This window comes from Tursiops truncatus, chromosome 1 (genome assembly GCF_011762595.2).
Source record: "Tursiops truncatus isolate mTurTru1 chromosome 1, mTurTru1.mat.Y, whole genome shotgun sequence".
NCBI lineage: Eukaryota > Metazoa > Chordata > Mammalia > Artiodactyla > Delphinidae > Tursiops > Tursiops truncatus.
The window spans coordinates 158,044,306-158,155,956 of NC_047034.1; the positions used below are offsets into that span (position 1 = coordinate 158,044,306).

At 47.3% G+C, this 111,651-nt stretch overlaps 4 protein-coding genes across 18 annotated transcripts; 2 read left to right on the forward strand and 2 right to left on the reverse strand.

The window, feature by feature from the left end:
* Positions 1 to 8,329: 8,329 nt before the first annotated feature.
* On the forward strand, positions 8,330 to 15,919 carry FNDC5 (fibronectin type III domain containing 5). The gene is made up of 6 exons (XM_073791045.1): positions 8,330 to 8,493; positions 10,060 to 10,175; positions 10,647 to 10,845; positions 11,208 to 11,297; positions 13,385 to 13,518; positions 14,441 to 15,919. Exons 1-6 carry the CDS (start codon positions 8,421 to 8,423, stop codon positions 14,477 to 14,479), a joined length of 651 nt encoding a protein of 216 aa, XP_073647146.1. The 5' UTR covers positions 8,330 to 8,420; the 3' UTR covers positions 14,480 to 15,919.
* Positions 15,920 to 19,256: 3,337 nt separating this feature from the next.
* S100PBP (S100P binding protein) lies at positions 19,257 to 51,295 on the reverse strand. 6 transcript variants are annotated; one of them, XM_033838658.2, is made up of 8 exons: positions 51,179 to 51,255; positions 48,164 to 48,231; positions 44,905 to 45,021; positions 43,300 to 44,141; positions 42,557 to 42,642; positions 40,948 to 41,051; positions 24,084 to 24,171; positions 19,257 to 21,865 (listed from the first exon to the last, which is right to left on the reverse strand). In XM_033838658.2, the coding sequence occupies exons 4-8, from the start codon at positions 44,137 to 44,139 to the stop codon at positions 21,724 to 21,726; spliced, it is 1,260 nt and encodes a 419-aa protein (XP_033694549.1). In that variant the 5' UTR covers positions 44,140 to 44,141; positions 44,905 to 45,021; positions 48,164 to 48,231; positions 51,179 to 51,255; the 3' UTR covers positions 19,257 to 21,723. The 6 variants fall into 6 exon arrangements, 5 of the variants coding, with proteins under 5 accessions (XP_033694549.1, XP_033694553.1, XP_033694554.1 ...); XM_033838662.2 differs by having other exon boundaries at positions 48,190 to 48,231; positions 51,179 to 51,230; XM_033838663.2 differs by lacking the exon at positions 48,164 to 48,231 and having other exon boundaries at positions 51,179 to 51,295.
* Positions 51,296 to 51,490: 195 nt separating this feature from the next.
* Positions 51,491 to 82,273, forward strand: YARS1 (tyrosyl-tRNA synthetase 1). 5 transcript variants are annotated; one of them, XM_033838629.2, is made up of 14 exons: positions 51,491 to 51,696; positions 54,825 to 54,971; positions 55,108 to 55,283; positions 62,794 to 62,923; positions 66,095 to 66,175; positions 70,327 to 70,419; positions 73,146 to 73,281; positions 73,759 to 73,844; positions 77,004 to 77,139; positions 77,909 to 78,006; positions 78,869 to 79,062; positions 79,584 to 79,725; positions 79,861 to 79,903; positions 81,419 to 82,273. In XM_033838629.2, exons 1-14 carry the CDS (start codon positions 51,640 to 51,642, stop codon positions 81,421 to 81,423), a joined length of 1,524 nt encoding a protein of 507 aa, XP_033694520.1. In that variant the 5' UTR covers positions 51,491 to 51,639; the 3' UTR covers positions 81,424 to 82,273. The 5 variants fall into 5 exon arrangements, with proteins under 5 accessions (XP_033694520.1, XP_033694535.1, XP_033694527.1 ...); XM_033838623.2 differs by lacking the exon at positions 79,861 to 79,903 and having other exon boundaries at positions 51,495 to 51,696; XM_033838639.2 differs by lacking the exon at positions 79,861 to 79,903 and having other exon boundaries at positions 51,508 to 51,696; positions 54,765 to 54,971.
* A 284-nt stretch (positions 82,274 to 82,557) lies between these two features.
* Positions 82,558 to 111,218, reverse strand: NHSL3 (NHS like 3). 6 transcript variants are annotated; one of them, XM_019938190.3, is made up of 7 exons: positions 110,855 to 111,218; positions 89,138 to 89,308; positions 88,997 to 89,052; positions 88,581 to 88,704; positions 87,898 to 88,014; positions 85,278 to 87,812; positions 82,558 to 84,854 (listed from the first exon to the last, which is right to left on the reverse strand). In XM_019938190.3, exons 1-7 carry the CDS (start codon positions 111,084 to 111,086, stop codon positions 84,832 to 84,834), a joined length of 3,258 nt encoding a protein of 1,085 aa, XP_019793749.1. In that variant the 5' UTR covers positions 111,087 to 111,218; the 3' UTR covers positions 82,558 to 84,831. The 6 variants fall into 6 exon arrangements, with proteins under 6 accessions (XP_019793749.1, XP_019793748.1, XP_019793751.1 ...); XM_019938189.3 differs by having other exon boundaries at positions 89,138 to 89,311; positions 110,855 to 111,216; XM_019938192.3 differs by lacking the exon at positions 110,855 to 111,218 and adding an exon at positions 101,165 to 101,582.
* Between the last annotated feature and the right edge of the window lie 433 nt (positions 111,219 to 111,651).

Consider the following 111,651-nt stretch of genomic DNA (forward strand, 5'->3'; position numbering starts at 1 on the left):
TTTGGAAGTGAGGAATCCTAACCACTGGACCACCAGGGAAGTCCCAAGAGTCAAGATTTTTAAAAGATGGTTCTTCCTCCTCTGGGATCTGCTTCCCAGAAGTCTTCCAGCAGCCCAGCTCTGCCCTAGGGGGTTGCCCAGGCTGAAGACTGCACCCAGCACCCGTGGCCAGTGTGACTCTCCTCCCAGCAGACCTGACCCCACCACTGGCCAGCTTTGTCCTCCTAGAGCCCCGGTTCTACTACTGGGAAAAGCTTCCCTCCCAGAGTTGCTGTGAGCAGCCCATGAGACACTGGGAGGGTCGTGCCCATGAGGGAGGCTACTCTGTGACACTCCAGGGCTCTGGGGTCTACACTCATACAGCCTTGAGGGCAGGGCCCCATCAAGAGGAAAGGTAACATTCCAGCTCAAGGATTCCGCGGGCACCTGCGATTATCCCCATTTTATAGAAGAGGAAACAGGCACAAGAGATCGAGTTCGCTGCCTGAGCCTGTGCGTGGGGTTAGAGCCAGATTCAAGATGAGACCCGGCTCCATGTCCTGAGCTCTTTCCAGTGGGCTGGGATGCCTTAGAGAAGTGAGAACTTCCTAGAGGATTCAGAGGGACGCAGAGTCCCAGAACCCAACCCCCAGAGGCTGAGGTTGCCACATCCCAAGGCCCTCATGCTCTGGATCTGTCTTTCTTGCTGGGAGGACTGGGTCAGCTCTCGTTTCTGGCACCTTAGGCTCTTCCCGAAGCTGGGGATTGCCTCTTTGTTTCCATAGTAACAGCGAACAGGGGGGCCTCCTGAATCAGTGCAGGGATACCGCACAGGTACTGGCAGGTATGCATGTACCCTGGGAATCCCTGGGATGGACAGCCTGAGGTACGCGCACGCATACCCACGCACACCCTTGCACATGCATGCACACCCAGTGCATGTGTGTGCACACCCACTCCCCCTTGCACATGAAGGCACATGTACAATGTGCCCACTAGCCGAGAAGTGGGTCAGGACATCACCCTGCCTGACACGATCCACTCTCACAGCAACCCTGGCCCACTCAGGCAGGGGGAGGGTTTTGGGGAAATGAATGACTTCCACTTTATAATAATACATCTATAGATACTTACTATGTGCCCAGTACTGCATTTTCCTTTTCACATATAACATCTCCTATACTCCCCACACCACTCTGAGAGAGATGCCTGGTGAGGAAACAGGCTCAGAGAGGTAGAGTGATTTGCCTGAGGTCACACAGTAGCCAAGATTTGAGCCGAGGACTGTTTGGCTCCTGCCCTCCACGACAGATCCCTTGGTGCCAGACTCAAGAGCACTCACCCCGGGACCCACAAATACAGATGGGGGTGCCTGGCAGCAGGTAGAGCCAGAGCTGAGGCCTCCCAGCTAGGATGCCAGGGTTCCTGGACTTGTGGCTCTGGGCACTGGGTTCCCTCTCTGGCCTCCAGCCATTCTTGAGACTGAGGAGTGAAGGGAAGCCCAGAGGACCGCGAGGGCTTTCCTTCCACTGATTTCTCCCAGTCAGCAGAAAAGGAACTTTGAACAGCCAGAGAAAGACCCACTGGGAATTTCCTGCTGGTAAAGCCATCTGGGTTCACTTGTGAGCTCCCTGCCCTTCCTCCGGAGACAGAAATCCAGCTGCCAGGGTCCTGGCTTCTCGACCTCTCGGGCCTCTCAGGCAAAACTTGGGGAAATGAGGGGGCCTGAGGCTGGAGGCTGGGCCAACTGAATCATCCTGAATAGGAAGCTGGGAGGTGGGCTGTCTTGCAGGAGGCAGCTTTCAGCAAAAAGATGATGTGACAGTGAAAATGGGCTGCTGGGGAGGGAGTGAGCTCCCTGTCACTGGAGGCATCCCAAGTTGGTAGGCACTGGATGCTCCCCGTTTAGGAAATTCAAGATAACCAGTGACTGAGTGCTGCATCGTTCTCCTCATCACTGCCGTCATAGCAGCACTGATTAGATACCCTTTGTGTCAGGCACTTTAAGATACAACTGCCACCAGTGCTAATAAAAATAGCAGCTCCTGTGTACTCAGCCCTTTTGCGCTTGATCATCATTGACTCCTCACAGAACCCTGTGAGGCAGGCACTATCGTTAGGCCCATTTATGGATGAGGAAACTGAGGCTCAGAGAGGCACGGCAGCAAGATTCAGACTCTGCCTGGCTGCTGCGTCTGTGATCTGCTCACCTGGGAGTTGGCCTCCTGGCACCCAGGCAGAGGGACCAAAGCGGGAGGCAGGGCGGCCTCCCCAGCTAGGGCTCTGGGTCCCCCCAGTCCCGGAGCCTTTCCTGTTCTGGGCAGCACTATGGCCCAGGTGGGCGCCCTCTGCTGGCCATGCTCTGGTTCTGCAGAGCCATGTTGTTTTCAGGCTGAGGGAGACCCTGGGATGTGGGAGGTGGGTGGGCTCTTGAACCTAGACCCTCACATTAGATGGTGGTACCTGAGGTCACCCAGCCAGTCAGGGACTGAGCTAAGGTTTGAACCTAAGCGTTGTCTGATTCTCAGCCTCCCGTCCTTCCACCCCTCCCTGGTGGGGAAGGAGTTTTACTCCAGCAGCCTTCGCATCCTCCACCCCCTCCCTGCATCTGGACCCCCTAAAACAGAGCCTCTAGCCCCACTGCTCCTGAGGGATCTTAGTGACTGTGGTTTGTAGCTGAGAATCTGTCTCCAAAGGCAAATCTGGGGTCCACGATTTGAGGTAATTTGAGGCATAGAGATGCTACTGACTAGCTGTGTGACATTGGGCAAGATTCTCAACCTCTCTGAGCACTGTCAGATGGGAGTCAGTTCCTTTGTAGACTCTGAAGAACTGAAGAAATTGGAGGAGGTCTCTTTTACCCATTTAGAAGGTCTTTACTCAGACCTCTCCTCTACCTCTTCCCTCCTCCCCTCCTTTCCCCCTCCTCCTCCCTCCCCCCCTTCTTTCTCTCTTGCTCCTCTTCTCCACTCCCCACTATCTCGTCCACCACTCTGTGGTGTGGATATTATCTTTCTTTTCAAGAGGAGGCATTTGAGGCTCAGAGAGGTGGAGTAACTGGCCCAGCGACACCCAGCCAGGTGTTTTGGTTTAGAATCCAGACTTTGGTGAGCTGACCCCTCCCCTGTTCCCTCTTCACCTCCTCTCTCCTCACTCATCACATCTCATCCATCAGCTCCTCCTACAAAACTTTCCCCAAACCCTCCATCAACTTCTCTCCTTGTCCCTTGCCACTACCCAGGCCAAGACCCATCTTTTCTGGGCTGGTGACTGCAGCAGCCTCCTTGCTTCCTCACAGGTCACTCGGCCTGGTTTTCTGCAGTCTGGCTTACACACTGGAGCAGGTGAAGTGACCCTTTTAAAATGTAAATCAGATCATATCACATCTCTTTTTGAAAGTTTCCACTGCAAATGGAATAAATCTAAGCTCCATTCCACTCCCTCAGGCCCTGTGCTATTGATCCTAGTCACCTTTATTTCCTCTTTCTTCCCCATGAAGCCCCAGTCTCACTGGCTTCTTTAAGTTTCCTGACCATGCCAAGCCTGCTTCTGCTCCAGGGCCTTTGCACTTGCCGCTCCTGTGGCTGGAGCACCCTTCCTGGGATGTGTGTTGTGCCTGCCCCCCTTTCCTTCTTAGTTCAGATGTCGCCCCCTCAGACCACACTACCTAACATTTTCCCACTCAGCCATTCTCAACCATATTCCCCCATTTTTGCCAGAGCCATGTGAGTCTCCGAAGATATTGTACTGTCGTTAGCTCCCTTGTTTCTTGCCCGTCTCTCCCACTGGAACATGAGATCCATAGGGGAGGGACCTTGTCATCCTGTCCACAGCTGTGTCCCCAGGACCTAGCATAGGACCTGGCAGTTAGTAGATGCTCAATATGTGTTTGTTGAATGCAGAAAGCCCTCCGCAGCTCTGACTTCTTTTGCATGCTCAGAGCAGTCTTTCAAATCCAATCCTATTTTTCCTGCTCCCACTGTCACAGCCCAGAGCTTGTAGCAACCCCTCCCATCCCTCCCTGCCACCCTACTCTGCCTCCCTTCCTTCTCCTCCACATAGACAATATGCTCTCCCAGGCCTCAGGCCAATGATTCCTTTTTCCCTCTGTCCTTTTTGCCTCATTTGACTAATTCCCACCTGACTGTCAATACTAATTAACTCAGGTGTCACCTCCTCCCAGAAGCCTTCCCTGCTTTCCTTTTAAGTTAATACTCTCTCCTGGCCCCTGAAGATCCTTGGTCCCTCCTGGTCCGTAAGGCAGTCCTCTCCTTGTATATTAAGAATATCTCTCTCCTTAAGGAGCTCCTCAAGAACTTGGACCAATCTGGTTCATCACGATGTCTTTGGCACCCAGCCCAGACTGCCTGGCACAGGCATTCAAGAAACATTGATCTGGGCTGGCCTCATCATTGCTGTGATGGGGACTTTGGGGGATTAGACCAGACCAGTGTCTCCCAGCTGTATGACCCATGGCAAACTACTTCCTCTCTTTAAGACTCAGTTTCCTCATCTGTAAAATGAGTATAACATTCCCAACTTCTTAGGGTTGTGAGGATTCGAGAGAAACTTCTCTAGTGTATGTAGTGCTCTGGCATGTGGAAAGTGTTAGGTGAGTGGTGGGTCCCTTTTCCAGTATGGACTTGGGCCTGGGCTTAGCAACTGCCTCTGGGAGCAGCCAGCCCCCTCAAGCCCTTCAGGGGAGGAAAATGTCTATCGTCTAGTGAGCCCTGGGCCCAGGACCTCTGAGGAGCCCTCAGAGCTGAAGGGAAGATATAGGCAGACTGGATCAAGCCCTGAACTTGAAGCCGCATCACTGAATTTAAGACATGGCTCCATAATTCACTGGCTGTGTTACCCAGTGTGAGTCCTCACACCTCTCTGAGCCTCAGCTTCCTGATCTGGAACAGGAGCTAATAACACTTATCAGCCAAAGACTCAAAATAACATGGACAAAAAGCCAAGTCTGGGTAGGCGCTTGATTACTGGTCCTCAAAGCAATCTCCTTCCCTTCTCCTAATTCTTCCTGTGATTTGGGGTTTGTGTATCTAGGGGACCCCCTAGACAGGGCCATGACCATTCTAGGTGGCAAAGAGGAACCTCCCCATTCTAAATGCTAACCTGCAGCCTGGGTTAGGGGCTGGGACTCTGGACAGCTCTGGACACTCAGGAGGCTCCAAATGCTGGTGACCCCACCAGGTGCCAAAGTGTAAGTGACCAGTCAGCCCCCTAGGAGGTGTCTGTGGGGTCCTCCAAATGCAGATCATCTTTGGAGGACAGAGGCCCACCCCTCACGCCCCCCACCCAGATCCCCGTTCATGCATTTAATCATTCTTCCACTGCTGTATTTCCAGAAGGTTGCACAGAGCCTGGTACATAATAGGTCTCAATAAATATATGTTGTAAGAACAAGTTTTTATGTTCAACACACTTATTGTCTACTGCTCTTAGCCCTGTGCTAAGAGATGGTGTACAGATGGTGCACACAGAGGAACTGGTCCTGACAGCTCTCTCCCAAGATCACCCAGGGGGGCTCTAAATCCTCCCAGCTCTTCCCACTCCAGAGCCAGCTTCCACTGGTTGCCAAGCTCCAGGCATCAGGACTTTTCCCAGAATCGAGGTAATGCCCAAGCATCCCATGCATCATGGGGCCTGGGAAGGCTGCACACCTGCAGCCACAACTCTCCAAATCCTCTCTGTCTTTCATGCCCCGTCCTCCAGCCACGCTTCCCCATCCCTCTAAAAGCCTCAGACACAGCCATCTCCGCCCACCCAGTGCCCTACATCTACCTGGGGTTATACCCAACGTGGCCAGCGGGTGGCGCTGAGACTCCCCTTTCCCCAGCCCTGGACTGGACTCCACACCCCACCAGGACCCTGTCCCTCCCTCATTTTCTCCCCAGCACGGACAGGAGCGGACTCTGTGACCTCTAACTGACCCCTCTCTTTCCTGCTGGCTCCTGCGATGAGGCCTGAGGAGACTCCAGTTGCTCCTGCAGGCCCCGGGTTGTCTTTTCCTGCCTGGTGGGTGAGGGGGGGGGTCCCCGGGGCCAAGATGCAGCTGGTGGGGCGGGGCTGGGCGGGGTGAGGCTGAAAGCAGCTGCCGGGTGAGAGAAAGAAAAAGAGAGAGAAGAGAAGAAGGAGCGGGAGGGAGAGGTGCTCTGGTTCCCTGGCTCCTATCCCAAGCAGGTGGAGGTCCCAGCTGAGGCTCGCCCCAGGATAAGGTATGTGGCTGAGGAAGCAGAAGGGGCCAGAACCTAACCCGCTAGCCCCTCAGTACCCCTAGGCCTGCTCTGCTGCTCAGCAAGAACCCCTGAGCCCCCTCCCATCTCACCCCTCCCAAGGTGACCAAATAGAGACTTGGGGGGCAGTACAGGAGTCGAGGGGTGGGCATTAGGAGGCAAAGGCTCTATTGCTGTTCTGGACTCGATACGTGAATTTGCACCAAGCTCTTCCCGTCTCTGAACCTCAGTTTCTTAATCTAAAATGGAGGCAGAGGCCGGGGGCTCTTGAAGATGTTTTGTGGGATAACTTTGCAAGGTGTCCCTTTTTCAAAAAGAATTCGTTCTTTCAGGGGCTTCTGAAGACCAGAAGGCTTTTTTTTTTTTTTTTTTTTTTTTTTTTTTTTTTTGCGGTACTCGGGCCTCTCACTGTTGCGGCCTCTCCCGTTGCGGAGCACAGGCTCCGGACGCGCAGGCTCCGGACGCGCAGGTTCAGCGGCCATGGCTCACGGGCTTAGCCGCTCCGCGGCATGTGGGATCTTCCCGGACAGGGGCACGAACCCATGTACCCTGCATCGGCAGGCGGACTCCCAACCACTGCGCCACCAGGGAAGCCCCAGAAGGCTTTTAAGACCCAAAGGGATGCGCCCTTAGTGGTGGAATTTCAGGCAGTGCAGGGAGGGGGTCATTTAGAAAGATGGGTGGTCCCTCCATGTCAGGGGCCCTGAGGCCCTGGTCTGTGCCTCTCTCCTCAACCTAGTTTCCCTGACTGGGACTCATGGTGGAGAGTGACACAGGGTGGTGGGTGGGAGCTTCCCCAGGTGTCTGGTGCTCCAGAGGTCCTCTCATTAGGGAGAGGGTGGTGGGCGCAGGGTGAGGGTATTTCTCTGCCACTCCAAGATCAGAAAAAGAGTGGATTAGGCAGCAGGGTGTGTGGCACCAAGGTAGGGACAGTGGTAGGCTTATGGATGTCCCCAGGGTAATGAGGGAGGGGTCACCCGAGCCCTTTTTGAACTGTGGCTGCTGGCCACGTCTCCAAAGTCCCCTGCACTTCAGAGTCATTAGCTCATTCACTGCTCACATCCTTCAACCAGTCCAGAAGGGTGGGGGCAGGGGGGCTGGAGCCATTCCTCCCTCACCCTGCTCTTGGGAAGAGATTGTTCCAGATTGTTCTCTGGCTGGGGAGAAGCTGGCACGGGCAAGTTTTAGGATCTCAGGGATCCCAAGGTGGGAGGCAGTCCAGTCAAGCACATGATGGGGAGTCAAATCAGCCTCTGTTCAAATCCTGGCTCTGCTGTGGGTCCTTGGGGGAGTCAAGTAACCTCTCCTAGCTGCAGTCTCCTCCTGTGGAAAATGCGGACAACAGAGCGGGCCCTTACAGGGTTGCAGTGAGAAGCAGTCGACATGATGCAAGTAAAGCCCCCAGCGCGCAGCTGGCACCTATGAGATGCTGTTGCTCTCATTATGGAGGGAAAAATGGATGTCAAGAAGGGAAGGACTGGCCTGGGGTCACAGAGTTAGGCCCTCCAGTGAGTCAGAGCACCCTCTTCTCAGCCCCATGGCAAACGCTGAGCACCTACTGTCTGCACCCCAGCACCTACGGAGCACTCTATAGTCACCCCCATCCCTACTAGGATTGCTCCCCTCTGCTCACTCCTGTCCCAGCCTGCAAGGCCTCGGGTCTGGGGCTGGGGAGGGGAGAGGGGTGGGGACCCCCAGGCGCGGGAGGGCAGGTCAGCTTTGGGGCGGGTGCGATGGGAGCCCAGAGGAGAGTCTCCGTGGCACTTGTCCTCCCTCTCCCTCGGGAAAGGGCAGCGGTGGCGGCCGGGTCAGGGCTGCGCGGCGGGGAGAGAGGCTGCGTGCGAGCCTGGGGCTGAGCACAGTGGGGCACGGAGAACCCCGCTCGGGCTCCGGCACAGGCGAGAGGGTGGCAGCGCGGGTCGGCGAAGCCGCGCGGGCCGGGTCATCGGGGGTGGGGGCGGCGAGGGGGCGCCCTCCGCCCCTCACCCCGCCCCCGCGCCTCTCCCCGCAGCGGGGGCGCCCCGCCCCTCGGGCGCCCGACGTGGACGCGGCCGCCGCCGCCGCCGCCGCCGCCGCGCGGGAGTCGCTGTCCGCGGAGCCGACATGCAGGCGGCGCGGGGCGGCACGGGGCGGCCGGGCCGGGCGGGCCGCGGGCCGGAGCGCCAGCGCGAGCGGCTGCCGCACGCCGGAGCCGCCGCCATGCACCCCGGGCCGCCCCGCGCCGCGCTCCGCCTGTGGCTGGGCTGCGTCTGCCTCGCTCTGGTGCAGGCGGGTAAGGGGGTCCGGGCGCGGGGCGCGGGCGGGCATCCTCGGGTCCCTTGCTTGCTCCCTGGGGACCCCGTCGCAGGCCCGCTCACTGCTCCCCTCGCCCCACGCCCCAGCCCCTTTCCTGCCTGCTTGACCCCCAGACCCGACCTCCAGCTCTCAAACCCCTTCCCACCACCACTGCCCTGGGATCCACGGTCTTGGGATTCCCCAGCCCCCTCATCCCATTGCCCTGACCCCAGGCCTTTCCTTCAGGAGCCCTAGCTCCTTTCTCTGGCCCAGGGAGCAGCTGAGGACACCGGTCCCCCCACCTTGGGCCTCCCTCCTTGACCCAAAGCCCTGCAGGCCAACTCTGCAGGTCGAGCGGGATGGGGTCCCACTGTGTGAGGGGGATGGGGACCGGCACCCGAGGGCACGGGGACAGGTGGGGTGGACCCCGAGCCTGGAGTCTGGCCTGCCCCCTGGGGCCTGGCCTCCTCCTCACCCCGCCCCTCCTGACGCCCTGTCCCTGTCCCTTCTGGCTGCTGCCACCTTGCTCATCTCTCCTCCGACCCAGCTCTCCTTGGCTGCTCAGTGCTGTCTCCCTGCTTCTGTCCTGTGTCTGTCTCTGATACCCCACTTGTCTGTTCTCTGGTTCTGTGTCTGCTGCCCCTGTCTGTGACCCTCTGTCTCTCTCTGCCTCCACGTCTGTCTTTGTCTCCCCAGGCCCCAGACCTATGAGGTGAGGGGTGAGGCTCAGGCTTAGGTCTTCTTCCCCTTTAAGTGCCTGCCTCTTGGGGGATACAGAAGCTGTGTGAGTCCGCTGCCCCTCTCCTAGAAAGTTCTTCCTTCCCTGACCCCCACCATCCTCATCACCCTCCTCTCATCTGGTCCCCTTTGTCCTCTCCTCCCATCCAAGAGGCCCTACCCTGTTCTCTTGACTCCACTGAGGGGCCGTGCTCTGAGTGACCCCATCTTCCTCTGCCGCCTTCCCACCTGCCTCTTGGGGCTGGAGGGGTGTGGAGAAGAGGCCTTTCCCCAGGCTTCATCCTGCCTGGGTCTCCACAGTACTGGGGCTTCTTTTCTTGGTCCTCACTCCCATCCCAGGGCTCACCCAGCTAGGCTCTTCTCGACCTCTGGGTCTTTCTCCTTCCCTCAAGGTCACTCACTTGACAGTGCAGTTCTGTAGAAAGAGCACTGGACTGGGGAGCCTTCTGATTGCTTTGCACCAGACTAACCTTGAGCTCCTGCAGCCCGGCCACCTATGTCTCCTCCATGCCTGTCTCCTCACCTCTCATTCCTCCTCCTTTAGACCTGGCCCTGGCCCGGGCTCATCAATTTTAGCTTGAAACCTAGTGGGGCCAGTTGTGGCCAGCAGGGGTTCCCACCCTGTTTACAAGGAGCCTGGGGCCTCTCAGGCCTGGCTCTTCAACCACTAAGGAACTGAGACCCAGGTGCCAATCCCACTGGAAGGCCTGGGTTTCTTCCTTCCCACCTCATGGCCATTCCCAGGTTATCTTGTCATACTGACGAGACCATGGGCCTGGGCCTCACGACAGGGGGTGCTCAGGCTCAGGTGCCTCCCCACCCCCAGATAGCCCCTCGGCCCCAGTGAATGTCACCGTCAGGCACCTCAAGGCCAACTCTGCAGTGGTGAGCTGGGACGTCCTGGAGGATGAGGTCGTCATTGGATTTGCCATCTCTCAGCAGGTAACCCTTGAGGGTCCCTGGGAGGGAAGAACACATCAAGATAGAAGTGGTGGACGGGGGAGGAAGGGGTGCCGAAAGAGAAAGGAAAAAGGAACGAGGAGCAAGAGAGATGGCCAGAAAGCTGCACACGTGGCTGGGAAGGGAGGCCCCAGAAGGGAATCCTTTGGTTGGAATCTGGGAATTAAGGGCATGATTTTGATCTTAAACAGATCTGAGTTTAGGACCTTGCTCCAGTTCTTGCTAGTTGTATGGCCTTGGGCAATTTCCCTAACTTCTGTGAACCTGTCTCCTTACCTGTAAAATGAAGATATCAATACCTACCTGCAGAGGTGATGGGATGCTTGAGTCAGATTGTGGATGTCCGGGGTTTAACATGGTAGCCAGGTGAGGCCTTATCACCGCCGGAGAGGTGGACAGACGTGGGGTGGGGGCCTGGGCACTGAAACCTGGGGCCCGGCTTTTGCTCCACAGAAGAAGGACGTGCGGATGCTGCGCTTCATCCAGGAGGTGAACACCACCACCCGCTCGTGCGCGCTCTGGGACCTGGAGGAGGACACCGAGTACATCGTGCACGTGCAGGCCATCTCCATTCAGGGCCAGAGTCCGGCGAGCGAGCCCGTGCTCTTTAAGACGCCACGGGAGGCTGAGAAGATGGCCTCGAAGAACAAAGGCAGGCCCGGGCCACCGTTAGCAAGGGAGGGGGTGCGGGGAGGGGCGGTCAGGGCTAGCGCGGCGGGCGGCTGGAGGAGAGCGTGAGCCCCCCATCCTCCCCCAGCCCCTGCTGCCTAGCCAAGCAGCCCCTGAGAGAGGGAGGCCCACTCTGGTCCCCCAAGCTATGGGATACAAACTTTCAGCTCTGGATTAAGTCTAGTCGGTGCCACCCAAGTAGCCATCAGCATGTTCTAGAATCTCTTTTTGTTAGGTGTGTGGGCACCTGTAGAAATAAGCCCTTAATATTTTGCACTTGGCCCTAGAAATGTGGCTGGCAGGGGCCCAGGGAGTCCTGGAGCTATAGTGTCTCTCTCCACACAGATGAGGTGACCATGAAGGAGATGGGGAGGAACCAACAGCTGCGGACGGGCGAGGTGCTGATCATCGTCGTGGTCCTGTTCATGTGGGCCGGTGAGTCTGGCCCCAAGCCCTTCTTCACTTCACCTCGGGGAAGTGGAGGACCCTCACCAGACCCTTTACTCGCAGAAACGAAGGGTGAGGGGCTTGGAGGCAGTGAGAGGACTTAGGAGCCTAAGTTCTGCTCTGGGGGCCAGATCGGATCCCTTCTCTAACTGACCTCTCACCAAAAAAATAGCAGTTCAGTAGCTGCCTCGTAGGATTATATGAGTGAGTGCCCTCCCTAATGAATGGCCAAAGCCCCTGGCCTTCCAGCCCTGGCTGCAGCAGCCTCTCCGTATTCTTCCGGGTTGCTGTGCCTCCAGGTGCTTCAGGCCTGGGCAGCTCAGGCTTGGGACACCCTCTTAACCCACTCATCCTTCTTGACACAACTCGGAGACCGCCTGCGTGAAACCTCCCCAACCCATCCATTAGAATGTTCTCCTGCCTCGATGCTCCCGCGGCACCCTGTGTGCTCCTCTCTAAATTTAGCCCTTCTTAGCTAAGTTAGTTGGGTTCCTGTCTTTCTCTTTTCCCACTTGTCTGTGAGCTCCCTGGGGATAAAGACCATCACCTTTGTACTCAACTCAACCAGAATTTACTGAACAGCCACTCCATTCCAGAGAGTAGTGCTACAGTCGTGACTAAGAAGAGCCATGTGCTTGTAAGAAGTCTGGGAGACGCCAGGCCCGTACTTAACAATAATTCAACGTGATGGGTGCTCTAATAGCACCATGTATGGGAGCAGAGGACGGGGAATGAATTAATTCTGGGGCTAGGAGTAGAAATCAAGAAAAACACAGAGAGGAGGTAAATGGGGATTGAGCTTTGAAGGATGAGTAGGAGTTCACCAGGCAGCCAAAAAAGGAAGGGTATTCTGGGCATGGTGTGTTCAAGAAGGAAGTTAAGCTCAGTCTGACTCTGCAGCTGCGACCCAAGAGAGAAGATAGAAAGTGAGGGGTAAAGGATGTTGAGGCTGTCAAGTGGACTGGAGTCCTTCTTGAGGGAATTAAACACCATGTCGAAGTTATATGAGCATCGTGGTTGAGAGGACAGCCTCTGTTTTAGAAGCATATGGAAAAATAGGTTCCGTAGACACAAAGAAAAGCAGACACTTGAAAAACAAAGCTGGAAAAACAAAGGATTGTACAAAAGGGGAGGTTTGCTTATGGCGCATTATTAGTCTTGGCACAGACAGTATTCACATCATTGTAACAATATAGAATAGTGAATTAACTCGAAATTGTGAGGTAATTCTGCTAGGATGATGAGGAAGGTAGTAGAGGAGGGAGTGGTTAGGCTCTATATGCCATGGTGAGACGTCAACAGATAATCTCTAAAACAGATCAGGTAATAGCACTATAGAGTTTCCTGTTGCCTAGTGGTTAAGATTCTGGGCTTTCACTGCTGTGGCCCGGGTTCAATCCCTGGTCGGGGAACTAAGATCCTGCGAGCCGTGTGGCGCAGACAGAAAAGAAATAGCACTATAAATCAAGTATAGAGGTAAAAATGAGGAAAACACCTACGAGAGTTGGAGGTGGTTGCCTTAATACTATAGGACTTGCAAAAAATATTAGTTTGATAGCGATAAACATTTAGGAGAGTGCAGGCCCTGGAGTGCACACCCCCATTCCACCGTGTGACCTTGAGTGAGTTATCTAAGCTCTTCATCACTGCCCTCCCTCGTAACCTGGGGATGGTAATAACCAGTGCTCTCAGAGAGCTATGAGGGCTCAGTGAGATGGAATGTCAGGGCCCAGCACAGGGCCTGGCACATGCTAGACAAATGCTATTGTTTCTCTTTGCCCTAAAGGAAAGGGGAGCCCTCTGAGGTTTAAAAGAAGGAAAGGGAGGAGACACGATCAGAAGCATGTTGTAAGAAGATCAGCCCAGCAGCAGTGAAGGGGCTGGTGGGGAAGGGGACAGGTGGACACAGAAGCCAGAGGCCAGAGGCAGCCTCTTGCAGTAGTACTGGGCTCCAGATGGTGAGAGGCCATCTGGAGCCCGGTACCCACAGGAGCTCAGCCTGGTCTAGTGGGCATGAAGTGGAGGGGCAAGGACTGGGGCTCTGGCCTCTGACTGCTCTCCTTTGTCCCCTGCAGGCGTCATCGCCCTCTTCTGCCGCCAGTATGACATTATCAAGGACAATGAACCCAATAACAACAAGGAAAAAACCAAGAGCGCATCAGAAACCAGCACACCAGAGCACCAAAGTGGGGGCCTTCTCCGCAGCAAGGTGAGGGCAAAACCTGGGCCTGGATGGGGGCCCCGTGGCTGGCACCCTGGTAGTCCCTGGGCTGCAGAAGGGGTCAGCTTGGGGACTACCAATGGGGCCTGGCATGGCTGCAGCTGGACAGAGCCAAGCTTGGCCGCTGCCCGTGTGACACAGGGGACACTGCAAATTGATTTTGGATCCTCTCCTTTTGCAGGGTGCCAGGAGCCAGTAGGGGTTTAAAAAGAGGGCAGTGAGTGGGGAGGGCAGAGCTCCCAGTAGGTGCGGGACAGCAAGAGTAGGGGTTCTGGGCTCATTCATGCTCCTGCTGTGCTGTATGACCTTGGGCATGTACTTCACCTCTTTGTACCTTCATTTCCTCTTCTGTAAAACAGATATGAAAACCTTTTCAGTGCTTGCTTTGAGCAGCTCAGAAGAGAGACATAGAGAACGGAAGAGAATCTCATGGTTCTGACGATGATTATCCAACAAACAAACATCTGGCTCTCTCTACATTTCCTCCTTCCTCCATCTCCTTACACCCTCTGGCTTACTGTCCTCTCTCTTGGCTTCTCTCTGGCACTCTCCTGAAGCCTCTTATTAATCCACCATCTCCAGAAGCACCTCAGCAATGTCAGTGGCTGAGGCTACGCTCAGAGGCAGATCTGCAGGATGTGAGAGAACCAGCCAGCGGGATGCTCGGCTAGGGCCCCGGACCCAGTCCTGGCCACTCAGCTGAGTGAAGCTGAAGGCTGGGTTTGAGAGGCAGAGAGATAAGACATCCAGGCAGGGCTCCTCCTTTCCTTCCACCTGAGAACAAGAGCCTGGCTTTTAGGCTGCAGCCCTGCTGCTCCCTTCCTTCTGGTGTCTTCTCCCTGTTTCCATCCTTGCAAGAAGTCTGTTCAATTTAGCCCTGGCCACTTCTCTCATTTTTTTTTCCTCCCAGTTTCCAAACAAGCCCTCGGTGAACATCATCGAAGCATGACTGCCTGTCTGCAGGGAGAAGGATTTCATTTTTCTTCTCTGCTGGTCCCCAGGTCCATGGGCACAGGGAGAAAGAGGACTACCATGGGGGGAGGCACAGCTAGCTGCACAGTTCTCCCTCTGCCCCCCCATCCTAGTCTGGTGAAGAAGGCTGAACTGCAAACCCCAATTCTGCAAAAAATAAGCCACAAAACTAAAAGGCCTGGCCCTGTCCTGGAAAAGGCAAAGCTGCGTGAGACACAGCCGTCTTTCTGCCTCCTCGCCTCTCCTGGACTGGCTTCCTCTTTGAGAAAATGCACAAAGCTCCTGGGAGATGACAAGCACCTAGACTGACAGAAGCTGTGTCTTTCAGGGAAGCTGTGGGGCTGCCTGCCGGGCAGGGGCCTGGCGGCCATCAAGCCTTTGCTGGATCCAGCCATCAGGGACTTGTTTGTGGCGCGATGCACAACTTTGCGAGTGTGTAAGATGTTATCTGTTCTGTCTCTTTTGGAAAACACAACCGAAGGGCTTCACTCCAGAGGGCAGAGGGATTCCCCGAGCTGGTTGCCTGTGTCCTTTGTCTTCTTTGGCCCTTATTTTGACTGTAAGATCATCAGTCTGGGGTCTGAAGGAGACAAAGTGGGAAAGAGACCTGGAAGGTACTGGCCCCATTTCTTTAGGAAAAGTCTCTTGGAGTTGCAACAGTGCTGGCTTGCACAACTGAAAAGGTACATCCACCTGGGACAACCTGGGGGCTGCTAAATCACCCCCTCTGGGGTGGACGCTGCTGGAAGGCGGGCCCGAGCCATTCACCATGGACAGTCAGAGCAGTCCTGACCTCTGGGGTCTCCATATCTTGCCATCTCATCCAGGGTTCGTGAAAGCTACCCAGGGTCCTCATGTCCTTCCCTAGAGCCTGAGTGGTGTGAGGTGACAGGTCTCTCCCTCCACTGCCTCTTTCTGGTTTAAAAAACAAATGGTGCTTGCTAAGGAAGGCAGATCCTTCCCTAGGACTGACAAGTTGCGGCTGCTGAATGCCTGCATAGGAAGAGACGGACCTCTGCGTCTTCCATTCGTGGCTAAGGACGACAGTGTGGGCGACTGCGCTTGGCACAAGCCTGGCACGCAGTCGGCGCCCAGTGAGTACCTGCTGAACTGAATGAGAAGCGCGGTGACCCCCAAGCCAGAGAGCTGAAAGCCATTCCCCAGTGACCGCCCCTGCTTTGCGGTCTACAAGAGCTCTCGGGGCTGGGGCAGCTGCCACTCTGCTTTGCCCGAGTGTGGAGCACAGAGAGGGAGGAGAGACAGGGTGAAAGGCAGATGTCAGCAACACTAAGGGCTTCCTCATGGGAGGGCATGAGGCTCCACTCATTGTCTTGTGACTTCCATCCCTGCTGAATGGGGCTGCAAGGCCAAGGCTCCTTAGGGGAGAGGTCCTTACCTCTGATCCAGTTAGAGCAATAACCACTTTTTAAATGTAAAATAAAAAGACATATGAAAAGGCACATCCTCGTCTTCTGGTAAATGCCCAAGTGTTGCCCTCTTTTTCTGGCAGTTGGCAGCAAATCAGGACGTGTGGAGGAGGGAGTCAGTTCTCTCCATTTTGGCCTGCAGCTTCTTAGGGACAAGCCTGCCAGCCAAGCTGGAGTTGGAAGGGAAATCTCTAACAGATGGGGGTGCACGTGTAAGAGGAGAAAATAGTTGCTCTATCATCCCATTACTGAGCCCCCCCCCCCCCCCCAAAACCGAGCTTGGGCTGCCTCACCGCATAGGTATGCAGGCTGGAGCTCAGTTTTTAAAACAAAGGGTTTTCCCCTCTGGATAGGGTTGGTGCTTTTCCTGGCCAAAGGGAATGCAGTCCTGCTTCTCCCAGCATGAAGGGGAAGTAAAGCGGGACTGCAGAAGCTGCCTGCTGCAGCTCAGGATTCACAGCATGCTGTTCGGGGATGTTAAAGGAACATCACTCTGATCCCGCAGCAGGCTGAAAGGTAGAGGAATGATGCCATTAGCCAATGAGCAAACCAGTAAATGGGGCACCTTGAACATTTCTGTCCAGAGCCGGGAGGAGCTTAGGAAATGTCAGGTGAGTGGGGCTTAGGGTAGGCTGTTCTGGAAGGTTCTGAGAGCAGAGGGGAGCAGGTCTTACAGGCTGGGTGGGAGAGTGGGTAATCGATTAGCACGCAGAACTGCCAGCCAAACCTCAGAGAGGTACTTCCCAGGTCCTCTGTGCCTGTTTAGTGCCAGATGATGGAGAAACTCCAAGTCAGCATCAGGTGTAAACAGCTGTCAGTGGGGTCCAGGGAGTGCCGCTAATGGGAGTTTGCTGTCTTTACCTTATCTGTGCCTGTAGCACATCATCTTAGGGAATGAGGGGAGTGGAGTGAACAACACGCCTCACTAAACACCATTCCCTTTAATCACCTCCCTAAACCCCCAAGTTCTACAACTGAACTCTTCCCGAATCAACTAGTGACACAGTGGAAGCCTACGGCTGTGACTTGGGCTGTGGTCCTTTCTTCACCCCTCACTTAGATCTGCAGATTCCCCACAGCTTGGGAAGGGCTCAGGCAAGTTGTCTGAGACTGAGAGACCTGCCCTGCAAGACCACAGCAGGTCTGTGGGAGGAACGGTGGACTGAGGCAGGAGACCCTCAGGCCAGTTACTTCTCTGATGGGGCCCTGGGCTCCTTATCTGTCAAAAACCAAGGGGTAAGAACAGAGGATTCCCAGACCCCACCCACCACCTAGAGTAGGAGCCAAAGGGTTTCCTTATGGGACAGGAGACAGACCCCGGGGTCTACGGAAAGGAAGGAGGACTGGTGTTTCTATGAGGCACGAGTCTTTCCTCTCTCCAGTCGTCCCCTCAACCCCAGCTTTTCAGCGTAGGCCTCCTTTCGAACCCACTTGTATGATCTCTAGTTCAACCCTTTACAGAAATATTTAACATCTCACCACCCCAGTCACGTAATGTTTCAGACTTCTACTTTCTCACCCTCTATAAACCTATTTGACAGATTTTGGATTTTGCTTTTAAAAAGTAGCCTCCAAGAACAAAATGCTTTTGTAAATGGGACATCCCACCCCCCAAGCTCCATCGGTACAATACTCCCAAACCCTCAAATGTTATTTGAAGCCGAATTGAAGGAGATCTTTGTATACAAATAATTCCTTAGTGATACAGCATTTCAGGACTAGATGGCTTTAAAGGTTGTCCAAAAGATTACATTCCACCGCTTCCCAATGGGTGCTGGGAGGGTCAGATTTTTCTGTCTGTGGCATGTTCCAGTTGTCATAGGGGGAAGACAGGTGGGGAGGAGTGACAGGGCGGGAGCTTTTAATTAAGGAATTCCACCGTTGGCCAGTTGATACTTCCTGTGACAAGTGGACATTTTTTTCCTGACAGGTGCTCTGGCCTACAAAACAAGCATACCCTAGAATCAGCTTAGGAATAATTGTTTTCTCTTAGAAAAGCAGGAAACTCTGCTTTCTAGTTTTAGGTGGTTGGGACTTTTTCTTCCCGTAAAAGTTCACAACAGGCTGTTTAGAGAATGAGCTTTTAGAGAAGGTCCATTTCTCCTCCTCCTCACTTCTCCACAACATAAAACGAACTGAGGGTAAAGGACGCCACCAGCTCAGAGAATCCAGCCTAGTCTCTGAAACCTTTGAGGCCTACAATAACACATTGCTAAAAAGGAAATAAGCAATTACTGGACAAAGGAACACCTACACCTGAGAGGACAAAATGGATATGTGTATGTATAGGTCAAGGGACCCTCGGATTCAGACAAGAATATTAAACAGCTGAGTATTTAGAAAATTTATATTGAGGCTTTCACCTGGACTGTAGGCTACATGTTAAAAACTTACAGGACAGGGCTTCCCTGGTGGCGCAGTGGTTGAGAGTCCGCCTGCCGATGCAGGGGACACGGGTTCGTGCCCTGGTCTGGGAGGGTCCCACATGCCGCGGAGCGGCTGGGCCCGTGAGCCATGGCCGCTGAGCCTGCGCGTCCGGAGCCTGTGCCCCGCAAAGGGAGAGGCCACAAAAGTGAGAGGCCCGCGTACCGCAAAAAAACCCCACAAAACTTACAGGACAGCAGGACAGAGAAGCCTATCCAAGTATGTTGCTACTTAATGTCTCAGCACAAGCTGAGACTGTAAAGCATTGGCTAATACAGGTGACAAGCTCTTACTGCCTTCCTTTTCATCTTTGCTCCTGGGGTGAGTCTAAGAAGCTTCGGTTCACAAAAGTGATCTAACGCTGTCTCCCACATCTACCCACACTTATCCAACCTTCACCCCAGGTTCTAGGAACAATTTCTGGAGAAGTTGGGTTAAGAACAACTATCAATTCTGGTTTCTCACATCCCTTTCAAAGGGAGAATGCCCCAGGTAGCTCAGTTTCTTCCTTATCAGTGCTGGCTCTGGAGAGGCAGAGAGACACAGGGGTCAGCCATCAGCCACAGGAAGGAATGCGAGGCAGTGTCTGTGTGATGGGGCTGAGCCATTTTCCCCCTCTGCAAAAACAGAAGCACAGTGATATTTAAGGCTCTCCCTATGTCACGCTCCTGATGTGCACTATATGTAGCTGCTAATCCCAATCAATTTCAACATTTCTTAACTGCTGGAACGCCTTTCTTAACACTGTAATTTACCCTCAAAAGAACAGGGAGCACACACCCTCGCCTCCCCGGTACCACATTCTACTAACTGCCGCCCCTCCCACACCCCACTAACCTACCTGCACAAAGAAGGAAGAAGCCCTCCTTCAGAGCCCGCAATAGACGGCCACGGTACATAAGCCACCGACAAGAACTTTTATTTCTTTGCAATGACATTAAATACAACTGCTACAAGGAGAAATACATGATAAAGAGGAGGCACCAAACTTCACTTTCATAATTGATCCTGACAACAACCAAAGTAAACTGGGGCCTGCATTAGATGCAAAACTAAGGTTATTTCAGGCTCTTTATATACAAGTAAACTATGTAAACAGCACATTCCTACTCTGCATTGTCAAGACCCCCGTGGCGAGAATGTCATCACAGATAAAGAAAGCTAGGTAGGCAGTTAAATGCACACAACGCTTATGTAAATAAAACACGGCAAGAATTCTACATGAAAATTAGACTTAGAGGCCAACACTAAATGTGAGATATGTAGCTTTTAAAAACAGATTAAAACTCCAGATTCTACCCACTACCGTCTTTAAGGCGAACATGCCTGATAATGAGTTTTCTTTGGCTTTGTTTTTCTTCTTAAAGAATACCATGTTAACCGCTAGGGAACAGTTCTCTCCTCCCCCAGTCCAACAGATTTAATTAAGCTGCTAAAGCTTGAAAAACAGAATTATCTGAGCAAAGAGGAAATGTGATTGTCACATTTTCTCGTTAACCCATCACTCATTTGATTTGGCAAAGGCGATGCTCCCATTACACATCAGTCTTAAACCCTCCTGTACCAGGGAGGCAGGAACATGAGTCTTAGACTTTTGCCTAAGCAAAAGGCTGTCCCTTTACTCCTTGGCTATCTGTGGGGAACAAGACAGCTGCAATGCTAATTATTCCAGCAACAATTAATTCTAACTATGCTATAGTTCCAAAGGTGGATGTTTGTCCCACTCCATCATACTAATTTACGGAAACCTGGAGAAGTGACTGATATAGGAAATGCCAACTGAAATAACAGATTTTGACTCTTGCCTTTGAACAGAACTTCTCCTTTGCATTTTGGTCCCAGACTCTAAACCAGATGTCGAAGGAAAAGAGAATCCTTGACTGGATAGAAATAGTTAACACTTAGGGATATCCATCTAAGTTTACTGGTAACTATGACCAAGTTTCTCCCAAATCAGTTTCTAAAGCAGGGTAGGATGTTTAAGATGGGTTACTTGCATACAAAGATGGGGCTGATGGAACAACAAAACCAGACAGAGGCAATGAGCCCAGTATCACAGGCTGTGTGCTATAGCAACTAGGTACAACCGTCACACAGAGTGAACAACAGCACAAATGCCAGACTGCAAAATCTCCCAATAGATGTCTAGAGCTGTCTGTAAAGAGAATAACAAACTACTAAGACATCCATTAAGATAACTGCATATAGCATTACCCTTAAGATCCGGTAATGCTTTGTGCACAGGCTTAATCAAAACTATTTTAGATTCACTTTAGTAGTTTTGTAAAACTGTACATCAGAGGTTTGACCAAGTAAGGAGATCCTGGATCAAAAGGCACCTCTTATTAACTAATAATGGAGACAAAAGACAGCTTCTCCAAAGTCTCTCCCACAGGATGGAAGCTCACTAACACGTCAACTCATACTTGAACTGGAGTTCAGCAGATGAAACTGAAGACCAACTGACACCTCTCAATAGCACTGCTTTCTGGCCTGTCCTAGAGTCAAGACTCTGGGTGGGTGGCTCTTCAATAAAAAGCACAGTAAGGCTGTTCTTAAGAGGCATATCTATGTCTAACAGGATACAGGAATATGCCAGTAGAGCCCTAAGTTCACTGGGGAAAAAAGAAGGAATATCCTTGAAGAAAGGCAGAGAAGGCAGACAGTCACAAGATCACAAATCAACAGGGGTTGTTAGTCACCAGTCTTCTGTTAGAGTTAAGATGTACAAGATTTGTAAACACTATTGTGCAAAATAAATTTAATGAAGAATGAAAAAAAAAGCCAAAAAATAAAGGCAGCTAGTAGGTACAAAAAGAAGAAAAGATTTACACTTCTAATTTGTCCTTTCAACTACTTCAGATGTCCTGGATTACCAACTTTAAAATACTGACAGGTATTCGGAGATTCAAATAAAAAAGGTAAGAGGCGTTGTTAAAAGTGACTTGTATCCATTTATAAGTCATCAGCAATAATTAACACTGGCTTGCAGCCTGATAAAGAATCTCTTCCTCATAGGAGATTAAAAGATGATTTCTTTTGGGCACCAGAAGTAGACTTCACCTCTGCATAGAGGTGGGTGTTTTGCTTGATCCTGGGTGTTTTGACTTAATGCCGGCTTTCAGGCGGCAGCCACCTTCAATTTAAATTAAAAAATTAAAACTATTATCAACTCAACACTGCTTAAATGCATACACACACATAAACAGGAAGGACCTTATACAAAAAATTTCAAGTCAGCAATGGGCATTTCCAAAAGGTGACGAGTTCTTTAAATTAAAATGTTGTGAAAAATAAATTTCAAAATCTACAAAGCACAAAACAGCAGAAGATGAGACGCTGCTCTGGACAGGACCCTGGATAGGGACCTTCACTGCTGATGGGAGGAGACAAATGGACTGTACGGGAAATCTGGTAGACGCTGGAACCGATGGTGGCTTCGCATGTTCTGGTCAACCCACTGAGTCAGACTGTATCTTTGCAGAGACTTCTGTCGGAACCGGGCGTAGTTTCTATCAGCAGAAAGGGAAAATAAAAAGAGGACAGATGAGGGTTTCAGCTGGAATGGTTATTTGTACACAAAAAAGGCCAAGAAAACTATTTAAAGAATACTGTTACTTTTGGAAATTGGATATTCATTTTATATTTCGATTCTCATAATTTTAGAAATTTTATATTATTTTCCTTATATGAAAGTCACACTATAAGTTCTATTTCCTTCCAATTTCCAAAGCCACCTAATTCCCATACAGGTATTATGGTGATATGGTCCATATACATGAATGTTCTAAGAAAACCCAATGTATAATGTATAATAATGTTTAAGCAGGAAAAACCCATTTTCTCCCTCTGGAAACATTTAGAACAGGATCTATATTTTATTGCTTGCATCAGACCTGTACCTCCAACAGGACTTCACTGTCTGACACAGCTCAAGGTTGCTCAGGACACAGCAGTTAAAATTAGAATAAAATTCCCAGAGAAGGTAAGCATCACGTGAGAATCACACTGCAAGTTTAGAAACTGAACAGACTCAAAGTTTCTTGAGAGCCTCCTTTAGTTGTGTACTGGGCTGGGGTTCTGAGCAGGACCCTCTGAGATAATTTCACCCCATTCTCAACTCCAGCTTGTCCTAATAACCACCTGGGAAGCTTTAATGTAAAGATATAGATTCTTGGCCCCTCTCTCCACCCTTAGACTTAATAATTTAGAATCCCTTGAGTCAAGCCCTGGACATCTGTATTTTTAGACATCTCCATAGGTGATTATGGGGAATAGCCCAGGTTGAAAATAATTTTAACAGTACTTGGTATTTATCTAGCCCTATATGCAAATACTTGCTGAATTCTTTAAACATCTCACACCATTTAATCCTAATGACAATCCTACCAGAAAAGTACTCTCATTAACTCCTTATACAGGATAGGAAACTAAGCCTCAGGTAAAATAACTTCCCCAAGGTCGTAGAGTGGAGTAAGAAGAAGAGCCTGGATTTGAATTCACATCTGACTGCAGAATTTAATAACTATTACACAACACTGCCTTTCCGAGTACTGCTGTCATTTTGGCAACTATAAAGAAAACACTAAGTTTAAAGGCCCTGATGTGGGAGTACGTCTGACATACTTGAAAAATAGCAAGGAGAGACTTCCCTGGTGGCGCAGTGGTTAAGAATCCACCTGCCAATGCAGGGGACACCGGTTCGATCCCTGGTCCAGGAAGATCCCACATGCTGCAGAGCAACTAAGCCTGTGCACCACAACTATTGAGCCTGCGCTCTAGAGCCCGTGAGCCACAACTACTGAAGCCCGTGCGCCTAGAGCCTGTGCACCATGACAAGAGAAGCCACCGCAATGAGAAGCCCAAGCATCGCAATGAAGAGTAGCCCCCGCTCGCTGCAACTAGAGAAAGCCCGCGCACAGCAACGAAGACCCAATGCAGCCAAAAATAAATAAATAAATAAACTAAACAGTATGAAAAACAGAAATAGCAAGGAATCCAGTGTGACTAGAGCAGAGTGAGCAAAGTGAATAGTAGAGGAGATGAGGGTGGTGAGCTAACCAAGTCAGCCTAGACCAAAACATAGAGGCACTTGTGATCATGGAGATGGGAAGCCACTGGAAAACTCTGTGCAAAGAAAAGAGAATCTGACTTATGCTTTCAAAGAATTTCTCTGGCTGCTTGAGTTGAGAACAGTAGACAGGCAAGGGCAGAAGTAGGGAGACCATTTAGGAGACTTGCAACAATCCAAGTGAAAATGATTGAGAAATGATCAGGTTTTGGATATATTATACGTAGAGCTTATAGAATTTGCTAATGCACTGACTATGGAATAAGAGAGAAAGGAATCACAGATGACTCCAAGGTCTCTGAATAATTGGATCAAGTAACTGAATAAATCTGTAAAACCACACTACATCAAGAAACCAGAAGATTTCAGGACTAGAAAGGCTCTTTGACATCAATTAGTCCAATATCTTAATTTTACTGTCGTGAGGACCAGAGAAATGAAGTGATTTGATCAAAATCACATAGCTAGTTAAAAAGTGCAAAGCCAGTATTAGATCCCAGGTTTCCTGAATTTCAGTCCAATTCTTATTCTATTATACTATATCACTTCTTTTTCTACCTCTGGAATTAAACAATAATTACAGCCCTACCAAAGCCCTACCACATTTCTCCTGTAGCAAAATTCTACCCTTTTCTTCCTTCTTCTAAACACCCACTCACCGCCTGGTGAGGTCCGAAGGATGCTGCCATTTTGGGTTCTGCATGTGATGAACTTGACCCATCAAGGCACACAGCTCCCCCAAGGTACCTGTGATACAGAGAGATCAGTGGTTAGGAAGCAGCTCAGTGAACTACCGTGTCAGCCTAGGTCAAAACATGTACTTTCAGGGAAGGAGAAAACAGGCACTGGTCCTAATACTATCTATTTATGATTATCACAAGCAGTCAGCACAGAAACTATAAGCCAGAGAAGAGAGCTTGCTCTTGGATGATATGATGATGAAGAAGCAGCAATAATGACAGCCACCATTCATTCATTCAACATTAATTTATTAGCTCCTATAATGTGTGAGAAACTTTACTGGGTCCTAGAATATGGTACAGACAAGACACTGGACCTGCCCAATGAAGTTTATACAGAAGACGGGCAAAAACTTTGCAAAACTGGGCAAAAATCAGTTTCCAAAAACTTTGATATGTAGTGACAGGAGAAATACATGCTGCTATGAGTACAGAGACTGGGGAGTGGGGGTTAGAGAAAGTCCCCTCCAGGGGAAGTAAATTATAAGCAGGGATCTAAAGGATGTATAGACGTTAGTGGGAGGGGTGGGAGGTAGGGATATCCAGTAGAAATAGCTAATAGAAAGGCCCAGAGACACAAGACAGCAAAATACATTCAAGAAACAAGAGAAGTTGAGAATAGAAGGCGGGTAGGGGCTTTTTGCTTAGCAAGAAAAATAACTGGAGGCAATTTCTCAAACACCTGGGAGCCAGGCAAGGTGCTAGGCACTATACATGTTATCTTACTAATTCTGAAAAAAATATCTTGTAGGGAGATAGATTTTTTTTTTTTTTTTTTTTTTTTTTTTTTTTTGCGGTACACGGGCCTCTCACTGTTGTGGCCTCTCCCGCTGCGGAGCACAGGCTCCGGACGCGCAGGCTCAGCGGCCATGGCTCATGGGCCCAGCCGCTCCGCGGCATGTGGGATCTTCCCAGACCAGGGCACGAACCCATGTCCCCTGCATCGGCAGGTAGACTCTCAACCACTGCGCCACCAGGGAAGCCCGGGAGATAGATTTTTATTAAAATCATTTTAGAGATGGGAAACTATGGCTCAGGGAGGTGAACTTGCCTTAAATGATTATTAAACTGGACTAAAAACTGGCTCTTTTTAGATTCCATACTTTTGCCACTATTTGATAATGCTTATTTTGCACTTAAGGGCTGAGAATTCGGCTGAAGCTCACAAAGCCAAAAATTATGGTTAGAGAGAATAATTCCCCTAGACCAGTGGCTCTCAAATTTTAACATGCATCATAATCAGCTGCAAATATAAAACAGGTTGCTGGGCCCCAACCCCAGTTTCTGATTCTGTAGGTCTGGAGTGGGACATGGGAATTTGCTTTTGTAACAAATGCCCAAGTGATGCTACTGCTGCTGCTGGTCTGGGAACCACATTTTGAAAACCTCTGCCCTAGACAGTGGAGACCCTTCTTTCAGCTGGTTTACATACTTCTCATTATCGTATCTACCCTGCTCTCAGGAACCAAGAGCTGTCAAACTAGGCGACAGACCATCTTTTCATGTTCTGGTAGAAGATACTTACTTAACTTTTAGGACCAGTATAATTTATTTGAAGCCTCAAGAAGCCCAACTCTGTAGAAAAAGTATATACTTTGGAGTTTAGGCAGACTTGAGTTAAAATTCCAATCCAGCCACTAACTAGCTCTGTAACCCTGGGTAAATCATTCCTCTTATCTATGAAATGTGGACAATAATAATATTTTGCTTGAACTTAAATATTAGGGATATAGTACATAAAAGACCTAGCATATCTTCTGGCACTCAGGCAGTGTGCAGTAAGTGGTAGCTATTATTATTATGGTGTTACAGCCTCGGGACTATGTTAGTTTGCAAAGACTCTTCAAAGCCTGTGACAATCAATCACCTATTTATAAGGAAAAAATGCTTATTAAGTGGATCAGTCTACATATAAACTATGACATGCTTTATAACACTCAGCAGAAATTCTCTAACCATAATGAGATGATACTTTTCAGCAAAAATTTATAGATTCATTACATTAAATGTTTCTATGCAGTTAAAATAAAAAAGCACAACCAAGGGTAAAAGAAGACAACTGACAAAATGAAAAATGTACCTGAAACGTATTTGCAAGGGTTTACTGTCCTTATTCTGCAAAGATAAGTCTCCTCATCAAACAAAACAAAAGAGGTCAAGGACATGAATAGGTAATTCTCAAAACTAATACAAGTAATCAATAAACGTAATGAAAAGATGCTCAATCTCACTAATATGGAAATAAAACATATTATCTCACTTCTTGAAAAGGAAATACAAATCAGAAATGGGTTTTCCTGGGCTTCCCTGGTGGTGCAGTAGTTGAAAGTCCGCCTGCCGATGCAGGGGACACGGGTTCGTGCCTTGGTGCGGGAAGATCCCACATGCCGCGGAGCGGCTGGGCCCGTGAGCCATGGCCGCTGAGCCTGCGCGTCCGGAGCCTGTGCTCCGCAGCGGGAGAGGCCACAACAGTGAGAGGCCCGCGTACCACAAAAAAAAAAAAAGAAAGAAAGAAATGAGTTTTCCCTTTAAGAGAGAAGTAGCTTTTGATTAGAAAATCCCTTGCCTGTTTGATTTGTTAAGCTAAAATCAAAGGTCTCTACTCAAATTGCTTTTCCTTTACCATACTTTCATATCACTAGCATCCCCCTCCCTCTAGCCCCCACAAAAAGGACATTTCAATGGTGAGAAATCAGCTTTCCAAGAATTTCAAGATACATTTTTCTTGCCAAAGCATCACCAAAGGAGGGCTGGCAAGATATGGAAAGTCTGGTGTCCAGTCTCAAATGCGACAAGATTATCTGTAGACCATGTCCTTCAGCTTACTCATCTCTTACCACGTAGACTCTATAAAACTGTCCTGACGATGGAGACTAAAGATATACCTATAAACCTCCTACAAAGAAACCTATTCACTTTAAACTAAAAGAAGAAAAAGACTGATCAATTAGGCCCAATGAGGCTTCAAGTATTCAACTGCTAGGCGTCATAATCTAGCAGCAGCAACTTACATACAGCATTTACCATGTATCAGGCAGTATCCTATGTGCTTTACATATATTAACATATTTATTCCTTACAATAATCCTATGAGGTATTTCCCCCAATTTACAGATGAAGAGGCACAGAGAAGTAATTGGTCCAAGGTTACACAGCTAGTGACAGAGCCCAAATTCCAATAACAGAATACCATCATAGGGTTGAGTTTCCTGAAAAATTTTCTAGGACTGACATTTCACTGTGGGGATTAGAAAGCAAGAATCACATTGCAATATGTCTTGTATATCCAGTTGGTACCTCAGCACAGCGCTGAGTAAACAAAGGCTCAATAACTATTGTCTCGGCTTATGTACCAAGAAATGTTAGTTTTCATTAGCACTAAGAACTTAACTGATGTACCAGGGTAACCTTTATTATTAATAAGGGTTAATGATCTAGAGATAATGGGAGCTAATATTTATCAAGCATTTATTATGTGCCAGGCACTTTGCTAACTGCTTTCCATGTATCTTATCACTTAATCCTAACAACCACATGAGGCAAATACCATTATCTCCATTTTATTCATGAATAAACTGAAGCTTAGAAAAGATACTCATCTATCATCTAGTAAATGGGAAAGCCAGGATTCAAACCCATGTGGGGCTATTAATCCAAAAACCTTATTTCAGCTCACAGCTTCAATCTCTTCTTCCTCCAAATTTAGAGATGCTAACAAGAATAGAAACATTTAAATTTTCTCTTTTCATAGTTTCCAACAGATGGGCTTTCTTGGATCAACAATCAGTACGATGGGTTTATTTTAAGTTGTGGCTAAAAGGTGGTGAAGACTGTCCTTTGTTTTGTGGCGAAGAATGAAATTCATCTAAGAATGAAATTAGGAGGAAAAAACCTCAACATTTCAGAGATGAGATCAGCGGTTCACCGAAACAATCTATAAATATGCAGCTGTTATAAAGGAGGAGTAATAATAATGCTGAATGCTTGCTATGCCAATGGCCCTTCTGACAGGTCTTATACATCACCATACTTTGTACCACATGACCAAGAACAGAGACTCTCTCTGCTGGCTAATGACCTAAGATCTGGCCTGGCACCAACAGGTCATTAAGTGAATCAATCAGATACTCTCCCTTGGAATGTGAATGTGAGCTTTAATAATGAGAACAAGAGAGAGAACAGCACACAGAGGTAGGGCTCTAGGAGAGGACAGACACTTGAGATAGCTAATAGAGAGCAGCAGAAGCACTAGTCATAGAGATAGATAAGATTAGAAGTACCAGAATCACTAACTCAGCAGGGAAAACCTATTGAAAAGGAAACAAAGGCATCCATTTCTGAAGGGGCCTGGCTCTATGGTTGATTCTTTTTATTATGAGGCCAAGCTATGTAGCTGAGCCTCTAATCTTCATCTTTTCCTGTAAATCCTTAAACTCAGTTACTTAAAGGCAATCACAATGTCTTTATTCAATGCAATCAAAAAACTACCTAATACAGGGGAGGGAATGAAGAGGGAAGGAAAGAAAAAAAAATGTGCTACAGGGGTATAGGCTATTGCTTTTACAAAAAGATTAATAGAATAGGAATAGGGAATTCCCTGGCTGCCCAGTGGTTAGGTCTCCATGCTCTCACTGCTGATGGGCCGGGTTCAATATCTGGTCGGGGAACTAAGATCCCACATCCCACAAGTCGCATAGTGTGGTCAAAAAAAAAGGAAAAAAAGATTAAGTAGAAAGCCAGAATGCAAACATCCAGGCCAACAAAAGTGTGATGATCTAGTACAAATCTTGACTGATTTTTTCCATGCATACAAGGCAAAAAACAAAAGAAAGAAACAGGAATTATTATATAACTCATTTCTGCAGTGTTGTATTGTACGGGGGATATTGAACAATGTATGAATGTTCTCAACAGTAATGGCAAATGTAGAAACAGAATTTACATAATCACTGCTGCTTATGGTCTTCAGTAAAAATCAAAGCAGACTTCCACTTCTAATCATAATGAATGGGCATACCTCCACTGTAAGCAACTAGAGACTGGGCAAAATGTATGAAACAACTATATTCAGACTGCTCAGAACTGTAATCCCTAAGGGAAAGGAAACAATTGAGGTGAGACTCAAAACTTCTTATGAGTCTATGAGTTTATAATTTTTCAAAATAAAAAGTTTTTTTTTAATGAAGGCAAAACAAATATAAAATAAGTAAACAAAAGCAGAGAGGCTTCACAACAGCAGACCTGCACTATAAGACACTAAAAGGAGTTCATCAGGAAAAAAGAAAATATGAGATGGAAAGGAATCAAGAGCACTGGAAATGGTAAATATGTGAGTAAATACAAAAGCCCTTTTCTCATTTAAAAAGTGTCTTTAAAAGATAACTGTTTAAAGTAAAAGCAATAATCAGGGACTGCCCTGGTGTTCCAGTGGGTAAGGTTCCGTGCCCCCAATGCAGGGGGCCCGGGTTCGATCCCTGGTCAGGGAACTAGATCCCACGTGTATGCCGCAACTAAGAGTCTGCATGCTGCAACTAAGAGTCTGCATGCCGCAGTGAAGATCCCACGTGCCACAACTAAGACCTGGAGCAGCCAAAATCGATAAATAAATATTTTAAGAAAACAAAAAAATAAAGTAAAAGCAATAATGTATTGAAGAGTTTATAATATATGTATAAAAACAGTAACAAAAAATGGAGATTTGTAAGGGTACTATTGTTAGGGCCTTACAGGATATGTTAAGTGGTATATTATTTGAAGGTAGACTGATTAAAGTTAAAGATCTGTATTGTAAACTATAGAGCAACAGTTCTCAAAGTATGTCCCAGGATCTGTGGGAGTCCTCAACACCCTTCTGAGGCTTCACAAGATCAAAATTATTTTCATAACAGCACTAAGATGTTATTTGTTTTTACTACTTGCAATCTCTCAAAAGTGTACTGGGGAGTTTTCAAGAGGCTACACAACATGATATGGAATGCAGATTCACATATGAGAATCTGGTAGTTTTCTATTAAGCTAGATGTTAAAAAAAATCTGCAAAAATGTAAATCAATGCATTCTTCTCCCTAAACTTTTGGTTTTGTTTTGAAAATTATAGTTATTTTTAATAAAAACATTGTTAACATGCAATGAATTATCTTAAAATATATTAATAAATATTTTAACAATTTACCAGTTATAACTTTTAATATGGTTGCACATAGATAGATACAATGCAAACAAACAAAAACATTTTGGGGTCCTCAATTTTTAAGAGTATGAATGATCTGGAAGAGTGTAAACAAGTCCTGAGACCAGAAACTGTGAGAACTACTACCCTAGAACAACCACTGAAAATAAAACAAAGAGGTATAGGTAATAAGTCAAGCATGGAGATAAAACAGAATACTAAAAAATACTCAAAAAAAAAAAAACCAGGAAAAGATGAAAGAAGAAACAACGAACATATAGACAAATAGAAAACAAGTAGTAAGATGGTAGATTTAAATCCAACCGATAATTACATTAAATGTGACTGGACTAACACTTGAATTAAAAGACAGATTGTGAGACCAGGGGGAAACAAGACTCAACTATATGCTGTCTACAAGACATCCACTTTAAACATATAGATAGTTTAAAAGTAAAAGGATGAAAAAAACATATCATGCAAACACTAGTCAAAAGAAAGCTTGAATGGCTATTTAAATCAGACAAATTAAACTCTAAAACAAGGAATATTACTAAGAGTAAAAAGAGACAGTTCATAATGATAAAGGGGTCAATTCTTCACGAGGACATAGTATTGCTAAATGTATATGCATCTAATGGCAGCGTTTCAAAATACATGAGGCAAAAATGACAGAACTGAAAGGAGGAACAAAAACATCCACAACTAGGGTTGAAGATATGAACTCTTCTTTTAATGAGAAAATCTGTAAAGATATAGAATTGATAACTACCATCAACCAACAAAACCTTATTGAAATTTATAGAACACTCTACCAACATCAGAATATACATTTTCAAGTACACATGGACCATTCACCAAGATAGACCATATGCTGGCCTATAAAGTAAGCCCCAGTATATTTAAAAGGATTGAAATCACACCAAGTATATTCTCTAACCACAACAGAATTAAACTAGAAATTAATAATAGGAAGATAGCCGAAAACTCCTAAATATTTGGAAATTAAGCAACACACTTCTAAATAACCCACAGGTCAAACAAGAAATCACAAGGGAAATTAGAAATTGCTTTGAACCAAATGAAAATGAAAACACATCAAATTTGTGACATGCACCTAAGTAGCACTTAAAGGGAAACTTGAGACTTAGAAAGGTCTCAAATCAATGACATAAGTTTCCACATTAAAAATCTAGAGAGGGGCTTCCCTGGTGGCGCCGTGGTTGAGAGTCCGCCTGCCGATGCAGGGGACGTGGGTTCGTGCCCAGGTCCGGGAGGATCCCACATGCCACGGAGCGGCTGTGCCTGTGAGCCATGGCTGCTGAGCCTGCGTGTCTGGAGCCTGTGCTCCGCAACAGGAGAGGCCACAACAGTGAGAGGCCCGCATACCACAAAAAAAAAAAAAATCTAGAGAACAAGAACAAATTAAAGCCAAAGTAAATGGGAAAGAAATAATAAAGAGAAGAAAAGAAAATAGCCAACAACATAGAAATATGAAACTAAAAACTTACTTTGGGGAAAAAATTAGTAAAATTGATAAACCTTTAACTAGATTTGTTTAAGGAAAAAAAGACAAATTACCAATATTAGAAATGAAACAGTGAACATCACTACAGATCTTACAGTAATTAAAGGAATAATAAGGAAATTTTTAATGAATAATTTTATGCCAATAAATTCATCAACTTAGATAAAATGGACAAATTCCTTGTAAGACACAAATTACCAAGATAAAGAAATTCTGAAAAGCCCGGTATCTATTACATCTGTAGTTACAAACCTTGCCAAAAAGAAAACTCCAGGCTTTATTGGTAAATTCTACCAAACATTTAAAGGAAGAAACAATACCAATCCTGCACAAACTGAGAAACTGAGGAGAAAACAACTCCCAACTAAATTTATGAAGCCAGCATCACCATGATACTTAAACCAGAGGAAGACAGTACATACAAGAAAAATTGAAGACCAATATTCCTCATAAACAAGACATAAAAACCCTTAAAAATACTAGCAAATTGACTAAAGGATAATTCATCAAGACCCAGTGACTTTACCCCAGGAATGCAAGTTGGCCTAACAGTCAAAAAAAAGTAATAAATGTAGTACACTGTGTTACAAAATAAAGGAGAAACACAATATGATCCAAATAAATGCAGAAAATTCATTTGACAAAGTTCATCATTCATTCATGATAAAAACTCCCACCAAACTACAAATAGAAGGGGAACTTCCTCACCTGATAAAGAGCATCTATGATGAATCTACATCTAATATCATACTTAATGTACTAGAGATCCTAGTCAGTGCTGTAAGGCAAGAAATAAAAAAGGCTTATAGATTGGAAAGGAAGAAATACACTGTCCTTATTTGCAGATAAAGTCATGTTAACAAAGAAACTTCTAAGGGGTCTATTAAAAAGTTACCAAAAGTAATAGAAAAACTTAGCATGGTTGTAGGACACAAGGTCAACATAAAAAATCAACTGTATATCTATATGCTAGCAATGACCAGCTAGAAATTGAAAATTAAAAAGTATCACTTACAATACCATAAAAAAGCATAAGATACTTATGAATTAATTTAACAAAATATGTACAAGACCTGTACAAAAAACTGCTGAGAAATTAAAGACATAAATAAATTGAGAACTATATCCTGTTCATGGACTGGAAGGCTCAATATTGTTATGATATCAACTTTCCCCAAATTGTTCTACAGATTCAACACAATCCCAGTGAAATACCCAACAGGTATTTTTTTTAACAAATTGACAAGATGAAATTGATTTTAAAAAATTATGGAAATCCAAAGGACCAAACAATTTTAAGACTTACTATAAAGTTACAGTAATCAAGACAGTGTAATATTGACATAAGAAAATACACATATATTAATGGAACAGAATAGAGAAGTCAGAAATAAACACATGGAAAGAATAATTTTTTCAATAAATGGTATTAGAACACTTAGATATTCATATTAAAAAAAAAGAACCTAACCTTTGCCTTAAAAAAGCCATAAAATAGTATAATCACTTTGGAAAACAGTTTGGAAGTTTCCAATACAGTTAAAAAAACACATACTAAATGACTCAGCAATTTCACTCCTAATTATTTTCCCTAGAGAAATGAACACATGTTCACACAAAAAACCCATATATGAATGTTTATAGATGCTTTATTCATAATAATCAAAAGCTAGAAACAGAAATGTCCATCAACAAATGATTAAACTGTGGTATATTCATACAAGGAAAAATTCAGCAGTGGATGTATAGAACATACATGCAACAACATGGAGTTGTTTCTTGTTGTTTTAAAAAACTACTCCAAGTTAAAAGAAACCAAACACAAAAGAGCACATACTGCATGATTCCATTTATATGTAACTCTAGAAAAGACAAATCTAATCTATAATGACCAAAAAGAAATCAGTGCTTTCCTAGAGCTGAAGTGGAGGCAGGGACAGATTGACTGGGATGGAACACAAGGGAAATTTTTAGGGTGGTGGGAATGTTCTATCAAGCTTGATTGCTGTGATGATCTCACAAGTGCATAGTTCTGTCAAAACTCACCAAGTACACTTAAAATGGGTACATTTTATTGCATGTAAAACATACCACATTAAAGTTGATTTAAAAAAAGAAAAAAAGTTAATGCATACTTCCAGATAAATATAACAGGTTGACTGCATGAGTTTATCTCTTCTTGCTCCTAACATCCCTCACTAAATTGGAAAAGAAAGGTCTCAAATGAATGATCTTAGCAACCGTCTACAGAAACTAGAAAAAGAAGAGCAAATGAAACTCTGAGTAAGCAGAAAAAGGGAAGTAATAAATATCAGAATGGGGGCTTCCCTGGTGGCACAGTGGTTGGGAGTCCGCCTGCTGATGCAGGGGACACAGGTTCGTGCCCCCACCCGGGAATAGCCCACATGACGTGGAGCAGCTAGGCCTGTGAGCCATGGCCGCTGAGCCTGCACGTCCGGAGCCTGTGCTCCACAACGGGAGAGGTCACAGTGGTGAGAGGCCCACGTACCACACACAAAAAAATATAACAGAATGGAAATTAATGAAACAGAAAAACAGAGAAAAATCAATGAAAAAGCTGTTTTTTTAAAAAAGAAAAATAATAATGTTGATAAAGTTTTAGCCAGACTGATTGGAAGAGAGAAAACACAAATGACCAATACTAAAAATGGGAAAGATGGTATCACTAGATACTATATAAAAGGTTAATAACAGAGTATTATTAACCTTAATGCCAATAAATTTAATAACTTAGATGAAATAAACAAATTCCTTGAAAGACTACCAAAGCTCACCCAAAAAGAGATACCAGTTCTTCTATTATACAAATTCTTCCAAAAAATTGAAGAGGTGGAAATACTTCCCAATTCACTCTGTGAGGCCACCATTACTCTGCTACCAAGACGACACAAAGAAATTACAAGAAAAGTACAGACCATATCCCTTATGAAGATAGATTCATAACAAAATTTTAGCAAATCAACCCAACACTATTAGTACAAGGATAATACTTTAAGACCAAGTGCAGAATGCTTAAGACCAGGAATGCAAGATTGGTTTAATACTGGAAAATCAAATAATACAATTCTCTAACATTATATGATTATCTCAGTAGATGCAGAGAAAGTATTTAATAAAACCCAATACCTGTTTCTAATAAAAATGTACAAATATCAACTGAATTTCCATATACTAGCAACAATCTTGGTAAAGATGGGAGTAACTGGAATTCATACACTGCTGGTGGGTATATAAAATGGTACCACTTTGGAAAACAGTTTGGTAGGTTCTCAAAAAGTTAAACATACCTACTGTATGACCCAGTCATTTGAAAGCATATCCATACAAAGATTTGTACATGAATGTTTATAACAGCTTTATTTAAATAGCCAAAAATTGGAAACAATCCAAATGCCCATCATTAGATGAATGGATAAACAAACTGTGGTATATCTATATAATGGAATACTACTCAGCAATAAAAAGGAATAAACTACCAAGAAAATGATTAACTGCAAAATAATTATGTTTTAAGAAAGAAGCCAGGCTCAAAAAAGAGTATACAGTGACAGCAGCTCAGCAGTTGCCTGGGGAGTGGAGGGAGCAAGGAAAGGCAGGATGAAGGAATCACAAAAGGGCACGAAGAAATTTTGGGGTGTTACAGTATGTTTTTCTTGATTGCAGTGATAGTTTCATGGGTGTTTACATATGTCAAAATTCAACAAACTGTATACTTTAAGTTTGTGCAGTTTATTGTATTTCAATTAAAACTCAAGAGAGAAAAAATATCTTGAGAGAGGTAAGAAATTCATAAAATAAGAACATAAAAAAAAAAACAAAACAGGAAAGAATTCTTAGAAGTCATAAATGTGAATGTAAAAATAAAGAAGTTAATAAGAATAGAAAATATCCCAGAAAATAGAATAAAGAGACAGAGACAGAAAAGGGAAAGAAAAAGTAAGAGACATAGAAGATCAATCCTTGGAAGTTCAATATCTAACTATTAGGAATTTCTTAAAGTGAGAGTAGATTATACAGAGAAGAAACAATTATCAAAGAAATATAAGAAATTCTCAGAACTGAGAAATATATATCCAAATTAAAAAGGCCCACTGAGGACTTCCTGGTGGTGCAGTGGTTAAGAATCCCTCTGCCAATGCAGGGGACACGGGTTCCAGCCCTGGTCTGGGACGATCCCACATGCTGCAGAGCAACTAAGCCCGTGCGCCACAACTACTGAGCCTGTGCTCTAGAGCCTGTGTGCCACAACTACTGAAGCCCGCGAGCCTAGAGCCCATGCTCTGCAACAAGAGAAGCCACCGCAGTGAGAAGCCCGCGCACCACAACGAAGAGTAGCCCCCACTCACCACAACTAGAGAAAGCCCGCACACAGCAATGAAGACCCAATGCAGCCAAAAATAAATTAAATAAATAAATTTATTTTTCAAAAAAAAGTAGAATGGTGATTACCAGGGGCTTTGGGGGAGTGGCAGGGGAAGGCTAGTTATTTTTTAACGGGTATAGAGTTTGAGATTTGCAAGATAAAAAAGTTCTAGAGATCTGTTTTACAACAATGTGAATAAACTTAACACTACTAAACTATACACTTAAAAATGGTTAAGATGGTAAATTTTATGTTACTTTTTTTTACCACAATTAAAAAAAAAAGACTAACGGGTCATGTCAGAAAACACATGAGCCCGCTTGAAGGATTTCTCATTGGTCAAAACTGGGACAAATTGAGCATCAAAAAGAATACTGACTATAATTGATTAGAAGACATTGATTTTTTTTAATTCATGAGATAATAGTGATACTAAAAAAAAAATTGAAATCTTCATACAAGTATGCTAGCTAGTACTTGTAGAAGAAACGATATATTTAGAAAACAAACATTTTCTATGCAACTCTGTGTAGTAGCTGATTCCAGCAGAGATCACCAATGAATGCTCAAACCATTAGGTGAACAATTGTTGTGGAACAGGATATTCAAATGGTACCAAGGAATCACCCCACAGATGACTTACTAATTACAAAGGGGAAAATGTACCTTAGAATGGAAAGATAGGGCAGTTAACACTTTAACAAAGTGATCAAACTTAGCATCACTATTAGTAGAACAATCTGTCATTAGGTGGTGCCTCCTTATCTGATATGGGATGAACACACAATGGTACCTATGAATTATTCCAGCTTATTTTAAACGCTTAGTCTGAATCTAATCCCTCCTCTAGACCCAACTTCCAGTTTACAGGAAATATAGGGGATGGAGGAACAAGTTAAACAACGCCAGGAGGAAACAATCAGACGCAATTCAGAAGGTGGGACAAACTACAAACCAAGTGACCTAGATTAAGAGAGACTAAAGAGACAATAACTAAACACATGAACCTTGATTAGATCTTGTTTGAACAATTTACAAGAAGACATTTTTGGGAAAACAGGGGAAACTGGAATATGGACTAGATATTAGATAATTTTAAGAAATTATGATTAAATATAAATTGCCAAGAAACATGTGAAAAATGTTTAACCTCATTAATTATTAAAAAAAATGTTAAAATTTACCTGTCAAATTGGTGACAAAAATTAATACAATTTTTTTGGGCAGGACAATCTGGTAACATGTAATGAAAGTTTTAAAAATGTTTATATACTTTACCCAGCAATTCCACTTCTAGGCATTCATCCTATAGAAATAAGAGTTGTACATAAACATTTATGAACCAGAATGTTCACTGCAGCATTACTAATGAAAATGGACATAAGCTAATTATCAAGATGGAATAATAAATGATACTTCATAATCATTAAAAAATCTTAATTTGAGATATTTAACATGGAAAGGTCCCTAATACATTAAGTAAATGGAAGAGAGTAGTTATATTTTGGGATCTTAGAGGGCAGAACTAGGAACTACCATTGGAAATTATAAGGAAGCACAGTTTGGCTCAATGTAAGGACTAATTTTCTAACAATTAGAATTTTCTGAAAAGAATCTAAAAAAGAATGAACATATGTGTATGTATAAGTGAATCACTTTGCTGTACACCTGAAAGTAATACAACATTGTAAATCAACTATACTGTAATTAAAAAAAAAAAAGAATTTTCTAAGCAATGAATGGCCTGCTTCATGAGGTGATGAGTTCTGCACTATTAGACTCTAAGCAAAGGCTGAAGGGTCACTTGGCAAAGATAATACAGAACAGATTTATATGTTAGGAGATTAAGGAGATCTTAATGGTCCTTTCCTACTCTAAGAATTTATAATCCCATATAAAGTTATCCATTAGCTGGGATGTCAGAAAGGAAGTGGTTGGTATTTCTTTATAAATGCTATTAAAGACCCATGTGGCACTAAACTAAAAAGAGATTATACCTATATTACAATAATAGAGTTGAAGAATGATTTACATTATTCTATTCTGTTATCAATAATATATACATTATTGATAAAGTAAAAGAAGATGATTGATTAACCTAATGGAGAGGATTCGAACTGAATTGATAGGAACTAATTTTGAACCTGCCCCCTATTAATTTCTCTGTGTCTAATAAGGAACCTGAAGTGAAATAGTGAAATAGCACTAAACATCTCAAAGAAGAAGGGCAGGAGACGCTCTGCTCCTTCTTTTGCTTCTAGCTGCCCAGTAATTCATACATAAAGAGAGGAGAGAAAGAATATGCCCACACCCCCCCTGCAATATGGTTTATAAAATCTTTAAATGTTGGATGTATGACTATTAGGCAGTGGAAAGTGACACAGCATTTAGTATCACATTCGGTTCCTGAAAGGCAGAAGCAAGCACTGGAGGCCTATGAAGGTTTTAGAGTAACTGGTAATGTTGAAAATTCTTAGATGTAAAAAAGAAATCCCCCAAAAGATGCACTTAAAAAACCAACCAACCAACCAAACAAAAACCAACCTTTTATTATGGAAAATTTCAAATATACACAAAAGTAGAGAATAGTATAATAAGCCTCCCCCCCCCCAATCACTCAGCTTCATTTATCAACATTTTTGTAAGGCTGTTTTCTCTAATCTTTCAGGTTGAGTTTTTTCATTGTTTTGTTTTTAGATTTAAAAGCAAACACCTGACATCACACTATTTTTACCTATAAAAACTTCAGTATGAGAAGATACACTTCCTTGCTAATAATACTAAATATTTAATAAATGTTAGTTGCTATGGCTAGGTACTGTTCTACGCATTATACTACTACTTTCACGTATAATTTTTCCATAAACTAAGCCTCATTGTTATCTCCATTTTATAAATGAGAAAACTGAGTTTTTACTGGCTCAAGGTCACAAAGCCAGTAAGCAGTGGTGCAAGGATATGAACCCAGAAGTTAACTCTAGCCCAGACTTTGTTTTCCCGACCACTAAAGCAGGCTGACTTTTCTCTATTCTAGTTATTCTAGCCGTTCCTTATGGCATATAGATTGTTGTGATAAAGTGGAAGAGGGACTGCTGAATGAGGAAGAGACTGGAAAAGATGCAATAATATGAGCAGCTGCTCACTGCTCTTCTTGTGAAATTTTCTTTTCTAAATGCCCCAAATGAGAAAGAAAAATGTGATTGGATATCATCATTGTCAACTGCCTAGGATACAAAAGAAAGTAAGTCACCTCATAGAGGGAAAGCAATGATCAAGTCTCTTCCACAGAGGTTGAATATAGACGAACTTCTTTTAATTTGCCCCTCTAGTGACAGCGGGGGGTGGGAGTGGGGATGTCTCTAGTTCCACAAGTCCTTGAGTTCAAGCAAAGTGATCTCACACGTAAGGCCAAGTAATCAGTATGAGCAGTATTTGACTGCTTAATGAAATCTCTGGGTAAAAAATAAAAGGACCCCGGAATATAAAATTCTTCTGGCTGATGTCTCAGAGTTCTAAACCTTTCACTCACAGCCTTATAAAAAGAAAAAAAAACTACTAAGTAATTCAAGATTTGTCAAAGAAAGGGGAGTTCTCCTTTGATCTTCAGCCAAAAATTCTTCTAAAACCCTCCCTACTGATTTACAATAGATCTTAGAGTAACTGAACTACATCATCTTCTCTGTGGAGCCTACCAAGGGCATCCTCCTTCCCCATCTTCCGCTCTGCCCAAGCACAAACAGAAGGGCTCCTTCCCTGCTCCTACTGCATTTTATACATAATTCTACTAGAGCACTAATCAATACTGCAGTGTAATTATCTTTTCCTCTCTGGATTATCAATTCCCAGAGGTCTGAGACCCTATCTTAGTCTTTACATTTCCAATCCCTAATCTTCAAACTGAGCACCACTGAAAGTACTCAAGAAAGGTGTGCTGAATGAATAGAGAAAAAAGCTAAAGATGATAGAATATGGAGTGATCTTTATAAGAAGGAACTGTTTTACCAGTATTTTCTAATATCTACACCTTCAGTACAGTTCACAAGCTTCACTTTAGGAATTTCCCCATCAGCCAATAGTTTAGGATGAATGAATGAAAACATGGACTATAGTCTCTTGAGGGCTGGAGAAAGAATTCAGCCGTTTTGGTTTGCAACAGCTTTTAATGAACTAGGGAGAACTCAGACTGAAGGATCTGGAAGATAGTCAAAGCCTTTCAAGAGCTTTTATTCAGATGCCAAGATGCAAGATGGTATTTGAAATGCCTGCTTTTTACATTTAAATGCTGAAGGCAACAGGGAAAATAATTCCAAATAAAAAACCAATGATTACCAAGCAGTGCCTGGTCGTCCACTACTAATTTTTATTTTTTATTATTTTTTTTCTACTAATTTTTAGACCAAAAAATCCGAAGCAAAAAAATCCCTAGCAAAAAAGGTCTGGTTACAGCCCTCAGCCATGGGGGAGACACTTTTCATGTACTGGTATGAGTCTCCTTGGACCCCTCTCTAATACTGGTTAGCCAAACCACTTTGAGGATTATCTGGTTAGGCAATCCCTTGAAGTAAAAATCTTTGGAAAAGAAGTTATCTTTCTCACCAATTTACAAAAATTCAAGACAAGCTCTCAGTTTAAGCTATATTACACTGGAAAAAAAAAAGTCTCATCACATTTTTTATATGCCATCCTTTGATTACTGTGTTACCTTGGTTAGAGTCCACTGGGTCTTCTATATGAGCAATGACATTCCTGAGATAACTTTGCTTCTGCTTTTCTAGATCTGATGGTGAAAACGTCGGAATATTAGTCCTTGAACAAAGCAAACCAGGAGGAAAAACAATCAGTTAGAACCATGAATATAGTGCTTTGTACAGAGAAGACATATACAGCTGATGGATTAGAACAACTAACTCTCAAAACACTCTCTAAGATCCAATGACAAAAGACAGTGTTAGTCACGTAATATGAAGCTGCAACCAAGTATGGAGTTGAGAGAAAAAAAATAGATATAACCTCCTGTTAACAAGGCATAGGGACTTCCTTGGTGGTGCAGTGGTTAAGAATCTGCTTGCCAGTGCAGGGGACAGGGGTTTAAGCCCTGGTCTGGGAAGATCCCGCATGCTGCAGTGCAACTAAGACCGTGCGCCACAACTACTGAGCCCGCGTGCCACAACTACTGAAGCCCGCGCGCCTAGAGCCCGAGCTCCGCAACAAGAGAAGCCACCCCAATGAGAAGCCCATGCACCGCAACAATGAATAGCCCCCACTCACTACAACTAGAGAAATCCCGCGCACGGCAACGAAGACCCAACGCAGCCAAAAATAAATAATTAATTAATTAAAAAACCAAAACAAGGCATAGCAAAGCAAAGACTGCCTACTCCATAGAGACAGAAAGCATTTGTTGAGTAATTCAAGGTTAGTCAGGAAATAGTTAACTTCATAGAGCCACAGAAAAACTGAATAAGATAAAGACCAAAAAGAACCAGCTGGACCTGGCAATTAAAACATTGGTGACCTTGGCAAGAACAATTTCTGGCCCTCACTCATGCTGATTACACTGTACTAAGGAGTCTGTGGATGAGATAGTGAGTTTATGACTGCTCCAAGTAGCCTTAATTTCCACTGTATACAATTCACAAAGTTCCTTCAAGTCACCAAAGCAAAACAAGAAAAAAAACCCAGAAAACTGGGATTAGGGGTGGTAGGAATAAATTTAGTATCTGTGTAATCAAAAATTTTAAAAGAATCTCGTTGTAAGGAAGCCAATCTGAGTCAACCTAAAAAAACAGCTTTGCTAATTGAAAAGGCCCATGTAGAGATACTGCCATCTCCTGGCAACAAGAGAACAGATTGAAAAGGTGACCCAGATCTGCAAACTCTATAAAATTTTCTCCCCAAGGACAGTTATATGCAAGTTGGGAGAGATGGCTAAATGATTTTCTACATAGTTATATCTTAACATTTTTGTAAAAATTATTCTAACTTCCTATATCTGTGACCAAGTTTCTCCACACGCAGGGAAAGAAATCTTACATTTATACAGTGCTTTCACTAATATGTCTTTTTTTCTCTTCAAAATAACCCTGTGAGGCAGCAGGGAAGGCATCATTAGCCTCATTTTATTGACAAAGAAACCAAGGTCAGAGAATATTTGACTTGTTCAAGGTCACACAGTCATTGGTAGTCCCAGAACTTCAAGTATGCTTACTTCTGGTGCAGGGCTTTTTCCCCACACTAAGGAGAAACTCAGGAGAGGAAGAAAGCAAATGAAGAGAACCAACAGAAACCAGAATACTTCACTATACCATTACCTTGTTTTGGTTTGCAGAACAGGAATGACTTTGCCTAGTCTTTTTTCATGGACCTTCAGCTTTCCAGAATCCTTGTCAAGAACATCCTGCGTTTTTTCAGAGCAGAAAGAATGAAGAAGCAAAGATGGCCCTTAGTTATAACAAAACATCATTTATGGAAATATTCTTGAACTAATGGCTACATAGGCATACTCGTGAACCCTAGTGTGTACTGGGCACTAAGGGAGGTGCTTTAAATGAGATAATGACAGTACTCTCAAGAAAAAAAAAAAAAAACCCTAAGCGGTATGGACTGTTACACCCATTTGACAGATAGGGAATCAGGCTCAAAGAGGTTAGGTAAATTGTCCAAGATTTTTCAGCTCTTCAGTGGCTGACTCAGAGCTGTTTTATCTAATATATACAGCATGGCAACCAAAGATTGAGGCTTAGGCTGAAACCCAAAGAAAGGAGAAATAATAAAATCATCATCATCTTAGTCTATTCAGTAAATGGTTAATTTAGTACTATGTACCAGTTACTGTCAATAAATTATTTAATTAATCTTTACTATACTGTAAAGTATCATTTACTCCAATTTATAGATAAGAAATTGTGAGGAAACAGAGAAGCTAAATAATTTGCCCAGGGTCACAGTGCTAGTCAGGATTCAAACCCCAATTTATTTGAATACAAAGCTCTGCTATACAGCTTCTGAATGAAAATAATTTCATTCTGCTCTTCACCTTGAAAAATATACTTACTTTGTTTGATGAACTGGAAACAACCGGAAACCTCATTTCAAAACTTGATTTATGTGATCCATTTCTCCAGGCTGACCCTGTATTAGGAGTTTCTGAATGGTCCAAGATCTGAGAGAATACAGGTGTAGGTTTCTTACTGTCAGACATATTTTTATCAGAGACAGTTTGTTGAAAGTTACTGTTTGAAAAAGGGAGTGGGGACCCATCATAGGCAGAGTTACTGAGGCTGATCCCTTCAGATTCTGTGCAAATTGTGCTCTCATTTAGGCTAAGACCATCTTCTCTCATCTCTTCTCCAAGGGAGGAGGGTTTTTCAGTAACTTTGGATGTATCAGTCTTGTCCTTATCAAGTACAACATTACAAACTGTTGGATCAAATGGTGCAACTGTAACTTTTATAAGATTCTTTTCTAGTGCAAAGCGTCTGTTCAATGGTTTAGGAGGAGTTGGTCCATGACCAACTGATGTATTTAGTTGAGGTAGTTTGAAGAGGCTAGTGGTCTCAGCTTCTGGTCCCAAGCTGTACAACGAATTTTTCTCTTGGGGAGTATCAAGTGGAATTTGACTCTCTTTCCCTCCCTTCTCAACATTCCTGCTGTCATGGTTAGGCAAGCCTCCTCCCCAAGAAAAGTGCTCATTTGATAGGTCATCATCCTTCAAGAGTTCCTGAATCTCTTCCTCCGTGAAACTGAAATGGCCATCATCTTCCCCATCAGACAGCTCCAGCAAGGAGTCATCCAATCCGTCCTCATCCAAGGAATCCCAAGAAAATGGGGCATTGTCTTTAGGCAAAAGAGAGGTACCAGAAGACTGTTCAGAGGGCACTAGTGAGCACGGCATATCTGGAGAAATAAAAGGCAGTTTCGCTGAGGAACAGGAAATACCCTTATATCAATTCCAATCTGCTCTAGAGAGTGGTGGTGTCTTAGTATTTCAAATTCTTTGCACTATGACTTGTAACATGAGAAAGTTTTAAGATATTTAAGCTTACCAGAATCATGGAAATATATATCAGAACAATGAGATACTTTTTTTCCTATCAAAATGGCAAAAATTAAGATGACACAGTAATCTAGTTTGGTGAGAATGTGAGAAACAAGGATCCTCACACACTATCAGTGACAGTATAAGTCAGTACAATATTTTGTGGAGAGAAATTTGGCAACAGCATTTGACCCAGCAATTTCACTTCTGGAAATTTATCTTGCAGAAGTACCTGTACAAAGGCACACAGATACATTTACAAAGATGTTCAAAGCAGCATTATTCAAAACATCCAAGTATTGGAAACAACCTGAATGTCCATCACCAGAACTGTTCAGTAAAATCATGGTACACTCATGTTATAGAATACTTTACAATTATTTAAAAACACAATGAAGTGGATCTGTATATACTTTACAATTATTTAAAAACACAATGAAGTGGATCTGTATATACTATCATGGAATAATATCTATAACATACAAACAAAATAAATATGTATGTAAAATGTTTGGATTTTCACAGTTTACACTTTTTAGAAAGCAAACATGTATTACTTCTGAAAATGAAAAACAAAAAAAACTTTAAGCATACAATAAGATAAAGAATTGTCTTTCATACTGTGTGGAGCTGCTGGTGTGATCTCTGCCTTTGCCACGAGACCAAATGGAAAAAGGGTTCAGCTCCTGCTAGCTGTTCTTTTCAGGAGACTTGTCAAAATGATTGACTCCCACCTTCCTGCAGGCACAAAGAAAATTAGAGGATCTTCTCATCACTTTCAACTCTGCTAATTACAAAGTCAACTGCATTATGCTTTAAGGTGCTCCATCTATTAATTTTGATCTTGATTTTTTTTAAATACCACAAAGTTGGATTTCGAGTCAAGAACATCAAAGAAAAACCTTTAGAGGAAAAATTATGCAACTAAGGAACTAATTTTCCTCCTCCCAACAATACTTTCTTAAGAATATCATTTGCTCTAGTAAGATGAGTACTGTCTTGAGTCCAAAGACCTGGGTTGTTGTCCTGGTTCTGTCAATAACCAGCTGTGATAATTTGGGCAAGCCACTTAACCAGGGACTTGTTTCCTCATTTACAAAATAGGGAAGGGATGGAGAACAGGGATTAGGTGATGTCTAAGATTCCCCCAAGATCTAAAAGTTATTATTATGACCATACATATAAAAGCTATAATTATGACCATACATAATACATACGATATATGTATTATGACCATACATATATACATATATAATTATGACCATACATTTTCAATACATATATAAACACAAAGAACAGGTCTGGAAAAATACAATGCAAAACTGATGACTGTCATAACCTGCGGGGGAATCCTGAGAGGACAAGGGGAGACTTTAGTATTTTACTTTTTTACTTGAATATTTATATATTACTTGTATAATTAAAACCTAGTTCTTAAATAGCTAATGACGGACCTAATCTCTAATTATTTTCTAGATGGCAAAGGTGATAGAAAGCTGATATTTACATATCACATGTCAACAGCTAAGAAGCTATAAGAAACACTTAATCACCAAACTCAATAATTTGGAAAATTCTTGTAGCCTTTTAACTGTGAATTCTCCCCCACCCCACTTCCCTCCCTGAATTTTAGTTTTGGTTCATGCACTCTTTCAGGAAACATTTTCTGAGCTACTATCCTCACACAGCACTGAGCTAATTTGTCTCTATAAGTTTTCTAAGAAATAAAGATATGATTTCCACCCTCAAGGAATGTATAATCTTCCTACAGAGACAACACTGAAAGTTACGTACCAATATGAGAAAATACAAAATGCTATGGACAATAAAGTACTATAGAAAGAGGGAATTCCCTGGTGGTCCAGTGGTTAGGACTCCATACTCTCACTGCCTAAGGCCCAGTTTCAATCCCTGGTCGGGAAACTAAGATACAACAAGCCGCGGGGCGGGGCGCAGCACAGCGGGGTGGAGCGGGGTGGGGGGAAGTACTAGAGAAAGTTAGAAGGAAATGGGAAGGATTATAGAATTTTAGAATTAGAAGGGACCTATGTAATGTATAGCATGGTGACTATAGTTAACAATAGTGTATTTTTTTATTTTAAAGTTGCTAAGAGAGATCTTAAAAGTTCTTATCATTAGAAAAAAAAATTCCTGTGTGAGGTAATGTATGTTAACTAAACTTATTGTGGCAACCATCTTGCATTATGTACATATATCAAATCACGTTGTATAACTTAAACTAATACAATGTTATATGGCAATTATATCTCAAAAAAACTGGGGGAAAAACAAGTTAAAGAAAAAGGCTTGTCCGGGCTTCCCTGGTGGCGCAGTGGTTGAGAGTCCGCCTGCCGATGCAGGGGGCGCGGGTTCGTGCCCCGGTCCGGGAAGATCCCATGTGCCACAGAGCGGCTGGGCCCGTGAGCCATGGCCGCTGAGCCTGCACGTCCGGAGCCTGTGCTCCGCAACGGGAGAGGCCATGACAGTGAGAGGCCCGCGTACCTCAAAAACAAACAAACAAAAAAAAAAAAAAAAAAAGAAAAAGGCTTGTCCATCTTAGAGATGAGATGGGACAAAAAGGGAAGAAATATTAAGCACCTGTTATAAACTACGCACTGTGAGACACATTTTACAACTCTAACCCCTCAATATAACTCTATAACACAGATCTTATCAAAGAAACTAAGCTGTTATAATTAAACTTAAGAGTTGCCATGGCTTTTTATCTTATTTTACCAATATTTCAGCAATTGGGAGACAGTTCTAGGCACTGAAGCAGGTGTCTCTATGAAAAGTAATTTCTCTGCCCAGTGACTGGGTTATATTATAGAGTGAAGTTATTTCTTTAGGCAGCAGTTAAGAAAAAAGTTTACTTTTGGAAAACTTTTTCTTTTACTTAACGAAGTTTGTGGGTGTCAAGCACAAGTATCACAGGCACAGGGGTTAAGCAGCCACATTTCCGAGAGAAGCTCTTTCTGAGCCACCACCCCCACTCTCCAACTCTTTCCAAAAGGTCTAGTCCTGGGAGTTCCCAGGCAGTCCAGTGGTTATGATTCCGCACTTCCACTGCAGGGGGCACGGGATCCCAAATGCAGCATGGTGCCGCCAAAAAGAAAAATGAAACAAACAAACAAAAGGTCTAGTCCAAGCACTTGCTTAATCAAATGAAGAGTTCAATACATTTTCACTTTTGGGAAACTAAAGTTCAGAGGCATTTAGTATACCAAGTATACAGAGCTAATATGCTAGAACAAGGATCCAAACCCAAGTCTAATGCCAAAGACAATGTTTTTTCTTGTTTTTTTCTACCACCCTTGTGATAGACTTGCCCTGGATCAGTAAGCAAATGGCAGAGCCTTCTACATTCAGTACACTCTCTAATATACTACGAAGGATGCAGACATCAAAGAGGGCTTTTGGTCCCTTGGCAAAAATAATTTAAGCCACCTTATTTTGCACAGGCTTCCCTTGATTTCCTAAGTGGAATGGAATAACATGAGAAATAACTGTGAATGTGGCCAAACCTCATTGGAAGAAAAACATCACTACTTGCAAACTTTACTGTGCACACAAAGGACCACTATTCTTCATAACCACTGAAAGCATCAATTCCTATGCCACATGACATCCACAGGCACAGAGCTGGCTCTTCTGAGCTTCTCTCATAGAATGTTCCAATAGGTCTAGGAGCAAAAGCATGCAGAATACCATATATGTATAACATTTAACTTTCACAAATCATTCTCTTCACAATTTTATTTCCTCATTTTAAAAAATACTTTTTATTATAATTTAAAACATATACAAAAACAGCGTAATAGTATAATGAATTCCCACATACGCATCATACAGCTCCAACAACTATCGACCCATAACTAACCTTGCCCCATCCACTTCCCCCTTTACCAGATTATTTTGAAGCAAGTCCCAGGAATCACATCATTTCATCTGTAAATAACAAGAATTCCTCATCATAAAATATCCAGTTCATATTTCCAGCTATTTTATAAATGTCATATTTTTTAAGATTAAAAAAAACCAGTATCCAAATAAAGGCCATATATTGCAATCGGCTGATAGGTCTTGTGAGTTTTTTAATCTACAGATTCCCATCTTTTTTTTCTTACAATTTATTTGTTAAACAATAACATAAATTGTGTATGGATACATATATATACATCATTAAATAGAAATAAGGAACACCAAGTTCAGGATAGTGACTACCTCTGGTGGTGGGGAGGGAAGAGGAATGGCAAGGGGGTGTGAGTAGGTTCAATTCTATCTGTAATGTTTTATTTCTTTAAAAAACATTAATAAGAAAAGACCTAAAACAATAAAGCTAGGTGGTGGGTATAACAGTATTCGTTATTGTTACATGGTATAACTATAATTTTTATATGCTTGAAATATTTAATAATAAAAACATTTTAAAATTAAGAAGTCAGTGGGGAAAGATACAATGATTATATTCTGAAGTTTCAAATGTCCTCCCTTGTAAAATAGGGACCATCACAGTACCTACCTCATAAGGCTGTTGCAAGAATTAATGAGATCATGAACATCAAAGTACTTAGCATACTACAGGCACAACGTAAAAGTTAAATTAGTAGTGGCTGGTTATTATTTTACCCCACCATCATCATCTCCCTGACCCCTGAAGAGTCAGTCAGTCTTAAGATAAGCACAGTAATGGTAGGAAAAGATTGTTAAACCGATAGGAAACTTCCCCTGGTCCCTGCTTGTTAAGAAATTATTCAGTATGCTCTAATCCCTTCTAATTTAACCCAGCATCTTGTCAACCACACTGTCACAATAAATTGGTTAAAGATGAGGCCGTATGGACATTTGAAATATCAGGCAAATTCTGCAAATTAACGGTCACTGAAGTGAGACACTGGACTAAAATTCAGAGACCTCTGTATTTCACTTGAAGTCTCTGAACCTCAATACAGATGAGAACACCATTCTGAAAAATGGGGGATAATTAGTCACTGTTAACTTCAAACACAGATTATCATGAGGATCAAATGAGGGGATGTTTATGAAAGCATTCTAAACCTAAAAGCCTTATACTAATGAAAGTTGATATTTAATGAATCTGCAAGGGAGGAAAAATAATCCCGGATAAAACTGAAGTTCTAAAGTGAAGTTCCACAAGACAGCCTTAGTACTTCCCTGTCTGCCATTCCACCATCACCTGCCTTTCTTGGCACTTGCTTTGTAGTGATCTGAAATATGAGGATCTCCTTATTTTTAAAGGAAAAATATTTTCACCATCTCCCAAATCTATCTCTTAATTCTCTGCTCCCCATCCCTTCTGTGACCCTATTCTGTCCTTCCATGTCTCTCTCACCTGTCCACCCCCCTCTTCACACTTCAGTTTACCACCCCCTCCCTCTGTTCTCTAACCTCCTGGTTGCAACTTCAGAAACTGGCTCCCTTTCTATTTTTATCGTACCTAAGAAAACCTACTGCCTTAAAGCACAAAGCCTTATTTTATTAAGGCCACGAAAACTGCAACACCAGACACAACCCCACATCCCTCTTTCAAGGCTCTAAAGCCAAGACCATTACCAAGCTGGATCTGACAGGTATGGCCAAGGGAAAGGATTATTTCCAAGAGACCGGACTTCCCCAATGACCTTTAATTTCCAACCTTTCCTACATGCAATACATGTGAGACATACAGCACTAAAGGCACTCAGTAGGCTTTATCACTCCATAAAACGGCCATAAAGTTTAATCAAAATCAAACTGAACTGAAATTATCTGAGAATTCTGCAATGCCCTTTGCCGTAAACACTGCAGGACAGAAAAACGACCCAGGACTGGAAATCTCTGCTTGAGGTAACGTTTCGCTTAGATAAGGGTGCCAGGACATCATCCCACATGGGCATAAAGACAAAATACTTCCCAGCTGCAGCAACAGGTTTCTTTTTAAAAAGAAAATGTCTTTTAAATGATTTAGATAGGTTTGCTAAAGCTCGAAGCCTCTAACAAATCCACAGGAAACGAGGTCAGGTTGGGGCAGCAGGAACGCAACTCAATCACTTCCTCTCCGGGGCCCACCCTGCAGTGCCAACTGCCCGCCCTCCAGCCCAGGAAGGAACCGGTGCCGCCTCCAGTCCTACAGCGCTAGGAGGAAGGGGAATCGCAGTTCACCCTTCGTAGGATACGGCTTGTCCGCCCCCAGCTCTCCCTCAGAAGCGCTGCGACACTGCATCGCCCTCGGGGCTGGGCCTTCGCACTTCCCGCCTCCGGCTCCCCTCCTCCCAAAAGACCAAGAGTTCCCGCCTCCCGGGAAAGGCGGGAGAAGCGCGGGGCTTGCTGCCCACCCCTCCCCCAGCAGGAGCAAAAGCGGCCCGCCAGCAGGCCAGCGCAGTGCACCCCCACCCTGCGATGGCTGCCCACCCCACACCTCAGCTGGACCCGGGCCTCCGCTCCCCCCTGGGGCGGCTCAGCCTCTCCACCCCCCAGCCCCCCGCTCGCAAGGCGCGGACAGAAAGACCGCGATCTTCTGCCTACCGACACCCTCCCGGCCCCGTGGGGTAGAGGGCAGAAGCACTCCCTCCATCTCCACCTCCAGCCCCCCCGCCCCCCCGGGTAGGGAGAACGGACCTCACTCCCCCTCTCGGGTAACCAGACGGCCTCCCTTTGCCTCGGCAGGGTGAGGGGCATCTATCGCCCGCCGACGTGGAGGTGGGGGGCAGAGACACTCCCCCCCCCCCACCGCCATCACCTCAGAAACGACAACAAGCCCTTCTCCCGCCAGGGTGAGGGCCTCTCAACCCCTCAACGGGGCGGACGGCTTGCGCGGCCCTCTGGAGAAGCAACAGGCGACCCCATCCCCCTCCCAGCCGAGGTACGCCGACCCCCTCGTCCCTCAGCTGTTCACCTCCAGAAGCCGGGCCCAAGCCTAGGTGAACGACTGCACCTCACTCCGCCCCCTGCGCCATTTTATCGCCCCCTCCCCGACCTCCCCCACCGCGAGGCTGCCGGGCCAGCGCCAGGGGGAGGGCAAACAGGCAGTGATTGGCAGGAAACCGCCCCGCCTCTCAGAAGGTTGTGCCCCGCGCAGGCGCCGCAGCTCCGCCCTCCGCACCGCTTACCCCACCTACTGGCTCCACCCCTTTTCGTCTCATCGACCGGCTCGACTTTTCGCTGCTCCTGACTCTTTCCTGGCTGCTGGTAGGAGGACAAGGGTCCAGGCCGAGCAAGCCGAGCGACGAGTTCAGCTGATGCAACCTAACTGGACCTGCGTGACAGTTCCCGGCACGCGGCGGCGGCGGCGGCGGCGGCGACCGAGAAAGGGGCGCGAGTGCTGGGCTCAGGGCGGGAGACGGAGGGGACAGAGCCATGGGGGACGCTCTGAGCCCTGAAGAGAAGCTGCACCTTATCACCCGGAACCTGCAGGTTGGGCCTCGGGGTTGGAAGTGCGCCGTTGGGGACTGGGGGCCGGAGGTCCAGTGATCCTGAGCCCCGCTACGGGGTCATAAGTGTGTGAGGCCGGGGACTCCGCGCCGAGGCCGCCCTGAGAGAGATTGCAGTCCTCACTGCCCGTCGGTCAGTCCCACAGAAATCACAGTAGGCTCACCTCCAGTGTGCAGTTACTTGTGTTGAGCCAGGCTTCGAATCCAGGGCTCCCACCCCACCCACCCTATTATGTGCCAGGCGCGGTGCTAGGCGCTGGGGGATACGTCGGGCGGACCCTGCCCTCCCAGAGCATGTCTGGAGGAAATCAGACGTTTAAAATGACCCATAATCCAAACATTTAATTACAGTCGAAACAAGTACTGGAAGGTACATTACGCGGAGATCTTTTTTGAAAGGAAGTTTCGGGGGAGGGCCGGGGGCAGTGTCAGGGAAAGCTGAGGAAGTGACCTCTAAACTGCGCCCTGAAGGATGCGGATCACTTCTTCACTCCACATGTGTTCCTGCTGGTTCCAGGCACTGAAGGAGTAGAAGTTAACCAGAATACTGGGGGCTAAAAACGTGTCAGGTAGAAGGAACCCAGGTCAAGATCCAGAGGGAAGAAAGAACCCTGTGGTTCAGAGAGAAGGCTAACTTGGCTGGAGTAGAGGAAGCAAAATGCAGACCAAGCACTAGGAAATATTTATGTTGCTCATTCCCTTGACTCAGGCCTCTACTGTCACGCTGCCTGGAAGGCCTTTCTTGGCCACGTTATTTAAATAACAAACCGCTGCCACCAGAACTGCCACATCCCTTGCTCTGCCTTTTGTTGTTTCTCCATAGAACTTACCACTATCTGACATCCTATACATTTTACGTGTTTGTTTAGGAGGCACAGGCAGGGACCAGGTCATGAAGGCCTTGTAAGCTATGTTTAACACTGGGGTTTTAGAAAGGGCAGTGGTTACATTAGTTGGGCCACAGCTAGCTTTTCTCTTTTTATGAGATACAAGTAACATATCATAAAATCCACCCTTTTAAAGTGTGCAATTCAGTGGTTTGGTTTTGTTTTGTTTTGTTTTTTTTGCGGTACACGGGCCTCTCACTGTTGTGGCCTCTCCTGCTGCGGAGCACAGGCTCCAGACGCGCAGGCCCAGCGGCCATGGCCCACGGGCCCAGCCACTCCACGGCATGTGGGATCCTCCCGGACTGGGGCACGAACCCATGTACCCTGCATCGGCAGGCGGACTCACAACCACTGTGCCACCGGGGAAGCCCAATTCAGTGGGTTTTGATGTAGCAACAGGGTTGTTCAATTATCACCATTATTTAATTCCAGAACATTTTCATCATCAAAAATAACCTGTACCCATTAGCAATCACTGACCATTCCTCCCATCTCCCCAGCCCTAGGGAAACATGAATCTGCTTTCTGTCTCTAATTTGCCTGTTCTAAACATTTCATATAAATGGAATCATAATATGTGGCCTTTTGTGTCTGGCTTATTTCACTTAGCATAATGTTTTCAAGTTTCATCCATGTTGCACTTATCAGAACTCTATTCCTTATGACGGCTGAATAATATTCCATTATATGAATATACTACATTTTGTTTCTGCATTTGTCAGTTGATGGACATTTGGGTTATTTTCACTCATAATTTGATCTTAACCAGAGATTCTTGCATGCTTCCCTTTAGGCAGATCCTTTGTTTCCTAACCTCTCTCCATAAAATAAAGAGAGGTTGGGAAGAAATGGCACACAAAGCTAGTGGCATTGACTTACTCAGGTTTTAAAGGGTAAGTGATATGACCTTTCCTTGAGTAGTGAAAACTCTCCAAGTATCCAAATAGTCAGCGGCTCAGAGGATCAGCCTCCAGCTGGCTTGGAACACAAGATTTTAACAAATCCTACTAATAGGTGATTCAAACCAGCAAAACAATTTTTGTCTTTCATGGCTTCCAACAGCCCCCCACAAACCGTCACCTGAAGAAACACTAAAATCTCTTATCAGCAGCATACTAGCCTATTAGGATTTTTCCAATATTGTCTTAGGGCAAAAGGAAATTATTATTAAAGTATTTAAATAGGTGAATGAGTTAATCAAACTTTGGTTTTTAAAGACCTCTCTGGCTTCCTTTTGGGACATGGATTGGAGAGAACAAGAATAGATATGGGAGACCTGTTAAGAGGCTATTACGGTTATCTTGGTGTGATCTCTAATGATGGCCAAGGCTAGGTTGGTGGTGTAGAGGCGGAAAGAAGTAGGAGGACCTAAGAGCTGTTTCAGAGTAACTTATGCAACTCAGTGAATGATAGTACCATTTATTGCACTGGGGTGAAACTAAGTGAAAAAGATGGTTGGGGAGTGAGGTAAGAAGGTGAAAGCATGAGTTTAATTTTGCACGTGTTGTGTTTGAATTAACTGGGTTGATAACAAGTACATGTATATAGGTGTGAGCAGGAGATTTGGTAGTTACTAGCTCATAAGTAGTAATTGAAGCAACTGAAGAGGATCAGTTAGGGAGAATGTAGAGTAAGAAGAGAAGTGATAGGGCCCCAAGGATTGCTATTATTTAAATGATTAGGAAGAAGAACAGCTGCAAAGAAAATTGAGTCCCAGCAGCCAGAAAAGTAGGAGGAAAACTAAGACAGTAAAATAGAGAAAACCAAAAGAGGAGATTGTTTCGGGGGGAGTGAGGACTAAAAAGTATTCACTGAATTTAGCAACACGGAGGCCATCTGTGATCTTAGCAAGAGCATTTTCAGTGGTGTGATGCTGTGTAGAATTCAGACTAGAAGGGGAGATAAGGAATGGAGAGCAGAGTAAGAGACACCTTTCAAGAAATTGGCTGTGAAAGGAAGGAGCATGAGCTAAAAGTAGACGGAGGGGAAGATACGGTTAGAGACATGCTCCATTCCCCTAACATCAGTGTCTGCACTGGAGTGGTACTGGCAAGAGCATCGGCTTCATTTGGCTGTCACTCAGCACTGAGAGCCTGGCTAGACCTCCCTGCTGGCTCTGAGCCTGGACCCTCAGTGAAACATACCTTTGTTTTCCTTGTCACAGGGTAAAGGATGAGCAAGGTGGGGCACTGGCATTAAACCAGCTCTTCTGCTTCCACAACAGGAGGTTCTCGGGGAAGAGAAGGTGAAGGAGATACTGAAGGAGCGGGAACTTAAAGTTTACTGGGGGACAGCAACCACAGGCAAACCACATGTGGCTTACTTTGTGCCTATGTCTAAGATCGCGGACTTCCTGAAAGCAGGATGTGAGGTAAGAACTAATGTTATAAAGCAAGCAGTTGCCCTTGGGCAATGGCCAAAAGAGAGACTTAACAAGACTTACCTCACTTGTTTGGAGGTACTTGGACGAATTCACATTTTGATGGCCCCTTATCTCTTATGCCCAGGTAACAATTCTGTTTGCGGATCTTCACGCGTACCTGGATAACATGAAGGCCCCATGGGAACTTCTAGAACTCCGAACCAGCTATTATGAGAATGTGATCAAGGCAATGCTGGAGAGCATTGGGGTACCCTTGGAGAAGCTCAGATTCATCAAAGGCACTGATTACCAGCTCAGCAAGTAAGTGCTCAGTCATCCACCCTCCTTGTGGCTCTGGTGCTCCTAGCTAGTTACAGGCCTGGGGAGTCAAGGATTAGAAGTTGTTGGGCTCTACCTGTTAAGAACCATTAAAAATTGTATACACTTTGTCCTTTTAATTCATCCATCAAAAATCTACTGACTAGTAAATGCCTCGGTACCATACTGTTTGCTGGAAATATAAGTGTAACCACAACAAAGTCCTTGGCCTTGCAGACCTCACAGCATATGGGAGAGTGGTGAAAAACTCAGTCTCACTTTCTCCTTCCAGCCTCAGCAAATAATGATAAAAGAAATGTGAAAGAAAAATTTATATTTGTAACATTAACATACATATAATTTTATGTCCTAATTTTTTAATGTACAGTTTCCTAAGTAACTGCCGCCCACTCCCCCATCCCCTGCCCGCTGCCTCATAGTTTCCACATTCTTTAATTTTTTTAACCTCTCAAATAAGCCATGTATCACTCTAATGGTCGCTTTTGCATTTAAACCCTTAGAACAACTTTTTAAGGTAAGCATTGTTCTATCCTATTTCACAGATAAGGAAATAGATTCAGATTTAACTTTCCCAAGTTCATGCAGCCAGTAAGTAAAAGGACCATCATGTGAACCCAGATCTTGCTTACAAGTTGATTTCTTTTTTTACTTCATCTAACTTAACTTTCTTTACATTCCCCACTGTTGGACATTTAGAGTTTTAAATAAAGCATATACCTCAGAGATATTGCAGGTTTGGTTCTAAACCACCTCAATAAAGTACATATCACAATAAAGGGGGTCATATGAATATTTTGATTTCCCAGTGCATATAAAAGTTATGTTTACACTATACTGTAGTCTGTTAAGTGTGCAGTAGCATTATGTCTAAAAAAAAAAATGTGTGTGCCTTAATTTAAAAATACTTTGTCATGGGCTTACCTTTTGGCATAGTGGTTCGGAATCCACCTGCCAATGCAGGGGACATGGGTTTGAGCCCTGGTCCGGGAAGATCCCACCTGCCATGGAGCAACTAAGCCCATGCGCCACAATTACTGAGCCTGTGCTCTAGAGCCCACGAGCCACAACTACTGAACCTGCGCACGAAGAGCCTGTGCTCCGCAAAAAGAGAAGCCACTGCAATGAGAAGCCCATGCACCGCAATGAAGAGTGGCCCCCGCTTGCCGCAATTAGAGAAAAGCCCGCATGCAACAAAAAAGACCTAACACAGCCAAAAATAAAATAAATTTTAAAAATAGATTAATTAAAAAATAAAAACACTTTGTTGTTAAAAAAATGCTGACCATCATCTGAGCCTTCAGCAAGTCATAATCTTTTTGCTGGTGGAGGGTCTTGCCTTGGTGTTGATGACTGCTGACTGATCAGGGTGATGGTTATTGAAGGTTGGGGTGGCCGTGGCGGTTTTTTAAAATAAGACAACAGTGGAGTTTGTCACATCAATTGACTCTTTCACAAACAATTTCTCTATAACTTGCAATACATTTTCACAGCATTCTACCCTCAGTAGAACTTCTTTGAAAATTGGAGTCAATCCTCTCAAACCCTGCCACTGCTTTATCAACTAAGTTTATGTAATCTTCTAAGTCTTTTGTTGTCATTTCAACAGTCTTCATAGTATCTTTTTAAAATTTTATTTATTTTTTTATATAGCAGGTTCTTATTAGTTATCCATTTCATACATATTAGTGTATACATGTCAATCCCAATCTCCCAATGCATCCCACCACCCCCCACCACCACCACTTTCCCCCCTTGGTGTCGATATGTTTGTTCTCTACACTTCATAGCAACTTCACCAGGAGTAGTTTCCATATCAAGAAACCACTTTCTCCTCTCATCCGTAAGAAGCAACTCCTCATCCGTTTAAGTTTTATCATGAAATTGCAGCAATTCAGGCTCCACTTGTAGTTCTAGTTCTCTTGCTGTTTCCACCACATCTGCAGTTACTTCCGGCACTGAAGTTTTGAACCCCTCAATTTCACCCCTGAAGGTTGGAATCAACTTCTTCCAAATCCTGTTCATGTTGATGTTTTGACTCCTTCCCATGAATCACAAATGTTTTTAATGACATCTAGAATGGTGAATCCTTTCCAGAAGGTTTTCAATTTACTTTTCCCAGATCCATCAGAGGAATAGCTGTCTAGAATGGTGAATCCTTTCCAGAAGGTTTTCAGTTTACTTTTCCCAGATCCATCAGAGGAATAACTGTCTATGACAGCTATAGCCTTACGAAATGTATTTCTAAAATAATGACACTTAAAAGTCGAAATTACTCTTTGATCCACAGGCTGCAGGATGGATGTTGTGTTAACAGGCATGAAAACAACATTGTCATTGTGCATCTCTGTCAGAGCTCTTGGGTGACCAGATGCATTGTCAATGAGCAGTAATGTTTTGAAAAGAAACTTTTTCTGAGTAGTAAGTCTCAATGGTGGGCTTAAAATATTCAGTAAACCATGTTATAAACAAATGTGCTGTCACCTAGGCTTTGTTGTTCCATGTATACATCACAGGCAGAGTAGATTTAGCATAATTCTTAAGGGCCCTAGGATTTTTGGAATGATGAATGAGCACTGGCTTCAAGTTAAAGTTACCAGCTATATTTGCCCCTAACAGCCTGTCCTTGAAGCTTTGAAGCCAGGCACTGACTTCTCTCTTGCTATGAAAGTACTAGGTGGCATCTTCTTCCAATATAAGGTGGTTTCGTCTTCATTGAAAATCTGTTGTTTAGTGGAGCCACCTTCATTAATTATTTTACCTAGATCTTCCAGGTGACTTGCTACAGCTTCTACATCAGCACCTGCTTCTTCACCTTGCACTTTTATGCACTTTTATGTAAACCTCATGAAGTCTGAAGCTCGCAAAACTATTGATTTCACTATGGCAAAAAATTTCAGCTTGTTGAAGGCTCAGATGATGGTTAGTGTTTTTTAACATTTATTAATTAAGGTATTAGATTTTTTTAAATAAGGTATTACATTTTAAATAAGGTATTACATTTTTTTAGGCATAATGCTATTGCAAACTTAATAGACTACAGTATAGTGTAAACATAACTTGTATATGCACTGGGAAACCAAAAATCTGTGTGACTCACTTTATTACAATATTCATTTCCTTGCAGTTGTCTGAAACTGAACCCACAATATCCCCAAGGTATGCCTACAATATGAAAGATCACTGATCACAGATCACCATAACAAATATAATAATAATGAAAAAGTTTGAAATATTTAAGTTACCAAAATGCGACACAGAGACATGAAGTGAGCAAACACTGTTGGAAAAATGGCGCCAATAGACTTGCTTGATGAAAGGAGTTTGCCACAAACCTTAAATTTTTAACAAACACAGTATTTGCAAGGCACAATAAAGTGAAGTGCAGTAAAACCGAGGTCTGCCTCTACTAAGAAATTCACCCAGAATACAGCCCAGAGAGATGGACAAAAAAACTGTAAGCATGGTTGAGATGTGGATAAGAACTTTTGTTTCCAACAATCTGGCAGACTAGGTACTCTGACCAACCTTCCTGCTGAAAAACATTTTTTTTAATTTATTTATTTAATTTATTTATTTTTGGCTGTGTTGGGTCTTCGTTGCTGTGCACGGGCTTTCTCTAGTTGCAGCGAGTGGGGGCTACTCTTTTGTTGCGGTTCACAAGCTTCTCATTGCGGTGGCTTCTCTTGTTGCAGAGCATGGGCTCTAGGCGCATGGGCTTCAGTAGTTGTGGCTCCCAGGCTCAGTAGTTGTGGCTCATGGGCTCTAGAGCGCAGGCTCAGTAGTTGTGGTGTACAGGTTTAGTTGCTCTGTGGCATGTGGGATCTTCCTGGACCAGGGCTCGAACCCACGTCCCCTGCATTGGCAGGTGGATTCTTAACCACCACGCCACCAGGGAGACCCTGAAAAGCATTTTTAAAATGCTGCATAAGGGACTTCCCTGGTGGTCCAGTAGTTAAGAATCCACGTTCCAATGCAGGAGACGAGGGTTCAATCCCTGGCTGGGGAACTAAGATCCCATATGCTGCAGGGCAACTAAGCCTGCCGGCACTTTAGAGCCTGCATGCTGCAACTACTGAGCCCGCTCCCTATGGAGCCTGCATGCACTCCACAACTAAAGAGAAGCTGGCGTGCTGCAGCTAAGACCTGATGCAGCCAAATAAATTAAAAAAAAAATGCTGGATAAAATATTTTTAAAGTTTCCTAGATGCTTCAAATAAATGAATTGGCAAATTAGTCAAGAATACTCAGTGGCGGGCTTCCCTGGTGGCACAGTGGTTAAAAATCCTCCTGCCAGTGCAGGGGACACGGGTTCAAGCCCTGGTCTGGGAAGATCCCACATGCCACGGAGTAACAAAGCCTGTGCGCCACAACTACTGAGCCTGTGCTCTAGAGCCAGTGAGCCACAACTACTGAAGCCCGTGTGCCTAGAGCCCGTGCTCCACATCAAGGAAGCCACCACAACGAGAAGCCTGCTCACCGCAATGAAGAGTAGCCCCCACTCGCTGCAACTAGAGAAAGCCCGCGCACAGCAACAAAGACCAAACTCAGCCAAAAATAAATAAATTTGTTTATTTTTTTTTTAAAAAAGAATACTCAGTGTCCAGAAACCAAGTGAAAGTGGAAATACAAAGAGATTTGTATTTCAGTTAATCTAAGATGCTTTCAAAAATACTGCTAATTAGAGACTTCCCTGGCAGTCTAGCAGTTAAGACTCTGCACTTCCACTGCAGGGGGCACGGGTTCAATCCCTGTCAGGGAACTAAGATTCTACATGCCATGTGGCACAGCCAAAAAAATAAAATAAAAACAACAAAAAAAAGCATTGCTAATTAATCTATGACATGCCTTTATTTTAAAAAGTCACCTAGATTTCAGAGATGCTAAATGTTTAAAAAAATGTGTCTTAGAATCTGTAAAATACAAGAACACTTAAGACTACATGAACCTTGAGGGAGCTGGTTGAATTGTATGTGCTTGAATTTTGATTTTTGTGGCCTCACAGACCACAATGGGAAAAAAAAAAAAGGAAAAGATAAAACTAGAGTACTAGGCCAAAAGGTCCAATATTTGAGTAATAAGTGTTCCAGAAAAGAGAACAAAGAGTCAGAGGGAAGGAAATGAAGTACTAATTTAAGGACAATTAAAGGACATGAGTTTCCAGATTGAAAGGACCTGTTGAGTGCCTAATAAAATGAATGAAAATAAACCCACACTAACGTACATTGTCTTGGGACTTCCCTGGTGGTCCAGTAGTTAGGACTGTGCACTTCCACTGCAGGGGACACAGGTTCAGTCCCTGGTCTGCGAACTAAGATCCCACATGAAAAATAAATCAATCAATTAATAAATAAAGTGAATTATCTTGACATTTTAAAGCACTGGGGACAAAAAAAAAAAGTATTATACAAACTTCCAAAGGGACAAAAGAAGTCACATACAAAATGTCAGGAATCATGATGGTTTTGCGTTTCTCCAAAGGAATAGTGAAAGCTAAAAGGGGTTGAAGCAAAACCTTTAAAATTCTGAAGGAGAGGAATTTCCAACCTAAAAATCTGTACCCACCCAAACTACCTTTCAAGTGTAGTGATAAAATATCTGAAAATATTTATTGAAAAAAAATTATTTTCATGTTTTTGTTGGCTATTTGTGTTTCCTTTTCTGTTAATCAAGTATCTATGCAAGTGTTTTGGCCCATTTTTTAACTTTTTTTTTAAGAGTTCCTTGTGTGTTCTATATACCAAGTCCTTTTTCATTTATATAGCATGAGTATAGAGAATTAACTACTGGAACAGAATAAAGAGTTCAGAAATAGATCCTCACAAATATGGAAGCCTGATATATGCCAGAGCTGGCATTGCAGGTCAGCAGAGCAAGAATAAACTTTTTAAGAAAAAATGGTGCAGACACAATTGGTTATCTACATAGGGAAAAAGATGATCCCTTCATTCCAAGTAGATTAAAATTTTAATTGTAAAGGCCAAACTACAAAACATATAAAAGACAATGTATAGGGCTTCCCTAGTGGCACAGTGGTTGCGGGTCCACCTGCCAATGCAGGGGACGCGGGTTCGTGCCCCAGTCCGGGAGGATCCCGCATGCCGCGGAGCGGCAGGGCCCGCGGGCCGTGGCCGCTGGGCCTGTGCGTCCGGAGCCTGTGCTCCGCGGCGGAAGCGGGGGCCGCAACAGTGAGAGGCCCACGTACTGCAAAAAAACAAAAAAGACAATGTATAAAGCTGTCCTATGATTGCAGGTCAGGGAAAATTAAACCAGACACACCAAAAGCACAAATCACAGGAAAAGATAGATGAATTTACCTTCATTACAGTTAAGACCTTCAGTACATCAAAAGTAAGATAAAGTAAAAAGACAAGCCACCAACTGGGAGAAGATGTTTATAACATATATAACTGACAAAGGAGTAATGTCCAGTATTATATGTCAAAAACTGCAAAATCAGTTGTCAAAAATGAATCAATCCAGTGGGAAAAACTTAAATAGGCATTTCACAGAAGAAACCAAACAATGAGTACATTTGCTTAACCCCCTTGGTTATTATTCAAAGAAATACAGGTTAAAATTACAGTGAGAAACCATTCCTGCTTACCAAATTGGCAAAATTTAAAATAGTGAGAGTATTAACTAATAAAATTGATTAAAAGCCGCTCTGTAAAATAGTTTGACATTATCTTGAACTGAAGTTCAAGATGCAAATTCCCTATGATCCAGAAATTCTACTCCTAAGCATATATAAAGGAACTTGCACATGTACACCAGGATACACATATGAGAATATTTATAGCACATTGTTTAGAGATACAAACATAGTATAAAACAGGAAAGAAATACAAAAGTTCAGGCTCGTGTTTGGTTACTCTGGAGAAGGAAGAAATGGGATTGTGGAGGGGTGCACAGGAGCTTTACAAGTGTAGGTCCCTTTTCTTAAACTGAGTGATGGGTATTCTATTCTTAATATTGTTCATTATTCCTTACATGTGTTTAAGTTAAAAGAAATAAAAAAAGACAAGGAAGATAGACTGAAGAAATTCTGATGTTTATTTAATAGGCATTCCAGAAGAAGAGAGTAGAGGGGAATGGCAGAGAAGCCCTATTTCAAGAGATAAGCAAAGAAAAAGATTAAATTAAAGCCATCTTCAAAAAGGAAAAATAAAAAAAATAAAGTAGTATTTATTTTTTAAAAGAATATCCTTTTTTCTGGCTGTGCCACATGGCATGCGGGATCTTAGTTCCCCAACCAGGGATCAAACCCGGGCCCCCTGCAGTGGAAGCTCGGAGTCTTAACCACTGGACTGCCATCGAAGTCCCGATAAAGTCATATTTTAAAGGAGAGGATGGACTGCTCACGTTTTAGAAATTACCAGGCAGTATGCTCTCTGAATGTCTTAAGATTGAGAGAGTAAATTAACACCACCCTTCAGGATTAAACTGAGGCCTGGGCCCTGTCTTACAGCTGTCCCCTCTTGTCTCTTCTCAGAGAGTACACGCTAGATGTGTATCGCCTCTCCTCCGTGGTCACACAGCACGATGCCAAGAAAGCAGGAGCTGAGGTGGTGAAGCAGGTGGAGCACCCTCTGCTGAGTGGCCTGCTGTACCCAGGCCTGCAGGTACCTGGGAGGGATGGAGTTGCCTGATGACCTTTTTTACTCTAACTACTACTGGTCACAAACCTCTCTCTCAGCCCCAGTCAGACCCACATACTGGCTGTTCCTTCACCTTGCCGTAGGCCTTCCTTCCTGTCTTCCTTTCTCCCACTGCCCCTCCCCCAGGCTTCCTGGACCACTCTTTTTTTTAATTTATTTATTTTCTTTAGTTATTTTTGGCTGCATTGGGTCTTCGTTGCTGCACGCGGGCTTCCTCTAGTTGCGGCGAGCAGGGGCTACTCTTCATTGCAGTGTGAGGACTTCTCATTGCAGTGGCTTCTCTTGTTGCAGAGCATGGGGTCTAGGCGTGCAGGCTTCAGTAGTCGTGGCACGCGGGCTCAGTAGTTGTGGCTCGTGGGCTCTAGAGCCACAACTTGCGGGCTTACTTTCTCTGCAGCATGTGGGATCTTCCCGGACCAGGGCTCGAACCTGTGTCCCCTGCACTGGCAGGCAGATTCTTAACCACTGTGCCACCAGGGAAGCCCCTGAACCACTCTTTGCCTTCTTCCCCTACCTGTCTGTCCTTTAAAACACTGCTAATCTCACATGTCTTCTTTACGGGTAATCATGATCCCTTAATTGAAGAACATTAATTTCAGAGTGATAAGTGAAAATAAATTTTAAGCATGATCTTATTTCCCATTAAGCAAAACAAACACATCATATTTCCTGTGTGTGCATATTTGTGTGAGCATGGAGAAAGCATGGAAAAATTCAAACCAAGCTATTGATACTGGTTATTAGCTCAGGAAGGTAGGATGAAAATGTCGATAGACTTAGCTTTTCCTTTGTATATTTCTCTAATGTTTGGTATAAGAAAATCAAGTCATACAAACTACTGTATATAAAATAAACAAGGTCCTACTGTATAGCACAGAGAACCAGATTCAATGTCTTATATTAAATTATAACGGAAAAGGATCTGTAATAGAATATATGTACATAGATATATACATATGTAGAATATATATATATATTATATACATATATAAAAAACTGAATCACTTTGCTATACACCAGAAACTAACACACATTTAAATCAACTAAACTTTAATAAAAAATTTTCTTTAATTTAAAAAATAAATTTTTTTTTTTAAAAGTTGAAAGAAAGAGGGCTTCCCTGGTGGCGCAGTGGTTGAGAGTCCGCCTGCCGATGCAGGGGACACGGGTTCGTGCCCCGGTCCGGGAAGATCCCACATGCCGTGGAGCAGCTGGGCCCGTGAGCCATGGCCGCTGAGCCTGCGCATCTGGAGCCTGTGCTCCGCAACGGGAGAGGCCACAGCAGTGAGAGGCCCGCATACCGCAAAAAAAAAAAAAAAAAGAAGTTGAAAGAAAGAAAAGAAAATCAAGTCTTCCCTTGGCCAGGCACTCTAGATCTACAGTGTCCACTATGGTAGCCTCTTGTCATAGTCATATGTGGCTATTGAAGTAATTAAAATTAAAATTTTTAGTTCTCCAATCACACTGGCTGTTATTTCAGTTTGCAGTTTGCTCGTGTGGCTAGAGTCTAACCTGTTGGACAGCACAGATATGGAACGTATTCATCCTCACAAAAAGTTCTGTTGGACAATGCTGTTCTCACATTCTAACTGCTTGCTCACCTTCTCTTCCTCTCCCCCTGAATCCAGTCAGACACTAAATGTTATCAATTCTATTTCTTTTTTTTTTTTTTCTCAACCACTGCGCCATCAGGGAAGCCCTATCAATTCTATTTCTTAAAAATCTCTTAAATTCATTCTTGCTCTACGTCCTCACCGACTTGGTTCATTGTTATTTCTCACCTGGCCTCTCACAGCAGCCTTCTGGCCGTTTTCTTTATCTCTAGTCCTCAGGCCACCACTCCACACTCTGCCGCCTTACTGGTGTGATTTTTCTGCTATGTGTGAATCATGTTTCTTCCCTCCTTAAAATCATTCACTGGCCAGGATGTTGCTAGGCACCCTCACGTGACATTCAGGGTCCTTACCAACTTTACTTTTCTTTTTTTAAAAAATTAATTTATTTATTTTTTGGCTGCGTTGGGTCTTCATTGCACAGGCTTTCTCTAGTTGCGGTGAGCGGGGGCTACTCTTCATTGCGGTGCGCGGGCTTCTCATTGCGGTGGCTTCTCTTGTTGTGGAGCACAGGCTCTAGGCGCGCAGGCTTCAGTAGTTGTGGCATTCGAGCTCAGTAGTTTTGGCTCGTGGGTTCTAGAGCGCAGGAGCACGGGCTTAGTTGCTCCGCGGCATGTGGGATCTTCCCAGACCAGGGCTCGAACCCACGTCCCCTGCATTGGCAGGCGGATTATTAACCACTGCGCCACCAGGGAAGCCCTTTACCAACTTTTCTAACCTCATCACTCACCACTTCCCACATCCCTTGGAGTTTGTGCTTTTGCAGACTGAATCACTCATAATTTGCCTAAACACTTCACACCTCTGTGCCCTCTCACATTCTGTTTCCTCTGCATGGTGAAAAGCATCTATATATTCAAAACCAAGCTTAGCCCACAATCTGATTCTAGGAAGCCTTCACCACCACCAGTCTGAACAGAGGTAATAATTTCTTTCTTCGTGTTAACATGTTCCTTAAATGAACATGTAAGTTAGCCCTTGACATGCTGTATAGAAATTACGTATTCACACGTCTCTCTCCCCAGCTAGTTAATTGGCTTCTTGAAGGCAGAATCTGGGTCTGATTCATCTCTGCGTCCACAGGACTGGCACTAGGCCTGACATCTAATAAGTGATAGTAACTATTTATACTAGTTCAGTCTTGCCACATTTTTCTGAGCTCTCACAGGACTTCCTTTTTATGCCAGTTATTTGACACTTATCACAGGCTGCCTTATTCACAGGTACTTTTGACATGACTATGATATGTCTTCTCTCCCTTCCTCACTGGATTGTGAGCTTCCTGAGAGCAGAGACTCTTCTTATTTTTTTACCCCATGACATCCACATCGAATATTGTTCACTGCAGGCACTCAGCAAATGTGTATCTAGCTCTTGAAGCCAACAGGAAGGCTGAGTGCTGCTTATTTGCTTCCTGGTTCTACCTTTGGAAAATTTTAGTGGTTTTCAAAAGTTTCTGATTTCTTAGACCCATAGAGAGGAAATACAGTAGGAGTTTATGCTCATGTGTTTCTTTCCACAGGCCTTGGATGAAGAGTATTTGAAAGTAGATGCCCAATTTGGAGGAGTTGACCAGAGAAAGATTTTCACCTTTGCGGAGAAGGTTAGAGTCCTTTTTTTCCTATCTTTTTTTCTTTTGACCCGCAGAGGTGTGCATTAAAGTTTCTTGAATGTGCCAGTGCCAGCAATCATATGGTATGGTAGGTATTATTCACCTTGTTTTGCAGATGAGAAAGCTGAGGATAGAGAGAGTAAGAAAGGTGTCCGGTATCACACAGTTAGTGACTGAGCAGGAATTAGCATTCAGATCTGTCTGACTCAAAAGCCTGTGCTCTTGCTGCCGCCACCAGGAAGCTGCCCCCAAAGCTGCTGGATTTGCTTCTTTTTTCTTCTTCTTCTTTTTTGCTTCTTTCCTAGTAGCTCAGTTTCCAGGGAAAGCTAACACCAGTCAGAACTACTGTTCTTTCCCAGACCATTTGGTCCATATTGCTCTGGATCTTAAATAAACGACTCATCTCTGAGATGAGGTTTAACAGGGTTTAAAGGAGGAAATTAGCACAAACCCATAATACTTCTTTTCTGGGAAAGAACTTGAGTAAGTTGAAAGGGGCTATTGAGAAGTGGTTGGTATTTTTGAAAGCTTCTCAAAACCTCTTATTGGTAAGGGAGTAGAGAAAACACTGCTAGTAAAAAAGTAGATTCCTGATGGGTGATTTGATGACTCTAAAATGTTTCTACCCTTTGTCCAAATAAGTATACAAAAATGTCCTCAAGATATAATTTTATTTTGTTTATTTATTTTTTTGCGGTACGTGGGCCTCTCACTGTTGTGGCCTCTCGCGTTGCGGAGCACAGGCTCCGGACGTGCAGGCTCAGCGGCCATGGCTCACGGGCCCAGCCGCTCCGCGGCATGTGGATCTTCCCGGACCGGGGCACGAACCCTTGTCCCCTGCATCGGCAGGTGGACTCTCAACCACTGCGCCACCAGGGAAGCCCCAAGATATAATTTTAAAAGTGCAACTTCGGAGTTCCCTGGTGGTCTAGTGGTTAGTATTCGGCACTTTCAGTGCTGTGGCCCAGGTTCAATCCCTGGTGGGGAAACAGATCCCGCAAGCCATGTGGCACAGCCAAAATTAAAAAAATTTTTTTAATTACAAAAAAATTAAAGTACAGCTTGACTTATGTATAAAAGTATTTGTTATTTTATCAAATTAAATCAAAATCTAGGAAATAAACTTACATTCAATGGCAAGGGATTGGTTAAATACATTATGATAAATCCTCACAGTGGGATTTTTTAAAAATTAATTTATTCATTTATTTATTTTTGACTGAGTTGGGTCTTCGTTGCTATGCGCCGGCTTTCTCTAGTGGCGAGCAGGGGCTACTCTTCGTTGCAGTGCGCAGGCTTCTCATTGCAGTGCCTTCTCGTTGCGGAGCACAGGCTCTAGGTGCATGGGCTTCAGTAGTTGTGGCTCACGGGCTCAGTAGTTGTGGCTCATGGGCTCTAGAGTGCAAGCTCAGTAGTTGTGGCGCATGGGCTTAGTTGCTCCATGGCACGTGGGATCTTCCTGGACCAGGGCTCAAACCCGTGTCCCCTGCATTGGCAGGAGGATTCTTAACCATTGTGCCACCAGGGAAGTCCCCTAACAGTGGGATATCATATAATATTTCAAAATGTTTTTTGGATATATTTAATAAATGGGGAAATGTTTACAGTCCATGTATTTTTATTATTATTCAAGTATTGCTTATTCTATTTTATCTCCTCTATTAACTTTTTGGTTGAACCTTTTATTATTCTAGCAAAGGTATGGCCTATGGCCTGTTTTTGTATGACTCAGAAGCTCTAAGAATGGTTTTTATGTTTTTTAAAGGCTATTAAAAAAAAATGAAAACGAATATGCAGTGGGGACCACTTGTGGCCCACAGAGCCTATAATATTTATTATCTGACCTTTTACAGAAAAGTTTTGCTCAGCCCTGCCCTAGAGATTGCAACATCTGTCTTTATAATTTATTACAGTTTGTTAGATATTTTTACCACTTCCCAACAATGCAAGAACCTACAACAGTTTTACCCCATTTATTGCCCTCCTGCCCTTTGTGCTGTTGTCATATATTTCATTTTTACATATATTTTAAATCCCAGGGCTTCCCTGGTGGCGCAGTGGTTGAGAGTCCGCCTGTCAATGCAGGGGACGCCGGTTCGTGCCCCGGTCTGGGAGGGTCCCACATGCCGTGGAACGGCTGGGCCCATGAGCCATGGCCGCTCCGCGGCATGTGGGATCTTCCCGGACCGGGGCCCTATAATTGTTTTTTAAACAGTCAATTTTCATGTATATTTACCTCCACTTACCCTTTCTGATACTCTTGATTTCTTCCTGCGGTTCTGTGCCTCTGTGCTTCCCTCTGGGATCATTTTCTTTTGGCCTAAAGACCCCCTTTGTGTTTTATGTTTGCAATGCAGGTCTCTTGGTAGTGAGTTCTTTCCGCTTTCTTTTGTCTGAGAACATCTTTCCTTTGCTTTCTTTTTTGTTTTTTTTTCCCTTGGCTCTCATTGGGTAAAAAATTCTAGGTTTGTAGTTATTTTCTTTTAGCATTTTAAGGAGTTGTCCTGTTGCCTCTGGCATTTATAGTTTCCATTGAAAAGTCACCTGTAAGTATCATTGTTTCTCCTTTGCAGATAGTATATCTTTTCTCTGGTTGCTTTTAATGTTTTCTCTGCCTCTGATTTTTAGCAATTTGACAATGGTGTTTTTAGCTTTAGTTTTCTTTGTATTTATCCTGCTTGGATTTTGCTGAGCTTCTTGAGTCTAATGGTTGATATTTTCATCACATTTGGAAAATTGTCCCCTACTATTTCCTTTATTGTTTCTGTCCTCTTCTGCCTCTCCTCTTGAGACCCTAATTTTACACACATTAGACCTCTTGATCATGTCCCACATGTCTCATAGCCTGTTCTGTTGTTTCCCTCTGTGCTTTAGTTTGGTTATTGTCTATTGATTTTTCTTCATGTTCATTAATCCTGTCTTCTGTTAAATCCATCCAGTATTGTACTGTGCCATTTTAGAACTTCCATTTGATCCTTTTTTATAGATTCCAATTCTCTTTTATAGTTCTCCATCTTTTATCCATTTTGTCCATCTTTTCCACTGTTTCCTTTAACACACCAATTGTAGTTATTTTGACATCCTGATCTCCTTATTCCAGTATCTGGATTATTTCTGCATCTGCTTTTATTGACTGTTTCCTCTTGGCTATCAGTCATTTTTTTTCTGCTTCCCATTTCTAGTACTTTTCAGTATATCAGAGACACCGTAGATATGCTGTAGAGGCTCTGAATTATATTTATAGAGTGCATGTTTTCTGTTTAATTACTGACTTGTCACCTTGATTCTGTCAAGGGTGGGTTTTAGGCTTTGTTAGAATAGGTCTATTTCAGTTTGCTCTTACTCCTATAATATGGACCTTATCTTAGTATGTGGCCTTTCTGGGGTCTCAAACTGAAATCTTAGGGTATTTCACAAAGCCCTCTCTGCTTTGATTGGACCTAAACTTCAACTTCTGTCTCCCCAGCACTGTGGAGCCCCTAAAATTTGTTCAGGTCTCCAGCCTCCCAGAGCCTGTTCTCTGCTGGGCTTCCTGCTGTCTCTCCGAATGAACGCACAGCTATGAGTCAATCAAGAAAGCAATGGAGAACTTTGACCTAGATTTTTGGAGGGGGCTCCCTTCTCTCTGGAACCCTCCCCAAATCCTAGCCTCCTGGTAGCCCTGAATTCCAATCTCTATCTCCTCTGCTTAGTCAGACTGCTGCTCTCTGCTTGGTCTCTTTTTTCTCAGCACTCAGTTTGAAAAAAATGCCCTCAAGGAGAAAGCCAGGGTGGATGTAGGGTCACCTAACTCCCTTCTCTCAAGATTTGTAGCCCTACACTTGTTGCTGTCTAATGTCTGCAAATGGTTATTTGCAGCTTATAGAAATGGAATATTTCTATATTTCCAGCTTTTAGAGTAGTTTATGGCGGTAGGGTAAGTCCAATAGCCTCACAATGTAATACTAATAGAAAAACAGTAGGAAAAAAAAACCCTTGTTAATATTATGATCACCACTGAAAAGTTATATATTCAGTAGAAAAAAAAGATTGGCACGAATATATCAAACTGTTATGTGGCAGGCCAGGTTAGATGAGATCAGGGCACCGAGGAGGAATGCATACTAATATCTGCTTTCGTGTGTTTCTTTCTAACCCCCTAGTACCTCCCTGCACTTGGCTACTCAAAACGGGTCCACCTGATGAACCCTATGGTTCCAGGATTAACTGGCAGCAAAATGAGCTCTTCTGAAGAGGTAGGTTGCCAGCTCTGACTTGAGTTGAGAAATCTTCAAGAGATGAAGAAATTGAGGACTAGAAAGAACAGTAACCTGGCTAACTAAAATTCTCAAATATCTGAGCTATAAGAAATCTTAAGTTATCCAATTAATTCCAGTGGTTCTTGAGTATTGAAGGACCCGGGGAGCAGTCCTGATGAGATCCAATCATAATTTTAAGTTTTACCGCTGCTGATAAAAAGTACGAGCAAAAGGACTTCCCTGGTGGTGCAGTGGTCAAGAGTCCGCCTGCCAATGCAGGGGACACGGGTTCAAGCCCTGGTCCGGGAAGATCCTACGTGCCACAGAGCACCTAAGCCCGTGAGCCCCAACTACTGAAGCCCACACTCCTAGAGCCTGTGCTCCGCAACAAGAGAAGCCACTGCAATGAGAAGCCCATGCACCGCAACGAAGAGTAGCCCCCCGCTCGCCACAACTAGAAAAAGCCCCTGCGCAGCAACAAAGACCCAACACAGCCAAAAATAAATTAAAAAAAAAATGTACAAGCAAAAGTAGTTTCTTCACCCATAGAACTGTGATAAAAGTCAGCCTTATTAATGAGAAGGCTGTGGTTGCATTTCACCAATTAGCATATTTTTTAAAAAATATTTTATTTATTTATTTATTTGGTTGCACTGGGTCTTAGTTGCAGCCGGCAGGTTCCTTAGTTGTGGCTCACGGGCTCCTTAGTTGTGGCATGCGAACTCTTAGTTGCGGCATGCATGTGGGATATAGTTCCCTGACCAGGGATCAAACCCAGGCCCCCTGCATTGGGAGCTCAGAGTCTCTTTTTTTTTTTTTTTTTTTTTTTTTTTTTTTTTGCGGTACGCAGGCCTCTCACTGCCGTGGCCTCTCCCGTTGCGGAGCACAGGCTCCGGACGTGCAGGCTCAGCGGCCATGGCTCACGGGCCCAGCCGCTCCGCGGCATGTGGGATCCTCCCAGACCAGGGCACGAACCCGTGTCCCCTGCATCGGCAGGTGGACTCTCAACCACTGTGCCACCAGGGAAGCCCGGAGCTCAGAGTCTTAACCACTGCGCCACCAGGAAAGTCCTGAGCATCTTTTTATTTTTCATTTAATTTTTATTTTATATAAAAATTTTATATAAAAAATTAGAGTATAGTTGATTTATAATGTTGTGTTAGTTTCAGGTGTACAGCAAAGTGATTCAGTTATACATACACATATATCCATTCTTTTTCACATTCTTTTCCCATATAGATCATTACAGAATATTGGGTAGAGTTCCCAGTGCTATACAGTATGTCCTTGTTGACACCAGTTAGCATCTTGATTCTTAGGGTGATGTTTAATATAATGATTTTGATAAATATGATGTCTTTTAACATTTAAAACTCCTGCTTGGGGGAAAGTGCAGTTTTGTTCTGATCACTAAGGCACAGAATAGAAGAATTAGTGGAACTCAAAGATGTGAAAGGTTGGGTTCTGAGTTCCCAAATGTGGCTGATCTTCAGAATCAGCTAGGGGACTTTTAAAAAAGAGAGAGAGAGAGAGAGAGAGAGTTGATTAAGGCCCTGTCCTTAGAGATTCTGATAAAGTGGTTCTGGGAAACAACTCAGGAATCTGTATTTTCTTTCAAAGCTTACTAGTTGATTCTGATTGGAATCATTTTTGGACACTCATCTAGTGCTTTAAGTCTGATTTCTAGATATTTGTCTGATCATGAATTAGTAAATATAGGCATAGAAACCATTATTGTTATTTTTAAAGGAATAGACTCGTTCCTTTTTCTCTCATTAAAATGCCCTATGTGTCAGTTGTTTCTCTGACAAAGTCTATCACTCACCCTATTTAGTAACGTTCACCATATCTTCATCCTGGAAATCAGTGCCAGCAGCAGTTCCTAAATGTGACTGCCGCAGAATCACGTGCAGAGCTTTTTAAAATGCAAATGCCTGGGGCAACCCCAAGAAATTTTGATTTATTAGGTTTGGGTGGAGCTGGTAATTTGTGTTATTTTAAGCACCCCAGGTGATTCACATACAGTCGTATGTTGACCAGAGCTTGGTAACCACTGGACACAAACGGGCGTTGAGTTCACTCACTCCAAAATAAGAAACAAAGCCTGTTACCCTAAAAAGGACAAATGGCTCTAGATAATACCTAATACCTGGTGTTGGTGATGGCTGTGAAACAAGTATTCTGACACACTGCTGATGGCAATGTCACTTGATATATGCCTGTCAGAAAACAGCTTGGGGCCTAGCAGTTTTTGGTAGCTATAATCCTAGAGAAGGCAAAAGGACCTCTGCAGAGATGTTCATCATAGCGTTGTATATAGTTTGTAAAAATGAGAACATAATCCAACAGTTTAGAAATTGCCAAATAAATTATGTTGTCACTAATAATTGGGAATATAATACAGCATAAAAATTACAAGCGAAGACTAGGTAGCCACTCAAAAGTACTTATGATACAGTCTCAAGAGAAAAAACACAGGAGGTTTATTCTCCAGCTACAAATTTGTAACGATTCCATATGCTGCAAATAAGGCCTGGGAAGAAGAGAGAAAAATTAAAATATTTTTATTTAGTATTGTGAGTGGTCCTTCACTCCGATTAATTCTGCTTTTGTTAAAGTCATTTAATGTTTAAATCTTTGTCCAAAAAAATTAAAATACAGATTAGTTGAGCATATTCTCATTTTCAACCACAAGAGGTCCTCCTTTCCTCCCTGGCTTCTAGGAGTCCAAGATAGATCTCCTGGATCGGAAAGAGGATGTGAAGAAAAAATTGAAGAAGGCCTTCTGTGAGCCGGGGAATGTGGACAACAACGGCGTTCTGTCCTTCATCAAGCACGTCCTCTTTCCCCTCAAGTCTGGTAAGATACTGCCTGTTTTCTTCTCGGAGGCCAGGCTGAAAAAGCAAAACCAGTGCTGTGATCATACTTGCGGTTTGTCACAGAGTCTTCCTCCAGGGGCTGGCTTCCCCGAATCTCTGCTCTGATTTCTCATATATTAATGTGTGATTGAAGTGGGGATATCGTTGAGTTATCTGTGTGTTTGTTAACAGGGTAGGTTCTAAGTGGGGTGTCAGGGTGAGCAAGGGTGGTAGAAATGAAGGGGTCAGGCAAGTGGACTAGAGGAATACAAAAGAGATGTAAGACACGATCGTTCCCCCGAGCTTGGATGCTAGCTGGGTATACGACATCGCCACTCATCCAATTTAAAAACAATAAAATGCCATATGATGAAGTTCAAGATACATGGCAGAAACTACAGATACCCATACATTTGGGCCAGGAATGCTGACTTGCCATTATCAGTGAGTTTGTTGGCATGGATCCTTTTTCTTACAGAGTTCGTGATCCTTCGAGATGAAAAATGGGGTGGAAACAAAACCTACACAGCTTACTTGGACCTGGAAAAGGACTTTGCTGATGAGGTAATACCAGAGGAGGCGTAATCTCCACTGAACTCATTCTGACAAATCTCTCCACGTGGCCTCGCCAGGTTTCTTGTTACGTGCCACAGGGCTCTGTCATCATGCTGTTGGGTCCATATATTTTGTATCAATGGCTTAGATTCACGTGGTTCATGGATTAGATTAGCAAATGGCACAAAACTAATATATTGGTGTCCTAATCACACTCCAAAGGACTTAACCTGGAATGAAGGGCCGACAGACTCAACAAGATGAAGCATTTCAGGGACAGGTACAAAATCAAGGTTCAGAAAAGAGACACAACTATTAAAGAACAGAATAGAGAATACTACTCATTTCGACAAACAATTTAACAAAAGACTCACTAGGTTTGCATGTGTTTGGCACCATGCTAGGGGCTGGCATTACGAAGAGGATTAAATCCTCATGAAGCTCATAGTCCCTAGGAGAGGCAGACGTGTAAATAAATAATCCTTTACTGGTTACTGTACCAAGTATACATGGTCCAGAAATAGAACAGGAGGAAGTGATTACCTGGCTGTCTGGGAAAGCTTTATGGAGGGGACAACATCCAAACACGGTTTCACTTGAGGATTAGGAGTTCATGAGGAAGCCTGTGAGGGAATGCATTGTGCACAGATGTGGTAAGATGAAAACAGCATGGTGTCTAAGGAATCACAAGTGCTTTCGTCTGACTAGAGTCTACAAGGTGATGGGGGGGCACTGCGGGAGAGGGAGGCAGGGCCAGATCATGAAGGGAAGGAGTGATAACAGTGTGTATGGGGAATGAAAGGAGGGGTCTTGACTGACTGAATTTGGGCTGAATCAGCAATGTGACGGGGCTGTCAGAAATGTTCATGAGGTCTTGGCCTCAGCCATCAGAAATGTAGAGTCTGGAACCAGGGAGTTGATCGTCCATTCAGTTCTACATTGTTCTGAGTACCTTTGGGGTTGTGCATTCAGCCCTGGACTTCAATTGTGTGAGGTTTATTTGACAATCTGGGGTGTGTTGGTGGGGAGAGGAAGGATGCCATGATAGGGAACAGACTGCAAACTGTGTCACAAAGCACAGCTGAAACAACTGGGCGTGTTGAACTGGGAAGCAAGTATGTGTTCACCCATCCTTGAACACAGGAAGGGCTTTCCTGGGAGAGGGGTGAGGTTCCTTCTAGTGGCACCAGACGGTTGAACTAGGGCTGCGGGTGGGGAACCACAGGGAGGCTTGTTTAGGCTTGAAGAACTTTCTAGTGGCCTCAATGATGTGGTGGTGGGTAGGGCTGCCTGGCCTGACCTTGCATTCCCCATCACTGAGGTGTTCAGGCAGAGGCCAGAGGACCACTGGAGGCAAGGTTGTATGAGGGTTTTTTTTTTTTTTTTTTTTTTTTTTTTTTTTTTTTTTGTATGAGGGTTTGAGCATCAAGTGGAAGAAGAGACTCAATGACCTCTGAGGTCTGAGGGCCCTTAAGGCCCATTTTTTGGACATTTGGCAGCTAATTGCTCTGAAACCCTTCTGTCTGCCATCTGAGGCAGCCACAGAACGCACACCCCATTCCTCAACCCTGTGAACAGTCCTTTGTGGGACTGATGAGACGGAATAGAAGAAACGCTTCTGAAGAAAGAGTCTGACAGCGTAACCAGCGGCACTTTCTGTGATGGTGGACATGTTCTGTCTGTACTAACACAGTCGCCACTGGCCACATGTGTCTGTTGAACCTCACAATGTGACCAGTAAACTGAGGAACTGAATTTTAACTTACATTTAAATATGCACATGAGGCTTGTGGCTACCATATTGGACAGTGCAGGTCTAAAGCTTTTCTATTAAAAATGAAACATTCGGGGGCTTCCCTGGTGGCGCAGTGGTTGGGAGTCCGCCTGCCGATGCAGGGGACACGGGTTCATGCCCCGGTCTGGGAAGATCCCACATGCCATGGAGCGGCTGGGCCCATGAGCCATGGACACTGAGCCTGCGCATCTGGAGCCTGTGCTCCACAACGGGAGACGCCACAACAGTGAGAGGCCCGTGTACCGCAAAAAAAAAAAAAAGAAACATTCAGGACTTTTCTGGATGGCACAGTGGTTAAGAATCCTCCTGCCAGTGCAGGGGACACGGGTTCAAGCCCTGGTCCGGGAAGATCCTACACGCCGCGGAGCAACTAAGCCCGTGCGCCACAACTACTGACCCCACGTGCCACAAATATTGAAGCCCTCACACCTAAAGCCCACACTCCACAACAAGAGAAGCCACCGCAATGAGAAGCATGCCTATTGCAACGAAGAGTAGCCCCCGCTCGCCGCAACTAGAGAAAGCCCATGTGCAGCAACGAAGACCCAATGCAGCCTAAAATAAATAAATTTATTTTTTAAAAAAAATGAAACATTCCCGAGGAAACGAAGGAATAACCTCAGAAACAAAAACATAGGCATTGTTTTATTACATGTATTCATACCTAGGGGACATCCCCTCAGAATATCTTAGAAGATCCTTTGGGGCCAGATTTGGATGTAAAAGTGGTAGTCACAGGACATGAGAAGAAAAAATGGAATTACTGAGCTCCCACCATGTACTAGCACTACTCACCATTTTTACCCATGTTAAGTGATTTAATCCTTATTCTGACTCTAGCAGGTAAAGGTATTGTTATTTTCATTTTTTAAGTGAGGAATCCAAAGCTCAGAGGGGTTAAGTGCCTGGTTGGGGGTCAGCCAGCTAGCTGGGACTCACCCCAGGCTCTAACTCCAAAGCCCTGTTCTTCCTTCTTGCTCACTCAGCTCCCCTCTCAGGCTGTCTCTAGCTCCTAGCTTCCCTATGTGAATGTTTCCCTACCTGTAAATAACATGTGCTTTACGCCACTACGCTGAGCATAAATGGAGGGACTAGAAGAAGTCAATTAAAAACATTCAGCCTCTAAAAACCCCCACGTTAGTGTGGAATTCAGTGTCAAAAGACCTGGGTCTTGGACGTATTAGATAACCTTTTGAACCTATTTCCCCTTCTCTGCTCTACCAGCTTCACAAGCTTGTTCTGAGGTTCAAATAAGACTCTGCTCAGAAAACACCCTGCATCCTATATGCACATTATTCTTAGTAGATTCAGGTGTCCTGTGCCCAGTTCACCTGTTCCAGTGCCCCTTCTCACCTGGCCTTGAACACTTGCAGGTTGTGCACCCTGGAGACCTAAAGAATTCTGTTGAAGTCGCCCTCAACAAGTTGCTGGATCCCATCCGGGAAAAGTTTAATACCCCTGCACTAAAGAAACTGTCCAGCGCTGCCTACCCAGATCCCTCGAAGCAGAGTAAGGCCAGCTGGGGAGGGGTCGGGCTTGGGGGGGTTGGGTGTGACATCATCAGGTAGAGAGCCTGTCAGTGGGCCTCAGAAAAGGGTCTGTCTTCAATTCAGGCCCAAGAAGCCGGTGGTGGGGGCATGGTCTGAAGTGCAGGAATGTCATGCCCCGTGACTGGTGGAATGGAACTCCAGTCATCTTGAATTGGGTTTGGTGGGTACTATGAAGTGATTACATCCTGCTCTACCAACACTGCTGTGAGTGCTGGTTTGAGACATGTACTTTGATCCTTTCACAAAATCCGCTTCTTCAGTTAAGGAGACCAATTGGGTTAGACCATGAGGGTAACAGCTGCTTGGGCAGGGTCTGCGCAGCATCTCAGGGAAGCTCATCTCTAGATTTGCCCAGTTCCCTTCCACGTGCTCCTGACTGGTTCTTAGTTGGCCAGCCACGCATCAACGATGCTGAGATAACATTGAGAGTCTTGTGTGGCCCTGCCAGAAAAGGAGGAATGGCTGAATATATGTGAAATGCCCGAATGGTGGCAAAGCTACACTGGGCCCCTCCCCTCCCCTCCAGCCCAATACCTGAAGGAGAGAGAGATGAAATCTGGCATGTCACTTCTCAAAGGCTGCTGGCTCTGTTTTAAAGAAGGTATAATTCAGTGGGTAGATTCTGGGGATTCTGCACTAAGTCCTGCTAGTGTCATTTGGGGGGATCAGCAGCTGACCTGTCATGGGAAGGAGGAGAGTTCTGAGCCTTGGGTTCTTCTCATCTCCAGAGCCAGTTGCCAAAGGCCCAGCCAAGAATTCAGAACCAGAGGAGGTCATCCCATCCCGCCTGGATATCCGTGTGGGGAGAGTCATAAGTGTGGACAAGGTACTCATTTTCCACCACGTCCCGGAGAGGCAGACAGGGGTCAGGTTTGTCTGCTTCCATCTGGAGGAAACCTGGCCTGGGATGGGAAGTAACATCCCTGAGGTCATATTGCGAGTCAGAACCCAGGCATCTAATTCCAGGCATCAGGCTTTTTCCCTTTGCTATCTCTGGACCTTATTCAAACAAACACAGCCAGGAACTCAGAATACGGAGGGATGTTAGTCAGAAGGAGCTTGTTTATCTACCAAATCCAGTCTGATTGACTCACCTGGTCTCTCCCAGCTTGTCTGGACTAGCCACAGGCCTTATCTTGGATCAGCTGCTTTGTCCTTCCCTCTCCCCACCCCAGGAAATGGTGAAGGGAGGACTTCCTTTTTCCAGAGGCAGATGGCTATGCAACCAGTGGCCTGGGACCAGTGGTCTGGGTATTTTTTTCTCCCAGTATTGATTTGCTTTTCACCGTATTAGACTAACCACCAAAACTACCTTGAAATAGCTGATGCTCTTGTTTCGGATGGTGAAGCCAGCAGCTGCCTCTTGTCTTCCAGTCCCCTCAGGACTGGGATTGATCTGGTGCACACATGGCCATAATGGTGGCCACCCAGGCAGTTCAGGCCATTTTAATCTCTGTTAGAGGTTCCTTCCACTTCTAACACAAGTAATTAGGCTCATGTTACTCAAATCTGCCTCTTTGGGGCCCCTTCTCATGTCTGCTGCCTGGGACCTGGAGAGTTAGCGCTAAGAGGGTTCCTCCAGGGCCTCAGTAAGGAGTGGATGCCCGTTTCTGGAGTCAGAGGGTTCACCAGGCCCCATGATCTATTCCATTATGATGTTCTCTGAGCCTGACATCTCTTGCTGGCAGCACCCGGATGCAGACAGCCTGTATGTGGAGAAGATTGATGTGGGGGAAGCTGAACCACGGACTGTGGTGAGTGGCCTGGTGCAGTTTGCGCCCAGGGAGGAACTGCAGGACAGGCTGGTGGTGGTGCTGTGCAATCTGAAACCCCAGAAGATGAGAGGAATCGAGTCCAAAGGCATGCTTCTGTGTGCTTCTATGTGAGTGCGGACTTGGGGGGTGGGGAGCACAGGGCCTGGGGAGGCCCGGAAGAGGGGGGATTAGCCCACATGCTGCCCTTCCACATGCCAGGTGGAGGCCCTGAGAACACTACCCAAAAGATGATGCATGGAGGGATTATTTATTGTACAAGAGCCGTGGATGAAGCACTTTACCTAAAGTTAACTTTATTAAAACAGGAATTGAAGATTCTAAGCTGTGTGCATGCTCAGGTCTCTCTACTAGTAAGAGGTGAAACCAGGATTCAGACCCAGTTCGCTGGCTGTTATGTCATATACTCCCTCCCCTAAAAGCCCAGATTTTGGAGTCTCTCCTGACAGAATTTCAGTTCAGCCCTGGTTAACCCAATGCGGGTGATATCCAGAGACGTAGTACAGCCCTGGCATTGAGGGTTCCCTAAATCCCATTAGGCCCCTAGGAAAAGGCCCCAGTGCTTTGGCCTCCATGGCAGCTGGAGACAGTCCATAGCCTCACTCTTATCTTGTCCTGTGTGTCTTCCCAGAGAAGGGGCAAGCCGCAAGGTTGAGCCTCTGGACCCTCCTGCCGGCTCTGCTCCTGGTGAGCGAGTGTTTGTGAAGGGCTATGAGAAAGGCCAACCAGATGAAGAGCTTAAGCCCAAGAAGAAAGTCTTTGAGAAATTGCAGGTAACAATCTGCACTTTTTCCCTCATACCAGGGCTGCCTGGACTGTCTCCAGATTGCTCTGTTACTGAGTCCACACCTGCCCTTTTCCCAGCTGGGCCTTCCTGCGTCTAAGCCCCTCTTCCTTCTTCATTCCAGACCTGTCAAATGAGGTGCCTGAGGAGCCTGTGGGCCTTCGCAGGTACTGAGCACTGACAGACTGTTTGAGGCACTGTGTCAGGGACTTGAGACATTTCCTCATTTGACCTTCCGTCTGTGATAGATGATCCCCAATTTATCTGGCAGGATACCTGCCAAGGCCACACAGGGTCACCAGAAATGATGGAGCCAGGATCAGAGCCCTCCCGGGATCCCTCCTGCCCACCTTGATCTGAGAGCACTCATTCTCTTTGCTTCAGGGGCATTGACTCACATGGCCTGCCCCGAATTCATTCATTCATTCAGCACCCTAATGTATGTGTCCGGCACTGTTCTAGGTGCTTGGGCTACATCATTGAGTAAAGCAGCAGAGATTCACTCTCCTCATGGAACTAACACTACACGTGTGACTTTTCCTAGTTAGTTCCTTGTTTCCTCAACTAGACAGTATTTCTGGAGGGTGTTTAGAGTGGTTTCTACCTCTCCATCCTCCTGCAAGTGGCAAATGGCTTTGTCCCCTCCCTCCTTTCCTAGTTTTCCAGGCCAGTTTTTTGAATCCACTTTTTTTTCTAGCTATAAAATAAATTTTCATTGTAGAAGTGGCTAAAATGTAGGGGAAAATGAAAATAAAACATCCATAGTCCTGCTACCTAGAGATGCTGAAAAATGTCATTAGTGATTATTTCCTTCTGGAATTTCTCTATGCATAGTGATAATATATTTATAGTTTGAGTCATACCATGTTTATTTTTCTTTTTTAAAAAAATATTTATTTATTTGGCTGTGTCGGGTCTTCCTTGCGGCATGTGGGATCTGCTTGTTGCTCTTTGCTGCAGTGCGGGCTTCTCTCTAGTTGTGGCCTGCGGGTTTTCTCTTCTCTAGTTGTGGCACGGGCTCCAGAGCACGTGGGCTCTATGGTTTGCGGTACGCGGGCTCTATGGTTTGCGGTACGCGGGCTCTAGTTGAGGCACGTGAGCTCAGTAGTTGTGGCGCGCAGGCTTAGTTGCCCCGCAGCATGTGGGATCTTAGTTCCCTGACCAGAGATCGAACCTGCATCCCCTGCACTGGAATGCAGATTCTTTACCACCGGACCACCAGGGAAGTCCCTCTCTTCTTTTTTTTTTTTTTTAATTTAACTTTAGGCCTCAAAGATTTCCCCATCTTCTTAAATACTGAGGGGCGGGGGAGAACCATACACACACACACACGCACACACATATACATACATATATACAGTATTATATCATAATGATCATAATTAACCCCAAACCTTATTAGACATTGAGGTGGTTCTCAGTTTTTCACTCTTAGAATACTACGATGGATGTCCTGGTACCTAGTTCTTTGTATTTATTCATGATTATTTTCTACAACTAAATCCCTAAAATGGACTTACCTTAGGCAAAAGATAGAAATACCTTGAAATGAAAGCTTTTCGCAAACTGCCCTCTTAGAGAAGTTAAGTCAATTTACACTACTAGTAGTATAAGAGTCTTTGTTTTCTTGTAGTCTTGCCACCATCACTATAATCACTTTTGTTGTTGTTTTTCTTGTCCAGGCTGACTTCAAAATTTCTGAGGAGTGCATCGCACAGTGGAAGCAAACCAACTTTATGACCAAGCTAGGGTACATCTCCTGTAAATCACTGAAAGGGGGGAACATCAGCTAGCCAACCTGGCGTCTTCCTTCCTTCTCTCATCATCCTGAGTCATCTGCTGTCTCCTTAATTTGCTCCATCCATCATCTGCTTACCCATCTCCCAGGACACTGAAGCAGGAAGTTTGGGACTCTGTGAGGTGCAAGACTCGGTGAGGTGCAGCTCAGCCTCCCCAGGATCCAGGATCATCCTGTCTGGCTGCAGGGAAAGGCTGACCTCCCGGGTAGTGATGAGCACGGGGCAATGCAGGGAGTGCAGCCCTACCTTCTTCCCTTGGCAGCTGACCTGACAAATCTGGTTTCAATACGATGTTAACTCAGAAAAAGTTTATGCCATAATCCTTGTAACTGGAAAAATATTGGTTTCCAGTTTTCTTAGCGTTATCCCAGCAGCTATGCCTCTGGCTGGGATCTGGTGCCTGAACTGGGCTAATTACAGCCTCTCCCCAACAGGAAACTGTGGGTTTGAAAAGGGAAGGGAAGGGAAAACAGAGAACCTAGTGGTCTACCAAGTGGTTGGCACCTTTCCCGAATGCTTGCCAACCCTGAGGCTTGTCGCTGGGGGCAGAGCCTGCCCCAGGACTCCTGGATTGCCCTTTGATCCTGCTGGGGGGACACTCCCTAAACCAGCTGCGTGTTATTAGACGGCACAGCCTGGTTCTTTCTTCAGGGAGGGTGCGGTGCTTCTCCATAAGGCATCTCAATCAGGACCACTAAGCATCAGTGTCATAAATTCAAATAAAATGTCTGAACAAGGGTGTCTGGACAGGACCTGTCTGTGAGCTGCACCATCTCAGGAAAGGAGAACACAGTGTGTAGCAGCTTCTGGGCCCCTCACCCAGCCTCGGGCTGTTTGTATCTTGGACTTTTGACCCTGTAATGGGAGCGGGGGTGGACTAGGCTGGATGGCAGACACCTTGACTTCCCCTTTAGCAGTGTTAAAAAGAAGAGGCTCATTTTAGGGTCCAGAACATTGTCCCTTCTAAATGTGGGCCCAGACCACGACCTTGACCCACCCCATTAAGAAGCAGCAGCCACAGCCAAGTTTTAATCATTTAATTAATTAACATCTTCGAATGAAACCCACACAGAGCTTTTTCCATGTGTATCACTCCAGCTTCAGAGCAGAGGGAATAGATTGTTTGTATAGACATATCAAAGACTCAGAAACTTAAAGAAATATATATATATATGTGTGTGTATATACATATATATATATGTGTATACACACACACACACACACACACTCACACTTCTCTAACATTTTTATGGAAATTAAAAATCAGAGGCTTTTGGTCTCCATGTGCACTAGGGCAAGCTCATTTACCCAAGAGGACAAAAGGATTTGCCTCTTGGAGGTCCTCCCTTCTCCTTTCTACTCTGTTCCACCCAGTGGGAAAACAAGCTCAGAGGAGTCTTAACTGAAGACAAGGGGCTCCAGTAACATAGGAAGGGGAGGGAAAGAAACACAGAAGGTGGGCTCCCTCCTACCTCCAGCAGCTCCGAGGCTGCTGCCAGGGCCTGGTGTCATGGAAGCTTTGGCCTGGTCCTGGTTTCTGGTTCCCAGTTCCCGGGGGGTTGAATCAGGAGCTCTGAGCAGAGGAGGGCTTACTGACTGGCCTCTTTCCCCAACTCACTGGGCAGGCACAACACATACCCAGCAGCAGCTCTCCATTACCCAAAGGGCAGGGAAGAACATTGGTTTATAGCTACAGAGAGAAGAGAATAGTGAGAGAGGGCCATAGGAACCTGGGATCTCAGACCACATCCCCTGTGTTCCCAGCTCTTTTTCTGGGAGGGGGTCAACCTCTCTCCTGGGTGGAGGAGAAGCAGCTAAAAGCAAGGTCCCTTGCCCGGCTCAAGCCTGAGTCACCGTTGAGGAAAGAGGATCAAGACAGAAGGGGTGACCTGGTGACAGCCATGCTGCAGTGGAAGGAGGCACTAGGGCCACCCCCGTGGAGCCACCGGGGCCAGTGAGGAAACCAGCTTACCGAGATAGGTGGCACAGGTTGAAAGTGGGAAGGTCAGCAAAATTCCTGGAGGAGAGATCAGTAGCAGAGGCTGATGTCTAGGGGGGAACCACCCAGCCCGCCGCTAGGAGCGCTGAGTTCCCCCTCATTGACTAGGGAAGAGTCTGTCATAGAATGCACCTCTTTGGCTTCCCATCCTGTCACTCAGCGTCAGCTCTCCCCAGTGGAACCACCTGTGCTGAAAGGCAGCTGCAGAAAGGACATGCTCAGAGCAGAGTAAAGGTCAGAGGATATAATCCATAGGGCCGGGTCTGGGCCCACTGCCCAAGTAGGCTCTTCCCTGCCAGACCCACCCCTCCATCCATGTCCTCAGTACTTCCTGTCGAGCTGACAGGAACCCAGCTTTGCCATGGCCTGCGGCTCCGGCCTCTGAAGAGTCGTGCCCACCCACCCCAACCTGATCAAGTAAAACAGGGCCAAGTGCCCCATGACGTGACTCTCTACTCTGTTCTCCCACTCTCTCAGGACAGAGAGAGCCTGTGGACCTCCCCTCTGGTTCTTTCTCCCCCACCCATTTGGGCCCTGGCAGTCTCCCACTTCCTGTCCCCTGCATGGAGCACCTGGCAGAACCAGAAGGTAGGAGGCTGGTTGGTGGTAAGTTGAGGCACAGGAGGGCTAACCCCCACTGCACCTTTTGTGCTTTGGAATTCCACAGCCCCACTCCTGCCTCCAGCCTGGAGAAGCCTGTGGGAATACAACGACTTGCCTACCTCCAAGAACTAAGAAAAGTTGCAAACTGGATCGGAGGAGGGGGACAGATTAGTCCCAGCCATGGGCTGGCTACTGGGGACTGATGCTGCTGCCATGTAAACAGGCTCCTGGAATGTGGCTTCGCGGGCCCTGGAGGATGGACATGCAGCCACTTTTCAAAAGTGCTTTGATTCTGGACTACAGCATGTGCATGATTTGGACATTTAAAAAAAAAGGAAAAAAAAAAAAAACCTCAAGTGAGGTGTTCTGTTCCCAATTCTGTGGCCTTGAGGCCAGCAGGGGGCACAGACACCCACTCCCACCAGCTACCTCCTTCAAGATGAGGCTAAGGCCACGACTGAAGCGGCAGCTGCCAGAGGTGAATCCATTCAGGAAAAGGCATGAGAGCCGGATGACTTGGAGGACAGGAGCCACACCAGGCTTGTGTAAATATTGAAGGCCGTGGAGGTTAAGGCTGCAGGCGTCCTCCCTATTAGGTTAAGTGTCTGCCGTATCCTCTCATCCTTGGAGCCGCTCAGGTCCCTGAGATTGTATTCCTGGGATGGGTCAGCAGTGCCAGCAAGGTGCCTGGTGGTCAGACCAGCTCTTTCTGTGGGTCTGTGGAGAGAAAAGAAGGGATACTCAGCAAGGGACCCCCTAGCTTGGTTCTGACCACTGAGAGCCCAGGGCACATCCTCACCCCCTCACTTTACTGACCACGACAGCAGCACTGGGCTGGACATTTTACAAACGTTCCCTCTGCCACTATAATGTATCGTTGCCTCACACTTTACAGTGAGGAACCCGAGGCTAGGATGGGTAGATAAAATGGCAAAGTTGGAATTCAAATTTCAGTAGGTCTGACTCCAAAGCCCCACCATCCATGCTCCTTCAGTGCAGCTCATCAGAGGTGACAGGTCACCCTTCCCAGGCACCCCGAGACCAGAATCCAAGAGCAAATCCCTAATGGCAGGACTTCTGATACCTGTTTCCCATTACCAGTGATGGGACCCACACCCCACCCCTCCCTGCCCACCGTACCTGTGCCAGGCAGGCCCAGCTTCTCCTCTGGACCCACCCGCTGCAGCACACCTCCATTCTCTGCCAGCTCCTCCTTAGTCCTGTCCTCGGCATGGGGGAGCCCATTGGTGGGAGGAGCAGGAAGGGGCTCAGCCGGAGGAAAGCTGGGGGAGGTGGGGGGGGCGACTCCCCCAGAAGGCTTGCGGGCCACAGGCGGGGGGGCCTTAGGTGGCTTCTTTGGGGCCTGGGGTGGCCGTTGCTCTGAGACGCTCCGAAGTTCAGCTATCAGGTTCCGCTGGAGGTCAGCCTGGGTCTCAGGGGACACGGGCCGCTCCAGCTGCAGCTTCTTGGTGCCCTTGGAGAAGATGAAGCTGGCCGTAGAGGCAGGGGACCGCGGCTCTGCCTCAGGTGGTCCATTGGGCTGGTCACTCACAGGGCCCACGCTGGCAGCCAGATTGGAGGCCTTGAGCCGAACAGCAGCGTGGAGCCCTGAAGAGGCAGGCGCTGGGCTGGCCCGCCCTGACAGGGCCCTTCGCAGTGGCTTCTGGGGGGCCGACGGCCCTGACGCTGGAGTCGGAGCCACTGTGGCAGTGCCTACAGAGCGCAGCCGAACCATCTGCAGGAGTGAGGGTGTGACCAGGGGTGCACCAGCATCCTCCCTGGGAAGGCCGCCACCCTTGCTGCAGCCCCCTGGTTCCCTCCGAGGGACCTTGGCCTGAAGCCCTGGGACAGAACCAGCAACAGATGGGGCTGGCAGAGCTGGAGGAAGATCTGAGGTACCACAGGGCTGGCTCTGGAAAGAGACAGTAGCTAAGGAGGGCTCCGGGGGCTGTGAAGGGTCTGCAGCCTCAGGGCCGGCCACAGAGAAAAAGGCCTCCTCGGGTGGAGGGAAGTCAGCCATGGACAGGTCCTGCTCCTCCGGTGCAGGAGGCGGGGGTGGGGGCCAGGTGGGATCTTGGAGGGCCTCCTCAGCAGTCTCTGGGGCAGACAGGGCCTCCTCAACCACCTCTGGCTTCTTAGTGGGTGGCGGGGGCGGGTGATAAGATGGGGGTGGGGATGGTGGGGGCGACTGGTCTTTGGAGGCACCGGGAGCTGCCTGAGGCGGGGTTAGGGATGTCTGGGGAGTAGGTGGGGTCTCAGGGCTGGCAGCAGTGGTAGAGATGGGCCCAGGGACCACAGCAGGGGCAGCTGGAGCAGGGGCAGCTTGGTTGGGGCTCTTGGGCTTAGAGGGAGGTGGGGAGAAGGGGGCAGGCACCTTGGGGTGAGGAGGTATGACAAATCTGTCACCCAGGGCGGTCGACACGTGCGGACCAGAGCGGTCTGAGGGCACCGGATCAGAGGAGGAGGAACATAGAGACGTGAGGGAGGAGGAGACCGAGGCCCCGGGAGATCGAAGTGAAGTGACACGCTCTGGTTTAGGGGGTTGGGCCTTGCCTGGGGAAGCAGGGGCCCCTGTTAGACCCTTGGGAGGGAGGGTAGGGGTACCACTTTGGCTCGAGTATCCACTGGAGGGTGAGAGTGTCCGTTCTGGGGAGCGTGGGGGACGCCGGGAGCCACCTGGAGACAAGCCAGGCACCCAGCTGCCTGCTGAGCTGGATGGACAGGGTGCTGCCCCCATCCCTTCTGACCCGCCGCCAGTGGTGGGCGGCCGGGGCAGCTGTTGCTGCTGCTTCCGCTCGGGCTTGGGAGGCAGCCCCAGGGGCCCATCATGTGCTGCTGAGCTGCGCTGATGGAGCGAATGGGTCCGGCGGGGAGGTGGCGGGGGCCGCTTCAGCTTCCGTAGGGACACACTCCGGCTGGACAACTGGCCACCGCTCCGAATGCTAACAGTGTCCGAGGCCTCGGCAGTGCTGCCCCCGCTGGGAGAGCCCCTCCCGCTGCCCCCCAGGGGAGGGGGCGCCACGTTACTGTTGGCCACAGAGCTCTCTGGCCGGCCCTCTGAGCCACCCTTAGAGGAGAGGGTAGAGCCGTCAGACACAATGGTCTCAGAGGACTGAGAGTGGCTCCAGGTGTCACTGGAGGAGGAAGGGTGGCGGCTGCGGGGCCGCGGGCTGGAGACCGAGGAAAAGTGGCCCAGCGAGCGGATGGAGGCCGGGCTGGATGAGAGCAGGCTGCAGCGGCTCAGCGTACGCAGGCTGCAGCGGCCCAAGGCCACCACGTCCACTGTGGGCGGCAGCACGGCGTGCGGGATCAGCTTCGACAAGTAGGTGGCCTGGGGCGAGATGGACATGGCCGGGCTCAGGGGTTCTGGAGGCCCTGCCCCTCCGGTCAGTCCGGGCACTGCTAGGGACATGGGCCGGGTCAGTGGCAAGGGCCGGGCCCCCGTGGACCGGCCAACGAGCGTGTCATCCCGGTAGATGCGGTCGATGTGGCGCTGCAGCATGGCCTCTGCCTGGGCACCGGCTTCAGCCTCTGCCTCCAGCGCCTGCAGGGACACCCTGGCCCCTGGCCCTGAGGCCGGGCCTGCCGGATGGCCATCCACCGTGGGGATGCGTACAACGTCCCGTGGACCGGGAGGCCGAGGAGTACCTGGTGCCTCACGTTCATTCCGCAGGCCTGGAATGGACAAGGAGGGCGTGGGATGGTCAGCAGAGGGGGCGGCCAGGGCTGCCCGCCCACAGCCTCCTCATCAGGCGCTCACCGAGTTCCTTCTGCACGTGCTGTGGCAGTCCCAGCACCGTGCTCCGCCGCTCCCGCCGCCGATGCCCTGACTTTCCAGATGATTTGGGAAATGAGTCATGCGGTCGGAAGGTGGAGCCTGCGGGCAGAGTCCAGGGAGAGAAACTGTTAGAGCAGGTCTGGGGCACATTCTGCAGAGCACAACTTTTATAGAATATTAATAAGAACTCTGAGAAAAGACTTCCACAGTCAAGTAGGCATGGGCATAGCTGGGTTAAACAAAGCTAGACACTTTTCTGCAAGCCTTCTGGAAGGCTTTACTAGGTCAATAATGATGATTTCCATTTAGCGAACACTTATTAAATGTGTTAGCATGCTAAACACTTGGCATTCATTCCAATAAGGTACGTATTCTTATCCTCATTTTTCTAGAACATCAAACAGAGAGGTAAAGGGTTGGCCCAAGATCACACAGCTGTAAATAGCAACACTAGGCTCAAAACCAGGTTTCTCAACTCTTCACTGTCCTGCTTTTCAGTTAATGCTCATTATGAACCTCCAAGAGGACACAGGGTACTATGTTTCCTGAATCCACTGAATCACAGTCTTGGGAAACACTAGATTAGGAGGAAAAGGGAAAGCTGCAGGTGCTGGGTGCCCACCACCCCCTCTCCTGCCCAACAATCCTGGCTGGTGAGTGGATACCTTTGCGCTGGATCATCTCAGAGCGGACGGAGAGAGCATCCTCTGCCGTGGAGCTCTCAGCTGTGTAGGACGTGGTCTGGCTGCAGAAGGAGATGCTATCGTCATCTGGTCCGGTCCGGGAGGACTATTGGGGGAAGAAGGATCAGCCCAGAGGCGTGAGTGGGGCTTACCTTTGCCTCCTCAGGCTCCCCTTTGTAACTTCTGACTCAGATTCACCCCCCACCGACCTGCCCCAGCATCACCTAGCACTGAGCAGGCATCAGCTAGAGCTACCCTGGACCAGCCCTCGGGGGCATCTCGTCTAGCCTTTCATGATACAGAAAGGAAACAGATCCAGAAGGGTTCAAAGACATACTTGTCAGAGGTCAAGCAGGGAGAGAGGAATACATCAAGACTGAGCTGGGGGCAGGGCTCACCTGGATGCTCTGTGTGTCTCCATGGTCCCAGGTACCCTTGTTCAGTTTCTGTTTTTCTGAAAGGCATCAGAAAGGTATGTTGAGCTAGGCCCCTGACTTTGGGAGCTGAAAGTAGCGCTGGAGAGAAGAGGAGGAGGTTACCTTGGTGCTGGAGGGAACGGAGCCCCTCCTGGGCCTGCGTGTGCAGCTCTTCCAGGTGAGGCGGTCGCCCACTGGGGAAGAAGACATTGTCCTGGTGCTCATCCACTGCAGACCCTAGCCCCTGGCCTGGCCCCACACTTAGTCGTTTGTCACTCTCAGCCTTGGCAGAGCCTGCTGGTAATGGAGGAGGAAGGAAAGTGAGGCCCAAAGGTATCTGGGCCCTGGGAAGGCACAGGCACTGCAACAAGGGCGCCCACAGTCCCCAGAGTGCACAGGGCACCTGCACATACATGCAGTGCCTACTTCCCCCAGTCTGTACTCACAACCCACAGTCCTGGGGTATACACTCAATATACACAGCCCCCAAGTACATACACAAGCTATAATCCAAGTGTACATATACCTGAGCACCCACACCACACAAAGGGCCCCATATAGGGCACCATATCCAAGGCACACATGCCCACCATATATGCACACAACACCCACAGGCTTCATTCAGTATGTATACAAACACATAGCATCCAAGTAAAACCAAGAGCACACCCAGCCACCACATATACACATGACACCCACAGTCCCCAGTCTGTATATACACAAACAGTACCCAAATATACACACAACTGTCACTCAGGGCCCCATGCAAGACACTCCAGTGTACACACAGCCCATAGCAAATACATTTCTCTTGTCTCCAGATCCTGAGCTCCACTTTACAGGAAGACAAACCACCTCTTTGTACACCCCAAGAAAAAGACACATGGGACACTAGGAAGGGGGTGGGCACTAGCAAAGGTCATAACCAGATTCCCAGGAAGTCCTGGGGTGTGGGCTAAGCCAAGGATATGGCCACTTGGGTCCCCTAATCACCCACGCAGCTGTCCCTTCGTGGAAGGATAGGCTGGGGAGGGGAGAAGAGGGACCCCAGCCACTCCACTCCCCCTGAGGCAGCTCCAGCCTCTCTTTGGGGAACAGTCCCAGGTATCCCCCTCTCCTGGAGGCCCAGGGCCCTGGTGCAGAGGAGCCTGGGGTCCATTACAAAGGATATTGTTACAGGCCCTGCCCATGGAGGAGCTGGGCATCTAATCCTGGGAATAGGGGCTGTGTCAGCACTTTGCAGCCCCAGCCCCCCTTTAAACGGAACCCACAACATAAGCAAAAGCTCTGGCAGGGTCATGTGACCTTGGCAGCACCTTGTGGAGGGACAGGAACAAAACAAGCCCTTTTTAAAGGCCCTTTAGGGCCACGCCCCAAGATCAGGATCTTCAATTCAGACACCTGAACTGCCCATTCCGCCTTCCTCAGCGCATTCTTCAACAGCCAAGCTCCCGCCCAGGGAATCCTCAGGAATCCCACAAGGTCAGAGCTAGGAGGTCTCTCAGTGACCCTCCTCTCCCCGACCTCCTGATTTTACAAGTCCACAAAGAGGCTCAAAGAGGAAAGGTCTTGCCTAAGGTCACCCAGCAAATCGGAGTCAGAGCCAAGACTAAACTCCAGGTTTCCCGAGGGGACTCCTGAATCACACTCAAACTGGGGGCCCTCTGGCCCCCACATCTTAATCCAGGCCTGAAAGCCCAGTTCCTAGGAGGAGGAGGGGATAGGCCCCTCCCCTCAAAACTTCACCCCCAGGCCTCTAAACACGATTTTCCTGATCTGCTCCCCAACTTCCAGGGGCACTACTTTCCTTTCTACTCTGCTCCCCACATCCCATCCTCACACACACACACTGAGTTGACCCGGGAGGGGGTGCACTACCTCTTGGAACTGAGGTATTGGGATGTACCCAGTAAAGCGTGAGTACCCCTGGAGGAAGGCAATCTTGCCCGAGGACTGCGGGCTTCAAGGTCAGAGACACCTAGAGCCATCCTCTGAAACACAAGCAGAAATCAAACAAAGGCAGTAGGAAAGCTGCTGGACAAAGGCACCGTGGAGGACAGGGGAGTCTGGCCTCATTACCAGCCCGCATCCCCCACCCCACTGCCTTCCCCGGCCTTGATCCCCCATTCTACGTAAGGGTCTGGCAAATGGGGGTGTCGGAGATCTCTTATCTCCCCCACAGCCACACCCACTCACCCTTCTTGAAGAGCCCGAGGAGCGCCGGGAGGTGGCGGCCCAGGAACACCACCATGACTGCCGACGCCACTCGGACCGTCCCCTACGTTGACCTCTCCAGAACGCCGGGCGATGCCTTCACCATAACCCAGCGCTGAGGGGATGAGTCTGCCCGCCCAGCCGCAGAGCGCCGGCTCCAGGCAGAGGAGGGGGAGGGGCTACTCTCCAGGTCCTCCTCCCACCTTCACCACTGCTCCCGCCCATCCACCGACCCCGCCCCTCGAGTGCAGGGCAGGAGCAGGCACCTTCCCAGACTCCGACAGGGAAACTGAGGCACGGAGTCTCTGGGTGCTCGGCTCTTGTGCAAAGGATGACTAGGAGGGCCAAAGATACTCAATTCCAGGGGCAGCCCACTACCCCTGTCTCCAAGTCCTTTTCTAAACGGTCATGTGCCAGAGCTAAGGCAAGGGTGCCGGCTGCCAGATGGTGGGTGGAAGAGCCACTAGACTAGACTTGGCATGGTGCCCACCCCCAAGTCCTCCTGGCTGCTGAGGGTGATTCCCTGGGGAAGGGGCTCACAGCATGCAGCAGCCAGGCAGAAGCCCAGGACTGCCTGGGCGGATGGCAAGGACACACTGGCAGAGGTCCCTGGAGGAGCAGGAGCCAGCCCAGGACACAGTGCTGGGAAGCCGGGGAGATGCCCAGAGCGGAATCACAGTGGCTGGTGCTAACAACCCCTCACGTGTCTGTCCAGCCCCAGACGTTCCAAAGGATTATCTTCCCACTTCAGTAATGTAACATCAACAGCCAGAAAAGCACTAACTCGCCAAGGTCACACAAACAGAGGCAGGCCTTCAACACAGACCTCTCCCTCCTCCAGCCCAGGATTCTTCTCACTGGTCTCACTCTGTGACTCAGCGACTCTCTTGGATCACCAGGCAGGGGGAAGAACAGAATTAGTCACAGGTGAGGGCAGTAAGAGTGGGGGGCAGGAGGGAAGGTACTTGGAGGGAAGTCAGGTCCAGGTTCAAATCCAGCTCCATCACATACAAGTCATGACCTCACATGGAAACAAGGCTAAGAACTCCTCTTTATAAGATTGTTGTGTCCATTCATTTAATCAGCAAATATTTATTAAACTAGTACTAGGGGCTACAGCTATTGGAAAACTTTTATCTTGTTCACCAGTATATCTCTAGTGTCTGGCACATACTATGAGTTCAATAAATATTCGATGAGGGGCTTCCCTGGTGGCACAGTGGTTAAGAATCCGCCTGCCAATGCAGGGGACATGGGTTCGAGCCCCGGTCTGGGAAGATCCCACATGCCGCAGAGCAACTAAGCCCATGCACCACAACTACTGAGCCTGAGCTCTAGAGCCCACGAGCCACAGCTACTGAGCCCGCGTGCCGAAAGCCCGTGCTTCGCAACAAGAGAAGCCACCGCAATGAGAAGCCCATGCACCGTGACGAAGCCCACACGCAGCAACAAAGACCTGACACAGCCAATAAATAAATAAATAAATAAATTTTTATAAATAAATATTTGATGAATACACGAATGAGGTAAACTAGCAAAATAATTTTAGATAGTGAGGGCTGAGGAGATGTGACAGGAAGTGGGTGACTTTAGGGGGCATCAAGGAAAGGCTATTGGAACTGAGACCTAAAGAAGAAGCCAACCAGGGCAAGTGCTGGGCATAGAACCTTCTAGAAAAAGGCAACAGCAGGGACTTCCCTGGTGGTCCAGTGGCTAAGACTCCATGCTCCCAATGCAGGGGGCCCGGGTTTGATCCCTGGTAATGGAACTAGATCTCACATGCTGCAACTAAGAGTCTGCATGCCACAACTAAAGATTCTGCATGCCGCGATGAAGACCCCGTACGCAGCAACGAAGATCCTGTGTGCTGCAACTAAGACCTGGCGCAGTCAAATAAGTAAATAAATATTAAAAAAAAAAAAAAGAAAGAAAAGAAAGAGGCAACAGCAAGCATAAAGGTGTCTTGAGGCAGGTGTGGTGGGGTGGTTTTCCCAGAACAGAGAGGAGGCCAGTGTGGCTGGAATATGATGAGCAAGGGAGAGAATGGCAGGTGAGAAGAGGCAGGAGCCAGGTCAGGTTGGGCCCCAGAGGCCTTGGCAGAGTCAGGATTTTATTCAAAGAACCCCAAGAGGTCAGTACTAAAGGTTCAGCTGAGTATTGACGGTGTTAAAAGCGATTCCCCCTGGCAACTCCAAAAAGAGTAGTTGAGGGACTTCCCTGGTGGTCCCATGGTTAAGACTCCGTGCTTCCACTGCAGGGGGGCATGGGTTCCATCCCTTGTCAGGGAACTAAGAGCCTGCATGCCATGCCTCACGCTGCAGCCAGAAAAAAAAAAAAAACAAAGAGTAGCTGAGACTGTGGAAGAGAAGGTCTGTGAACTATAAAGTGCTGTCCCCCAGACTCTGAGGACACCCCTCTCTCACAGCACCTCTCTCTCTCTGAGTCTCTAGGGATCTAAGAATTCACAATGGCTCCCATGCTGCAAGATCCTCCTACTGGTCCTTCCCCATTTGCTGTGCCACTTCTCAGGGACCACTCATGCAGATACCTGAGCCTTTGCTCTCTAGAGAACAAAATTCTGTGGGGCTAGATAGTATATATCCTCAGATCACTGAAATCTAAACAACACCCTTAAGAAGTAGGCACGTTTTTTTTCTTGGCTGTGCTGTGCGGCTTGCAGAATCTTATTTCCCCAACCAGGGGTTGAACCCAGGCCCCCGCAGCGACAGTACCGAGTCCTAACCACTGGACCGCCTGGGAATTCCCAAGAAGTAAGCACTTTTTTTTTCTTTTTTTTTTTTTTTTTTTTGTGGTACACGGGCCTCTCACTGTTGTGGCCTCTCCCGTTGCGGAGCACAGGCTCCGGACGCGCAGGCTCAGCGGCCATGGCTCGAGGGCTCAGCCGCTCCGCGGCATGTGGGATCTTCCCAGACCGGGGCACGAACCCGTGTCCCCTGCATTGGCAGGCGGACTCTCAACCATTGCGCCACCAGGGAAGCCCAGTAAGCACTTTTATCTCCGTTTTACAGATGAGGAAATGGACACCAGAGAGGGCAAGCATTATAAAGCTGGTAAGTGGCGGGACAGCATTCACACTCAAGACCACTTGAATCCAAAAGCCACGTTCTGCCCACTGTGCCAGCTACAAACCTGATCTCCCTCTGAAGAAGGTTTGGATGACCCTACCATCCCCCAAAATTTGAGGTTTCTTGACCACATCCTCCCCTCTTCCCTCTCTCTTAGGCCAGACCCATCCATCCCTCTTATTAGTCCCACTCAAACAGAAAAGAGCAGTAGACCGACACTTGTAGGGTGATTAATTCGTGCCAGGCACCATGCCAGGTGCTGGTGGAAGGCAGTCTCTACCCTCACAGATCTGACAACAGTCCTTCGAAGCAGGTACTCAAAGATACTCTCCTGGTAACTGACCTGTGAGGCTCACAGAGCCAGGTGACTTCCCAAGCTCTGGCTGGTTCCAAAACTGGAGGCTTCAACCATGCAGGACAAAGGCATGCTCAGCTTCTCCCAACCAGGGAAACTAAGGGCTGAGCTCTGCTAAGTCAGGGGTGGGGAAACATCAGCTCATCAAGGTCCCAGGCCCATAGCTTGCAGTCAGGGTCACAGCTGCAAATTCCCCAGCAGGATCCAAGGCTCTCACACTTGATAACATCTGGTTCCCCCAGCAACACCCATCCCCCCGACCCCCACCCACGCCTTGGCCAGAGCCTGAGGTCCCTCTGAGCCACCCCAGGCGCAGGTCTACACACCTGTAGCTTGTTTGGGGAGAGGCTCAGCAACCCGAGCCTCGGATGGAGAGCATGCACCTCGCAAGGAAACTAAGGCCCAGAGAGCAGAAGGACCTTGCCTAAGGCCACACTTGGAGTCCGTGTTCCAGGACCTTCAGCCTCAGCACAGTCCAGAGGTGCAGCCTGGGACTGAGGCTCACCACGCAGCCTCTGCCTCCCCTACCTGCCCAGGGGAGGAGGCTTCCTGGATCTGAGAAGACACCTTGCTCCAGGCCACGCACACCAGGAAGCACACCTGCAAGTTCCGGAAGGAGCTGAGATACAGACCACCAGCAGAAGTGTGCAGACCGCACCTCCAAAAAGCCTCACTGGGGCCATCCCTCACAGGTGGGTGCTCTCACCACCACGTCCACAAAGCACACCCACGCCTCCCTAGTCCACGCCCTCCCCACACCCGAGCGCCACTGCGCAGATTCATGCAGGGTCTTGCTGGGTGGCTGCGTGTACACGAGGGCAGATGCATGTACCCGCTGCTCTGGGGCCCCCCTGAGCCTGGAAACAGAGAGGAATAGGAAAGGGAGCCCCTGCCCCCGCCCCCCAAGGCCACGTGCACCTGTGCGCATGCGTATGTACTGTCTTGGCAACATCCTCCACGGGGTGAGGCCTCAACCTGCCCCATTCCAGAGCAAGGGGCGGGGGCTGCGGCATGCCCCGCAGCCAGGCTGGCCTGACTCAGGGGAGAGGAATGAAGTGGGAGGGCACAGCTGCCCAGGTGGCCTTGCTCTGGAGCCAGGATTCAGGGTGTTTGGAGGCCCCTAAGTCTCAGCCCCTCACTTTTGTACTGGTGGGCAAACCAAGGCCCAGGGGGACCCGGGCCTTCCCATAGGAGCAGAATCCAGAGCATGCGTAGATTTTATTCTCTTAGAGGCAAGACAAAAGGAAGTGAACACAACTCTCAGGTGAAGGCGCTTTACGGTTCTCTCAAAACACTTTCCTCTTCTACTGTCTCGAAGAAAGCGAATGAGAAACATGAAAGGTAGGTGTGAGTTCCCTTCTTACAAATGAGCACAAGGCTGGAGGGACAGTGACTTGCTCAAGGTCACCCAAACAGGAAGTGGCAGAGCCCAGAACCTGGGTCTCACTGCAAACGCCTTAGTGACCCTAAGTCTCAGGAAGTTAAGGGGTCGGCGTGGGAGGGAGGGGGCCATAGCCTCAGTCACTGCCCAAAGTGGGGGAGCTCTGCACCCCACTTCTGCACGAGGGGAATCTGCCTCCTTCCTCTTCTCAGTGCAAAGCCCCAGCCTAGCCAGGGCAGAGCTGACAGGCCGGTTCTACGGTAAATATTGGTGGGTAGGGAGCGCCTGGGACAGAAAGGGGAGGATCCCGTCCTACAGGCGCCTGGGGGAACAGGCAGTAACACAGGGAGGAATTAGCTACCATAATATTAGTAAATGTCATAATGAGTTTCCGGGTCAGTATCTGCTGCCGACAGTAACATAATAATCTCTTTCGGCCAGGGTGAGATCCTGACTTTCCAAAGCCCTTTCCTTTGTTCCTTCAAGGCATGATTATCCTCATTTCATAGATGCCAGAGAGGCAGCCACCATGAAGCCAGGAGAGAAAAAGGCTGGGAGTCGGAAGGTCTGGATTCCAGGCTTTGGACAAATGAATCAGCCTCTCAGGGCTGCAGTCTCATCTGTAAAGTGGGACTAACACCCACCTCACAGAGTGCCTGGGAAAGTTAAAGCCACGCAACCAAGTGTAAACACAGTGTTGTCATCAGAGGGAGCCTCTGCCTATCCAGGCATGGGGGCCTTTTCACTTTCGCCAATCATAAGCCAGCATTTACTGAGTGCCAATTGACTGAGACACACATGGTCTCTCACTAAATCCTCCTCACCATACAGAGGCACTCCCCTAGGGTTAGTGACTTGCCCAAGGTCACACAGCTAATAATGGCAGAATCAGAATGTGAGCCCAGCTCACACTGGCTGCTGTTCTTCCCATGCCTCTAGAGGCCTCCTCTCCCATCCACTTCTGGAGCTCTCTTCAAATCTCAAGTGGAGTTGAGAACCATTATTAAGATAAGGTCTGATAAGGGACACTTAACATCAGCTTCCTATCAGCTCCTCAGTGACCTAGCCCTATCTAGCAGCCCTAACTGCCCCCTGTTTGGGAGGAAAGGGAATTCGGAGCCCACACCAGATATCCCATTGCCCCGGGAGTCAGATGTCCTAGGCCTGAGCTCTCACTGCCCCTCAGTTGAAGCATGATCCTGAATCAGGCACTGCCATCTTCTGGGCCTCAGTTTCTTCATCTGTGAGGTGGGACGGTTGGGGAGATGATCTCTAAGGAGCCCTTGGCATGTATGACTCTGCCGCTAGAAGGAGGGGAGTGGTCCCTCACTTTGGGTCAGGACCTGGGGCAGCAAGGGGGTTCAGCTTATCTCAGATCCCTCAGACCAGAGAGGGCTGGGCCAGCCCCTTATCTGGAAGCCCAGGGCTCCCACAAGCAAGTCTAGACATACAGTTGGTCACAAGTCTCCCCACCCCAGTAAGGGAGAGGAAACAGGAAGAAAGGGGGCAAGGGAGGTAACAGGAGCAGGTCTTCTCCCAGCTGCGGCCACTGGTGCTCTAGGTCCAGAGGCAGGGCGGAGTCTGACTCCACCAATGACTTAGTCCCTTCCCTCAATCTCATCTGCAAAGTGGGGACAATAAACCCTATCAGGAGGAGGGCCATGTGTGTAAGCCTGACAGTATAATGCATGGGAACAGGAAGAGGACAGAGTGCTGGGGGTGCTCCTTGAGCTCCCAATTCACATCCTTCACCAATTCTCCGTACCTCCCAGGACCAAGTGCCTAGATGGCCTGGGGCTGGGAGGGTTGAGTTGGATTCCTGAGAACCAAGGCCAAACAATCCCAGCAGGTTACAATGTCTTTGCAGCAGTGAGGAGGCCTCTCCCTATTCACCCTCACCCTTCTCTGTGGTCCAAGGGCATTTGTAACATGGGACCAACCCTTCCTTGAAACTCAGTTTCCCCTCCCACTGCCAACCAGCTCCCTCTCTGAGCTCTTGGCGGCTTCAATGCTTAGTCCTCAACCCCTGCCCTTCCTCCACAGTGCTTCCTCCACCTGTGCACCATACGGAGTCCAAATCCCCCAGGGCCTCAGGCTTTCTTCACCCGGAGGACATGCAGGCCCCTCCGTCATAAGAGGATATCCATCTACACCTAAAATAATTAAGAGCACAGGCTTTGGAATCTGACAGGCTTGGGTTTGAATCCCTGTTCAGCAACCTCCTTGCTGAGTAGCCTTGGACAAGTGACTTAACTTCTCTGAGCTCCAGCTTTCTCATCTGTAAAATGGGAATAATAGCTTACAGCTTGTAAGACCGTTGGAGGACAAATGAATTAATCAAAGTAAAGGGTTTAGCATAGCATTTAGCTCTGCTGCCACCCCCAGCCAAGCAGCCTCACGCATAGAGCCTTCACAGCACTCTCTGGCCCATACTCTCAACATCTGATTAATCCCAGGTCCTTCCTATCACTTCCGCCACCTCCTCTGCAGTGTCTCTGCAGCTGCCACTCCTCTCCACTCCCACAGCCCTCAACATGTCCCCAGCCCTCACTTCATCAGCCTCTCCCCTGGATTACTGCAACAGCCTCCAGACCGTTCTATGAGCTTCCACTCTCACCACCCCACCCCCCAACCTGTCCTGCCTGCACCTGCCATCTTCCTAACATACCACTTTCATTGGCTCCTCAATTGCTCAAACACTTTCACTGGCTCCCTTTGGCCTATAGACTCCAGCCCTCTCTGCTTGCCTTGCGTTCTTTCCCCCATCCTTTCACAGACTAATCAAAGGAGTAAGCACTCAAGCCCCAGTCCCATACCTGGACCTGTGTCAGCAGAGGCTGAAGCCAGGGAAGCCTGAGAATCCTCAGCACAAGTAAAAACAAAGAGATTGAGGTTTACATTCACTTTTTATCCTCCCAGGCACAAGGAAGAAACCTCAACTACTTTGCTTTCCAGCCTCCACACTCAGTCTCAACCCCATGCCTTTGCTCACGACCATACCCCAGAGCTGAAATGCATCCCTGGGCAGGTTCTCTTGTCTAATCAACAATCCAGGACTAATTCCAACCCTACAGTTACTTCTTTAATACCAGCTCCCCAGTTTTCTAAAACTGACCGCAACCCAAAAGCCTTTTAACATATAGCCTAGAATATTCCCTAGCCCCCCACGCTTTCTTCTATGTTGCCTTGACATTGCCTTCTGGGCTTTTAGGAACACCTTTAAAGCCTGGTTGACCCTTGAGTTGCAGCAGGAACTGGAAGAGCACAAGAGATGCTAGAAGCCCCAGGCCTCTTCTGTAAGGGCTGGCGGGCAGGAGATTGTAAACAGCCCTCTTAATCTCTCTCTCCCCCACCACAAATGGTCACAAGTCTGGATCCACAGTTGGTTCTCAGGAAACCATCAGATTAGAGTGGCCATACGAGGGCAGATGAAGATTCACCAGCCCCAGCCCCAGCCCCTTGGTGCCGATTCCAAGAGGAGAGACAGGTGGGCACAACCTAGATTTCAGGATTACTGGGACAGGGAGACTACTGGAAGGTCCAGGAGTCTCTCATCAACCCAGCTTCTGAGGAACCTCAGAGAGCGTACCAGAATTTAATTAATTCTTTTCTTAATAATCATGATTATTCTTCAAACCACTGCAGGCAATGACCTTGGACAAGCCCACCTTCTCTATCAGTCTCTTTCACGACGAAATAGCCAGCCAGAACTGTAAGGGTCCCAAGAAGTCACCGAAGCTAAGCTGCCCTAATTTCACAGACAGACCTCCCTCTAGGAGCCAGGAAGGTCCAGAGAAGTGAAAGCAATCTGCTCAAGGTCACAGAGCCCATACCAGAGGAACACTGAGAACCCAGACACCCTAAATCCCAGCCTAGGCCCTTTCTATTGCCCCCTGCATGGAGGGATGAGATCATCAGGCTCAATTCAGAACCTCTAGGAATGTAGGCCATCCTGGGAAGTCATGGGTGGATTCTCCCACCACAGGAGGGAGGCCCCCCAAGCCACCTTCTCCAGGATTTTTTCATTCCCCAAAACCAGCAGATACCCGACTCTGTTGGAGACCCCTTATCTTGCGGGGTGGGGGGTGGATCCCCACCCTGCCCCTACCCCATGTCTGGATTCACCAGGCGGAGGAACTAGGCACTTTAGACAGCCCCTCCTCCAACACCTCTTGGGACCCGGGGATACCCTGAACCGCCACACCCACTGGGGGGAACCAGGAATCCTGGCTCCCAGCCTTGGGGTTGGAGGCCTTCCCATTCTGCCCCCTCCCCCCGACTTGGAGGATGGAATGTGACCCGCGGACAGATCCCGCAGCACGCTGGGAAGGGCTGCGTTCCAGCTCGGTGGCTGCACTGAAAGGGGGAGATGCGGCAGCGACCATGGGGACCGCGGGTGGGGGGGGAAGGGGACAGAGAGAGGCAGCGGCGGTGCGGATGGGGGTGGGGAGGGAGCCCAGAGAACCAGTCCGACTCCCGATCAAGCCAGATGGAGGCGGCTCGAGTCTCCAGCCCCTGGTTTCCTGCTTCTCCCCTCAACCTTTGTCTCCCCTCCTTCCTGCAAACTTTCAGCCTGTGCGGGCTAAAGCCTGGGGAACAAATGTGCGTGCGTGCGTGTGTATGTGTGTGTGTGTATGTATAAGTGCTTTGGGGTCTGGCTGGTTGTGCAGTTTTGAACCTGTGTGTACATACGTGTGCCTAAGACGTTGGGCAACTGTACCTACACGAATGTGTCTGAATCTGCGACTGTGGTGGTGTTCGTGTGGCTGGGTAAACCGTATACATAGGTATATGTACCTGTATCTCAGGATCTGTGCCTCCCACAGCGATCGTGTGGGTGTGAATGTGTATGTGATTTTGTGTCTGCATGTCCATACATCTGAGTGGGTGTTGTGTATGTGACTGTAAATTGTGAACATGTACATGTGCCCGCCCGCGGGTATTCGTGCGTACATGTGTCTCTGTCTGCATGTGAGGGGTGGGGTCTGTGCGGGGGATTCCCGGCCCCCCAAACTCACACCCAACAAGCCCCAGGAGGGGGCAGCAGCGGCGGCGGCGGCTGCGGCAGGAAGACCCTCCTCCCCGCCTGCCCCGCCCCCACCCCCAGCCCCTACCTGCCGGCCGCTTCGCCGACCGCCCGAACCGCCAGAAGCTGCGGGCCCGGGGGCCGCTTGGGGCCTTCCTCTTGTGGTGTGAGTTGCCCATGGTGGGCGCGGGAGCCGGCGCGGGAACCCTAGCGCAGCCCTACCAGCCCGGCAGCCGGGCCCGCAGCCACAGGAGGGAGGCAGAGAGAAGCGCGGGCGGCCACCGCAGGCGCCCCCAGCCCCAGCTCGGCCACGCCCCCGGGCTCTGCGGCCAATGGCCGGGGTGAGGGAGGGGCCGGCAGGGGGCGGGGCCTGGCGCACATCCCGTAAGCTCCACCCCTCTGAGGACCTGGGAGACCTGCTGAGCCGCCCCGCCCAGTGCTCTGGGAAAGGCCGGGCCTGTCCAGGTGGGGCCGACGGATCGCTCGCTCTCCCAGGCCAGGGGCTGCCTCTGAGGACTTCAGTTGAACCAAGAGAACTAGGGGCCCAGGCTCCAGACAGGCGGGGTCTGGAGCCTTGCTGCTGCTAGGGCCCACCAACCACCACCCCGTGAGTGTCACGTGTCTGTGTATCTCCTGTCTCTGCTTGTTTGTACAAATACATCTATCTGACTGTATTTCTGTAGTAATGGTGTTCAAAATAACAATAGAACCCTTTTATATAGCGCTTCCTATGTGCCAGGCACTGTGATAACTGCTTTCATGCATTACTTAATTTCATGCACAAAACAATTCCGTAAGGTAGGTACTTTTATCATCTCCATTTTACAGATGGGAAAATTGAGGTTCCATGAAATCAAATGATTAGCCCAAAGTCAAACAGCATTAAGCTACAGAGCCAGTACTCAAACCCAGACTGAGTCCAATACCCACTGCTCCAGGCTACCTACCCCACCACTTTATCTGTGCCTCTCCATGACCTTGAAGGAGGGCATGTAATTGGGCATTTGTATTTGCGTTCTTGAATGTGGCTGTGTAGTTGTGCATCTGTGACCCTGAACATGTGGGTTCCTCTCTGTGTCATCCTCTGTGACTGCATGCCTGTATCCATATAATTGAGTCTGTTTACATAGGTCTGGATGTGTGCTTTTGTGTATTTGCCTATATAATTGTGACTCCCTCAAGCTGGCTGAATATCCCTGCTTTTTGTGTATTTGAGTGTGTAATAGTCTGCTTGAGTGCATGTAAGTAAAAACGTTTGTCTATAAGACTGTAATTGCATGTGCTTTTCTGTATCAATATGACTGTGCAATTGTCTGCTGATATACCCATATCTATCTACCTTTGGGGGGCGGGGTATGTGTAAGTAATGGAGCATATAGGTAAACATACATGGAAGCACATGTCTGTGTGCATCTAACCCTAACTCTCTCTCATCTCCCGTTAAATAAGTCTTTGTTTTTCAAAGCCCAGGCCAAGGTTCACCTCTTCTGAAAGCCTTCCAGGTTGCCCAAGGCCCCCACATCTTCATGTTCTCACAAGTGCCCTGTGTCCAGGGACCTGCCCAGGAGCCCACATACTGGGCAAGGACTCTCCTTTACGATCACTCTGCCATCTCGCCAACCAGGGGCAGCATGGTATAGACAGAGAAAGAGCACTGGGCTGGAAGCCCACGGCCCTCAGTTCTAATCCCCTTAAGGTTCATCCTTTCTGCCACCGCAGCAAGCCCCTCCACTACACCTCGCTGCCTCTTATGCCCAGTGGCTCCAAGACACCCTGTTCCCTCCCTGCAAAATGGGAGAGTTAAAGCTGAACCACACCCTCCCTGAGGCCCATCTCTTGTTAAGAGACTGAGGTTGACAACAGTGTAGTCCCTGAGGGGCTGGTATTTTATATATCCACGCAGAAAATACTTGTTGAGCATACACTGTATCCCATGCTGTGTGCAGCAGGCTCCCTGCCTTGCACAGAGAAGAGGGTCCTAGTGGCAGAGCTCGATGAGACCTCAGAGATTTGCTGGCCCAATTCCCTTAAATTTACAGGTGGGGAACCTGAGGCCCATAAAGGGGAAAGGTGGTATGGGGGGGCAGAGAGAACACTCAAGGGTAAAGTCCAAATCCCTTGGCATACATTCAGTGAGGACAGGCATGCAAAGAGCTTAGAAGGATGTCTGGAGTGTAGCAGGTAACTTGGCCTTCACAGGAGACCTTGCAGGAGCTGCCCCCGCTCACCAGTTCAGCCTCATCTCTGACCACACCCCTCTCATTCTCAGAGCTCCTTCCTCTTCCACCTTTGCCTGTCCTCAAGGCCCTGCTAGACAGTGTCCTCCTCCATGTCTTCCTTGACCCCCCCCTCCCCCAGCCCAGTTCTTGGGGCTCCCACAGGCATTAATGCTGTCCGCTGATACAGAACTGATCACACCTCAGGGCTCCCCAGCACCCTGTGTAACACCAACCCAGCACTTGTCTCAAGGCAACAGTTTGCTTTGGTATGTCCCTTTCCAACCAGAAAACAAGTTCCTCAAGGACACTGATCCTCTCACTCCTCCTAGTAGCCCCAGGCTCAGCACAGTGTCTGGCACACAGTAGGTATCCCTACGTGTTGAACAGAAACTGGCAAAGGTGGTGATGATGGCACCTTGAGCACTAATGGAGGTGAAGAGGCACAGGCAAGAGAGTCCAAGGCACTCTCCCAGTCTTACCTTCTTTCACTACAAAGGCTGTGCTTGCTCCCGGATCCAGGAGGAAGAGTACTACCAACGAGTCAAGTGCATGGGAGAGCCTGGGAGAGCCTGGGGTAGGACTGGTGGGAAGAAGTAGGTGATATGGTAGGCATATGGACCAGAACTCCTGGAACCACAAGGCAGGGCTTGAGTGTCTCGTGACCCTCCTGGAGGATAGTATTAAAGGCCTCGGCTGGCTAGGGGCTTAGAGGAGAGGGTATCTTAAAGCAGGCAGGAGGTCCTACTCGGAACAGACCCCATCAGCAGCCTCCTGGGAAGCATGCACTTTGCCAGAAGATTCAGGGTTTAAACCCTTGGCAGGCTGAGCTGTCTCCATCTCCCCTCCATGCCAGCACAGAGCACCCTGGGAGTGCAGCTGACAGCCTTTGGTGAACCGGCCCCCAGGACAGCGGAACACTAGAGCACAGAGTCCTGGGGAGTATAGTCATGGGGGAGGTGGACAACGAGTTCATCCCTGCTGCCCAAGGAAGCTGCTTCCACCCACTTCCTCCCCCAAGTCAGCCACAGGACTGGAGGTGGCCGTCCATGGGTTCTCCAGATGGGAGGCAGAGGTGTGTATACCTGCTCTCCCCACCCCGCCACATTCACTGCGGCCTAAACAATATACAATGCCACCTCTCATTAGTTTTCTTCAGCATGTGACAGGCCAGGAGCAGCTGAGACAGCTTTGAGGGTTCGGGGAGAGGGGAATTTCCGAGGGGCGGGTGGGGGAGGGGAGGCGCTCCCACTGCCCTCTGCCGACAACAGATTAGAGATTTTTCTGGCCACAGGGAAAGGGAGAGTGGTGGGGGGAGGGCCCCCCAGCCTGAAGGGGATTTCCAGGAGAACCTGGGCCCTGTGCCACCGGTGCGGATCCAGGGCCTCCGTTGAGGAGGGAGGGGGAGAGGCAGCTGGACCCGGCCCCTTCTGAAGGTGTCAGAGGTAAGGGAGGGGATGGATGAGGCCTTCTCGGCCTCCTCGGCTTCCTGCTCCTTTCATCCCACCCCTGCTCGAGGGCCCTTTCTGGGATGGGATTTTCCATTTGAAGTCAGAACAAAGGAGTGGGGAAGCTGAGGTCAGCCTGGCAGGTGTGGGCTCCTGTTCTGCCTCCAACACTGGTTGGCTGTATGACCTTGAGCAAGTCACTTCCTCCTCTGGGCCTCAGTTGCCCATCTGTATGTGCCGTGAGGGCTCCCTGTGACATCTCAGGCTATCAGCTCTGAGCGCCCAGGATCTGGAGATACCCGTGCTCTGGGGGCCCATATCAGATTACCCACCTATCACCCAAAGCCACTTAATGCCAGGCCCTGTGCTGGGCAGGGCAGAGGGAAAAGACAGTCAGCCCAGGGCCTGCCCTCAGGATGTTCAGAACAGTAAGGTATGGTGATGCCTGTGCCCACGGAATGCGACAGCCAGCTGGTCCCAACCCCCAACAGAAGCCTTGCCTGGTTCCAGCTCTGCAAATCCCTCAACCCCAGCTTCCCCTCATTCTTCCATTTTAGCTCGCATCACCTCTCGGGGAAGATCACTCTGTTCCCTCCTTAGTCACACTTCTTGACCCTTAATTACTTGTTCAATGTCTACTACCCCCCTCAAACTGTGAGGTTCACGAGGACTGGGACCTTGTCTTTCATTCATCCTCAGGACAGAGTCTGGCACATAGTAGGTACTTATTACCTAATATTAAATACTTAATAAGTATTTGTGAAATAAATTAGTGAGACCCCCTCTCCCATCTGGACCCAAGGCAGACAATGCTCATCACTTCAGAGGGGCTTGGAGAAGGTGGACCCAGACTCCTTTATGGAAACCACTCCCCCACTGATGTATCCCACAGCAGAGGGAGCCCTGCCCATATCACATCAGCCAAGGCCCCAGGCTAAGGACACTGAGATGCCCCTCCCCAAGAAGAAGGTGACCAGAAAAGCATATCCTGGGACTTCCCTGGTGGTCCAGTGGTTAAGAATCCACCTTCTGGGCTTCCCTGGTGGTGCAGTGGTTAAGAATCTGCCTGCCAATGCAGGAGACACGGGTTCGAGCCCTGGTCCGGGAAGATCCCACATGCCGCGGAGCAACTAAGCCTGTGCGCCACAACTACTGAGCCTGCGCTCTAGAGCCCACAAGCCACAACTACTGAAGCCCGCACGCCTAGAGACTGTGCTCTGCGACAAGATAAGCCACTGCAGTGAGAAGCCCACACGCCACAACAAAGAGTAGCCCCTGCTCGCCGCAACTAGAGAAAGCCTGAGCACAGCAACAAAGACCCATTGCAGCCAAAAAAATAAAAAAGAATCCCCCTTCCGATGCAAGGGACAAGGGTTCAATCCCTGGTCATGGAACTAAAATCCCACAGGCTGCAGGGCAACTAAGCCCACGCACCGCAACTACTGAGCCTGTGTGCTCTAGAGCCCGTGCGCCAACTAGAGAAGCCCGCGCACTGCAACAAAAGATCCCGCATGCCGCAGCTAAGACCCGACACAGCCAAATAAATAAACGAATAAATAAAATATTAAAAAAAGAAAGAAAAGCATATGCTGTTCAACTCCAAATCTCTTGAGCACCCTGCTCCAGAGTCTGGGGGCAATAATTTCCCCAGGAGTATCACAGAGATGATGACACTGGACCAGGCCTTGAGGATGAATAGAAGTACTGGATAGAAAAGGGAAGGGAAACACATACTAGGTGGGGAACAGCACATGCAATGGCACAGAATGTGGAAATACATGGAGTGTTTATTGAAAGGCAAACAGATACCACCCGGACCTCAGAGAGGCAAAGTGACCACTAACCAAAGTGCCTTTGGGTCCTCACTTTGCTTTAGAGCTACACAGGCCCCTTCCTCAGCAGGAAGAGTTGGCATTATTCACCCTGCATCCTCACCCACCTTCCTATGACATCCAGACCACTGGGTCCCGATGTCGTGTCCATCTGACTGGCCAAAGGTAGGCTCTCCTTCCCTGAACATAGCTCCCACCCCCAGTTCCCCCTTCCAGCTTGCTCCTCCAGACCATTCTCAAACTCATAGAATTCTAGAATGAGAAAGGGCCACTAATGGTCAGAGGTCATTAAACCCCATCTTTATTAAGACAGACAGTGTCTTGCCAAGAATGGGGCAGGACTTGGCAAAGCAGAACTCAAACGCAGGATTCTCTCCATAACCCCATGCCCAGCACAGCTCTCCCTGAGTGAGTGGCCAACGTTCATGGGGTTAAATCTGCTGAGCCTGGCAGGGTAGCTCCTAAATTCTCACTATCAGTATCGGAGCCATCCCCAGCACCCACCCCCCCAGCCACTGCCCACTGCCTGAGAGAAACCTTCGGGAGGGCTGTATACTCCTTTCCCCGAAGTTGATCCTAAGCTCTACAGCAGTTACTCCCCTCGAGTCAGAAACACATCCAACCTCATACTATCTTGTTTGGAGTATGGCCTCTGGAGACAGATTGAGTGGCTCTGTCAGTGCTACGCTATGTTCATCATGTCCATGCAAGTAAGAACCTTGCCCGTCTTGTCCCAAATATTTGCATTACCCTGACCAGTACATGACACTATCTAGTAAGGAATATGTCTTTTTCAAATGAATGAAGCTGAATGACCTTGACCAACTTACTTTCACCCTCTGGGCCTATTTTCTCACCTATAAATGGTTGTAACTGACCACCTCCCAGGTTGTTGAGGACAAGGGAAAACATTCATGAAAATGCCTGGCCAGGGTCTGGCACATAGCAGCCTTCATGTTCCCCTTCAAATTAGTCAGCACCCTGCCCTCCTTCCACACTCTGCTCACCTCCTCCAGGAAGCCTCCCCCGATTATCTGCCAGCCTCCAGTCCTGGCATCCATCCCAGAAACACTTCCTCCCCACACACTTGTCTAGAGTCCACATGATATTTCTGAAATATATGGATGTCTGCTTGTTTGTTTGTCTGTTACTTTTTCTGTGCCTGAATCCTCCGCTGGACAAAGGTAAGACTCCACCTTCCGTGGATCCCCCCTCAATAATCATCATCATCACGGGTATCTGAGGTGTAACCAATGAGTTGTTTTCCAAACATGAATCAGGATAAACTTAGCTAATGCTCAAGTCCTCAGCATCACAGCAGCAGCAACCCGCTGACATCTGGACCATGCTCCACAATTCACAATGCACTTGCATGTCTGTTTTCTAATTTGATCCTTGAAACACCCCTGTAAAGCCAGGATTTGTTATCTCTATTTTACAGGTAGCAGAACTGAGGCTTGGAGGGGTTAATAACCTGCCGGGGTCACATGGCCCAAGAGGGGCAGACCAGGGCCCAGGACAGAATTGTCCTGTCGGCTTCAAAGCCCATTCCTTCCAGACTGGGTCCTCACAACTCAGGTGAATAAACTCACAAACACAATAACAGCGACCCCTTACATTTCTATGGTGACTTCACTTTCAAATAATTTTCACATCCTCTTTTGTAAGAATCTTGGAAAGCTCACAGACCCATCAAGGATATGTCTAGCCGGAAGGTTAGCCCAGTGAGAAGGTCCCCTCTCTTCAAGAGACAGTAATGGAAACAGTGAGGCCACAGAGAAGTTGCTTGCCCAGGGCTTGCTAACCGCTGGGCCAGGATGTGAACTCTCATTAACTTGCCTGACTCTGATACTCCTCCTACTTTATCAAGTTCCCTCACTTTTCTCTGGGCCTCTTCCCATCTGTACAATGGGTTGGATGAGAAGATCTTTAAGCCTTACCCCCTGGTCTATGTCCTTGGGAGAATCATGAAAGCAGGACCAGTTTTGGAAGTCAGATGATTTGAGTTCAAATCCCAGGTGGCCAAATCAATCGCTCAAAACTGTCCCTGAGCCTCAGTTTTTCCATCTTCAAATGGTCGTAAATGATAATGGAGGTAATGGATGTGGGGCGGGGAGGTGGGGGGGGGGGCGTTCTGGCACATTCAGAATAATAAATAAATGTCAGACTTCCTCTCTTTCCTTTCTAAGTCTGTGCAGGGCAGTGCGGGGAGCACGGGGGTTCTGGAAAACAGAGGCTCAAAATCTATCCCAAGCTCAGTTTTCCCTTTTATAGTAGGGGACTCAGATTAAAGAAGCCAAGACCTGCATCTATGGGTCTTTGGTTCAGCAACTGGGAGCAGGGAGATAATGACCTCCCTAGCAAAGGCCCCTGACCTCCCAGGAATTTTCTGTGTGTGCCTCCTCCCCATCTCCCCCAATCTTCATTCTAAACATTTTCCCCAGAAAGAGTTAAGCCTTCTTTGGGCTTCCCCTTCCTGACCAGCAGTGCCAGTGGAGATTAGAGAGATTGGATTTATTTCTCTTAATAAACAGAAAAGAAGTTTGGCCAGGCAGGTGACAAGGAAACAATTGGAATAATAGGAGGTTGGAGCAAAAGGAAGCAGGACTTCCTCCAGACATACCTACGGCCACCCTCAGACCTGGGGAAACAACAGCCAGGGGCAGGGAGGTGTTGCCCATGCACGTGGTCCCAAATCAGGTCGACCTGCTGCCCAGAAAGCCCAGTGCTACCCAATACCAAACACAAGGCAGGGGGAGGCCTGCCACTGACCCAATGACCCTTAACCCAGACTGTCGGAGCAAGGACCTACAGAGTCAGCTTTTCCAGCCCCTGCACCCAGGCTGATCTCCCAGGGGAAAAGTGTCCACTGCCCTGGGGTATGCCACTAGCCTTCTATCTCTAATCCTGACAGTCTGACCACAAACCATCCTGCTGCAATTCTGACCCATGCCCCCTCGAGTGTGATAGGGATGACTTCAGATTGAATCCCAGTGGGACAGCCCTGGGACAGACTTCATATATTGTGGGGACTGCAGAGCCCTTGGAAACACCCCTCATGCAAACCTTCCCATGGGGCCTGGCCCAGTCATCTCAGCCCCAGCACCCAACTTCTGTTTGTGGCTGGGCTGCAGGGGAGCAGGGCCCATATCCAAAAGGAAGATCAGGCCGGAAGCAATCACACAAGAGGCCTTTCACCCTCTTCCTGACCCCTAAAGTGTTCCATCTAATTATCCTCCAGAGGAGGTGGTTAAAGGACACTGGGCGGGTAAACACAGGCAGAATGGGATGGGCCTGCACACACCGCCATTTCCTCACCTCTAGCACTGAAGCAGGAGCACAGGAAAGGTAGACTTCCTAGGACGGCTGGCCCCAAGGGAGCCCCACCCTCTTGCAGAGACTCATGCCCTCCACCTCAATCAGGAGACAGAAACAGAGAGGAAGATGAGGGAAGAACAAAGCAAGCGGCCAAAAGAAAAGTGATTCCAGTAGGGATGGGCCAGATCAGCCACCCCTCCCGTCAGGCTGCCCATCCATCAGGCCAGAGGGAGCCTAGAGGCAAGGAATTAGCTGTAGTACTTCTGGTAACCACCGCTGCCCCAGGTACAGCCTCTCCATTAACTTGGGCCTGTTTCCCCCATCTGCAAGCACACTTCCAACACAAGACCGTTTCTACCAAGGCGGGGGGAAGGAGTGGTGGGTGGGGCAGTTGGCTCAGATCCTGAGCTCACCACCCCAGGAGGTGGATGTTTGCGGTTTGGCCCAGGTGAGTGGTGAGGGGGACCAGGTAGGAAAAGCTAACACTGCTAAGAACCTAAAGCATGTTATGCTCCGTGCTGGGTCCTCTGTGGGGCTGGAAACCCGGATCCACCTCGACGACTGAAACACCTTTTGAGTGCAGTTGGCTTTCCAGACCCAGAGGGACCCCCCCACCAGAGATGTAAGGTCACGTGCCTCTCCCATTGGCCCCAGGCCAGAGCCAAGACTCTGACCCCCTGACTCAGCAGCAGAGGGCAGAACGTGAGTGAGACTGGGGGAAGGGGGCACCGCTTCACCGTCCCAAGAGCCGGGCGGCCAGCACTTCCTGCTTAAGCCAGGGGATTCCTGCCCCCTTCGGGGGGTCCTCTCCATCTCGAGCGGGGCTGAGCCCTGGGCTCTTCGCTCCCCAAGCAACGGCGCCTAGGGAGTCACCACCTCCGACACGCCGCGGACCCCCAGAGGAGCCACCCAGGCCGCACCCTCGGCGCCGCCCGGCGCCTGCCCAGGTGCCCGGTCGCCTTACCTCGGCCTTTACCCTTGGCCCTCCTGGCCTTGTCGTCCGCCTTCTTGGCCCGGGGGGCGGCCGGTTCGGCGCCCTCTGTCCCTGCCGCCTTCTTGCGCCGCTTGCCCCGCAGCCAGCTGAAGGCACGGCGGAGGCCGGACACGCCGGAGCGAGACTTCTTCCTGCGCGGGGGGCCGCCCGGGCCCCCCGGCTCTTCGGCCGCAGGTGCGGCGGGGGGCGCGCGGGCCGCCATGGCTCGGCCGGGGGACCCGGCGCGAGGGTCAGGCCCCCTGCGGCGGGGCGCCCATGGGCCGGGGGCGGGTGGGCGGGCGGGCAGGCGGCCGCCGCGCGGAGACGCGCCCGCAGAAAAGTTTGGGCGGCGGAGGCAGAGAGGGCGAGGAGCGGGGCGGGCGGCGGGAGCGGCGCGGGAGGGGCCGCGGGGCGGCGGGCGGGGCGCGGAGGCCGGCCGGGAGGGACAGAGCCGGGAGGGAGAGGCCGCGGGGCGGGGGCGGTGCTGCCTTTGGCCCCTCCCCGCCTCCTCCGGCCCTCCGGCCCGGGTCCGGGAGGTCGGGGACTCGGGGAGGGCGAGGTCCGGTGCAGAGGCAGGGTGGTCCCGCGCCCCCAAGCCGCGCCTGCGGGCTGGGGCCGAGAGGGCGGGGTCGCGGGGCGGGGCGGGTCCGGGAGGGGGCGGTACCGAGGTTCCGTTTCTGCGGGGGCACTGAGGAGAGCTGGGTTCGAACAGAGAAGTACGGGGCGATGATGGGGATGCGCAGGGAAAGGGGGGAGAGAGGTGTTGGGGTTGGACCCCAAGAGAACCT

What these genes read in the sequence shown, in the direction of transcription:
- NHSL3 (XM_019938189.3), bottom strand. Translation starts at nt 111,086, where the DNA reads ATGGCGGCCCGCGCGCCCCCCGCCGCACCTGCGGCCGAAGAGCCGGGG. An exon ending in GAGACACACAGAGCATCCAG is followed by an intron (nt 88,705 to 88,996) that starts GTGAGCCCTGCC and finishes TTCCCCCAATAG; the next exon opens with TCCTCCCGGACCGGACCAGA. An exon ending in GCACGTGCAGAAGGAACTCG is followed by an intron (nt 87,813 to 87,897) that starts GTGAGCGCCTGA and finishes TGTCCATTCCAG; the next exon opens with GCCTGCGGAATGAACGTGAG.
- S100PBP (XM_033838663.2), bottom strand. Translation starts at nt 44,139, where the DNA reads ATGCCGTGCTCACTAGTGCCCTCTGAACAGTCTTCTGGTACCTCTCTT. An exon ending in TTTCCAGTTCATCAAACAAA is followed by an intron (nt 42,643 to 43,299) that starts GTAAGTATATTT and finishes GAAAAAACGCAG; the next exon opens with GATGTTCTTGACAAGGATTC. An exon ending in GTTCTGCAAACCAAAACAAG is followed by an intron (nt 41,052 to 42,556) that starts GTAATGGTATAG and finishes GCTTTGTTCAAG; the next exon opens with GACTAATATTCCGACGTTTT.
- YARS1 (XM_033838623.2), top strand. Translation starts at nt 51,640, where the DNA reads ATGGGGGACGCTCTGAGCCCTGAAGAGAAGCTGCACCTTATCACCCGG. An exon ending in AAATGAGCTCTTCTGAAGAG is followed by an intron (nt 70,420 to 73,145) that starts GTAGGTTGCCAG and finishes CCTGGCTTCTAG; the next exon opens with GAGTCCAAGATAGATCTCCT. An exon ending in AAAAGGACTTTGCTGATGAG is followed by an intron (nt 73,845 to 77,003) that starts GTAATACCAGAG and finishes GAACACTTGCAG; the next exon opens with GTTGTGCACCCTGGAGACCT.
- FNDC5 (XM_073791045.1), top strand. Translation starts at nt 8,421, where the DNA reads ATGCACCCCGGGCCGCCCCGCGCCGCGCTCCGCCTGTGGCTGGGCTGC. An exon ending in GGTCCTGTTCATGTGGGCCG is followed by an intron (nt 11,298 to 13,384) that starts GTGAGTCTGGCC and finishes TGTCCCCTGCAG; the next exon opens with GCGTCATCGCCCTCTTCTGC. An exon ending in GGGGCCTTCTCCGCAGCAAG is followed by an intron (nt 13,519 to 14,440) that starts GTGAGGGCAAAA and finishes TTTTCCTCCCAG; the next exon opens with TTTCCAAACAAGCCCTCGGT.